Source organism: Rhinolophus sinicus, linkage group LG01 (genome assembly GCF_036562045.2).
Source record: "Rhinolophus sinicus isolate RSC01 linkage group LG01, ASM3656204v1, whole genome shotgun sequence".
Classification (NCBI taxonomy): Eukaryota; Metazoa; Chordata; class Mammalia; order Chiroptera; family Rhinolophidae; genus Rhinolophus; species Rhinolophus sinicus.
The window spans coordinates 87,273,161-87,417,339 of record NC_133751.1 but is presented as its reverse complement, the minus strand read 5'-3'; the positions used below and the strand labels follow the sequence as shown (position 1 = coordinate 87,417,339).

Sequence of the window (144,179 nt, the reverse complement as noted above, 5' to 3'; positions counted from 1 at the left end):
GAAGTGTCCTGAGCGCCCTGGCTGAGTCCAGGAAGTCTGGCTGAGCCCAGAGAGAGTGGCAGTGCCCTGAGAGGCCCTTGCTATTCCTCGGGGAGACTGGTGGTACCCTAAGAAGCCCAGGAAGTCTGGCTGTGCCCAGAAGGACTGGTGGTGCCCTGAGAAACCCTGTCTGTGTCCAGAGAGCCTGGCTGTGTCCAGGATATTGCATTCACCTCCAGGCTCCTCGCACAGCACCCTTCGCGGAAGACACTTGTCACGTAGATTGTGAGGCGAGACCCTGTAGGGGTGGAGTGTGGGGACAGACCAGGAGTGTAGTTTCCAGGCTCTCGGACTCATGTGGAAAGGTGCTGGCTCAGGTAGTGAATGGCCGTCAACTGTGGCTAGTTGGCTATCAGCTGTAACCAGTGAGTCATTGGCCACCAATATGACTGCCATGGCTACGCTAACAGAAGATGGGGGGCTAGCAAGAAAATGGTGCCTGAGCTAGCAAGCATGGATTGCAGTTAGCAAGTGGGGTTGGTTGGTTGACAGAGAAGTGGACAGCAGATTGCTGGTCATGTGGCTCCTATTTCCTGTGTCTCCAGCCCAGCTGCCAGTGAGACTATAGTGGTATGACTCCTCTTTCTATGGCTCCGTGGGTGTTCCTTTTTGGCCTCACCATGTCCTGCGTACTTATGTGAGGAGCGGGAGCTGAGACCCTACCTGCTGCCCTGCATGACATTTGTCTTCTTAAAAATGTTAAGAACAAACTACCTTTGTATATGAAAAAAAAAAGAAAGTTTTTATTGTTTTTAATTTTACCATGCCCATAACGTTAGTCTCAGGAGAGTAATCCCAGTGCAGAGATCATGCTTTCTTTGAAGGTCAACCTCTACTAAATTAGGGCTATAAGGTGAGAGGAAGACCGTCCCGCCATCCACCTACAGAAGCCCGTGACTGTTTATATGATTGAATATGCCCATGTTTAGAGAAACATATATGTAATATAGGATATTGCCTAGGCATTGCCTTTGATAGCTTCTGTCTCTTGGGGTCCTCAACATTCTATCTCATTGAGTAAGAAAAGAATCAAAATACATTCCAGCCCAAAGAAGGAACATATTATTAACTGGTAATTCTCACACATACCTAATAGGTTGTCCAACAAAGTGGTCAACCCCCTTAGCATATAGTAACAGGAGTGTGGCATATAGTAACAGGAGGGTGGCATGAGTGTGGAGCCTTTCTTGAACTTGGGCCAGGCTGTAGAGATCTGAGTAAGGAGGTTGGCAAAAGGAGAGAAAAATGATTCCAGGGCTGGGTATAGATCAGTAGATGGTGGAAACCCTCACTTACATGGAGACTGCATAAGGTAGAGCAGGACATAGGAAGAAGAATCCGACTGCCATTCAGGGTGAGCGACTATTCCTTACCTAATAATCATCATCAAGAATTGTGTCTTCTATGACAATTCTGACTATCATTTGTAAATGCCCATGGTTAATACCTTGTGTTTATTGCTGCTTTACCCCCAAACAGTCTGCATTTCTGTTGGGTTTTGTTCTACTTGCTTTTTAGGGAGGGTGATGGCAGTGAAGCAAATCTTGCCAGAGCCCGTGTGGGTCCACAGCACCACGGTCACTCCTTCCATCACTCCAGAATATCACAGTGCCCTATTTTAAAATTCATTGATTTAATGATACATTTTGGCAGTTCCACATTGTAATTTTTTTTTCATTCAGGTATGGAAATAACTCAATGCTTGGCATGAGCTGGAAAAATCTGTTTGATTAAAGCCATTGTAATTAGAGAAATACACAATTTACTGAGGAAAAATAGTCTTAACTAGACTCTGAAGCTTCATTTTCAGAACATGTTCTACAGTCAACCTGGTCGTTTTTAAAAACAAGGCTTATTTTTTTTAATATAAATGCATTTTTTACATTTTTTTTCTGAATCAATTATTGATGCTTATAAGGCACACATTGCCTCAAAGAATATCAGAGACAAATTCATTCTTTATTTATTAAATTTACTAAAAAATAGTTCAGAACAAAGTCTCAGTAACCTGCTTGTGTATGAGTATTTGTTTCAGAGAGGCTTTCTCTAAAATCATCACAAATGCATATTTTTTTCTAACACTGATTGGTCATTCTTATGTCTGTCTGTTGAAATAAAAATGTATCTAACCTATCTGCTAGTGCTTATTGTTTCTACCTAACCAACACTAAGCTAGAAACAGTAGAAGAATCAATAAAGAAATCAGATGTAACACCGGACTTTGAATAAGTCACAGATCTCTATTTGCTTGGTCTTTCCAATACCCATCACTAGTAGAAAGCTTTCCCAGTGATGGCATGGGCTGCAGGGTCTGGATTTTCCTTTTTTCTATCCTGAGTCATTTTTGCTACAGCCCAAATTAGCTCTTGGAAACTAAGGATAAATATAGCGTTCTTTTAGACTCTTGTGTGTAGAGTCACCATACAATGTTCTTGGAAAACAGACCATACAATTTTTCTCTGAGAACAAAAGCAGACAATAATAAAAACAATAGGAACCTAGTCATAAGTCAGCTCATTCTAAGCAAAGTACGACATATGTGGACCCAACTTGTAGGTGGCATGTTTTTTTGTTTGTTCGATTTTTTTTATTTTATTTTAAGAAATGGTACCATAATAATTATTTTTAAATATATTTTTTTATTTTTTCAATTACAGTTCACATACAATATTATACTAGTTTTAGATGTACAACATAGTGGTTAGAGATTTGTATAATTTACAAAGTGATCACCCTGAAAATCTATACACACTTATTGCAATGTTATTGACTATATTCCCTATGGTATACTCTACATCCCATGACTACTTTGTAACTTCCAATTTGTAGTTCCTACTCTCTTCACCTTTTTCACCCCAACTCCTCTCCCATCTAACAACCCTCAAAATGTTCTGTATCTATGAGTTTGTTTCTGCTTTGTTTTTGTTCATTTATTTTGTTTTTTTTTAGTTTCCACATATAAGTGAAATCATATGGTATCTGTCCTTCTCTGTCTGACTTATTTCACCCTCTAGATCCATCCATATTGTTGCAGATGGCAAGATTTCATATTTTATGGCTGAGTAATATTCCATGTATATATGGACCACTTCTTTATTCATTCATGTATCGATGGACACTTAGATTGCTTCCATATCTTGGCCATTATAAATAATGTTGCAATGAACATATGGAGGCATAGATCTTTTCAAATAGTGTTTTGGATTTCTTCGGATAAATACTCAGTAGTGTAATTACTGGGTGCTTGTTTGTCTCTTATGATAGCCTATGTTTTCAAGTGTAGTTTTTCTACCCCAACATTTTTTTTTCCATTTTCATGAATTATCTTTTTCTATCCCTTTTCTTTCAGTCTGTGTATGTTTTTCAATCTGAAGTGAGTCTCTTATGTATACACCTGTACCATATGTAAGGGTCATTTTCTTATCCATTGAGCCACTCTATGACTTTTCTTTGCAGCATTTAATCCATTTACATTTAAAGTAATTGTTGATAGATATGTAGTTATTGCCATTTTATATTTTTTGTGTTCTTCTTCTTAAAGAAGTTCTTTTAATATCTCTTGTTATACTGGTTTGTTGTCTGGGAAGCTCTTATTTATTTATTCATATATTTTTATTGATTAAAGTTTATTGGGGTGACAATTGTTAGTAAAGTTACATAGGTTTCAGGTGTACAATTCTGTAATACATTATCTATATATCACATTGTGTGTTCACCACCCAGAGTCTGTTCTCTTTCCATCACCATATATTTGATCCCTTTTACCCTCATCTACCACCTCCCTCCCCCCTTACCCTCTGGTAACCACTAAACTATTGCCTGTGTCTATGAGTTTTTATTTCTTCATTTTTTTGTCTTGTTCCTTTATTGTTTTCAGTAGGAAGCTCTTTATCTGTCCTTCAAATTTAACTGATAGCCTTGCTGGGTAGAGTACTCTTAGATGTAGGTCCGTACTTTCCATCACTTTGAATATTTCATGCCAATCCTTTCTGGTCTACAAAGTTTCTATTGAGAAATCAGCTGACAATTCTTACAGAGTGCTCCCTTGTAAGTAATTCACTGCTTTTCTCTTTTGCTGCTTTTAAGGTTCTCTCTTTGTATTTAAACTTTGACATTTTAATTACAATGTATCTTGGTGTGAGCCTCTTGGGTTCATCTTGTTGGGGAATCTCTGTGCTTTCTGGGCTTATAGGTCTATTTCTTTCACCAGGTTATGGAAATTTTCTGTCATTATTTCTTCAAATAGGTTTTCAGTCCCTTGTTCTCTCTCTTCTCCTTCTGGTACATTTATGATGTAAATGTTGGTATGCTTGATTTTTGTCCCAGAGGCCCCTTAAGCTATCCTCATTTATGTTGTATTCCTTTTTTTGTTGTTGTTCTGATTGGGTGTTTTCTGCTGCCTTATCTTCTAAATCACTGATTTGCTCCTTTGTTTCATCTACTCTACTGTTGATTCCCTCTAATGTATTCTTCATTTCAGTTATTGTATTCTTTATCTCTGACTGGTTCTTTGTTATATTTTCTATTTCCATTTTTATGTTTCCTCTCTTTTTGTTCTCCTTGAGGTCATTGAACATCCTTATAACCAGTGTTTCGAACTCTACATCTGGTATATTGCTTGTCTCCATTTTGTTTAGTTTTTTTTCTGGAGCTTTGTTCTGTTCTTTCATTAGGGACATGTTTCTTTGTCTCACCATTTTGGCTGCCTCCCTGTGTTTGTTTCTATGTATTACATAGGGATGCTATGTCTCATGGTCTTAGTAGAGTGACCTTAAATAGTAAATGTCCAGTGTGATCCAGTGGCACAGTCTCTCTAGATACCTGAGCCAGGTACTCTGGATGCATCCCTTGGTAATAGCCTTGGCTGTTGTCTGCATGTCAGGCTGATTGGTTGTGGGGACTGGTGGTGACTGCAATGGAGTTGTTGTGTAGGGGCTGACTATATGGAGCAGGAGTCACTTCAGCAGGGCTCTGGTGCCTGCCCCATCTGCACTTTGGTTGTGTCATTTGTGGAGGTGGTAGGGTGATGCTCTGGTATGGTCTGAAGTTGGCCACCAGGTATGTTGGTTCTGGGGCTAATTGGGAGGGGCTATGTTGCTGGCCAAGTTGAGTCAGTGCCTGCATCCTGCCTAGGGTCTCTTGGTATAAGCTACAAGTGATCTGCAGATGGTTGCCACTTGTGCTGGGCTGGGCTTGGAGGTACCTGGGAGAGGCTAAGCTGCCAAATAAACCCAGCTGCCACTAGTGCCGGCTTGGGGCTGATTATCAAGACGTATGTGGCATGCCAAGGCCAGATGCTTCTTTTTGGGGTTTGGGAACCTTTAAGAGATTTTAGAAAAGCTTGCCTCATGAGCCAAGACAGGCTGTTTGTATAGAAAAGCCACTGGAAGTGGCTTGGGTGGGTCTGCAAGTTTGGTGAGGAGAGTCTTGGAATCACTAGGGCAAGACAAACGGTGTTAGCCAGGTTGATGGAGACTCTGATATGGTGGCCACCTGTATCTGCATGCTGGGTGAGGGGAGGTTTTCACAAAGGATGAATGGCCTCTGCTGACACTTCTATCTGGGAGAAAGTTGTTCTTCCAGCTTTTGTCCTGAAGCAAGATAATTCAATTCCTCCCCGTATGTTTCTGGCACCTTTTGAGTTCCTGCTCCAGCGCTAGAGTTCAGAGTAAGTGAGTCCATCAGTAAGTAAATCCATGCACATTCACAGTCCCTTTAAGAGGAGCTCCTGGGACTCTAGCCATTCTTCATCTCACGTAGCCACAGTCTTTGGTGGTTTTCACAGGCACAAATTATGGAGACTTCTTTCCACGGAGTCCCTGGGATGGGGAGCCTGGTATGGCACTGGGACCCCTTCCTCCTTCAGGGATGGGGGGACCTCTGCAACCGAGATATCACTTCTGATGTTTAACTGCCACATATGGGTGTGATACCAGTCCATTCTGCTTGTCTGCCTCTCCTACCAGTCTTTAGGTGGCTTCTTCTATATATCTTTAGTTATAGCCCTTTTGTTCAGCTAGACTTCAGGTGATTCTAAATGATGGTTGTTTTGTAGTTTAGCTGCAATTTTGATATGGTGGTGATAGGAGAGAAGTACAGTGTTTACCTACTCTGCCATTTTGACTGGAACTCTCAGTGGTATGTTTCTGGATAACCTGGCTAAGTATTTTTAACAACCTAATGCAGGTCACTGTACTTAACTATTGAGCTGATATTATTTAATCCAAAATAAGTGGATAAAGGAGTTAGTCATCTGATGAATACTCAGAAATTATAAAAGCCAAGATTTTCCAAATGGGTCATATAAGGCAAAGTTCCTTCAAATAGGCAATGTTTTATTAAGTGATTTTATTTAATTCATCTACTCAAGTTTTTCCATCTATTTTGGTGTCATTATGTCACCCCTGTGTAGACATACACATGGCAAGAAGGACTGTTTAGTAACTGTTGTCTTCATTCAGATACCTTAGAAATCTTTGCTATACAGAGACATACCCTGAAGCAAACACCAACTTAGTCACCTGCAATTATATTAATTATGGCCTATCAAAAGTAAGAACAGTGACTGCTGTTAGATATTTTTAGTAAACTGTAGTTTGTACTGTGGATTAGTCACATAATACCAGTTTGCTGCTGCCTTAATGGTCTCTGACTGACATAACCACTGCAGTGCAGGCTTCCAAACCCCTATCCATACATGTTAGTTATCTTCAGCCCAAGTGATGTTGTGGCCCTGCTTTCTCACGCAGAGCTGATGTTTATTTTCCAAAGTTTAATACCCTTGGATGAGCAGAACCTTTTCCCTAAATAGCTGGAAGCCATCAGAATTCTGTGGCCAAATGCTGGATATTTAGTTAGGCACTCCAAATTTTACCCTTGCTGAATATGTAATGCCATTAAAATTAAAAACATATTTTTTTTCATGACCTTAGTCTGAAATAAGGGCAAAAAAATAGGAAATTGACATATCATAAAGCCCATGCTGTCTGAAAACTTATTTTAAATATAGAGGGTACCAAAAATATATACACATTTTACGAAAGGAAAAAAAAATGTATTAAAATTGTAATGCTCAATATATACTCATAACAAAAGATGAATATAAGTAATGTGTATACATTATTTTTTTGGCTCTCTCAGTATATATTTAAAACCATGAGGTTTTAGAAAAATGCATTAATAAAAATGTTTCTGTAAACCTTTTAAAATTGAAAACCCTAGGCAAGTAAATTTTACTAACCAGGAATTCCGTATTCAGAAATCTGGGCATTCAATTTAAGTCTCAGATATCTTCCATGAATTTAAGGAGACAGATTTGTATGACACACTTTTTGATAAGCATGCCTATTAATGCCCTTAAGAGTACCTATAAAGAATATATTCAACTTTATCAATATAAACTATTTAAATTTAACCCTGGGAATACTATCAGGGTCCTTAGAACTAAAATCTTTGGATTATCTTTCTAAGAAAGTGTTATCTATTTGTAAAGATAGATATTTCATGATTTTTGTTCTTTTTAAAAGAATCTCCAAATGAATGAATAAAGGGAAAATGTACAGTTCTAATAGAATAAAACTCATTTTATCTTGCTACTTCCCTAAGCGTCCATTGGCCCTTTTCTATGTAGAAGATTTATTATGGAAACTTGATTTACTTTTTACCATACTTTGTGGTATACACAAGCTTCTTTCAGAGAGATACTGGCGACGTGGAGCGGGGCAGAGAGAGAGTGCAAAGATGGTGCCCACTGACATCACCAGTCTCCAGAGAAGACTGCAGTCAGCCCCTAGATTTTTGTTAAAGTAGGAGCTTGACTGTCAGGCTGTAGCTTCTAAGATAAGTAAATTAGCCTCTTTCATGGAAATACTGGGGATGTATTAGTTTGGTGCAAAAGTAATTGCAGTTTAAAAGGTTGAAAATGATGGCAAAAACCGCAATGACTTTGAGTCTTGGGAGGGTAGTCAGGGTGAGTCCTCACAAGCCAGTTCATAACTGTTTATTTGTTTTCTAGCGTCTTGTGAACAGAAGTTCCATGGGCTTTCAGAACTAGGGGTTTGGGAACATATCCCTCAGGTGGAAGCCTTAAACGTTGTAGCCCAAGATGTTGGGTCCAAATTCTTTACTCATTCCTCAGGGAGAAGTTGGGAATTGGGAGATCCTTTCAAATGTATGGGGCCATGACAGTGGTGTGGTTTATGGAGAGATTATGTCTTTGCCTTTCCTACCTATTTTGAAGTGTTTTTTCTTGTTTGCCCAATGCGTAGGAGTCACTCAGCTAGTTTCTGGATTTCTTTCAGGAGCAATTGTTCCATATGTAGCAGTAGATTCAGGGTATCCATGGGAGGAGGTGAGTTTGTTACCAGGAAATGACATTGAACCTCAGCTCTTCGTCTTCCTGAAGAAATTAATCCAATCAAGAGACAAAATTTTGTGCGGAATAAAACAGCCAGAAATGTATTAGCAAAATAAAGCACACTCTGAGACATGGAGCGGGGCTGACCCAAAAGAGGGAAGCAGCCTCTCCTTACATTACACGAATGCTTTTATTTCTATGGGTAGAATTGCCTCACCCTTTCCCTTCTCTTATCTCTCTCTCTCCCTCTGAGGTTCCTAGTCCCCTGGCTTTTAGCAGTGCATTTCTTTGGTTTAAGGACATGTGTAAACATCTACCTTTGGGATATGTGAAAACTTGGAATCCTGTTGGGCTAGAAGGGACTGGTGGTCCTAACAAACAGGATGTGTTCCCTGATAAACCAGGATGTCCTCCTCTCTTAACAATGTATTTCTTTGATTTAGGGGCATGTATAAACACCTCCCCTAGGGGTATGTGTAAGCCTGGAATCCTGCTTGGCAGCTGCAAGGGGTCTTGACCCAAGTAGGAGCTGCAGCAAGGGGCTTTTTAAGTGGGGCTAAACTTCTCCTTCTCCTGCTCATTTCTATCTATCTACGTGCCCTATCAAATTTAGAAGCCTCCTATGTCACCATCTTGAGTTATAACCTGCCATATTATTCTAATAAACATTAAAATAATAAAGAAATGGAGGAATGGTGGAATCACCTGGTGGTATGATACATTAGTGAAATAAATAGTCAACTTTAATTCATTTGTTAATTTTCTTTCTACATTGCCTAAAATAGTGCATCATTCTTCAAAAAGGTTTAAGAGAAGTCTGGTGCCACCTTCTTTGTAGTATTTTTGTTTGTAAATTTGTATTGAACAGAATTAAGAAGTCAGATTTAAAAAAAAAAAGAAAGTCCATGTATGATGGCAATGAGTAGAACATTAACAAAATAAAACATTTCAAAATCATTAGGTAAGTGAGAAGACAAATGCAAAGTAAGACAGGAGCACTCAAGATTCTAATGATAATGATGAAGTTTAAATCAAAGATTATGCATCTTCTGATGACGGTAAATGACATGAATTTTGTCACACTCTAGAATTACTGAGCAATATTAAATAAGAAAACCATAATTTCTAACGACAAAACAAGAAATATGTTTTCATGGAGTTCTTCATTCAACAGAAAGAATTTTGTCATGCATGTTTTATGAGAAGAACTTGAGGCATGCTGTTTTGCTTAAAAACATGAAACATTATTCTCTGGTTTTTAAAACATTTATTCACCAAAAATATACTCAGTATATCTCATAAGTGAACCAAGGGGGAAGGCCAATGTGCATGCAAGGATTATTAAAAGGAAATTGATCACATTGAAATGGATAATAATTCATTAACTTCTTTAATTGGTATCCATAAGTCTAAAAATAAAAATGTTTTGCAATTATGAAGCACAGATCATGGTCATCTTTTTTAAAAAATATTATTAATAGTCAAAATATTCAAAAGCATTATGTCTTGGTGATATAACTGCAAGAAGAATGAGCAGTGACAAACTAGAACCCGTTAGCGATGTGTTTAATGTATGGAATCAGTATTTACAAGATAGGTATGTTTCAGGTCCATCCATAAAAGTTTCTGAGCACTTAAATGCATTCAAAGGACTAATGCAGTCATTAGTCAGATGTATGGAAATACAAATTAGAACTACAATGTGATACCCAAACATACCCATTATGGGTACGTACCTTCAAAATAAGAAAAAAATGTTGAAAAATTATGGTGTGCTGTGTTTAAAATCTTATTAAATTTCTAAAAATCTGTTTTTCACTATACATCTGTCATGCATTCACAAAGTAAATGCATTTATTTTTTAAAAAATACAGTTAATTTGACTCAGAGGGTAAGGGATGATGACTAATTTCTCTTGCATACTGGAGTTAACTTGTTTAACCAGGCCCATAATGCATGAGCATGTATGTTTTTGATAAAAATAAAATCTCTGTAATTTTTATTCTCCTGCCTTTTTCCCCCTCTCCCATATATTAAAGGGAAGAATGGGATTATCATATTAGGACTGTGTATTTTGTGTGCTAGTACATTTTGTGAGTTTAGATGGTATGACAAGGTGGTCATATTATGGAATTCCCAGCTTGAAGTGTACAGGTAATTCATGTTGAATTAATTAATTATTGGAAAATTTCAGTTATTGAATATGATTGTGGGTATGGTGGTAAATAGGCCTAAAATGTTTGCTATAAATATATGATGTGTAATAAGACTGGAGATATGTGTAAATAGCAATATTTGAGTTAATAATCTATATGAACTGAAGCATAACTTATGAAGTCTATAGAACTCACTCCTGTTACGTGTACAAGAACAGCTTTTGAAAGAAGCTGTTTATGTAAAGAGTTATATATTAAAACATTTTGGCAGAATTTACCATGAAATGAAGGGAACCCAGAAGACTGCATTTTTAATTTTCACTATCAGTAATTAGCTGTGTGAACCAATGAACCCGTCTGAGCCACATTTTTTTTTTTTTTTGTCATCTGTAGAATGAAGGATAGTAATATGATCTCTAAATTCCCTTCTTCCCCAGAAGTCTCTGTGTCATTATTTTAGATGGCCTTAGACCACCCAAAGATTCAATTTGGACCCACGGTCTCTTCTCACTTAGATCTGACCTAAAAGGTCCTTAACAATTACAGAAATCGCTAGAGTTGGTTGGTCTACAACTTGAGCAGTTTCTTCTTCATTCTTGTGCTATTCCAATCCCTTTCATCTTTCTTTATGTAGAATGACTGATTAATGTGAGTCTTTCCCCTTAGGCTGTGTAGTATGAAAATAGAGCCAAATCACGATGGTTCACTATTAGAACTAGTGATTAGCACAATTCCTAGCATACAATAGAAGCATATAAATGTTGATTAAATAAGTGCATGAGTCAATGAACAAAGAAACGTAATAATAGAATGTTATACCTTCTGGTTTATGTTGTTTTCTTCTCTGCTAATAAAAGAAAAAAAATCCAGAAATTCAGGTAGCACTGTAAAATATCAACTTCCAGGGACTTCTGACAACTTATAAATATTATTCCTTTCTCCCTGCAAACTAAATCTATTCCTCATGCTTGCTTGCTTGCTTTCATACCCACACACAAACAATCAGATTGTCTTGATTTCCGACTCCAATAGAATCAGGTCAGCAGTGAGGATAGAAGCAATAAATCTCTTTATCTCTGTTGACTTTTATGGAACTGACATCTCTTAAAATATTTTTCTTGACTTGGGTGCTTTTTTACTGACTGATTAGGCAGTAGGGCACGGCGCTCAATTGAATGTCCCCAAATCTAATATTAAAAGCAGAAAAGGAAAGACCTGAGGGGCAACAGAATAAGTGAAAAGAACTAAAGAAGGTCCAATAATTCCTTTCCAAAACATCAGAAATTGCATTTAAGTGTTTGCCTTTCTGTCTGCCCATGTTACTGTCTTTGTGGCTCTGACATTCTCTGTTTTCTATCATCAAGGCAGTGTTCCACTGTTTTATGTTAGTAATAGACTCAGCTCCTGAAAATTGATTGATGATAAACGTATCACAAAGTAAAATGTATGCATCTAATGCCAAGTAGGAAGTAAAATATTTCTCCATTGTGATGGAATAGACAAGTTATCTAAGATAATGGAATGTGCAGAACAAAAATGTAAGCTCCAGGAAATTTTATGTGTGTGTTGGGGAAAAGTTTTTGACTTTGACATACTGGCATTTGCGAGAATGAATAACAAGTAAAGTCTGGAATATTGAACTGCAGAAGAGCATCGCTAACACCATCTCTTTCAACTCCTAGTAAGTATGGATGTGGATGACACCAAGGGCAACAATTGAATAGTATCCAGATGCTTGAAGACGTAATTAAATTTTTAAAAGTCACACAGAGATTTTTTTGCTAAAGCGTCATGTCACTTAGCCAATGCTTTATGCATAATTTCTAAAGTTATTTTATTTACATCCCTTGGACAACATGAGAAACAAAAATAAACAATGAAAATGCTTCAATGCTCCTCCCACAAGGAAATAAATATCTTTCCTTATTTTAAGAGCTAGTCAATATTTGCACAATGAAATAAATGCTTTATGGTAAAGGAAGTACGACAACTTCATCTTGGAGGCTCATATCTAAGAGTCACTAATTTCTTATTCTTTTCATGTAGTTCTTCGTTCTGCAGCTCATAGAGAGGGCATAAGTTGGAAGCTGTCAAAGCACTTAATAGCTTCTTGTTTATTTGCCCTGAAAGGCCCAAGAATACTTGGAAAAAAAACATACAATTTCACTTTTTTCATTTCTCACTGTAACAGCTTTCCAAAAATATCCATTAGATCACATGAAGAGAGGTAATTTAGAAACATAGTTGCAGTATAAAAAATAATTAGTCTTTTACAACCTTTATTTTCATTATATAAAGGTTTTAAATATTGTAAAATTTTCCCAGCTTCACATTTAACCTGAAGAACCGGAAAGGTTAAAGTCACTTAAAAGATTCCATCTCACTATAGTCAAAACAAAAATATAACCGTAAGTTCCTAGGTTTGCAATTTACTTATTCTTAGGAAGTCACAGGAACAGGTTTAGCTGATAGAATATTTCTCCTCTAAGATATTTTGATAGAAGAGAAAAAGGTTTTCTATTTGATAATTCTAACACTGAAGAGAACTTAGCGATGTAAATAGTGAGTTCCTGCTTTATGTTTGAGCCACTTAACTCTGGACCAATTGTGTGATATGGTTCTGTGGTTGATGTAGAAATCCCCAAAAGGAAAATTCCACCCAGAAGACCCCAGGCTGGAAGTGGTCCCACAAGACATGTATGATTTCCCTGCCTCCTGCTCAGTATGCTTTAGGGTGGAACTTAAATTATCTCAAATATCATAGCATGTACTGCATTCTAACTTGCCTCAGCATAGACTCAAGTCTTTACTTATACCAGTAACCTAGAACCAAATTTCCTTGCTTTTTTAAATCTCATAAACTGTTTAATTGACCAATAAAAAAAGAGATTTGAAATGGAGAACCTTCACAGTCCCTTCCTGTTCCCCAAACCATGAGATTAATGGACTCCGCATGTGACCTAGAAGTTGGAACACAGAAACAAAAGTTAAAATTAGAACTCTGGTTAAAAGGTTATGTGGGCTATTGCTGCCTTGTTTTCATCCTATTTCCTCACTTTCAAATTGCAATGAAACTCTGGGTGATGAACACACAATGGGATTTATAGATGATGTAATACAGAATTGTACACCTGAAATCTATGTAATTTTACTAACAATTGTCACCCCAATAAATTTAATAAAATAAAATTTAAAAAAAAATTGCAATGAAGACATGAGATTTCAAAGAGGCAATATGCAATACTTTAAACTAGTCAATATTTAGTTTCTGGTGTCCAGCAGCTGAAACACAAATTATTTTAAATCTAGCCAACCATCTGAAAAATCAATCTTTAAAAAATGTCTCTATTTACTCAATCTTTACTTCTAACTTTTTAATTATTTCTTTGCAATTGTATATTGCTACCCTAATTTTTAAAGTATTTGCAAAGAATGACTTACAATGAAATAACATTAATATTAAATGTGTCTAAATATCACAATGTATACTCTCTCGTCATCTTTGTACATTTATGTGCATATATATCATTGCTTTAGAAGCTGCAGGCACATATGAGAAACAATGTAGCACTTGCCACACTATGGACTCTAAATTTTGGGAGAGGAAGGTGTGTACCTACTATTTAAATAGCTAATGCCAATTTACGTCATTTAAACTCACGTTACAAATGTTAATGTTGCGATCCAAGTAAGTAACATTATATTTGCTTCCATGGTAGTTTTGAGAATTGGCTAATATAAATTTCAAAACATGCTCAAGAAACATATTAATCCAAGGAAAAAATTAAGTTATTATAACTACTTTTATTTATACTTGAGAAGCAATAGAATTTGATAAGGTTTCATAGTGCTAAAACGTTTCTTACCTTTTCTTTAAAGTACACACCATCAAAGTGATGATACATTTTTCATTTTCTTGATAGATGAACTGTTTTATGCTGGGTTCTCCCCCTAGCATTGCTCATGATTGTTGTTAATTTTAGCCCAGTGGCAATTAAGAAACTTGGTTTTCTCACCATCTGCAGAAGAGTTATTCATTAGGTAGGACACCATGAGGAATGGATAAGTGTCTAAGGACAGATAATTAAAAGTCACTGCAATTCCCCTCAAACACTTTGCCCACCTGTCAGCCTCTTTGGCATAACAAAATTGTGTGTCTGTCAATTCTCAGTTTTCCAATAGCTCAAGAGATTCGAAGAGAATATCAGCCTCTGTAATTGTTAAAAAAAAAAAAAAAAAAGTCTCAGAACATCAGAGCTTTCTGTTTCTCAGGGAAAATTATTAATTTACTAAATATAAATAAATAAAAATCCAATTTGCCTGATACTTTGGGATATCTTAAAGTAAATATGCAAATTGGAAAATCTCCTTCAAAAGAGTTGCATTATAATTTCAGCCAACCTTTAAAAAAGGCACAAAACAAAGCAGTGAATTTGAAATCATTTTAATAAGTCCTTTCTGCTTCTGATACTCCCTCTTCTCCATACCAACCCCTTCTGCTGCTTTCCTTCTCCCCTTCAACCTTTCTCCCTTTGAAGTTCACAGCTTTGAAACACTCTATTATTATCTTATCTCTTATCTTTCTTTCCTGAGGCTTCTTTCTATTACCTTTTTGTTAGATATCTAGGGGAAATTGTGTTTGTGGCTCACCTCTGAGTGGTTTTTGGCTTCGGGGATATACTTGTGTTTTCTTAGCCTGGTGATCTGGGAAAGAGGGCTTGAAAACCTGGTGAGCGAATATTCATCAACCTTGAGTTGGTAATGATTTTTGTCAGACTCACTTTAGTTGTATTTGCAAGTATACATGTATATTATGCCACTACAGTGCCATTCTTCAATTTATCATTAAGTGTAAAATGAAAGCACAGAAGCCTTAAATTTTTATTTTTAAAATCCCAGCCTAACATTTCCTGCAAAAATTATACTGCACGTGTCCTGTCTTTTAACTCCTTAAACAGAATTGGGTCTTTTACCTGGTCATTGCGTGTATCTAGCATGTTCTTCTCTGCACATTCAAAACAGAGGAGGGCTCTAAATGTGAGCAAGTCGTGCTGTGTTGTGGTGTGCCTCCAACTTACCTCATGTCTGGACTCTGTGCTTCCTTAGTCCTTGATCTCATTAACTGTGTTTCACTGATGGTTCATTTTTCACCTTGTAGCCAACCATATTTCCAGATATACCCATCCTGTAACTTTCACAACCAAGTTCTGAACTAAAAGTAAGACACTATTTGTACTATTCCTATTAAATTTAATCTTGTTTCTGTGGACTAAGCATTCCAGCTTGTTGAGATAATTCAGCATCTGATTCTTTCACTTATCATCCCTCGCACCTGTATGCCATTCTAAATTATATAGGCATGCTTTCTGTGTCCTATCCTAGTCATTAAATATTTCATACAGAGCAGGACCAAAGATAGACTGTTTCATCAAACTAGAAGAAAACCACTAGTCAAGTTGACGTTAATCAATATGTGCTATGTATTATTCCAACAGTTATTTCTGATCCTCAAGAATATTAAGAAAATCATGTCAAATAACTCAACAATATTAAAATATACTATATGGTAGTTTCCAAATCGATAATACCAGTTAAAACTTCTGAAAAAGGCAAGTAAGTCAGTTTTGGTGTTACTCTTTCTTTGTAAATCGTTGCTAATGACCTATTATTTTAATTTTTGTTTTCTAAATACCCATAAACTTCTTGTTTAATAATTCTTCTTATATCAGCACTTCATGTGATCATTATTTTAATCACTTCTTCATTAGAGATGTTTAACACAGTCTATTAAGGCCTAGTTTTACATCGAAAGAAATGTCCAATTTTATAGTGGAAGTCATCTAGGAAACAGAATGTGTATTATAATTAATTCTCCTGAAATGCATCTATTCTATTCTCTTAAGTGAGGATGAATGAACAAATTTATTAGAGTACAAGGGATATTTTACAAATTATGGTTTCTTTTTTTTTTCTCATGCGATGATTAAATCCATCAAATAACTATTGTGTATTCAGAGAATGAGAAGTAAAAGTATGGCTTTTTATAAGTTCAGAACCATTAAAAGATGTAAAATCTAGATAACAAGACAAAAATAACAAATGAGTCATAAAATATTTATATAAAATAAGGTTTTACATTCTTGTTATTCAGCTCGATGTGGATAAAAATGAAAGCTGTAGTAGATTGGAAAAATAGATGAATATATTAAATTAAAAACCATGTCTGCATACTTTACCTTATTTGATCATAAGGTTTTGTGAGAAAGATAAGGCAAAATTTGTGGCTTAGGCCTAAAATGAAGGTCCAGTATTATGTGCTGCCATGACATCTGGAAGGTTTCAAATAGCTGATCCACAAGTTCCCCTCCCTACTCTGTTCCTGCACAGAAGGGGTTCTCTAGCCAAACAACCCTCCTCATTAAGGGACCAGGTAAATTTCTTGCTTATTTCTGAGTAGCAGGTTTAGTTCCCTGTCGGCCCATGGAATTAATTCAAACAAGCCAATCATAACTCTTCCTTTGGAACTAGGGAGCACCTCACCCTCTTGGTACTACAAAATCCACCTCCACCTCCTCTGGGGCTCCCTCCATTTCTCAGAGCAGCCTCTGTGTGTACCTGTGAGACAGGTTAGTTAACAGGTTAGGCAGACAAGCAAGTCCCTGGTGGAAGACACAAAGACAGCCATATCCTGAAACTTCAGGTTTCGAAATCACTCCTTCCCTCCAGGACAAAATGTAGCAGCTCCTTGAGGTTAATCATAAAATTCTTTTGGCCTGACAAACAAATGGAGCAGATCTGATAGATAGGAATGTGTTATTTTGCTGATCCCTTCAGGATGGGCTAATGAAACAAATCTGGTAGACAAATTCCATGAAAAGGTGCCAGCTCCCTTTCCCCAAACAGACAAGGGAAGATATAAAAGTAAGAACTTTTGCCTCAGTCACCGGACACCCCATTCAGGATCCCCTATTCTCTTTTTTAAAACTCCTCACCTCTCCTTGGTCGCATGAGACAGGATCCTGGCACTCACTCATAGCAAAAAAAAATCTCCGTCACCTGCATGGCAAGTGATACCCTCCTACGCCAGGCTGCGGGCAGTGAGTATATGTGACTAATAATCTGCTGTCAATCTCATTTCTTCAGAGATTTTTATAGTATGTTAAACCATTCCCATAACCTTAGGGCAAAAATCCTTCCCTCACCAGTGGGTGAATAGGAAGTGTTTTAAATATAAAACCAGATTTTGAAGAATGTAAGCATTAGCCCAAAGAGAAAGTAAGAAGGCATTCTGCAAGGAGGCGGGGGGAGGAAGGATAGAGGTGGGCATGACTGTGGCTTATTTGTGGCACAGGTGAAGACTGTTCTGGCTAGAATGATAGGTACTTTTGAATGACACATACATTTAAATAGAGATCATGAGCTATAACAGTCATTCAAAGGGACTTGATTTAATATGGCTTAAATTAATGAGCCTTTGTAAAAGGAAGTGCCTGATGAAAGCAGTATTTGAGGAGGACTAGAGATGCAGAAACCAGGTCGGTCATAAAATCTCAGGGTTAGTAGAAGTTGTAGTCCTATATCCCTTTCAATGTGTGGTCTACTCTCCCAGGTTCCTGCCATGTGCTCATTCTGTATAAACTTAAGCTTGAATATGTACTCTGCCTATTCTCCATGTCATATTTGGGTACTTCTAACTTATAAAAAGTTTTATCTTAAATTTGGTGCTTGTACATATTACTCCTATTTATCACTACTGAGATCCAGAGAAACAAGTTTAATTACCTTTCAATGGGACAAGTTTTTAAAGAAACTTTTCTTGTACTGTGGCTAGGACCCCAAGAGGCTAATTAAAATGCCTACCAGTTTTTCCAATGAAGAGTCTTTCCATTACACTACTTTTGTCATTGACAAGACAGGGAAGTTAGAACATTTATCTATCCATCTCCTTACCTTTTGCAATTGAAAAAGCGTGATCTAATTTTTGGGTGTGAAGCTTAAAATAAAATGACTATACGTATTTTTTTTATTATTATTATTTATTGGGGTGACAATTCGTAAAGTTACATAGATTTCAGGTGTACAATTCTGTATTACATCATCTATAAATCCCATTGTGTGTTCACCACCCAGAGTCAGTTCTCCTTCCATCACCATATACTTGATCCCCCTTACCCTCATCTCCCACCCCCCACCCCCTTACCCTCTGGTAACCACTAAACTATTGTCTGTGTCTATGAGTTTTGTCTATAAGGATTACTGGATTTCAACATCCTAGAAGTATATAAAAATAACAAAAGTAATTACTGCTTATTTTTCAAGTTAATGGGCTAAAAAAAGTTTCTATTCTTTTGTTTTGAAATAATTATCGTAGAAAGTCTTTTGAACAGATGAATATTGTTCTCCAAAGGGAATTCACTGGTAATGATGGCTGTAAAGCACTTTAGTCAAAGTTCCTTATGGAGCATGTGCATTCAAATGCTTTCAAATAACTTTAGATCCCCATACTACAGAAACTGATGCTTTATAATTGTTTTGTAATTAATGACCAGAATAAAAATTACAGGTCAAAACTCAGGAGCTGCAGCTTTCACATGTTAACAGAATTGATGGCCCTACATTTTGGGCCATGTTTGTGTTAGAGTTATTTCGGTGTTCATAAACACAGACATTGTCATAAATCGGGTACCCCTGGCATATGAAAAGGCATCTACCTTCTTTGTTTTCATTTGAAAGATTATAGGTTGAAGTGTCAAATATATTTTGTTACGATTTTGTTACGTCAAGTGTAATTCACTGTTGTTGTTGTTTTTGTTTTTTTTTTTTCTGTCTAAACTAGAATCATAAAGTTGAATATCACATTAAGGTCTGCATTAGTTATTCAGGTGATACGATTTTTTTCTTTACACAGAAATGCCCTGGAGCATTAAATCTTTTTTTGTATTCATCTTAGTAACTAAAAAAAAAGACTTTGTAGTGTTTGCTTGAAAATGAAAACTGCTGGGAACTGAGGGAGAGGAGATGTATGCAATTCTTTGTCCTGAGTCTCAGCTTGTGGGGCACACAATTCTACCATGAAGAATGAGTTCTGTGGGGTTTTTATGCCTTTATTACAGAAAATAGAAGTTTGAACTTGGGGATATTTTCCCCCTTTTTATGACATTGTAATGTTCTGGATAGATAAATTCCAAACTCTAAGGAGCTATCTAAAACCTTTGAAACATGAAGACTGAAAGTAACAATAAGTTACAAACAAAAGGAGCTTTGTAAACTCTACAGGAGGACGTCAGTTCATCACATTATCTTTCATATTTCTCTTCAAAGCAGGCAAGCCTTCCGAGACTGAGTATATTGTTAATGGAATACAGCACCAATTCCCATGACAATTCATTGATCTACACTCACCTTCTTTTAACACCAAAATAATTTTCAGGAAACTTCAAGCCCAGGTGCAGTGTGACCATGGGTTTGGGGATGGAAATTGGAATAAAGGGAAGTACCTGGGAACTAATGAAAGCTCTGACCAAGGACAAGACTCCTGTTATTCATAAGGTAGTATTGCCCACATAAGCAAATTAGAAGTCGCACAGAATATATTGGAGTAGCTGCTCAGTAGGGTGGCATTCTCATGATGGGTTACTTCCTGGTATTTAAGGAAGTTTTTCAAATTTCTTTTTGGAGATAAGAGAAATAATTAGTATAGGCATAAACAGATCTACTTCTGGAGGTAACAGACACATGTTTCACAGGGTTGAGAAGGAGGCCATTTTCAGAGCTACTCTAGCCCTTCAACTATTGATAACTTTAGACAGGTGAGAAAGCATCTTTGGCAAAACACCTGCATGCAAACAATGCTTACTATTATTATGGTGAAGACACGACTTAAGAAAGTTGTTTGGATGCCAGTGGTTATGAGGCGATGCTGCTCAAGCAGGAAACAAGACCAGAGATGACATCTTCAGGTAACAGGTTCTTGACCTGGTTTATTAGGAATAGAAAGCATTCTTTTTGGCATTACTGGATTTGATATAATCAAACTTACATCTAAAGGATCACAATGGCTTTAGGCTATAGGGATGTAAGAGGAGAAGCAGGAAGACCAGTTAGGAGGCTACTACAATATCCACTTGAAAAGAATGTGGTGACATGATTGATAAGGGTTGCTATGGAGTCAAATGAGCACATTTAGGATGTAGTTGAAGCTATATTTAATATGATTGGCTGATGGATCAATGTATGATGTGAGAGAAAGGGCGGGGCCTAAGATGACTCCCACTTTTTCCATCTGAAGAACTAGGTGAAGAGAGGAATCTCATATGGAATTGCAGAATATCAGAGGAGAAGTAGATTTGAGTGAAAGCAAACTCAAACATTTGATGTCAGACATCTCAAGTGTGAGATGCTAGTTAGACACCCAAGAGGAGATGTAAGCATGTAGGAGTATGAATTTGGTGTCCAGGTGATACGTGGAGACTAGAGAAAGACATTTGAGTGCCATCAGCAGAAATATTTTCAAAGTCATGAGACTGGATGGAATAGGAGTGAGTATACCGTGTTTCCCCCAAAATAAGACCTAACTGGAAAATGAACCCTAGCATGATTTTTGGATGCTCCTAATATAAAATAAGCCCCAATGTGTCTTTTGGAGCAAAAATTAATATAAAACCTGGTCTTATTTTCAGGGAAATACGGTAGGGCTTATTTTATACCACGAGCATCCTGAAAAATTATGCTAGGGCTTATTTTCCAGTTAGGTCTTATTTTGGGGGAAACATGGTAGGTAGTGAAGGGGGTTCCAGGACAAAGCCTTCTAGCATAGAGAAAGTTTGTGGTAAATATTTCACCTTGTGAGTCAAAACCCTACCATGAAAATCTCTGCGACAACCATGGACATTGCGACGCTGCCACAGTACCAGGCTGACAATTCTACTGCTCTTATCTTCTTTTCAACATTTAATGATGCATTTCTTTTTTAACTCAATACAATTTTACTCAACAGGTAGCCCAAAGCTCTCTGTAAATATTAGCCAGCTTTTTGCCAGGTAAAGCCGCATGAGCAGAAGTCAATTCTTTATTGGTTTATAGACTTGGGAGCCCAGCCATGTATTTTCTGAGACAGAACTGTGTTGAACACATTCAGCCCCCACAGACCTCTAGGCAGTTGATGTCTCTCCTAAACAATAAAATGACATAGGAGTTTCAGTGACATTCAGGATCTTGTCCTTGATTTCATGGAAAGTGAGCTGTTTGGTTAATTACTAGTTCCCCACTCTCCCTGAGAAGGGGATCTAGTAAACAGTGTGTTTTCCACCACATCTTGGTGGGTGCAGAAATAATGTATTTCTAATGAGTGAGATAGGGAAGAAAAAATAATTTTTTCCTTCTATCCTTCTAAATTCATGGCTGAGACTCCTGGAATAAAAGACAGATGAATAAGAGAAAAACATAAGTTTATTAACATGTATGCCTCATGTGTACATGGGAGATACCTAGGGAAACATAACTAACTCTTCAAGGTAGCTTAGAATTCAGAATTAAATATCATCTTAATAGGGAAAGGAGGGGAGGGTGTAGGCCTCTTAAGGAAAAGTAAGTGATTTTTAGGAAAGATAAATGGGCCCTGAGAGGAATATATGGGAAATACAGTAATTTGTGACAACATTTGAGTTTGGTATTGAGTTGTAGTTTCCTGGTCTGTGATAAGAGTCAGTCTTCCCTGCTTGATGAAACTCCCAGAAATGGGATTTATGACAATTGAGTTCCTTTTGGAAGACCTATCTTTAGGCAGATAAGGGAAGCTTAGAGAAAGCCTATCTCTACATTTGCTATTTTTTCAAGTGCCTACAGCTTAAAAAAAATCAATATACCAAACCTGCGTATCCTGGGTTGGTGTCGCCTGCTGCCCTTCCTAGTGACCAGGGTTAACCCCTTATATACAGCCTCTAAATGGCTTCACTTGTGTGCCCCATATAGAAAAGCCTCTGTGAGCATCAAGTTCATTGCTAACACCTATCCAGTATGCTGCGCTGTAGCTCTTTGGCCGCCAATGCCAACTCCCTCAGAGGAAAGTGCTTTGAGTGTCTGAGCATTAAACAAAAGGATGCTTCACTTCAAGAATTTGGCATGCTCATACTCTGGAGTATACTCGTATTATGTGGTCCTGCATTTCTGTTGTTCTAGGAAATGGGACTCCTAATTAGTTTTCCTGGTTCTCTATTACTGTCTTTCAGAAGGCCATGAAATTTAGCTGCTTACAATCATAACTCTCTTATTAAATCCTACAAATATGTGATTCAGGAGTTTGGGAAGGTTTCTCTAGGTGATTCTTTTGCTCTCCACGCCATCAATAGGTGTCACACTGGGCTAGCGTGGATAATCACAGGTCACATATTGAGAGGTAGCAAACATAGAGTTAACTTGAATGATGGATATTCTGGACTTTGAACTGGAGTAATGAGGTAAGACTTCAGGGGATTGTGAGAGGAGATGTTTTACATTTGGGAAGGACATAAATAAATCATTGGAGGCCAGAGGATAGGTTGAGGTAGGGAGTCACTTAATATGGCTTCCGATGGTCCCTACCTTTTGGTATTCTTGCCTTTGTATAATCTTCTTTTGAGGGTAGGCTGGATTTATCTGTTTGTTTCTAACAAATAGAAAGTGGAAAAAATTATGAATGCCATTTCCATGATGAGTTTTTAAAGATGATGACTTCTGTCTTTCTATTAGATTCTCTCTGTAGCCTTCTCAGCATGAATGTTTTTTATAAAGCAAGCTACCTTGCTGGAGAAACCCATATGGCAAGAAACTGAGGGTAGCCAATAGCCAGTGAGTAATTGATACTGCCAGTTCCACAACTTTTCAGGAATGGAATTCTCCCATCCATCACGTGATCTTGGAAGCAAATGTTTACCCAGTTGAGATTTGAGGTGACTAAAGCCCAACTGACACCTTGCTATAGCTGGTGAAAGACCTTGAAATAGAAGTACAGGAAAAGTTGTGCTAGATTCCTGACTCACAGCAACTATGAGATAATACCGTGTTTCCTCGAAAATAAGACCTAGTTGGACCATCAACTCTAAAGCCTCTTTTGGAGCAAAAATTAATATAAGACCCAGTATTATATATCATATCATATATCATATCATATCATATCATATTGTATTATATTATACCGGGTCTTATATTATAGTAAAATAAGACTGGGTTTTATATTAATTTTTGCTCCAAAAGATGTATTAGCGCTGATGGTACGGCTAGGTCTTATTTTTGGGGAAACATGGTAAATGTGTGTTCTAAGGTTTTAAGATTTGAGGTAATTGTTATGTACCAACAATAATTAATACAGAATTTTACTGTCCTCAGTTTTCACTTCTCTCTGATTGTTGGATTAATTTGTATTTTTTTTAACATTGGAGTGATGGTTAATAAATGGTTAATAAAATTATATATGTTTCAAGTGTACAATTCTATAATACATCATCTGTACATTGCATTGTGTGTTCGCCACCCAAAGTCAAATCTCCTTCTGTCACCATATATTTGATCCCCTTTACCCTCTTCTATGACGCCCCTCCCCCCTTACCCTCTGGTAACCACTAAACTGCTGTCTTGTGTCTTTGAGATTTTGTTTGTTTGTTTGTCTTGTTCATTTCCTGCTTTTAGTTGTATATCCCACATATGAATGAAGTCATATGATTCTTGACTTTTTCTGTCTGACTTATTTTGCTTACCATGATAATATCAAGATCCATCCATGTTATCACAAATGGCAGTATTTCATCTTTTCTTATGGGTGAGTAATATTGCATTGTATATGTGTATCACATCTTCTTTATCATTGAAGGACACTTTGGTTGTTTCTATGTCTTGGGCACTGTGAATAATGCTGCAATGAACATAGGGGTGCATAAATTCTTACAGACAAATGTTTTCAAACTACTTTTAAGGTAGATATCCAAAAGAGAGATTGGTGGCTCATATGATAATTCTATTCTTAATTTTTTGGGGGAAACTCCATACTGTTTTCCAGAGTGGCTGCACCAATCTACATTCCCACGAGCAGTGTAGAGGCTTTCTTTTTCTCCAAAACCTCTCCAACACTTGTTATTACTTGTCTTATTGATAATAGCTATTCTAATGGTGGTATCTCATTGTGGTTATTATTTGCATTTTTCTAATAGCTAGTAAAGTTCAGCATCTTTTCATATATTTGTTGACCATTTGTATGTCTTCTAGGGAGACGTGTCTATTCAGGTACTTTGTCCAATTTTTTATTGTTTTTTGTTGTTGAATTGGGTGAATTCTTTGTATATTTTGGATATTACCCCTTTATTGGAGGTGTTATTAATATTTACAAATATCTTCTCCCATTTAGTTGGTTCCTCTTTTTTTGTTGATGGTTTCTTTCACTGTGCAGAAGCTTTTGATTTGATATAGTCCCATTCATTTATTTTTTCTATGATTTTTCCTTGCCTTTGAGATCAAATTCAAAAAATCTTCTCTAACATCAAGGTCTGTAAGTTTAGTACCTATGCTATCTTCTATGTAATTTATTGTCTAAGGTTTTATATTTTGGACTTTGATACATTTTGTGTTAATTTTGACATATGGTGACAGACAGTAATCTAGTTCATTCTTTTGCACGTGGCTTTCCAATTTTCCCAGCATCATTTATTGAAATGGCTTTCTATTCTCTATTGTATGTTTTGGCTTCTTTATCAAAATTATCCACCCACATGCATGTGGGTTTTTCCTGGGTTCTCAGTCTGTTCCATTGGCCTGTGTGTCTGATTTTCTTCCAATGCCACACTGCTGGTTTTATTATTGTCATTTTTGTAGTATAACTTGAAGTAGGAAAATGTGATATGGTATTTCCCCGAAAATGAGATCTAGCCAGACAATCAGCTCTAATGTGTCTTTTGGAGAAAAATTAATATAAGACCCAGTTTTATTTTACTATAAGACCAGGTCTTTATCATATAATATCATATCATACCTTATCATATCATATAATACTGGGTCTTATATAATATAATACAAGACCGGGTCTTATATTAATTTTTGCTCCTAAAGATGCATTAGAGCTGATTGTCCAGCTAAGTCTTATTTTTGAGGAAACATGGTACCTCTGGCCTTGCTCTTTTGTCTCACTATTGCTTTGGCTATCATGATTCCATAACAATCTTATTATTATTATTATTATTATTATTATTATTATTATTTTGTCATTCTATTTCTAAAAAAATGCCATTGAGATTTTGATAAGGATTGCATTAAATCTGTATATTGTTTTGGGTAATATGGCTATTTTAACTATGTTGATTCTTCTAATCCATGAACATAGAATATCTTTCCATCTCTTTGAGTGTTCTTAAATTTATTTTAATAATATCTTGTAGTTTTTAGTATATAGGTCCTTCACATCCTTTGTTAAGTTTATTGCAAGGTATTTCTTGTTGTTGCAATTGCAAAATGAATTATATTTTTCATTTCTTTTTCATTGTTAGTATATAGGACAGAATGAATTTTTGTACATTGATTTTTTTTCCCCCAGCAACTTTACTGTATTTGTTTATTGTTTCTATTAGTTTTTGAGAGAGTCTTTAGGGTTTTCTATATAAAGAATCAAGTCATTTGCAAAAAGTGACAATTTTACTTTATTGGCAATTCAGATGTCATTTGTTTCTATTTCTTGCCTGATTACTCTAGCTAGGACTTCCAATACTATGTTGAATAACAGTGGTAAGAGAGGGCATTCCTCTTGTTCCTGATCTTGGAGGAAAAGCTCTCAGTTTTTCATCATTAAGTATGATCGTAGCTGAGGGTTTGTCATATATAATCATTATTATGTTAATGTATTTTCTTTCTTAATAAAACACCCATTGTATTAAATGTTGTAATCGTAAATGGATGTGAATCTTGTCAAATGTTTTCTTGCATCTATTGATGTGATCATATAATTTTTATCCTTTATTTTGCTTATGTGGTATATCACATTGATCAATTTGCATATGTTGAACTGTCCTTGCACCACTGAAATGAACCCTACTTGATCATGATGCATAATCTTTTTAATGTGTTGTTGTATTTGATTTGCTAGTATTTTTTTTAGGATTTTTGCATCTGTATTCATGAGCGATATCAGTCTTTAATTTTCTTTTTTGTGTTGTCCTCACCAAGTTTTGGTATCAGGGTAATGTTGGTCTCATAAAATGAGTTAGGAAGTATTATGTTTTCAATTTTTTTTGAAGAGTTTAAGAAAGACAGGTGTTAAATTATCTTTGAGTGTTTTGTAGAACACAGTAGTGAAACAATCTGGGCTTTTGGTTTTGGGAAAGTTTTAGATGATTATTTCAACTTTTTACTATTGATTGGTCTCTTTAGATTTTCCAACTTTTTTGTAATTCAGTCTAGAAAGGTTATATATTTCTAAGAACTTGTCCAGTTCTTCTAGGTTATTGAATTTGGTGGTATATATTCTTTTGTAGTATTCCTGTACAATCTTTTTATATCTACGGTATCTGTTGTAAATTCTCCTCTTTAATTTCTGATTTTATTTGTGTCTTTTCTCTTTTTTTCTTAGTAAGGCTAGCCAGGGGATTGCTAATTTTATTTATCTTTTCAAAGAACCAGCTCTTTGTTGCATTAATTTTTTAAATTAGTTTTTCTTCCCTATTTCATTTAATTTTGCTCTAATTTTTATTATTTTTCTTTTCCTTTTTTTCCCCCCAGTTTTTAAAGATGTAATACGAGGTTCCTTACTTGGGATTTTTCTTATTTCTTGAGATAGGCCTGTGATAATATAAACTTCCATCTTATTACCGATATTGCTGTATCACAAAAGATTTGATATATTGTATTTTCTTTCTCATTTGTTTCTATGTATCTTTTGAGCTTTTCTTTTCTTTCTTCTTTGACCCAATTATTTTTTAGTAGCTTGTGGTTTAATCTCCACATATTTGAGGTTTCTCCTGCTTTCTTTTTGCAGTTAATCTCCAGTTTCAAAACAATATGGTCCTTGGTACGATTTCACTCTTCTTAAATTTGTTGAGTCATTTTGTGTCTCAACATATGGTCTATCCTTGAGAATGTTCCATGTGCACTGGAGAAAAATATATAATCTGGTATTCTCGGATGAAAGGCTCTATCCATGTCAATTATGTTCATTTGGTCTAATGTGTCATTTAAGGCTGATATTTCCTTATTGATTTTGTTTGAATGTTCTATCCATAGCTGTCAAGAAGGTCTAAGGTCTCCTACTATAATTGTGCTTTTGTCAGTTTCTCTCTTTATTTGTGTTAGTAGTTGCATTATATATTTTGGTGCTCTCTGATTGGAAGCATGTATGTTGAAGGTGTTATGGCTTCTTGATGTATTGTCACCTTTATTATTATGAAATGTCCATCTTTGTTTTTGTTACCTTTTTAATCTTGAAGTCTATTTAATCAGCTATATGTATGACTACACCGCTTTTTTCTGGATGCCATTTGCATGGAGCATCATTTTCTACCCTTTCACTTTGAGTCTATATTTGTCCTTGCATCTGAGATTTGTCTCTTGAAGGCAGCATATGGTTGGATTTTTTTTTTTTATCCAATCTGCTACTCTGTGCTTTTTATTGGTGATTTCAGTCCATTTACACTTAGGGTGATTATTGATATATTAGGATTTCCTATAGCCATTTTATCTTTTGTTTTCTGGTAACATGGTTTCTCCATTATTTCTTCCCCCTTTTGTTTCTGTCTGTTATTTTAGTTTAGTTGTATTCTATGATTTTTTTTTCTCTGTATCCTCTTTTTTAATGTATGTGTCTCAGTTCTGGATTTTTTTGAGTGGTTACCATTAATTTTATGTAAAAGAAAGTTGCATATATACAATAGTCTGTTTTCTTCTGCATGCATTTCATCTTCATTTCCCTTTTGCAAATTCAGACCTTTATCCCCTTCCCTTTTATATTTTTGTTGTCATAAGTTATCCCTATTTATGCCATCAGTCCATTTTCAACTTGCAGTAGCTATTGCCTTGTCATTCTTTTTTTTTTTTTTTAATCTCTTTTAACCCTTATGTTATATTTATGTGTATAGTGGCCTATTCTGAATAAGGGATTTAATTTTCTGACTCTGTGTCTCTAGTGTCTCTATTACTCATTTTACTTATAGTTTGGTTTCCTTTTGTCCTTTTGTTTTTGGTAGAATAACCCTTTTCAGTATTTTCTGTAATGCAAGCCTGTGGTGAAAAATTCCCTCTGCTGGGCAGTGGAAGATGCTTTGTTTTCCCTGAGGAGGTGGGTGTCTTCACTGTGGCCACATTGCCTTTGTCTCAGGGCACCACCCCCATAGGACAATGTGATGGGCCATGGTTTTCTGAGCCCCAGTGCTGCACCCATAGCCAGATGCAGTGCTGTGCTGCCTGAGGTATCCCAGGTGCCCCCAATGCGATCAGGCGTAATGAGTTGGGAGCAGGATTGATAAACACATCACTGGTGTGTTTGTGGCTTGGTTCTCCTTCCAGTAATGTTGACTGCCAGACATCAGCTGCCTCGCCTCTGCATCTCCACCTTTGTCACTGGGATTAGCCACAGTGTGTGTCTGCCCCTCAGGAACTCTCTCCAGTCCTCAGGGCTGTAGATGTTTGCTTTGTAATCCAACACTTACTGCTACAGGTTCTTCTGAGATTCTCCCTAAGATTGTTGCTAGCACTGGGAAGGGGCAGGGATGCAGCTAGGCTCAATAGCTTTGTTTTCTGACTTGCAATGGTGGCTGCTAAAACACAGCTATAGAACTTCTGTATTTGGTCTCTGCTCTAATCGCTGGGTTCAGCCATATTATATGCTAATCACTCAGGTATTAATGCTCAGGGAAACAGAGAGAGTCTCTGTTGCCTGATTCCTCCCCTCTCCCTGGATCACAGTGAGCTCTGGGATGTGTCCCATGGCTCCCATTTCTGCTCTTCCCCTCTCCCTCCTCCCCTGCTCACTCCAATTTGTCCACCTTCAGATGTTTCAATGCATGAATCTCTTAGATGTGTTTGTGTGTTGCACAGGGAATCCTTTGTTGATTATTGTTGTTCAACTTGTTGTAAAGTCAAAAGGAGAGATCAAGGGGACCACTCACACTGCCATGCTTTTGATGTCACTTCTTAACTTGTATTGTGGCTTGTTTTCCTCCACAAGGCGGGGACATAATCTCCAACTACTTTTGAGTTTTCATATCATTTTTTTTTTTTTTTTTTTTTTTTTTGCCACCAGGAAAGGACTAACACATACACACTCTCTCTCTGACGAGTGAGGATAAACATTTGGATGTGTAAACCAAGTCATATCCCTGATTTTCTTAAACCCCTCATTCCCAGTAGCTTCTCAATTATACTTAGAATTACATATAAAATATCCATAGACAAGGACCTTACATGAGTGGGCTATTGCCTTCTCTCACTCTCCCTGCTTCATCTTCTATCTCCACCCTGTCCAACTCTATAAACTCTACCCTAACCATTGTCTGTTCACCCTTGTTCTTTCTATTCTCAAAAATGCTTACTCAGCTCTCTCCCAGCACACTAGACCATCTGAATGTCTACATTCTTACCTCAATTCTTCTTCTTTCTGATCTTTGCTCTCCTGGATTTTTCCATCCTTCTGGCCTCATCAAACATGTTGCCACCTCTTTAAAATTTTGCCACCCTACTTTCAGGCTAAAATAGCACACAATGAAGGGCAATCTGTATGCATTTTTCTGTCTAGTTTTCTCTACAGTATTTGTTATCAGAAATGATCTTATTTGTACACATATTTATTATTTGTTTTCCTCTTGTTTGACTGTCAGTTCCATGAGATCAAGGGTCTAGTTTTCTGTATTTCACTACTGTAAGTTCAGGATTTCTAAAACAAGCAATGAATGAATGGACTGTAAGTGAAATTGAACTTAACAATATTTTGCTTACTCTACATTCAGAGCATTATTTATTATTTTGCAAAAGAAAAGGATGTTTGAGAAGCTAACATAACATTGGCAGAAGCCTGTTATGGAGATTTGTTAAAGGGAATATGATAGGAAGGAATATTGTCTAAAATATATCTACTATGGAGTGCATAGGACTTCTCTTTGAGTTGGGTACAATTTCTTTGGATAATACTAAAGAAATGCTGATTTGGACATCATTTTGCAATCAATTTCCAAGGAATAAGATCATGTGTTTACTTTTGGGTATCTGAGTCCCAAAGGGCCTTGGAGACATCTTTATAGATATAATGAATGACAGTTGGATGAGGTTTCTCACATACACAGGAATGGTTTGGGATAATGATGTTTGTTTGTGTGTTTGATATACAGTATGAAACTAAAGCCATGAAATGGATGAGATTTCCTAAGGACAGAGTGTAGGGAAAGCAAAAATAAATTAGGGCCAAAGTTTGATGCACTCCATTATTTAAAGGTCTGGAGGAAGGAGAATAGTCACCAAAGGAGACTGAATAGAGATCAAAGATATTAGAGGAAAATCATAAATAGAAGCTGGGGGAAATAATAGTTCAAGAAGGAAGTTGCAGCAACATATATCCAACGTTAAGATGTCAAATAACATAAAGTGAAGTTGGCCATTCACTTTAAAGTCAAAGATTAATAAAATAAATTTCTGTGAAATGGGGGCTAAAGCCAGACTGAAGTGAATTGAAGAGAGAATGGAAGGTTAGAACAAAAATTTTGTATTTGAATAAAATTTGACTAAAGCAGACATCAAGTTCTTGGTCAACAAGTTGTTGGTGAACAAAGCAGATGTCAACAATGTCGACATGATGCATATACATCTTGTGCATCCTACCTTCAGGACACAGTCTGTCCATTTCATTTAATCTCCATATCATTGAAGTAACTTCACCCTCTGATGTACATTTTCATCTGAATTCCTTTCCTTGGTTGCATTTATTGGTCTTTGTTTCCCAACATCTATTTTCTCTTCTTTATTCTTTAGTAACAGACCAAGAATATTAGAAATCATCCAGGAACTGACAATGAATTGAAATAATCCTGAAAGTGAGACTCTAGATTCAGCTTTAATATGATAAAAACTGTGTCCCTTGGAGAAATCACTTATAAAATAAGCAAATTTTACAACCTCTCTTAGCATCCTTCAATTCCCTCAATTCCAGGTGAATATTTGAAGAATGCATTTTAGTTACAGGCACTGTGAGTAATTTACATTTTTATTTGTGAAATACAGGCATAGATAAACAATTATCTAACCTTCCAAGGAGCTTTTTAATTTAAATATTAGAAATCTCACTTATTATTTGTCTTCAACAGAAACATAATTAACAGATATTATATTTTCCACATAGATTGTAATTTTCTGCAAATAAGTTGACATTCTATCTAGGTAAACATCACGGGTACGTCAAGATGAATTAATTCAAATAAAGCCAGATGAGACTGTATTCTCTTTTAAATAAATAATGTATAGTTAATATTTTAATGTGTATAAGCCTCTCTTTTCCTACATCAAGAATACTATTAATAAAATACCTGACATTTTAATTTCTACATAAAAGTAAAACCATAAAGTAATCCTAATATTTAACTAAGAAATGTATCCATAATTATGAATTTCATACAAAAATTATTTTCTCCTGGAGGAATAGAGACAAAGAAAGACTTGTGAAAATACGAGTCTTGTTTATTTTTTTATTTTTTGGCAAACTGAAATTTGAATTTCTTATTTGCATTTCAAAAAATAAGTTTGTCATTATGAGAGAAGGAAGACAATGCAACCACCCACTTTTTCTGATGCCTGCTGTGCTTTCCAAATGATGATTTTGGCACTTGTGCTTTGCTATAAGAAAATTAAAATAAAAGTAAGTTTCAGTTCTATAATATCACATGTAACTTTTAAATAACCAAAACAACATGTCCATATTAATATCTAGCACCTATTTCATAGTTTCTTCTCTATACTGCTATGTAGATGGTAAATTTTGGAATCAAGTATTTTTATTACATTTATGAATACCTGCACTTTTTCACTCCTACAGATTATGAAGGTAATGTTTAGGTGAATTAAAAAACAAAAATCAAGAAATCTTGCTTCCAGAGTAAATATGGATGATGTTATCTTTATGGCAACTTAAAAATCATTTTTTTTTTTTTTTTTTTTTTGTATACTAGTGCCATAGCATGTGTATTATAGCTCAATAGCTATTATAAAAAAAGGTAAGATGTACCTTTGGTGAATGTCTAGTTACTCATCCTAACTCTGTCAATGTAGAAGTAAAATCTATATAATATTCATAACTTTCTTGGGGTCAAAAAGTTTTCTTGGAGTGTGCTCAAAAGTAGTATCAAATCTCTACTTAATCATATCGTATATAAGTATTCATTGTCCAAGCGCATGATTCTTCAAAATACAAATGTCAGGAAACCAATAGCACACATTCTAATTAAATAGGTTTGAAAAGTGACAAAGTCATTTCTGATTGTGATGTGTAGACAGCTTGGGGAAAGATTATTTAACACTCAGAACTTGCCTTATCTGGTCACTATAAGTTGCAGAATGTTAATCTTGCTGGATGGAATAGACATTTGTTTAGGAGAGTTGTATGCAGACTGGGGTAGGAAGCATAACCTTAGGGCATGTTATACATGGCATGGAATTCTCCTTTCATCACTTGATATTGAACTTTGCTGTTCCTACAGCTCTTATGCAGCATACATGTTGCTTCTAAGGAGTCAAAAATTCAATAGAACATGTTAACGTGTCATGAGATATATTTTACGTGTGTGTGTGTGTGTGTGTGTGTGTGTGTGTAACTTTTTCTGAGTACCAATGTTTCTGCTGAGAAAAGCATTTCACATATCAAGCTCATCTTTTCCTATAAGCTCAAACTCTAGATGTTTAAACCTCTTTTCATACAGACCAGAAGGCTTAAATTTCTTTTTTGCATAGTCTTCCCTCCCACTCTTTATTGCTAAATTACTCAATACTAGTTCTGTTACAATAATTTATATTCTTCCAGATTCCAGGTGAAAAATATATCAGGCATAGAAATAGCATTGGTTCTACAGAATTATTAATAGTTTTCTGACTAAGAATCATCTATCTCTCTATCTCTCATATATATATATATATATATATATATACTGTGTTTCCCCAAAAAATAAGACCTAGCCCAGACCATCAGCTCTACTGCATCTTTTGGAGCAAAGATTAATATAAGACCTGGAATTATATTACATTATATTATATGACCTAGTCTTACATTACAGTAAAATAAGACTGGGTCTTATATTAACTTTTACTCCAAAAGACGCATTAGACCTGATGGTTCGGCTAGGTCTTATTTTTTGGGGAACACGATATATAAGAAAGACTTGCGTGAAAATAAAAATTGAATATATATATATATATATATATATATATATATATATATATAGTTTTATTATTTATAAACATAGCTTTTAAGTCAGTGAGCTATATAGGCTTGGATCCTGTATCTGCTAGTTTCTGGTTTGTTACTTTACTCAGGTTATTTAGATTCTCTAAAGTATTCATTTCTTATTCTGTAAAATTAGAATAATGTTTACTTCACACACAGTATGAAACAGTAAGTGCTATTGTTAACATAGTGTCCTGGACATATGTGACTGTTTTAACCATTATTACTTGATCAATAATATTTCATTATTGAATGAAACAATATGATAACTGAAGAAAAATGAATATTGCTATGGACTGAATATTTGTGTCCCCCAAATTTCACAAGTTGATGCCTTGTTCCCCAATATGACTACATTTGGAAGTAGGGACTTTAACAGGTAATTAAGTCATGGCGGTGGAGACCTAATGAACGGAATTAGTGTCCTTATTAAAAGAGACACAGAGAGATGACTCTATGCCATCTGAGAACATAGCAAGAAGAACTGTGAGAAACAAATTTATTAAATCACCCAATCTATGGAATTCTGTTACAGTAGACCAAACTGAGTAAGATAGAAGTATTGGAATAAAATTGAGATTGTCACAGAAATGAAGAAAAAGTTGGGTAGAAAAGCAGAGGAATCATGGGATCCTTGAATCTTCCTTATAATTTCCAGAAGTTTAAAAACAGCCTCTTTTGAGGGTTTCATTTGTCTTTGTCCATATGTTACTCTGCTCAAGATTCAAATTTGTAGAGGGGTGAGTATGAAATGGTCCTATTGGGTCAGGTGCACTCTGCAAGGGATGGGAGGAGCATGCTGAGTGGTAGAGCTTTGATAGATAGTTCCATGGAGAACATGGGGAACATGAGAATTGTTCCACGGAGGAAAATAGGGATAGAAAATAGATATCTACTATTTTTATTTCTTGTGTGTTTAAAACATGAAAAGACATTCTCTTCATAGATAGATACAATTTTAAAATGTCCCCACTTTAAATAAGTGTATTGTTGCACATGCACGCAAGTGTGCATATGCACACATATTTTACACTATTTCTGCAGGGTGATAGCCTGAATCGCAATGCCAAGTCCTCAACATTTGGTGATGTCCCTTTCTCCTGTAGAATGTTATAACAAGACATGATAGTAAATGAACTAAGAACGTAAAGGTAAATTGATCTACCTCAAATACACTTTGTGTATGTTAGTAGGAGAAAGATTGGTGGAAAGGTAAGATTAGCAAGACATATGATTAAACATGTATTTGGAATATGAAGTGAGAGTATGATTCTTTTCCAGTATGCAACTGGACCCCAAGTCGTAGTTGATTTTCTTCATATGGTATAGATCATGGATCAATGCATCCATTAAACCACCCTCTGGTATGAGCCTCCTCCAGAGGCTAGAAAAACCAACCAAGCAACCAAATGAACAATTTCATTTCCCAGGAATTTTTAACTAGGTTTTGTAACAGTTTTTGAGTGGGACATCATTTTTACCAATCACTACATTTGTGTGAATTGACAAACTTGTGTGGAGTTTGGAGGTGAAGTTTAGGTGGTGCATACTTTTCTTCTGCTTTGCATGGGGTGTCCACCTCAGTCATGGAGATGCTGGATTTTTAGATGTCAACCTGTAAGGAAGAGTCTTGTGTGTTCATGGATTGATTAATTACTCATGCAGAGTAAGCAGCAGGCATGGCTGTAGTACCAAGAGTTGCAGAGGTGGTAGTGGTTTCTGTTATTCTAAATTAAAGTGAAGGCATGCTGTTCTTGAAGATAACCATCCCAAATGCTGTTTCTTGATTTCTCCACCTTATTGTGGTAGAGTGAGCAGCTTTCTAGACAAGATCTGTAGTATTGCTGCTGCTTTTTCACTGGTTGGGTGATCCAAGCTTTCTTTTCTGAGTGATTTAAAGCCTTGACATTCCTTCCTGTTTTGTTTTGCAGTACTATAACCATAACTTTGGACATACTACAGAAAAGAAAGTGTCTCAATCACCTGGCCCCATTTGTACTTTTCTAGACTCTTATTTTATAGTAGTTATCTTATTGTTCTTTAATACTATTTTGTTACTATGATGTACTCCATTCAACAGTGAAACTTCCTTTTTTCTTTTATTTGTTTAATGATATTATCAACCCTTAATGACCAGCTCTTAGATTCCTAATCACTGAAACTATTGTTGGGTCCCCTAATAGAAATATATCCCTTGGATTATGAACCCTTCAAATTCATAGGACCTGAAGTTTTGGTGAAAAATTAAAAATATTATGAAGGTGTATATTTGGATATGAACATGCAGTCATCAAAAACTCCAGCCATTGGTTCTGGGACCCATACATTCTACCTATAGAAAAAACGGCACTGTTAATTCACGTCTGACTACAATCACTACAATTAACTGTGACACGGCATCATTCTGTAAATCTGTTTCTGCATGATAATATAAGTACTAACTATAGAATCCCAAAGGTATCAGCTTGTTGCCCTAATTTGCTATGAAATAAGCTCTATGAGTGAGTCAATTCTATGTAGGATAGTGTATGATGCATGTGGCAAATCTATTTGTAGAAATCTGCAGTTATTTGGAGCAAGGGGAGGCACATCCACCTCCAAAATAAAGTGTATTCCAGGGAGGAAAAACTACAACATTTAATGTCAAAGCGGTTCAGTGTAATAATTTGCCTCTGGATTGATCTCTTGAAGACATGGTGTAGTATCCTGCTCATAAGTTTTATTTATTTGTTTGTTCATTTATTTGCTAGTTTTTATTGCTAGAAATATATCCTCTAGATCACAATAGCCAAGTCAGTTCTAGTGAGTAGAATTCTAGTAACACCTCTTCCATCTTGGGCATTTGTATGCATCCACAATATGCCCAGAAGTCATCCATGAACTGTGCTGGGGGGCAAGGGTACTGATTTTTCACCCATAGAGTAGATCATTCTATCTACTTGATTATTAAGAGTCTCTGGTGTAGATGGAGTATTCTCATGTGCGTTTACAAGGCAGATGCATCTCCTTGTTCTCTGAGTCTATTTCGAAGGGATCCATTGCATGTCCATTCCTTTCTATGACAGGCAAAATGAGGTCTAATAATTTGTTTATACTTAATTTTGGCGTATTGGGTTATTCTAGATAAGTCAAATACCTTGGTTTCTACTTACTTTTTGGGAATATAGTTTCTGGTAGTTTTACATATTTTTGTCAAAATGTACAACATGAATTTTAATTATTTTAGCTCACCCCTCTTTTTTCATCTTGCTGTTTTTCTTTCCCCTCGTGTATTTTTTAATGTTTAGTATACAGTTCTGGGGCTTGCTCTTTTAAATTCACTATTCATAGCTACAAAGTTGAGGAGATTGAGCATCTGTAATTGGTAGGTAGCTTGAATCTCTCAGAGTATGAATCAGGCCATATATGTTTTTGAGGTTCAACCTGACCTATAATTTAAGCACGTGGGAATTGTTAACTGGAAATTCTAACTCACTGAGTAAGGGGGAGCTTTTAGCATAATCTGAACCACTTATGTCTTACTTCTATAGAGATAGGTTTCCTGATAACTTGCTTTTTATTATTCATAGTTGCTTAAAGAGAGATTTCCTTTGCAAGTCAGACAGTAATTTTAGGGAGAAAAATAAAAGATAATCTACTCTAATGAAGTGCTTCTTGTAGGTGTAAAACAACAAAACAATCACACCCCAAAATAACTCACAAAACACACAAATGTTTATTCACTGTGGTACATGGATAAAAAAGAATTAATGAAGCATAATAAGATCTATTTCAAGGTTTTATATAATTAATTTTAATATATTTTAATGACATAGCAATAAAATTGATGATATCACTGCATGTATTTATACTTCATTTGGAAAATATTAGAAACAAATATGTAGTGTGAAATTTTTGCAGATTCAATGATAATTCTCCATTTGAACTTAGTCAACATTCTTGGTCCTGACCATATTAAAGTCAGTTTGATAATGGTATTTTTAAAATATATTTTTTTAATTTTTCAATTACTGTTAATATACAATATTATATTAGTTTCAGGTGTACAACATAGTGAGTAGCTATTTATATAACTTATGAAGTAGTCACCCCGATGAATCTAGTACCCAGCTGACACCATACATACATATTATTACAATATTATTGACTATATTTCTTATGCTGTACTTTGCATTCCCATGACTATTTTGTAACTACCAATTTGTACTTCTTAATCTCTTTAGCCTTTTCACCCATTTCCGCAACCTTGCTCCCATCTGACAATCCTCAAAATATTCTCTGTGTCTATGAGTTTATTTCTGTTTTGTTTCTTTTATTCTTTAGATTCCACATATAAGTGAAATCATATGGTATTTGTCTTTCTCTATCTAACTTACTCCAGTTGGAAGAAAACTGTCTAGTTCGACCTATTTTGTTGCAGATGTCAAGATTTCTTTCCTTCTTATGGCTGAGTAATATTCTATCGTATATATGTACCACCGCTTCTTTATTCATCCATCGATAGACACCCATGGTGCCTCCATATCTTGGATATTGTAAATAATGATGCAATGAACATATGGATGCACATGTCCCTTCGAAGTAGTATTTTGGGTTTCTTCGGATAAATATATGCAGTGGAATTATGGGGCCCTTCTTTGTCTCTTGTTCTCAAATCTATTTTCTCTGGTTTAAGTAAAAGCTATTCAAGCTTTGTGTTTTTGTTTCCATTTTCATGAAATATATTTTTCTATCCCTTTACTTTCAGTCTGGGTATGTCGGAAGTGAATCTCTTGTATGCAGTGTATGTAACGGTCTTGTTTTCTTATCCATTCATCCACCCTATCTTTTGATTGGAGCATTTAACCCATTTACCTTTAAAGTAATGGTTGACAGATATGTAGTCATTTTCATTTTATTCTTTTTTTCCTTTTTTTAAAATCATTTTCCGTCCTCTTTTTAAAGAAATGCCTTTGACATTGCTTGCAATACCAGTTTGGTGGTGATGAACTCCTTTATCTTGTTCTTGTCTGGGAAGTTCTTTATCTGTCCTTCAATTCTAAATGATAACTTTGCTGGATAATCTTGGTTGTAGGTCCTTACTTTTTAACACTTGGAATATTCTGGCCTGCAAACTTTCTGTTGAGATATCAACTGACAGTTTTATGGGATTTCCCTTGTGGGTAACTAACTGCTTTTTTATTGCTGCTTTTAAGATTCTCTCCTTGTCTTTAACCTTTGGCATTTTAATTATGATGTATCTTGGTGTGAGCCTCTTTGGGTTCATCTTTTTTGGGTCTTTCTGTGTTTTCTGGGCTTGTATGCTTATTTCCTTCCCCAATTTAGGGAGATTTTCTTTTATTATTTCTTCAAATATATTTTCAATAATTTGGTGTCTCTTTTTCTCTTTCTGGTATCCCTATGATGCAAATGCTAGTATGCTTGATGTTCCAGAGGTCTCTTAAAGTATCCTCATTTTTCAATTTTTAGATTCTTTTTTTTTCTGCTGTTCTGATTGGGTGTTTTCTGCTACCTTATTTTCTAAATCACTGATTCCATAGTTTGCTTCATCTAATCTACTGTTAATTTCTTTTAATATATTCTTTACTTTAGTTATTCTTCATTTCTGACTGGTTCTTTTTAATGTTTTTTATCTCCAGTTTTATGTTTTCTGTCTCTTTGAAGTTCTCCCTAAAATCATTGAGCATCCCTGACAACCAGTTTTTTGAACTCTGCATCTGGTAGATTGTTTGTCTTCGTTTTATTTAGTTCTTCCACTGGAGCTTTTTTCTCTTCTTTCATTTGGGGTATGTTTCTTTGTCTCCCCATTTTGTCTGCCTCCTTGTGTTTGTGTCTATGTATTAGTAAGAGTTGCTATGTCTCCTGGTCTCAGTAGAGTGGCCATATGCAGTAGATGTCCTGTGGGGTCCAGTGATGCAGTCTCCTTGGTCACCTAATCCAGATGTTCCAGGTGTGTCCCTTTTGTGGGTTATATATGCCCTCCTATTGTAGTTGAGCCTGGGTTGCTGTTTGCACATCAGTTGGAGGGACTGACCCTCAGGCTGATTGATTGTGAGGACTGGGTGTGACTATAGTGGAGGAGATGTGGTGCAGGAATAGACCCTCCAGAGCAGGATTTGCTGTAGGAGGACTCTGGTGCCTGACGAGTCTGCACTTTGGGTATGTTATCCACAGAGGTGCCTGGGTGGTAATCTGGCTTGGTCTGAAGCTGGCCACTGGGGGTGCCTGCCAGGAGCCACCTGGAATGAGCCACAAAGCTATCTGTAGATAGCTTTCACCTCAGCTGGGTTTGGAGGTGCCTGGGATAGGCTAAGTTGCCAACTGAGGCTGGCTGCTCGTAGTGCTGGGCTTGGAGCTCCTTAGCAAGAGGTAAGAAGATTCTTGTTTAAAGTTTGTGAACCTTTGAGATATTTTAAGATAGTCCACAGCCTGAGCCAAGATACATTGTTTGGATGGAAAAGCCAGTGGAAGCAGTTTGGGTGGGTCACAAATTGAGTTTGCTCACAAGATGGGTGGTCTCCCAAGTTGGGTGGGGTGAAAGGTGTTAGCCAGGTTGATATAAACTCAGATATGGTGTCTGCCTGTATCTGCATGCTGGGTGGGGGCAGTATTCAACAAAAGGACAACGGCTTTTGTGGAGAAAGATGCCCCTCCAGCCCTTGACAAGTCACTTCCTTCTCTCATGCCCCTGATGTCTTTCAAGCTGCTTTCCCAGGGCTGGAGCTTAGAGTGAGGTAGTCAGTCAGTGAGGATCTCCGTGTACGGGCCCTTTCAAAGGAACACCTAGGACTCCAGCCTCTCTCACTCAGCCACTATCTCTGCTGGTTTTCATAGCCAGAAGTTGTGGGGACTTTTCTTCCTGGCCCTGGAATCCTGGGCTGGGGACCTGGTGTGGTGCTGGGACCTCTTGCTCCTCTGGGAGGACCTCCACAGCTGAGATATCCTTCCTGGTTTTTAACTGCCACATGTAGGTGTGGAACCAGCCCCTTCTGGGTTTCCTTCCCGCCTACCAGTTCAAGGTGTTGTTGTTTTTTCTGTATGTCCTTAGTTATAGGACTTCTAGTCAGCTGGACTTCAGGCGATTCTCAATAACAGCTGTTCTGTAGTTTTGTTGTAATTTTGATACAGTCATTAGATGTTGAAAGCACAGTGTTTACCTATTCCGCCATCTTGACTGGAAATTGATATAGCATTTTAAATGTAGCATTTAGTCTTCTTTGTTCTTAAAAATAAAAGTCTGCTTATCCCCTTCAGAGGAGAACGTTTTTTGTTGCCTAACCAATGACAGAAAGAACATTTTATAGATTAATGTGTGTCTGATATCTGTTGAGGAAACATTTCTGCAGGCTCCATACTGTGTGTCTGATATCTGTTGAGGAAACATGAAATCTTCATTTAGTGAGAGAGGATTCTATAGCCATCATGTATAAATGTTTGTAGTTGAGGATTGTATAACTTGAATTTCTTGATGTCTATTTCTGAAGCCATACTCTGTGACTTTGTTTTGCTCAGACATTTGAAATGCCTTTGTCAATAGTCCAGTATGCCTTTGATTGACAATAAGATAAGGTTTAACATCACTCTAATCAAGCCTCCTAGAGTCAATGGGGAAGGGTAAAGGCTAAATATGAAAACTGACCCATTCAAACGTTGATCTTTCTTTTTTTCATTCTCTGCAACAATACCAACTTGGCTATTGTCTTATTTGATGGGTAGTTAGGTAATTTTGACCTAGTAAGGTAGTACTTACTAGTAAGTTGAATGCCTAGAATGAGTCACTAAAATACATGAAATATTTTATACACACTTCTTTGTTCATTCGCATGAATGTTTTCAAGATTGAGATTTACCGTACAGAAAACACTGCAAACGCTTCAACTTCTAATTGAGAGACTTAAGACAGGGCCTGAGTGAATTCTGGGAATGTACTTTCACCTCACCAAGCTTTATAGTTTAAGCTTCAAACACATAGCAATAAAATCTTTTAAAATATATATTATTGTCAATGAAAAGATATCACTTAAAAGAGAAAAGGAAGGGAAATATTCAGGTATAAAAAGGGACTTTTTAGCTGTGGCAGTAAAGTGGCAGTTAAAGCTATATGACTCACAGAGGTACTGGGGCCAGTGCAGACTGAGAACCTGGGATGAGAATGTACCTGAGGGATCCAGAGCTGTAATTGTAAGCCCTGATATGGCAGGGCTCTATGTGGTCTCCCTCGGTAAAGCCAGTATCCTGGAAAGCTTTCATGCTCTCTCCAACTTCCAACTGCCAGTTAAATTGTACCTATGAGAAAAATTGGATTCTAGTTATGCCATTCGAGGGAGTGAGTCTCAGTTTCACAATACCTTGTGCACCTGGTTTGAGATACTTTTGGTCAGACTGGAAGGTTTCATAACTCATTCATTTCTTAGGAATTCTGGGTTGTTTTTAAAAGTTTTATTTTTATTTTTTATTTTTTTCCTCTTTGTTTTAAACCAAAAGAGCACTGGTAGACAATGTGAAGGGACTAGTATCCAAGAAAAGAGTACTGCTCAGGGTGCAATAAGAAGAGCGAGCCATACTGAGTAGTGTAAGATCTGCATCTCTTCAGAAATAATTTTCTCAGAGATGTTCCTGGCTGCTCTGTATCACAATGTCATGCCACATTATGTCCTATCCTTCACCATGAATTATTTTTCTTTCCATTTGCTTATCTGCACCTGACATATTGTACATTTGTCTATCTCTCTTTGCTCATTAGAATCTAAGCTTCATGCTTCAGTGTAATTGTTTTTGTACATTGCTACATATTAAGAACCCGGAAACTATGCATGGCATCCAGTAAGCACTAAGTAAATATTTGCTAAAACTACTGAATGAAAGTTCGAGCACAATTAGACAATAACTGACATGTTGCCCACCAATTTTAACATGAGTTTTAGAATAATTTAAATCAAGGAACAAGATAATACTAAAAAGTCGGATCTCTCTCTCTTTTTCTATTTATAACTTATTTTGTGTTATTTGGTAACTAGAAAGTGGCAAGACTTGGGAAATAGGCAGAGAAAGGACCTAAAAAATTACATAAATTAGTTTGTTTTTTAAGTGGCTTTTTCCTTCCCATTTTCAAGTATAAACCACCTACTATGAGTTCCCGTCACATTTAGAGTTAAGAATAGTCAAAAGAATAGGTGAGAGGCTTTACCTAAGGAAAAAAATGACTCAGGTACTATTCAAATGTATCCAAAATTACGTCATATCTTGTTAAGGGCAGAACATGTACATTTGTTGGTGATACCCAATTTTGCAAACAGCTCACCTGTTGATGGAATCCATTTTTGAAATTAATTTATGAAGCACATATCTAGATAGAGGTCTACCAACCTCACCTCAGGGTGGGATAAAATCAAGATGGTATGATATAGCAGGAAAATTTCAAAATTTCAACCACCAAGATCTTTTTCTATTAGGATGTGAAAATCTGCAGCAGGAATCAAGAGCATTAGCAGAAACAATGTGGCACTAAAACACATCAAATGCCAAGAGGAACAAAAATGAAATGTACTAATTATCATTGTGGTCAGTGTCCACATTGTACGTGACTCTATAAGAGCACGATGACTGGTTAGGACACCATGATGCTGTCACCTCTGTCACGGTCTTGCCGTTACGTATCGTTCTGTTCTAATCTTCTGAGATATACTCATTGATAATATGTCATGATTTTGTTACAAGATATTTTATTAGTGTCTTATCTTTTCCTTGAATGTACATGCTCAGTTTAGATTTGAAAATAAGACAATTAATCAAACATATATACATTTTATAGGCTTCATCAAACCTAGGATACAGGGTTAAAAGTACCTTTTAACTTTTTTTCTTTTACCATAAAATGAATCTTTAATCACAATTTGTGTTAATAATATTCATATTATTGAGTTAATATTCATGTTATATCCATAGTCACCATTTACTTTAATTTTTTTTTCTTAGCTATATTGGCTTTCCATCCTGTGTTTCCCTTTGTTGTTATTGTTGTTTAATTTTGAGATCTATTTGCTATCATTGTCCCGAATGTTGATTTCTATGGGTATATTTGCATCTAATAATTCTCCTCCTCCTCCTGCATTGCTTAAAATCACCTTCATTATAACATGCATAATCCACTTAGTTTTTACTAGCCATCCTTTTACATAACACTTATTTGGGATATCTGCATTTTAATTTAGCTCAAATTAAGGATCACCATCAATTTAACCTTAATTGTCTTCATACAAAATGTTATGAAAGCCTGAAACAGTGGGGAAAAAAGAAACAAAAACAAAAACAAAACAAACGAGCAAAAAAATGACTAGTCAAAGCATTGTCTCTCAGGAATTTCTCCCAGTTTGCCATGAATTCTGAACCCAGAGTTTCACACCCTAGAATAGTGACTCTCAGTATTTAATCCAAGGTGAAACAGCGTCCGAATCTTCCATTGAAATGTTGATAATGTGGTGTCCTGGACTTCTGATTTGGAGTTTCTGGAGATGGAGCCTGCAGTGATTTAATGCAAATTTAATGATGGGAATATGTTCTGCAAAGTGTGCTGTTAGGTTACTTCATTGTTGTGCAAACACTGAGTGTTGTGCAAAATCACTGAGTACACTTACACAAAATTGGATAGTATAACCTACTACAAACCTAGGCTGTATGCTTCTAGGCTATGAGCCTGTACAGCGTGTTACTGTACTGACTCCTGTAGGCAGTTATAACACAGTGATAAGTATTTGTATCTCTAAACATATTTGAACATAGAAAAGGTACAGTAAAAAATGCAATATAAAAGATAAAACATGGTACATCTGGATAGGGCACTTATGAATATAACTTGCAGGACTGGAAGTTGCTCTGGGTGAGTCGGCGAGTGAGAAGTGAGTGAATGTGAAGGCCTGGGATGTTACTGTCCACTACTGTAGGTTTTATACACACTGTCCTGTATACTTAGGCTACACTACATTTCTAAAACAGCATGAAGTTAAATCAAACACAAAAGAAAAGGATGCAATCAAGAAATGTAAACACAAGGCTGCTACCAGAATAACACAGCATATTCTTTTGCAGCAAACTCTTGTAAGTAGAAAAAGTACACCATAAAATAATGACAAAAGTGTAGTACAGCAAGTGCATAACCAATGACATTATCATCATTATCAAGTACTCTGTATTGTACAGAATTGTATGTGCTATACTTTTATAGAACTGGCAGTGCTGTAGGTTTGTTTACACCCTCATTCCTACACATGGGAGTAACGCATTGCACTGCAATGTAAGGATGGCTACATCTCTAATCCACAGGATTTTTTCAGCTGCATTATGAGATTATGGGACCATCATTGTATATGAAATCTCTCATTGACTGAAATGTTGCTTTGCCATGCATAACTATATTTCGAGAACCTGTGACTCTAAGAAATCTAGAAACTTCACACACAGAAGACTATATGAGAAGAAAATGACCATTTGAATTATGATTAAACTGTTTCTTTTTAGGGCTCTCTACAGAAGTAAACTTGAGTAAAGAGGTACATGTTTAGCCTTCACAGCCTACCCTAGTAAGATAATTTAAGTCCCAACTAGGTATGTGGATACCACCCAATACAATTTGAAATCCTGCAGGTCTTATGACAAGGGGATTCTTATTTTAAGGTAAATACATTAAAATTCAATTAGCAGAGGAACTGAATATTGTATACTCTATAAGCCTGGCATAATGGAATTGCATTAGAATGTATTGACACAATAATTCTAGATATTACAAATAGTATCACTAAGAACAGGAAACATTGTTAAGTCTCAGATAGTGATTAATGATCATTAGGTATTTGTTTGGTAAATAAGTATTTCCATATATTGGAATCTCACAAGAAATTTTAAGTATGTGTGAAAAACTATTCTTTCATAGAAAAAATATGAAATTCATAGTAATGTTCAGAGGTTTTGATTTTATACACCTCATTGATTAGATATTCTCCAAACATTTTTGAAAGATGGTGTGGTAGAATTGAAAATATCCAAATGTGGCATTCAAAATTGAGGGATATTATTATTCATTCATGACTGAAGGAATCCCACAAATTATAATAATTGAAAATGGCTTTGAAATATGTCTTGGGAGTTTAGCTTTATCCAAGGGAAATTAATGTCTTATTTGTTTACATAGGGCTACAGACAATGGAAACTAGTCTTATTAATTATGACATTTATTAAATGCATGTGTTTTCATAGATGTTATATCATAGAAGTGGCTGAATGTGTAAGTTATCTTAGCTATATAAGATTTTCAGAATGTCCAGAAAGATTATTCTGAGGATATGGCTGTGGTTACAGCCAAACCAATTATATGGAAAGTGTGGGGACAAAGCCTAAATGCATATACTTATTTCTTGAGAGCCCTCAAATGCTCAATTTAATTTTGCAACCCAAACACTGAAGACTAAATTCCATTACTGAGATTGGGTTTTGAAAAAAGAAAGAGAGAGAGAGAGAGAGCGCGCGCATGGACTATGGTGCTGGCTCAGAATCTGTCTTTGCAGGAAACTGAGGAAGCAAGTTTTTTCATCTCTCAGCCAAGAATCAGTCCCTAATGTTTACCATTTCTAGAACTGAGGGAAGCTGTCATCTTTATCCCAGCCAAACCTTCCACCTGATTTTTCTTTTCCTTTTACTGTCACTGTTTTTTTATGAGTAGTAAGAACTACTATATCTAGGACATATTTTTAATCCACTTCAGCATTGAGCACAGTAAATTAATTAACATGTAATTGAATCAAAGACAAAGGAAAGGGGAATGTGTGATTTGAAAAATTCCTTACCTTTCTACTGAGTGTCTACTATGGACCAGATACTAAGCTAAGTACGGGGTTAAAAAAATAAAAGATACAATCTCTGCTACAAATGATTATCATCTAATGAGGAGACAAGACAACATCAGGGGAAACATTGTGAAAGAGACATTTCAGTAAAATCCAAAGGACAAATAGAAACTAAGAAGACAGTGAGTTAGTGTATTCCTGTAAGGGGCAATAGCACGTGTGCAGACAATTATAAATCATAAATCATGACACATTTATGAGAACTCAGCTTGGGGGATATGATCTAAGAATAGTTTTAGAATCCACCAAGATGAAGCAGTATGATTAGTATTCTTTAAATTCCTGAAAAAATTAAAAATGTTAAGTGAAATCTGCACAGCCCACAGAAAAAGACATATTTACTATGAATTTTTAAGTATTCAATAAATACCAAAATATTAAAAATGTGTAATAAATTAAAAACCACAATCAAGGTTCTGTTGGCTAGATTGCTAAATTATAAAATAGGAATTTGGTGCCTTATACTAATAAAGTTATTTAGGATAATATCTTATTTCTCTTATTATAGGTTTACTATATTGTGGGAGCTTTTTAAGAGGAAAAGGAAGAATGTAGAGCAAGTCATTATTTTAGCTTTGGTTCTTTTACATCAATACAAATACAAAGGCAAATATAAATGGACTATACAGAATACTGCTTGCATAATATATGAATCAAATAGTTTTGTGACACTAAATAGACACATTCATAATGAACAGAGTATGAAATGTCTTATGCAAGTCTAAAGCATGTAGTGTAAAGATAAGGAAAAGTCTAAAGTAACCAAATATATAAAGAGGAAATTGAGTCCAGCCAAAGCTAGAAATCAGACCATGAATGGAGTAAATATATAAGATCTTTGGAATTTGCAAATGTTAATAAGGGCACTGGAAGTGTGGTGACTGATATCAAAGTTACACTATCAAAAATGTTGATAACCTATTTAATAATCTTAGCCATGCAGACTTGAAATACATTATTTTATGACATATAAATGAAATTTGTAAATTATTTTATCACAAATACCCAGATACAGGTAAACATATGACAGATATAGATGTATGTTTATAACAATGTTGAGTAAATATACCATAAGGCCAGTATTCTGCTACTTAGCACTTTAAATTCACCCTCTCCCTTATTCTAAAAAACACCTGTACCATAAGAAATGAATTCTATTTGTGAAAACCAAATCTTTTAATAATGGAGCTTGATGATGTTGACAAGAATGGGATGCTTGCATGATCTGAAAATAAAATAAATCAATCTTATAGGTAGCTGGGTCTCATTTGTACTGATAATCAGGAAGTATCTGAATAGCCCCTACTTTGAGGATAAGTGTACAAGAGTCTGTTAAGAATGCAGGAAAAAAAACTGTTAAGGGAGATGAAAAAGGCATTGCCCTGCATAATTTCAGCATAGTTGCAATGGTAAATTCGATTCACCCTCTTGAATAACATTTCAAATGTCCCTCATGATATCTTCTTTTTTGTCACAAGCATTTAAAAATATTAAATTCGTCTAAAAATCTAATTTGAGACACTTAAGTAACCTCTATCATTTTTCAAGTTAACATCAGTACTTTATATAGAGTAAACTTACCCTTTCCTTATACTTATAGTCTCTGGGACAGTTTCATAACATAATTATATTTTGTATGTTCTTTAAATACAATTTTACTCCCTTTTACCTGACGAAGAAAGTTCTTGTAAACTGTCCTCTGTTCTAAGATTTGAGTTTAAAACTCAGTTCTAGAGTGGATTAAAAAGCATAATGGATAAAATTAACTATTCTTCAACATTCTGAATTTATTGTGAATTAGAAAAAAACTTAAGCCATGAGTATCATGATGGAAGGAATTTCAGCAGAATTCACAAAATTGAGTATTTCTAAATGAACTTCATGAAAATATGTTTTTAAAGTTTCCCCTATAAATGAAAACCTGTATTAATTTACATAGTTAACTATTAAAATATGTATTTAACATATATGTACATATTTAGCTATTCAAGAAACATGGGACCTTAAGAAAATGCATGTGATCTTATGTCTATGAAAAAAATATATGGAAAGGTAAAAATCAGTTAAACATTTGAAATTGTAGTCCTTACATTTAAGTGAATATGTAATCCAATCTTTTAAAATCACTTATTACATGGGGAAATACACTATTGAAATAAAAGAAAAAAGATAAAGTTGCTCTGATTTAGGTTTTAATTTTATTTTTTTTAATTAAAGTTTGTTGGAGTGACAATTGTTAGTAAAATTACATAAATTTCAGGTATATAATTCTGTATTACATCCTCTATAAATCACATTGTGTGTTCACTACCAAGAGTCAGTTCTCCTTCCATCACCATATATTTGATCCCCTTTACTCTCATCTACCACCTCCTCCTCCCTACCCTCTGGTAACCTCTAAACTATTGTCTGTGTCTATGAGTTTTTGTTTCTCATTTGCTTGTCTTGTTCTTTTGTTGTTTTTGGTTTATATACCAAATATCAGTGAAATCATATGGTTGTCTACTTTTTCTGTCTGACTTATTTCACTTAGCATTATAATCTCAAGATCCATCCATGTTGTCACAAATGGTCTTATTTCATCTTTTATTAGTGTCAAATAGTATTCCATTGTGTATATATACCACAACTTCTTTGTCCATTTATCTATCGAAGGACATTTTGGTTGTTTCCATGTTTTAGCCACCGTAAATAAAGCTGCAATGAACATTGGAGCACACTTGTCTTTATGGATACATGGTTTCAGTTTTTTTTAGGTAGCATATTCTCTGATCACAAGGCTTTGAAATTGGATATCAACTGCAAAAAGAAAGCAGGAAAAAACACAAATACTTGGAGATTAAACAACATAATTTTAAAGAACGACCGGGTCAAAGAAGAAATAAGAGGAGAGATCAAAAGATAGTTAGAAACAAATGACAATGAAAATACATCCTACCAAAATTTTTGGGATGCAGCGAAAACAGTTTTCAGAGGGAAATTTATATAATTACAGGCCTATCTCAAGAAAGAAGAAAAATCTCAAATAAATAACCTCATGTTACACCTTAAAGAACTAGAAAAAGAAGAACAAGCGAAACCCAAGGTCAGCAGAAAAAAGGTAATAATAAAAATCAGAGAAGAACTAAATGAAATAGAGAACAAAAAGACAACAGAAAAAATTAATGTGACAAAGAGCTGGTTCTTTGAAACAATGAATAAAATTGGCAAACCCTTGGCTAAACTCACTAAGATAAAAAGAGAAAAGACACTAATAAACAAAATCAGAAATGAAAGAGGGGAAGTTGTCATGGATGCCACAGAAATACAAAGGATCATCTAAGAATACTATGAAGGACTATATGCCACCAAATTCAATAACCTAGAAAAAATAGGTTTTGATTTTAATGCTATTTTTAATCTTTATTTTATCCTCCTTTTTACGATATAAAGAAAACAATAGGGAAGAACTATAACTGATTTGTTGGGTACATACTATTTGTTCGGGGCTATGCAGGAGGCTTTGAAATATCCCATGTCATTAAATATGTAAACGATATCAAGTCTAGGGAAGACAGTTATTTCTGTTTAAAAACAATGAAGCTCAAAGAGTTATGTGGTAGATATAAGGGTACATAAGACATAATGATATGGGATATATATAAAGTATGAGCTAGAAATAAAAAATATAATCTAATTGAAACAATATAAAATTTCTATTACTCCCTATCACAGAGTAGATACTCAAAACTATTGGTTTTCAACCTTACCTTGGTCCAGTTCTTTCTAATACAATACCTAAACAAAGGGTAAAATTTGTAGAATTAAGTTTTGTCCTTCCTGGATTCATAGCTCACTTTCTTATTAACTGAACTAAAATTATTCATAAAAGTCTATCTACAGAAATAGAAAATATGAATGACCTATAACTAGTAAAGAGATTGACTCAATCATCAAAACCTTAAAAAACAAAGAGGAGCTCTGGGGTAGCTGGTTAGCTCAGTTGGTTAGAGTGTGGTGCTCTTAAAAACAAGGTTGCTGTTTCAATCCCCACGTGGGCTGTGCCCTCCACAACTAGATTGACATAACTACTTGACTTGGAGCTGATGGCTCCTGGAAAAACACTTTTAAAATAAATAAAAGTTTCTTTTTCTTTTTTTTTTTTTTTTTTTTTTTTTTAAAGAGGAACTCTGGGCCACATAACTTCACTGGTGAATTCTACCAAACATTTAAAAAATAATTAACATCAACCTTTCTCAAACTCTTCCAAAATATTGAAGAAGACAGCACACTTTCTAATTCATTTTGTGAGGTACATTACCCTGGTACCAAAGCCAGAAGAAAATACTATGAAAAACCACAACAACAAAACTACAAACCAATATCCATTATGAATATCAGTGTGAAAATACTCAACAAAATTTGATTTGAATTAGCAAGCCAAACTCAGCAGAGCATTAAAAGGATTACATATCGTGACCAGGTGGGATTTATTTCTAGAATGTTAAAATGGTTCAATAATAAAAAAAATATATCAATTCTCAATGTAATATACCACATTAACTGAATGAAAAACAGAAAAACAAAAAAGACAAAACAAAACAAAAAAAATCCATGATCCTCTCAGTTAATGCAGGAAAAAGATCTGACAAAATTCAGTACCATTTTATGATAAAAAACAATGTCAACAAATGAGGAGTAGAAGGAAAATTTCTCAACATAGAAAAGCATATACAAAAACTCACAGTGAATATCATCTTCAATGGCAAAAGACTGGAAGCTTTTTCTCTATGCTTAGGAACAACACAAAGATGACAGTTTTTGTCATTTCTATGTAATGGAAATTCTAGCCAGAGCAATGAATGAATGAATGAATGAATGAATGAATAAAGGCATGCATCCAAATTCTTAAGTTGGAAGTACAATTATTTCTGTTTACACATGACATGAACTTAAATGTACAAAACCTAAAGGTTCCACAACAAAATATGTTAGAGCTAGTAAATTAATTCAGCAATGTTTTAGAACAAAAATCCAACACACAAAAATTAGTTATATTGCTATACAGTGACAGTGAACAATCCAAAAACGAAATCAAGAAAATAGTCTATTTATAAGAGTATCAAAATGAATAGAACCACTTCGGAATAATAGTGAAGGAAGTGACACCGAGAACTATAAAATGTTGCTCTAAGAAATTAAAGACATAAGTAAATAGAATGATATCTATGTTCATGGACTGGAAGACACAATATTTTTAAGATGTCAGTATTACTTAAAGTGATCTACAGATTCAATGCAATCCCTTTTAATGTCCCAATGATGTCTTTTTGCTGAAATTAAAAAAATATATCCTAAAATTTTTATCTCAATGGACTAAATAGAGACAGAATAATCTTGAAAACAAAGAGCAAATTTGGAAGACTCACTCACATGATTTTATAACTTACCTAGATTCTGCAGTAATCAAGAGTGTGCTACTGGCATAAAGGCACACAGTCTGAGCATGAATAGAGAGCACAGAAATAAACTGTCACCTATATGCTTAAATGATCTTCAACAATGTTGCCAAGATCATTCAAAGGGAAAGAACAGTCTTTCAAAAATGGTGCTGATTAAACTGAATATTCAAATACAAAATAACAAAGTTGAATCCTCACTTCACAGCATATACAAAAACTAACTCAAAATGGGTTAAAGACCTAAACTTAAGGGCTAAAACCATAAAACTATTAGGAAACAACACAAGATAAAAGCTTCATTAGATTTGGCCATGATTTCTTAGATATGATATTAAAAGCATAGGCAACAAAAGAAAAAAATGCAAAAAATGGACTTCGTCAAAATGAAAATTTTTTTTTGCACCAAAGGATATTATCAACAGTATAAAAATGCAGCCCACAAATTGGGAGAAAATACTGACAAATGATATACCTGATAAGAGATTAAATATCCAGATTATATAAAGAACTCCTACAACTCAACAACTGAAAACGAACACCTAATTTAAAAAAATTGTCAAAGGACTTGAATAGACATTTTTCTGAAGAAGATACACAAATCACCAATATACACATGAAAAGATCAATATTACTAATCGACACCACTAATCATTAAAGAAATGCAAGTCAAAACCAAAATAAAATAACACTTCATATTCATTTATTTTGTATATTATCTAAAAAAAAAAAAAAAAAAGAGACAAAACCCCAGTAAACAACATTGTGGGCAGTGATGTGGAAAAACTGGAATGCTTGTGCATTGCTATTGGGAATTTAAAGTGGTGCAGCAGCTGAGGAAAACAGTATGGTGTTTCTTCAAAACATTAAACATAGAATGACCATAAGATTCAGCAATTGTGCTTTGAGGTATAAATCGCAAAGAGTTCAAAGTAAATTCTCAAACAGATATTTATATACTACATTCATAGAAGCATTTTTCACATATTCAAAAGATGAAAATAACCCAATGTCCATTGACGGATGAATAAAAAAATGTGGCATATACATACAATAGGATGTCATTCAGCCTTTAAAAAGAATGAAATTCTGATACATGCTACAACATGGATGACCTTTAAAACATGTTGAGTGAAATAGGCCAGACGTAAGGACAAATGTTGTATGATTTTACTTATATGAGGTAAATAGAATAATCAAATTCATAGAGACATAAAAAGAATAGTGATAACCAGGGGCTGAGGATAGAGGGATGTGGGGAGTTATATTTAATGGGTACAGTTTCAGTTTGGGATAATGTAAAAGTTGTGAAGATCGATAGTGATGATGGTTGCACAACAATGTGAATGTACTTCATGCTACTGAATTGTACACTTAAAAATGGTTAAACTGGTCAATTCTATGGTATGTATATTCATCACAGGTTTTTGTTTTGTTTTTAAATATGGAGGAAAATAATCTATCTAGACCATTGATTATCTGCAGTTGTAATAAAGGAAGGAGGACTATTTGTGGAGATATCACGGTTAGATACTGTCTGGGTTCTTCATGTAGATTTTTTTTCATACGCGTATGCTTCTCATAATAATCTGCACGACATATTTTGACTGCTTCCTTCCTTCCCTCCTTTCTTTCTGTTTTTCTTTTTTCTTTTGAGGAGTAATTTGATACTAGCAATTTAACTGAAAGTTACATTATATGTTAGTAGCAGACACAAGTTTTAAAAGACTCTTTTCTAGTCCCCAAAAGCCAAGTATTTCCAAGCATACTTTTGACAAAATTAAGGGGATATATTTTCCTGCATTCCAACATTAAAAGAGTTTTCTCTACTTATATTCTGTTCATTTTACAGATAAAATTGTTTATAGTCATAATAAATGTGTCTAATCATGACCAACTAAAGTTTAACAAGCAAAGAGATGATCAGTTTATTTATTATTGTTAATTTCATTTTCTATTATATGCACCTGATAATTATAAAAATTGTGTTGTTTTTTAAACTATAAGATATATGTTTTTAAATGCATTTATTGCATATACTTGAAGATCATTCTTTTTATCACAGATATAAGAATACTGTGAGATAAGTTACTATAATTTGGTATTTGATATCTGCCAGAGGCATACACAATAACACCAAGCATACAATGTTGCAGTGGAAAACATTTTTGATAAATCATTATTTTTATAAATGTGTACTATATTCAATTTACCAATTGGATACTTGAGAATGATTAAGCAAAATCTCTTGTCACTATTAATTATTAAATATATCATAGAGTTATAATCCATTGAGAAGTAGGTATTTAATGAATGTTAATAAACATGGATTTCTCAGTGGAGAATTTAGAGCATAATCCACATATATAAGTATATGGGGGCTAATGTATTATCACTGGAACTAACTTTCTAAATAAGTAACTTACCCTGAATACCCTGTTTTCTTAGAAGATTATGTCAAAATAGGATATCGGTGAAAAGAGGAAAATTCTTAAAAGGTAACTACAAGATGATATTTGAGAAAAATATTTTTAGGAAATGATGTCTATCTTTATTAGGATCTCTGATGTTCAAAAGTGTATAATTCAGTCTTTCTCTCAAATTGGCAAGTGGATCAGACAGGTATTTGTGGCATGTTTTAATTTTTTACACAAGGGATTAAGTAGTATGTAAGGATTATAATTCCTATTGAAAATAAATAAAAATATTTTTGTACCAAGATCCTAAATGTTCCATACTTTGAAGCTCTGTGCTTTTTTTTCCCCAAAGGTACTTAAATGTAAATATAACTGAATACATGCTCTCACATAAAGCCTGCTGAAAAAGTGATCTTGAAACAAACATAGGATGAATGTTAATCAGTTACATTTACCTAAACCATCATCAACCAACCAATAGAGTAGAACTAGGCTTCACTTTCATTTTAAACTCTGGTTATGAAATAAGATAAAATAAAAGCAGAGCATTTCAATTCCTCCCTGATGAGGAGCAGCTGTGGCAGCTCTTGTTCAGTTACCTTATCCTGCAGGAAACTAGTTCTTCTTCATTCAAATGCTGATTTTTTCTTCGGATCTTACTGGTTAGAAAACCTTGTTATTTCATTTTGATTGACAGACTGAATTAGCAGGAGGAATTAAAGGTATATTGAAAACCAGCACAAACAATCAAAACTTATTTTAGATATAAAACCTAAGTTTAACAGGTTGGATGACAAGAAATGTATTAGATATAACATAGTCTTACCTCCTTGGCAGACCATTTTCTTTTTAAACTGTTTAAGTCTTCTTTTGACAATCTGAATATTCACATGTAGAATAAAATCTTTATCTGGATTTGGGGAATAAAAGTGAGAAAAAAATTGAATGAATTTGGCAAGTAGTCAGGTAAATAAAACAGAGAAAGGAACAAAGAAGGTGATAAATTGCGAGGATAGCAGAGTGATCTGGAAAACTGATGACAAAGTGAGAAGTAAAAGGGAAATGGAGAAATGCTGTTCAACAGGTACTAATTTCAATTATGACAGATGAATGAGGTATAGAGATCTGCTGTACAACCTTATGTCTATAGTTAACATACAGTACTGTGCAGTTAAAAATGTGCCGAGGGTAGGTATCATGGTGTTATTGAAATAATAACAACAACAATAATAATAATAATAATAATAGAAGTAGAAGGCACTGAGTGATACCGATGAATGAATCAGTTATGGCTAAGAAAGAGATCATCAACAAATGCAAAATAAGTAAGATGGGTGGCACAATATGTAGGATAGGAAAGGAAATAAAAGTTTGCTCATGTACCGATTGTGTTATTTAACTGCTAAAATTTAGACTACTACATTAAAGTATATGTTGTGATATATGAGCAAATACGACATGACCAATTTATAGTGGAAGATGTATCAAAGGCATAAGAGAATGGAATCACTTGTTAAAAAGAGAACTAGCCCATTTCTTGTGTGTATACTAATCCTCTTTCTTTCTTGCATCATGGTTTCCCTTTTTTAAATGTTACAGGGGTTGCTACCAGGGAGAGATCAGCAGATGAATAAATTATGTTTGTTTTCTTTTAATTTTAGATTGTTATGTAAATGTTTTTTCATAATTAAAGGTCCTCAAAGCATGTTTAGGTTTATATACATTAACATAGAAGATCAGATTAATTTTTTAAAATTTCATATGTTACGAGTCCTAAGCAAAGTCATTGTACATGTTATTAACCTTGGGAATTGAAGGCTAAGCAGAAGTACAATGTTGAACTCTTGATAAGTTTTGCCTTCATCTTAAACATTATTAGAGCTGTTTTTAGTCATTAATTTTGTAACACCGAAAATTGATATGTGTTCAAGATGTAATGGAGAGCTTCAAGGTTTTGATAACTCTGTATGATGATTTTCTTAACTCAATGAAACTAAAGTGTCAGGACACATGCAGTATACACCTAGACTCTACCTGGTGATGCTGTGTATCTCTGTTCTTCTTGGTCAGAGGCAAATAGTAGGACATGGGGGCATTGCTGTAATCCTTTATAAGGTTGTGAGGTGGCACAATTACAGGTCTGCTTGAACAGTGGGATGTTTTCTCAGTTCATCATTCATGAGTTGTTTCACCAGTCCTGTCAACAGTTATGCCTCTAAGGAGCAATCATCCACATGTTACAATCCTCTGGGACTGCAAAGTAGTCCTGCAACTAGCAGTTAGATTGACGCTGCTTAACGTGAACCTCAACATGGCACTTGTGTTGTGATATAGCCATCAGTTGCCAGCTGGAAATAGGGCCCAGTAGTAACTGAGAAGCTCCACATGTTTGGCATTATATTATTCTCTATTTTAAGCACTTGCCTTATGGCATTTCCCTGTATGTTTTTAAAATATCAATGCTCATCATTATGCATAAAAAATACATGTTAATGAGCAAAACTAAAGAGATATTCTAATGTTCTGAACTGACAAGCTAGAGACTGAGGTGAGCTCTACACAGATGTCATTTTTTTTTTTTTTTTAATTGGAATAGAATAGCCTCTGGAGATTTTGATCAGGACAGGTAGATGTTTCTTCAGGTCTACTAAGACACTAGAGATTTATCATGTAATTCTATTAGAATATATTTCATCTACTCCTTAATTCTGGAGCAAAGAAGTGCCCTTGCTTTGAAAAGGAAAGTTTTGAAATGGCACATCAATGTGAAATAGATGATTTGAACATTTTGCTGACACTTGGGAAATATTTATTTGGTAAGGAGCATTCTTCTTCAGACTCGATAGCCAGAACCAGTGACTTTGACCAAGTGACATGGGATATTAATTTAGGGAATATAATTTGAAGCTGAAATTTAATTGCAAAGTATTCTCTTTTAGTCTTTCTTGTTCTCACTTTTAATATATGTGTGCATTTGGTTAATTTTATTTTAAAAGAATTTAAAATTTTATTTTAATTCATATAAAATAAATGAACTGTTAGATATTATTGATAGCACTATATAATATTTTCACAACCATGGTTTTCTGACTATAACTCAGAAATTGTGCTATAACTTTTACCGAAAAAATAAAGCAGCTAGCATTGATAGTTGTATTTTTTTTTTGCTTTTGTGAATCCTAGACCAATTATGTATTATTTGATACATAAAAATACATGTAATAGTGATTGTCAGTTTTTCCATGCAGTTCGATCAACTTTTGCTTTACGTATTTAAGACTGTTAAAGAAGAGGCACTGGTTGTCCTCCAAAATGTGTTCTCTACTTCTTCAATAGTAATACTGGTAGCACCTGTCAGATTGCCATTGCATGCCTCCTTTGCAGCCATCATAACTTTATCATTAGATATGATTAATGGCTAATGGGATATCAGCAGTATAATGCAGCAGTTTTTTGAAGTCTGTAGGTAATAGTTGGCGGAGACCTTCGGCATTCTTGTTTGTTCCTTGTCTAGCCTATATAGCATGGAACACAAATGTCACTTCCTTAGAACACGAGGGTAAGAAATATGCCTAATTGTGAGAGATGAGTAGAAGAAGCTGGATCCTTAAAGAAGTTAAAGTGAAAAATTCTTATACCACTGCTAAATAGTTGCTAATGACCTTGAAATATACTAGAGGAAAATAAAATACTTCAGCCATTGGTGTTTTAAATTTTGGGACGCTTGTGGCTCTATTTTATACTAAAATTACAGTTTATTAGATGTAGACAAATATGCAATTGCTATATCACCCTGGTTAATTGAGCATTTATCATCATGTAGTGACCCTCATCTTCAAATATATATATATATATATATATATATATATATATATATATATATATATATATATATATTTTGCCCTAAAATCTACTTTTTTGATGTTAATACAGCCACCCCAGTTTTCTGTTCTAATCTTCATTTTTGAAACTTTTAGAGTCTTTATGTTGTATGTATGTTTCTTGTCACAGCAAACATTATGGGATGTTTGATTTTCCAGTTACTCTTTCTATGCTATTGTTTAGTTGACAAGTTTAGTCCTTTAGATATTTGCATATTTTGACTTATTTCCTCATCATACTTAGTGTTTTATGTTTGTCCCACAGTTTTATAACTTGCTTGTTCCTTTCTTTCAAGTTACATATCAGTTTAAAATGTTTCTTTTTTTCCCCTATTTTCATTGATTTTTACCTTGTGAAATTTGGAAGTTTTGGGTTTTGGCTCTCATGTTTCATGCATCCTTCAATATTGACCATCACCCTCTGAATGATTCAAATACCTTAGGACTCTTTCACTTTGTCAACTCCAATCTGTTTTGCAGATCATAATATCTATGATTTTACTTTCTTCTTTTTAGTCAAACACATTTAATATTATTATTTTCATATACATATAATTTTTATTTAGATTTTAATGCATTTATAGCATTTTTGTAGCACATATAACAGGAATTTATTGTCTACAAGTTTTGGAGACTAGAAAGCTGAAATCAAGGTGTCACTAAGGTTGGTTCTTTCTGAGAGCCTTCTAAGGATTTGTTCTAGGTCCCTCCAAGTAGCTTGTAGATGGTGCCTTTATGGCAATCTGGCATTCTCTCTGTATTTTCACATTGTCTTCCCCATACTATTTTCCCCCTATTCTTTCTTGTATCTTAAACCATCCTTCTGTTTTTTTGTTTTTTGTTTTTTTGTTTTCCAGAAATACATCCTTTAGAAATTTCTCTGGGAAAGAATTATCTGTGGTAAAATTAACTCTAGTTTACTGTAAAATATCACTATTTTAATAAATAGGTAGTTTTGTTTGCAAACAAATTTAGGTTGATGGGTATTTGTCTTGTCGTCAGAAGGTATTACTCTATAGTCTCTGGCCTCCATTGTTGTGACAGGTCTGGTGTTCATCCAGGTCTGGTCTGTCACATCATTATTATTGCTGGTTTTATGCTCTTCTTTTTATGTTCTTTTTATCAATGGCCTCTTGCAATTTTGTTATAATTTATTTATATTGTTTCACACATATTGTGGACCCTGTGTCTGTGTGTGTAGCTCTGATCAGTGTGGTATTCTATTTGCGCAATTTTTAAAGGCAGTAAGTTTTAGTTCATATTTTTGAAATATCAGTATTACCACACATTTTCCAAATAGAGAGGATTTCTCCTCATAAAATATGAGGCCTATTGATCGTGGGTAAAAGGAATATGTGGCATTTAAAATTATTTATGTAAAATGATAATCATTTTGAAGAGAACAAATATGGTTTTGCATAAGAATATTTTCCATAAATAAAAATTGCTGAACTTACTTTCAAGTTTAAGTAGGTGTTAAGTCATCTTACTTAGCCAAGTAGAAAGAAAAAAAGTTACAAAATAAAAGGGAAATGAATCCTCTTCTCAGGAGTATACACAGAGTGCTACATTATTTCTGACATATTAACTATAATTTCATTCTTCTAAAAAAATATGGGAAAGCAAGCAATAATGATATTATAAGAATAAATATTTTAACCAATAGAATTAAATTATTTGCATATTTGTAGCTCAAATTTCATCTTGAAAATAACAATACCTATATATAAAATCTTTCTCTTAAAGAGTTCTAGGGCTAGTTCATTCACTCAGGTGTTTTTCTGTTTGTTTTTTTTCGAAATATATGTTAATAATATAGGTTATTAATCTTTGGCTCTTCCTTCAATTTTTTTTTTTTTTGACATCGGCTGAAGAGATGTGCCAAAAATATAATGGAGAATCACCTTAAATTAAGGGGAAAAAGAAAATGAAAATTTTATTGTATGCATATAATATAATTATTATTTTTTAAAAGTATAATAGGGGAACTAATTGTAAACCCATATACATGACATCCTATATTCTTAAAATCTCATAAATTCAGATCCTTTCTATAAGCCAGAAGTAGATTAAATAGAATTCAATGCTGTCCTTGAAATATGGATCTTGTAATTATAAATTAGTGCAGTTAACCCTTATCCACAGTTATTTTGGCTATTTTTACAAGTTCTTCTCTCACTGCATCTCTATTGTACTGAGCTCAGCAATAACCCAACTACTTACTGCAGATCATTTATAAGAAGAATTATTTTAATCTGCAGTCTCCCACTGTAAGCTGTTCTTATTAAGAATTGGTTTCATTGACAACATTTTAGCTTCTTTAAAAGTAACACTTATTTCATCTTTTGAGATATCATTGATATTTTTGAAGGATTGTACAAAGTAAAGTAATGATTCATAATCCTCTTTTTCATTAAAAATTGTAAACTATTGTGGTCAAAGATATTTAATACTCCTACGTACTAATATTATGAAGTTAAATTCCATGACATAAAATACAGTAAGTAGGCAGATAGTGTAAAAAGTATTTAATGCATTTTAGTTTTCATTTAGGATATCAGAGTCTAACTCAGAAATGAATGTATCTAGTCCACTGATGTTTAATGAGGGGATGTGGCTGTGCATTACAGAAAATAATTACAATATATTTATTGGTCATTTTGTGTTTTAAAATAAGGATCTACATGAATAGGGCCAAAAAATTAAGTTACTTAAAAAATGTATGTCCTCTTGAAGTTTACTTACATAAGACACACAAATTAAGCAAAATTAGACTAAGCAAAAAATATTCAATGATAAAGAAAATCTTCGAGTTAGTTTAATAAAAAGAACAAATCACACTTCCAAGTAGTATAGGTTTTAAAGTTTAAAGTAGGTTCCAATAACAACTGAACTTGAAATACCTTTGGGCTGATTTTGTCATTTTAAAATTTCTGCCTCCTCCTACTTCTTCACGTGCCCCAAGATTTTCTTTTTGTAAAATGGGTTATGATATCATCCGTAACACAGCCCCTGGAACATGGCTTAGTTATTTCCAAAGATTTTATTCTCCCATATCTTCATTTGAGATAGGAATATTTTTGACTGAGAAATTGTAGTGAGCTAAAATAGATTAAAACAACAACAACAGCAACAAAAACTAGTAAGTCACCCTAGGCTAATTTTACTTTGCTTTTTATATGGTAAAACAAAATTGGGATATATATATATATATATATATATATATATATATATATATACACACATATATATACATACACACACATATATATACATATATATGTGTGTGTATGTATATATATGTGTGTATATATATATATATATATATATATATATATATATGTATGTATATATTTGGTAGGACTTATCTTACTCTGTCTTCTTTCCTAAAATCAAGTCTTCAAGAACATACTTGCATTCAGGTGTGAAGGTTCCTAGAATCTCAGGGCTATCATTTCACACAATGATATGTTACCATGTTTCCCAGAAAATAATACCGGGTCTTATATTAATTTTTGCTCCAAAATGTGTATTAGAGCTGGTGGTCTGGCTAGGTCTTATTTTCAGGGAAACACTGTAGTAGTCAGATCAACTTAGGAATCCTGGATCTCCTAGAAACTGTGGATTCTGTGTTTCATATGGTAAATCATGGTAGGCGTACCTAAATCACAAGGCCATTATGATGATTACATTAGGACACACACATGATATGCCAGACAAGTAGAAACAATACAGGATATGCCAACAATTATTTGTGTATATTACCATGTTTTCCTGAAAATAAGACCTAGCCGGACCATCAGCTCTAATGTATATTTTGGAGCAAAAATTAGTATAAGATCCAGTCTTATATTATGGTAAAATAAGATGGTCCAGCTAGGTCTTATTTTCGGGAAAACATGGTAGTTAGAAGCAGGTGGACAAGTATACCTCCATATGTGAGTGGTCTTATAAGATTTATGTTTGAGTTTTATAAACTATAAAAAATGGACTCATTGATTTTCATTTTTAGAATATGTTACTTCTTATAGAGGGAAATATTAATGAGTTGTGTTGAAATATACAAAGGAACATATATTCTGAATGAAATTCACAACACTGCATGATCTGTCCTTACATAAAATATTTCATCATTTTACTATCCATGTATAAAGATGGATTAATAGTTTTGTAATTTGCATCAAGTGGGAACTACATAGTACTAAAAGCTAATGCTTATTGAATGCTTACTATGCTTACCTATTCAAAATGCTATATGTGTACTGTCTAATTTAATTCAAATGGCACAGAGTTTAATTTATGTGTAGAGACAGAGACAGCGAAATATAAACTGAGGTTCAGAAAACGTAAATAAATTGCCAGTTATCAACAGTTAGAAGATAGATGTGAGAAGATAAACATTAGCAGTCAACTTTCGAGCCAGTAACCTTTTAAAATACTGTTACCTTTTACTAAAAATATTGATAAAGTGAATCATTCTCCATATACTAGACAACTTCAACATTTAAACATGTATTCTCTATATTATTTATCTGCATTACCTAAATATACTGAATATTTGATTAAATCTCTGTTTTGTATACTGTACCTTAAATTATGTGGACATAGAAGTAATCTTCAAAAAATAGATTTTTTTCTTGGTTAAAATAAAATAAAAACTCATTTTGCATTATTTTTAGGATAATTTAAAAATGTGTCTCTGAATAGCAAATGGAAAATATGTTGTAAAATACATTTGGAGTTTTAATGTAAATAGTGGATGAGATAAATTGCCAATTCTGATTTCAACTCACTATGTGATTGAACAGTGAAAAGAGTAAAAGTTAAATCTGCAGAGCGTCATTTAGGTTTACTTTTTATAAGCTTAATTTAGATCTATGGTAATTATATTCTTTAATTTTTTTTACATGTTGATGATTTTTCTTATAAGAATGAATATGGCAATTAAGTTTATGCACTAGGAATTTTATGCATTTTATTGCAAAATGTATTATTTGAAAGACTTTTTAGTAGATTAATAGTAAGTAAATAAAGCCATGGCTTTCTTCAGATTTAAACCATGTTTCAATAATTAGCATCTAAATAAATTACAAGCTAATTTCCACGATTTTTTAAAATTAGACTTATTTGCTTCATATTAAAGATTCTCCCATTTTAACCACAGAGCTTGAAATTACAACAAAAATTTCACAACTCAACTTTTGGCGAGCTTCCAAAACCTTTAGAGTCACTCAATCCATTTAGCACTGGAAAAGTAAACCTGATTGAAAACACTATGCGGCCATGCTCTAAGTGAATCATATTCTCTCTCTGGACATTTATAATTCTCTCCAGATTTAATGCCAGTTATGATTTTGCCTCAACAGAATGCCCCAGAGCATAGATACATGGTGGCTTTAATTATACTTACTTTCAAAATAATAAATATATGAAATAATCCTCAGTAATGCAAATGAATAATAATGGAGTATCACAGATCCACAAAAAGGGAAAACCACAACAAAACTCTTGGTAGATAAAGCATTTACATTAGGAATCAACTAACGTGTTGGCTCAAACCGTTAACATAAAAGGTGATTTTTCGTTTTGCTAGCATGATACAATGTTTTGAGCGTAGAGGTCGTAGAGAAGGACACAGAATTCCATCTGCTGCTCCTCAGTCATATAGCATGCATGAACTTGAAAATGTCCAGTAATTAGGAGATTCTATGTACATCAGAATCTGCACATCTGCAAAATTCAGTGTCTCCAGCAGAATCATTGTTTCTTTTCCCCAACTTTTTGGAGGAATAATTGACAAAATTGTATATGTTTAAACAATGTGATTTGATATACATATAAATTGTGGAATGGTTACTGAGACCAGGACAGTTATCACACCCATCAGCTCACAGAGTTAAGTATACAATACCATATTATTAACTCTAGTTACCATGCTGTATATTCGATCCTCAAAACTTACTCCTCTTATAACTCAAAGATTTTACCCTTTCACCTACATCTCCCCATTTTGTTCTTCTCCCCATTCTCTGGCAACCATTGTTTGTTTGGATTTATTTATTTTATGTATGTATTTATGCATTTATTTATTTATATCCTCATATAAATGATACCTATAGTATTTGTCTTTCTCTCTCTGGCTTATTTCAGTGTCTCTGCCATTCAGTTTCATCCATGCTGTTGGAAATGGCAGGATTTTCTTATTTTCCATTGCTGAGTAATATTCCATTGTATATGTACGCCACATTTTATTTATCCATTCATCTGCTGGAGGAAATTTAGATTGTTTCATATCTTGGTAGTTGTCAATGTTATTTATATTTTTATGTAGCTTCACTACAATTTTAAGTTTAAGAAAAATTAGGCTAAAATATTCTTTCTTTTATCACACTAAATGTGATAACAAATGTTTAAAGCCAAAGCAGTTCATCCTGGAGCATTAAGATGTGAATTTTTTGGAGAACGAGTAGACCATGCCTGATAACATAAATACATAGATAGCATTGTAATGAACCAGTGGTTCTCAGCCAGGGGTTATTTTACCCCCTAGAATACATTTGCCTCCCAGGAGACACTTGGCTGTTGCATCTTGTTGGGAGAGGGTGATACTAACATCGAGAAGACAAGGATGCTGCTAATCATCCTGTAATGTACAATACAGCCCCCACACCAAAGAGTTATCCAACCCATAATGTGAATAGTGCTGAAGTTGGGAAACCATGCGATAGACTATTTCATGAGCATACAACTTAATTTTATAACTTAAAATCCTTAATGGTTTGAGACCATTGATTGTTGAATTATAATTCCAGAATATATCTGGAATGTTAAAGACTCCTTATTATATGCCTATATTTGTAGTTTGTATTGTATGTGTCATGAGAACTAGTCATTCATACAGAACTGAATTTGAAGGCTCCCAAACATCAAGAAAATTTGCATTATAATAAACTATTCAGTGATGAGTGACTCTTCTCTTCCTTGAGCAGGTGAGGAATTCGCTTACAATTCTAGGGAATTGATGCATCCAGCTTAACTGAAATTCTTTTATTCACCAATCAAAATGCATCATAATCTTACTTAAGAGTACTGACACTGAGAAGGAAGAATAGCAATCTTGTTACATTATCTCTGTGTATTTAGGGAAACAAATACAGAATGTTCACTCTACAGGGAACTTGAGAGATCATCTATTCTAATCCTCATATTTTATAAATGGAGAGAATAATACTCAGAAAAGGGAAGTGTTGATCCACCATTACACAACTAGTCAGTAGTGAAACCAGATCTACTGTTCCATTATATATCACTATCAAAATGAGGTCATGATTTGATGACTTTGTAAAATTGAATCTATGTATATTGAAATGTTATACTGAGATGATTTATAATGGAATTTTGCTCAGCTGCGATAGTTTGGAATTGTCCTTCATGACTGACATGACCTTTTTTGCCATCTAGATAAGATGGAACTTACCGCATAATGATTTTTTCCTTCTCCGGAATGTACTTTCTTTGTGCTAATATTACATTCATATTGGAAACATCATTTTCAAGTCACAGTGTGCCATATATATCATTCTACTTTAAATCATGTTATGCCTTTAAAGTTGTACAAGTATGTGTCCATATGTCGGAGAGATTAGGAGGTAAGTCTCTAAAAATTCATTCTTATCCACAACTCTATTGATCTTTTACATTTTTATGAAAGTCTGCTTTCTGTCCTTGAACATAAACCTTCATATAGATTTAAAGTTGTTTGTTTCTTCTTTCCCCCCTTATTGTTGAGTAGATCCTCCTGGGTTTTGCACCTTCATATATTAATAGAGCAACATGGCCAAATGATTTTGATTTTAATGTTTACTTCAAATTCAAAACTACTGATGTTGTCTTTAAATGGAGAATATAAAAATGAATGGAAACTATATATATTTCTCTAAAGGAGTTTATACAATAATCTAATGTCATTTCACTTTCAAGTGAAAAACATTATGTAAATTTGACCTAGTTATACAAAAATTGCTTTTAATTATATTGAAAGAAATATCCCAACTTATCACTAGTTGATATAATCTTAAACAATATTATGTTATCTATCATTTCTTTGAGGCATTTTAGTACATTGAAGCTTTATGGATAAGAAGCTTCAACAATATATATATTGGCAAAATAAACTCTTCAATTACATACCCTCCATTTAGATATATTACAATAAGGTTCATTTCATGATCCATAACTAAAAGTTATTAGGAAACATCCAACATGTCAAGTTAATGTTACAGAGGGCCCCAATATGAGGGTCCTTACCATTTAAACAGCTGTTTCATCAAAGAATAAATTGTTGTATCCTCAGAATATTGTATTGTTACCTTAAAATTATCGCTCGGCTATAGATAATTTTAGAAGACACTATTAATTAAATAAAATACTATGATAATATATAAAATGGCTCTGATATGATGTCCTTTTTTAGGTAAGTTGTAAGGTACTTCAAATTGGTACCATATTTAATGTAATTATATTCAACAGAGAGGTTTTCAGAATGTCCTAAACATATCTTGAGGATTAAGGTTCCTTGTTTCCCTCCTGGTTTAGCACCAAACTGAAAATAAGACACAAGACATAACTAGGTAGCTATGAAAATTGTTATGAAAAACAACATATAGAAAGTCACTTTAGGTTTGTGTCTAAAAGGGATTATTATTCTTTCTTTCTCCTGCATCACCTCCTTTTTCTATACTTATAAATTCCTTTGAACTTCTCACCCCAGGGAAAGGCTGTGTCTACAAAACAAATTGACTTTTCAAGAATACTTCTTAAGGGTTGAGGTGGATAAATATAGAGCAAATACCCAGAAATTAAACCTTTGAATACTTTAATTCTCCAAAGTCAAGAAAATGAACCAGACAGTGAATGACAGTTTCCGTTTTCCCACCAACGAGAGAGAAATAAAAGATAAAGAATATAGCAAGGAGAGGTATTCTAATACAAGAACCTTCATCTGAAAATGTGGTGTCAGAGAAAGGGAGTGTTCTCACCAACATAGCATATTCTAATAAAATGGATTTCACTTAATTGATTGGCTATTCCCTGATAAGATACTTTTATCCTTCTGGTAGTGTCTCATTAATTTTTTCTATCCCTTCAAAATGAGAAAAAAATGTCAATGTGTCCTCAGGGATTTTGTAACTCTGCTATTAAAAAAATGGTTATCTACTTGTGAGGGATATAGAATTATACGGACAAGAGAAATTGCCAAAACATTGAGTTGATTATGAGATAGAAAATATTTACAGGAAAGCACTAATTTTTCTCTCTGTTTAATATTTATAAAAAGAGTCAAGATTAGTCTTGATTAAAGATTCACTTTTATTTAGCTCTTAAAGTATTTTTTACTATGGTGTTTCCCCGAATATAAGACCAGGTCTTACACTGTATTTCCCCGAAAATAAGACAGAGTCTTATATTAATTTTTGCTCCAAAAGATACATTAGGGCATATTTTCAGGGGATGTCTTATTTTTTTCATGTACAACAATCTGCATTTATTCAAATACAGTCATGTCATCTTCTTCTGGAACATCGTCATAACGTACTAAATGCGTCCGTCTGGCTGATGACCTTAACTGTGCCTTATTTTTGGGATAGGTCTTACTTTTGGGGAAACACGGTATTAACTTCTGTGTTATTCAATTATGCTAATGGAAATTTCTATTAAGAGGTACTTTTGGGTTTTTGGAATTCTATGCTCAATTATCTAATGATTCTCACTGAGGTAAATTCAGACAGAATATGGAAATTTGCAAATCACATCCTATATTTTTTTATTCCCAAATCAATGAGGCTACATACATAGAGATAAAAATAAAATAAATGAACGGATGAATTTAACTATTTGTGTTTTATTCTGAGTAACTTCAGTAGTCACAGTCATTTTAAAAGTTTTATCCATAATTATAATGTCAAACAATCTTAAAGAGAAACATTTGATAGGCAGTAACAATGTAGTAGAATATGGAATTCATGGTTTATATTAATATTTCTTATTCATGCATATTTGATAAAATAGTGCCTATTTTTATCCTGTTGATAGAGAAGGTTAGATATGACACAAATAAGTTTTAGACTAAGGAAGTGTATGTTATTTCAATTGTTTTCAATTGATTATCTGTAGTACTTTGAACATAATTAAAAGATTGAAGTTACTATGTGTTTCTGTAAATACACAGCAGAAATATATGTCACCTAGATTTCAAAGCATCAGCTAACACATTCTACATGACAGGCCAAGGAGGAAAAAACAAACAAACAAACAAACAAACAAAAACAAAAAAAGCAAGCTAGCCTTCAGATTGCCATTTCTTTTTTTTTTTTTTAAATTGGGGTGACAATTGTTAGTAAAGTTACATAGACTTCAGGTGTACAATTCTGTAATACATCATCTATATATCACATTGTGTGTTCACCACCCAGAATCAGTTCTCTTTCCATCACCATATATTTGATCCTAACCAAGAAGGTGAGAGACCTATAATAGTACTGAAAACTATAAGACGTTTTTAAAAGAAATTGAGGAAGACACAAAGAAATGGGAAGACATTCCATGTTCATGGATTAGAAGAATCAACATAGTTAAAATGGCCGTATTACCCAAAGCAAAATACAGATTTAATGCAATCCCCATCAAAATCCCAATGGCATTTTTAAAAGAAATAGAATTAAAAAATCATCAGATTTGTATGAAACCGCAAAAGACCCCAAATAGCCAAAGCAAGCCTAAGAAAAAACAACACTGGAGCTATCACACTCCCTGACTTAAGCTTGTACTGCAGGGCAACAATAATCAAAACAGTATGGTGTTGGCAGGAAAACAGATGCACAGACCAATGGAATAGAATTCAGAACCCAGAAATAAGCCCACATGAATATGGATAGATACTTTTCGACAAAGAAGCCAAAAACATACAATGGAGAAAAGACAGCCTCTTCAATAAATGGTGCTGGGAGAATTGGAAAGCTATGTGCAAAAGAATGAAACTAGACTGCTATCTGTCACCATGTACCCAAATTAACTCAAAATGGATCAAAGACCTAAACATAAGATCTGAAACAATAAACTGCATAGAAGAAAACATAGGTATTAAACTTATGGACCTTGGGTTCAAAGAGCACTTTATGAATTTGACTCCAAAGGCAAGAGAAGTAAAAGCTAAAATAAATAAATGGGACTATATCAAACTAAAAAGCTTCTCCACAGCAAAAGAAACCATCGACAAGATTCTAAACTATATCCCAGCATTCTGGAGTAATCCTTAAATTGATCCACAAGAGGCAGAAAACACACAAAAAGAACATCTGTAAATTGCTTTCCGTTCCGGAGCAGTCCCAGGGTCTTTCGTTGAACACTAGGCACATTTTTACTTGCTCAAGTGGTGTTCTTTGCAAGATTTTATGACCAGAATTTGGGGAGAATGGAGACTTCTATTCTAACGTAAAAGATGGTAATAAAGTGCAAACATTTTTTTTCTTTAGCTTACATATATGTATGTAAATTAAAGAAAATATATAAAGAGATGACAGATAGAAATATGATAGATTCAGTAGTCTCCCTTATCTGTGTTTTCACTTTCCATAATTTCAGTCAACTGCAGTCCAAAAATATTAAAAGGAAAATTCCAGAAATAAACAATTTATAAATTTTAAATTGTATATGCCATTTTGAGTATCACGATGAAATGTCACACCATCCCACTCTGTTCCACCTGGGATGTGAATCATCCCTTTGCCTAGTGTATCCAAGGTGTAGATACTACCCACCAGTTAGTCACTTACTCACCTTCTGGGTCGTCAGATCCACTGTCACGTATGATAGTCAGTGACTTTGTTTAAGTAACCTTTATTTTATTTAATAATGACCCCCAAAACTATTCACATGGCTTTTATTACAGTATGTTATCATTGTTTTAGTTTATTATTAGTTATTGTTAATCTTTTACTGTGCCTAATTTATAAGTTAAATTTTATCATAGATGTGTATGTGTGTGTAGGAAAAAACAATATGTACAGGGCTCAGTACTATCCATATTTCAGGCATCTATGGGGGTCTTGGAGAAAAACAAAACAAAACAAAACCCTGCTGCTGAGGAGGGACTACTTGATATGGATATTAATGTTGAGAAAATAAATTTATATTATTTATCTTTCTTTACATGTATATGGTAGATAAACAGATATATTTGGTAGCTAAACTTTTACTTATTACAGCTCAATATGATCTTCAGGAGAAATAGTGTTAGATGCTTGGAGAACATCCCTTACCATTCTCTCCCTCTCCCTCTCCCTCTCCCTCACTCACTCTTTCATTCTCTCACTCTCACACTTTCACTCTCACTACTTGGAGAGCTCTGTGTCAGCCTTCTGTGCAGGAAAAGTGAGGGCTCTGAGCAGGCTACACAAATGTGCGTTGGCAAGGACATGACCTTGTTAGAAAATTCTCTGTCTGAAATCTCCAGAGACCTGAATGATAACGTTGCATTTGCCTGAGTCTGTCCTCTCTGATTTCTGCCAACACATTATTCAGGAGCTCTCTGTGATATTTGGTGCTGCTGAAAATATGCTGGTCTTGTAGACTTTTGTATAAAAAACAAGTTCTCCAGGAAACTTTTAAAAGTGAAATGGAAAAATACATAGACAATTGAAGACTAAAGGTATGTTTTTGTTTTTGTTTTTTTATAGCACTACATTTACTCTGCAAAGCAATGCATTTATCTGTGCTTGTGTTCTTTACTTCTATTCTATATTAACCTCATCTGATTTATGCTAATTTCTTCCCAAAATGACAATGGACTCAGAAAATTAGAGTCATGTAGAGTATTTGCTTTACTATCACTCCACCTACTGGAATTCCCTTTACTGACCACAAATTCTAGGACAGAGACTTGAGCAAAAATGAGGAAAGAAAGGGAACTGGAATTTTGCATATGCACTGACAAAACTGTTTTCTTAACATTGATTTATTTAATAGGTTGATAATTTGAAATGAATGAGTAATTTTACTGGAGTATGAGTTGAGACTGCTCACTAGTGAAATACATGTTTTAATCTTTATGATTTTAATGTTCTTCTCCCCTTCAGAGTCTTAACCACATCATGTAAAAACAGTGTTATTTTGATGTAAAGATGCTGCACTATACATTATTATAATATGTATCATTTGCTTATCAATCAGGCATGCATGCCTTTGTTGTAAAAATAAAATAGAAATAAAAAGTAGACTCTCTGATGTTTCAGAAATGTATTCAAACAAAATAATTTTAGAGGAGCACTGAAATGTTTTGTTCAGTGCAGTCCTACATAACAAAGTAATTAACTTTTGTTACAAATACAATATAGAAAATTTTGAGTTACTATAAATTGCACATTCTAACTTAATACATTTTCCAGATCATTTCGATCAAAACATGGTAGTCCTCAATGTGTAAACATATTTTCATTTATTTTTAGAAATATTTTACTTATTTTCAATATTGAAGTACCTGAAAAATATAATTTTATTGAATTTCATTAGAACTGAGATTGCATATGATATTTATATGGAGCACCTAATTGAGCAGGCAATGCGTCCACGGCTGTAATACATATTTTTTAAATTGTTATTTTAAAATAACATACTTGAAATATTTGGGGATATTGTCAGTTATTAGGCTTACTATACTTTCTTATTTTAAATGAATCAAAATTATTTGAATATATTTTTTAATTTAATTTGAAAGCGACTTCCCTTCATGATAATGTGGAAACAAATTGATACGATGATACTAAACTAATGCTGTAGTGTGTGTGTGCGTGTGTGTGTATGTTTATAAATGTGAACAAATATATGTAGGGATGTTGTCCATCCCCACTTTTACATTATCTTTTCTTGAATGTACATCAATAAAAATGACAGGAGAATTTTATATCAAAGTCTAATGTGGTTTGGAGCATTTTTCAGCATATTCCATTAACCAATGATCAATATAGAGGCTGTTAATTCTGTATTATAAATGATCATATAATAATTCTTAGATTAAATACTTCTATTTTCATACCTAAGAAAGGCGAAATGTTTATTTTAAATTAGTCATAGACAACTTTTTTTGTGCAATCGTACATAACTATCATTGGATCTTGGCAAAAATCCTATGGTTTTATGTTGTTTTTGATAAAAAACAAAACAAAAAAAAAACCCTTGTCTGAGCACAAAATAAAATGAAGTTCTTTTCCTCTGCAACACAATAAAAGCATGTTCTAGATACAAGTGAACAACACAGCTGGTTGCTAGCATTATGATTAGGGATGCACTAGTTTGGATAAAATAAGAATTGGCCTGAATCTTTGCCCAAAGCATGAACTGAAATGACCCTGAAATAAGTGAAGTACTTTGCCAAATATTTTTTTTCCCCTTCCCTGTGGTTTCAATGCTCTGTTTTATAATGCAAGATTGGGGCCATCCTATTTCTTGATTAGCTTATAAAGGAAGTTCTAAAAAAAAATAACCAAAGAAACATACAAGTATACATCAAAACATATGCCACATTTTAAGAACCCAATTTTAAAACCCAAAACTGAGTAAAAATAAATTTCTTTATTTTAAGTGAATTCCTCTTGGAGTCTTTTGGTCAGATAAACATTAGAAGAATTTTTTTTTAACCAATAGAATACAAAAAATGAATTTTTAATTTTCTACAAGATATTTGAGGAATGTTTTATTGCATGTAATGTACATTTTGAGTTGTTTCATATTTCTACAATCATTATATCTCTGTTTTAATGGGTCATATTTGGAATAAACTGAGCAAACGTGTAGTTACCCATTCTGAAATATGGGTTACAGTATAGGTAAGAATATTAATATAAAACAATGTATCAATGATGCACATTACTACATTACTGTTAGAAATTGAATTTTAAAAAGTAGAACTAGTATGAGAGTTACAGATAAGCACTTTGGAGAATCACAACGCCCAAATGTCCTTGTATTCTCAGTAAAATGAAGATATTACTGTTACTGATTTAACATTGACACCGGCATTGAGTTTTTCTTATGCTGGGTCTCTGGAATAAATCCTAAACTAGGCCATAACAGTTTAGGGTCCTTCTACCTTGTGACTAACATCTTAGAGTCACATGATTTAAGGCCAATCAGCAATTACTGAAATGTAATTTTTAAAAAAGTGAAAATAGAGAATCTCTAAGCAGCATATTACTTGCTGAAACACAGACTAACTCTTCCTTTTATGTGGGAGGTGGCCAGCAGTGTCGTAGAAGGGAGAATGAAGAAATGAAAACAGAACAAGGTTAATTAAAGAAAAATGAGAAAGGAGAAACTTTGGGTAAAAAGGCAAAAGAGACTAAGGAGGAAAAAACAGAAAAAGGAAGATGGGCGGTGCAAAGGATAGAGGAAGAAAAGAAAAGACAGAAAACAGGTAGAAAGGTGATACGAAGAAAGAACAAGTGGGGTGAAGAGTGATGAATAGAAGCAAAAAATAAGGGAGAAGAAAGCAAGTGAAGATATGTAAGGAAGAAATCGGAAGAGGAAATGTAAATACTAGTGGTTTTTCTCTAGCTTCCTTCATTTTTTAAAATTAAATTTATTGGGGTGACAATGATTTGTACAATTATGTAGGTTTCCAGTGTACATTTCTATAATACATCATCTATATCTCACATTGTGTGTTCACCACCTACAGTCAGTTCTCCTTCCATCACCATGTATTTGATCCCCTTTACCCTCTTCTACCATCCCCCTCCTCCCTTACCTGCTGGTAACCACTAAGTGATTATCTGTGTCTGTGAGTTTTTGTTTCTTTGTTTGTCTTGTTCATTTGTTGCTTTCAGTTTTGTTAATGTCCTTTTAAGACTGAAAAACAAGCCTGCTCAAGAGAGGCCTCACTGCCCCTCCCAATCCATGCCCTGGGCAAGTAGGGCAGCCTTTCCCTCAGAACAGTCTTTGGAGGGTGGGGGGTGGGAGATGAGGGTAAGGGGGATCAATATATGGTGATGGAAGGAGAACTGACTCTGGGTGGTGAACACACAATGGGATTTATAGATGATGTAATACAGAATTGTACACCTGAAATCTATGTAATTTTACTAACAATTATCACCCCAATAAATTGAAAAAAAAAAAAAAAAAAAGAACAGTCTTCGTGCTCACTCTGACACAGGGACACATCACTGTGTGGAGATGCTTCCAACAGTTCTCTTCAAACCAAACTTCTATCCTTCTTTTATCTTGTGTGCATAATACATCTCAAACTTAGTTGCAAATGAATTAGAATGTGGAAGAAATAATAGGCATTGCAAATACTATGTAACACGAACTCAAGTGCTATGTTTATTTCAGAAGAACAATGCTGTATTTCTGTTTAAGGGAGCCTGAGCCTAACGAATTGAGATGAAATATTTCTGTACTAGTCTTCAATCTTTTAGAAGAAAATAAACTCTTTAGTTTATCAGGCTTTCTTTAAATTCATCATTGGATTGCTTAGAATTTACTATGATATTATGATATCATAAGAAACATATATTGTTTGGTCGTGGTCAGTCTCCTGGCCAGAGTTCCAAAAACCTTGTCATTTCCTAAATGACTCTTAAGTGTAATATTTTAAGTGCCTAAGAGCAATAGGAGAATCTTTGGTTATAATACTTGATTTTGTCCCTAGTTCCTGAAATGGCTCCAGAGCACTAGAGATGAAATGAGCAACTTTTGTTATTCATGACAAACCCCTTTCAACCACCCCTGAGTTTATGTTAATAAAATGACTTAAATGCTAATAATCAGCATGTATTTCACATGATGAATAATATTTGCTTAAACTTAATGTTTGAAACATGAATTAAATGTTCTTTTGACTTTAACATGTCAGATACTATTTTAAAATATACAAAACCTTTGCTAGCATACCACAATACCACATAGCGATATATTTGTTTTTTAAAGGCAAGAATGCACCTTTCCTTTTTCTTTTTCTTTTTTAAATCCACACATAAATGAGATCATATACAGTAGTATTTGTTTTTCTCTGATTTTCCGCTTTGCATATGCCCTCAAGTTCCGTCCACATTGTTGTAAATGTTAAGATTTTATTCTTTTCTATGGCTGAATATAATATTCCGTGTGTGTGTGTGTGTGTGTGTGTGTGAGAGACATTTGTCTTTATCCATCAATGGACACTTAGGTTGTTCCTGTATCTTAGCTATCATAAATGCTGCAATGAGCATGAGGATCATGCATCTTTTCAACTTAGTGTTTTTGTTTCTTTTAAATAAATGGGTCTTTTCTATACTGAGACACCACTAGTCTTTTATTTGTTGATCTGCAAATTAGCATAGTTCAACATGGTGTCAATGTGATTTTAAAAACAATTCAAGCAATGAATTCCTTTGTCAGTTCTTGGTTATAGGATAGGTCATTCAGATAGTTCAGATACATTGAGTGTTTTAGATGCTATCAAAATGAAAACCAGAACATTTTTAAATATGATGGAGAACCTGTGAGTTCTTTCTGATTTAGTTCACAGATGACCCTGTTTGACAAACATTGTTGCCACATTAGAATGTTTTGTGTGATATCTAAAAGGTAATCGGGAAAAATTTGAAGTCGCTAAGGATATCCAAGGTCAGACTTAGGTTTCAAAAGAGAAGTGCTTGTGAATGTAGACAGATGTTGTACATGTGTGTAGGCAGTATGATTCTAGACTCATGAAATTTTTGATTGAGGAACATAACATAATTTAAATATTTTTATTCACTAAGAGAAAGAAAGCATGGTTAAAACATTGTTATTCAAACATTTGTTTGATATATGTTTTTTGAATTACCTTAAGTATAACTTTCAGTCGCACAAGTAAATCAATTCCATTACTTTATGAGCCCCTAGTGACTACTAAATTATTCTCAAAGATGAAACTGCTGCATCACTGAGCATGTTCAGTAGAGTAGTGAAGTTTGAATATGTCTTGGCCCTGTCTGCGGTACTACAGCTGACCTTTGAACAATGTGGGTTCAAATTGTGTGGGTCCACTTATACCTGAATTATTTATTTATTTATTTATTTTTAAATAAATACAGTCAGTCCTTCATAACTGCTGGTTTTACATCTGCAGATTCAACCAACTGTGGATCAAAAAGAGTATTTTCTCATTCCCAATCATGGATTTAAAAAATACTGCTTTAAGTCTGCAGTTGGTTAAATTCATGGATGTGAAGGGATGACTGTAATTAAGATTTTGAGGAGTCAAACGTTATATACAAAAGTAAAGTTATGCTATGCTAAGTGAAGTAAGTCAGACAGAAAAAGATGAGAACCATACGATTTCACTGATATGTGGGATATAAAACTGAAAGCAACAAAGGAAAAAGACAAACAAACAAAGAAATAAAAACTCATGGATACAAACAACAGTTTAGTGGTTACCAGAGGGTAAGGGGGGAAGAGGTTGGTAGATGAAGGGAAACAGGGTCAGATATATGGTGATGGAAGGAGAACTGACTCGGGGTGGTGAACACACAATGTGATATGTAGGTGATGTATTACAAAATTGTAGAGTTGAAACCTATATAACTTTACTAACCATTGTCACCCCAATAAACTTTAATTAAAAAAAAAAGGTATATGCTGATTTTCAACTGTGTCGGGGAGGCACCCTTAATTCCTGTGCTGTTCAAGGACAATTGTATTGTTTTTTATCTGCACTTGTTTGAACCGCAGATTCAAAACCTGCAGATACTATGGGCAAACTAGTTAAATTTTGTGGGAGTCAAAAGTTATACACAGATTTTTAAATTGCACAGTCGTTGATACCCCTAACCCCCACATTGTTCAAGGGTGAACAGTACTCTGAGTAAATGATATTTACAATATAAAACACATATGATCAGGAGCATATGTTTTTTCTATGCAAACACAGTTTAATAGCCATGAATTGAGTTTTCTTCATTCTGCTTTCATATGTAACAACTAAGTAGTAGCTGTTTTTTCAAATATACAGATCACTTAATATTTTAAAAAATCTGTCATCAAATCCACCATCTATAATTATATGCATCATCTATTTATAAAAATAGATGTCTGGAAAACTACTTACTCGTTCTTGTATTGACTTACTTTGCTAAATAATTAAGATGCAGTAGGTTGATAGATTCTTTGTGTGCATGTATATATGAGCATGGATTTAATTTGATGTACACCCATTCAGAAATTACATATTAAAATTATTTGTTTTTTAAAAGTTATATAAAGGAAATTACATGTTATTAAATAATGTGATGTTGAAAAATTCAGCGTTCATGATAAAATGCTGACAATTGCAAAGATCACCATTTCCTGAATATTATATTGATTATACATTTACAGCTAAAATAATTTCCTCACTCAGCTATTTCGCAAAAGCCACACCCAGCTGAGGAAAACAATAATGATTACAATATGCTCAATGTACCAAACAAATCAACAATACATCCATATGTGCCTATGGACTTTTAATTCCTTAATATATTAATGGTGTTTGTGAATAAAAGAAAAAAAAGTTCGATGCTCAAATAAGTTTATGAAATCATGAGTTAAACCCAGTTAAAGAGATTACCTTAATCCTGTATTTTTGCATGCTATCAAAATAATAATTTGCTTCATGACTTTCTAATAAGTGACAGCCTACAGAGTTATACAAAAGTTTTTGACCAAAGTACCACTTTATTTTTCTATAGGATCACATATGTAAATCACTAAATAAAATAAAAATATGCCTATTTTTTTTAAGTTATAGTATTTTAGTCAGATGTGATAGTTATATTTACTGCATAGGTAGGAGATTCTCATCAATGTATCTACAAATTTCTATTTTCGTGCCAATAACACAAAATTAGACTAACATTGATTGTATTGAAATCTTTTGTAATTTATTGTAAAAATTTGTGTTGCAACTATCATTAAATAATTACCTAAAAATAACTATGAAGCCCTCAGCAAAATATCTAGTCTTAATGATAAAATTAGTCTATTTGTCATTGATTGAGAAAATTGTTAATTTGGGCTTTAAATGATTGATGTTATAGGTAAATAGAACTTTTTATAATAACTAAGATTTTTGCATTATTTCAGCAAATGGGTTTATATTTTTCTTTAGGTTGGTTTTCTAAATCACCTACTTTGTCCTCTAATACATTTCAAAAAGTTTGTTTCGATTCTGATAGAACTGGACCATTTATCCATTCATTCAAAAAATATTTATTGAAAACCTATTATTTCCAAGCATATTCTAGATGCTGAGCATAGAATGATAAATAAAATAGAGTCCTGATATTATGAAAGTGTCTTGCAGATTACAGTCAATAAAGAAATATGCAAATAAATAACTCTAATGTTTTTGATGGTGATAGTGCTTTGGAGAAAGATAAAGCCTACCAAGTGCCAGGACAGGGGGCAGGTTTACAATGTTAAATAGAGTCACCTAGGAAGCTGTCAATCAGAAGGTAGATTTTGAACAAATTGCTAGAGTAGATAAGAAAACACTCATTTATATGTCTGTGTAGTGGGAGAACATCCCAGGCAGAAGAAAAAGAAAATACAAAGGCACTCAGGAGGGAATTTGTCTAGTGTGCTCAATAAGTGGCAGGGCATGAACTGAATGAGAGGGAGAATAGTAGGTGATGAGGTCATAAAAGTAATAAAAAGGAAAACAGATCATGTAGGGCCCTCTGAGTCATTATATGAAACTTTGCTTTTACTGTAAGTGAGTTGGGAAGCCATTGAGGGTTTGGGCAGAGAAATAACACAATCTAACTTATTTTTAAAGAACACTCTAAGTTGTGTTGAGAATAGGGAGTAGGGGAGAAAAGAGGAGCAGAAAGATAAATTAGAAGCTATTGCAATAATCCAGATAAATAATAATGATGTGAACCAGGGTGTTAATGGTGGAGATAGTTTGAAATGGTGAGTTTCTGAACATATTTGAATGTAGAGACAATAGCAACCTCTGACTGGCTGTGGGATGTAACAGCAGGTTTTAGCTTAATCACTTAGAAAGATCTAGTTGCCATTTATTGAAATAATAAGGACCAGAAGAGAAGATGGTAGAAGGGCAAGTGTGAGATGACTATAAGACTTCTAAATGGAAACACTGACTTGGTAATTGCAGTGTTTAATATGAAGTTCAGAAGAGAAGTCTGAAGTAGTGATGTATGTCTGGGAGTTATCAGCGTGGAAATAAATGGATCTTAAATCAATGGGACTGAATGAGATTACCAAGGAAACAAATGAAGACAGAGAAGAAAAGAAGTACTCAGACTAATCCCTAAGGCCCTCCAAATTGGCAAAAAGAGAGGATGAAGGACAGCAAGAAGGACACCGGGAAGAAATAGCCAGTGAGGTAGGCAGAAACTAGGAGAATGGTCTGGAAGCAAAGTCAAGAGCATATCTGATGAGAACTGAGAATTTGTTATTCGTGGTTGACTTTTTTTTTCTAATTAAAGTTTATTGGGGTGACAGTTGTTAGTAAAGTTAGATATGTGTCAGGTGTACAATTCTGTAATACATCATCTATATATCACATTGTGTGTTCACCCAGATTCAGTTCTCCTTCCATCACCATATATTTGATCCTCTTTACCCTCATCTATCACCTCCCTCCTCCTTAACCTTTGGTAACCACCAATTGTCTGTGTCTACAAGTTTTTGTTTCTTCATTTGTTTGTCTTGTTCCTTTGTTGTTTTCAGTTTTATCTACCACATATCAGTGAAATCATATGGTTGTCTACTTTTTCTGTCTGACTTATTTCGCTTAGCATAATAATCTCAAGATCCATCCATCTTGTAAGGAATGGCATCATTTCATTTTTTCTTACAGCAGAATAGTATTCCATTGTATAGTATATATACCACATGGTAGTTGACTTTGATAAGAGCAATCTTGAGTGAAGTGGTAGGGATTACAGGCTGAATGCAGTGAGTTCAAGAGAAAATGGGAGAAGGGAAATAGAGAAGTAGTCAGGTTATTAAACATTGAAATGTTTGTTATAAAAGTAGAGCAAGGAAATAAGGTATTGTCAGAAGGGTATATGGGTGTAGATATGCAATAAGCAGTGAGTTGTATATAACTAGAGGTGAGGTTTTGATAAGTGGGTATGATAAGTAACGAGAGAAGCAGGGAGTTAAAGTTTGGTGATCAATTTCCCATGTATAAATATAATTCATTTAGTGTTCATTAATTAAAATATTATTCTTTAAATAATATTGGTGGTTAAAATGAACAATGCCAAGGTATATGACGTAGTATAAACAAATTCACATTAAAACCCACTTCAATTCCATGTTCCACATGTAGCTGCTATAAATAGTTTCGTGTCTGTCCTTCTAGACATATTCTATGAATACATAAACAGATAGGTTTTGTTAAACCAAATATTGCTTCACACTATTCATGTGGTTCTGGTACTTCCTTTTTTCATTCAATAATATATCACAGGCACACTTCCATGCTGGTTCTTAGAGATCTATCTCATTCCACAACTATATAATGCTATTGTATTGCTGAGCCATAATTTATTTAAATAATCCCTTTTTGATTTAGGTTGTTTCCAGCTTTTGCTATTATGAATAATGCAAAATGAACATCTTTATCCACAGAAGTTTATTACCCTTTGAATTATTCCACTAATGTAAATTACTAGAGGAAGGATTGCTTAGTCAAAAATTATGTACTATTTCATAATTTCTACTAAATGATAGCCACAAAGAGCATAGCAATTTATTCCTCTGATAAATTCTCATCAACACTAGATATGAAAAATGATAATTAAAGTATATACTTATTATATGTTAACTATAATTCAATATATATGTATATATAGTCATGTGATATGGAGTACAACATAGGGAATAGAGGCAATGGAATTGTAATAGATATACATGATGTTAAAGGGGCAATAGATTGGGGGAGGGGAGTCACCACTTTGTGAGGGATGAAATGTCTAAATATTGCATTGTTTTGTACGCCTGAAACTAACATAAATAAATAAACAAACATGTAAATAGTGCTCTGGACAACTTTGAAAAAATAAAGCATATACTTATTAAGTTATGAACAATTTAAGTATCACTTTTCATTTTACATTTTTAAAACTATGAAGCAATATAAATATACAAAAGTTATATACAAACATACGTAGATACTAATGAAATTAAAACCATTTTAATATTTGGCCATTGTTTCAGGTCTCTTATTAAATTTGAGAAATAGTCTTTCTATGCAAATCTTAATTATCACTCTATATTTTCTCCTTTTCTCCACCACAGGTAAATATTACCCTGAATAATTTTTTTCTGTTTACCGTAGTATACATTTTACAGTTACCTTTTTGTTTTCCATTTTCACTAGTATATAAGCACCATGAGGGGAAGGATTGTTTATTTGGTTCACTTTGAATCCCCAGTATAAAATGATGATGGCATATTAGAGCTTCTCAAAAATAATAGTCAAATTAATAATGAAATAATTAATAGGGATATGTATTCTCACTCATGTCATTGTCCTTTTGTCACAAATATGAATATACATACGTTTTATTATATATATTCTAAAAATTGATAAAAATGGAATCATACTACATGTTCTCTTGCAAATTGATTTTTTAACTCAACATTTTGCTTTTGAGGCCTAGTCATGTAAACACCTTTTGATCTAATTCATTCATATAAATTTTTTGTATATTATCCATTCTCATGGGAATGATTTATCTATTCCCTTACTAAAAGTCAGTTAGGTTATTTTCATTTAAGTTATTACTCACTTTTTCGCTGTATATGCAATTGCCATAAATAACAGAAATTGCCAAGCCACAGGGTGTGTGCGTGCATATTTTGAAAATTATACTAGTACTGCTAAATTTTTCATTAAGATGATTGTATTAACTTACAGCTCTCCAGAAATTTTGCTTCTCTACACTTTCACTAACTCTTCTTAATCAATCTAGGTCAAACTGATGACAGTGAATTTGTACATATTTATTATTGTTTTATTACACATTTCTCTGATTAACAGTAAGATTGAGAATATTTCAAATTTGTATTGGCCATTTGCATATCCTCCTTTTTCTAAGGGCCTGTTTATATCTCTCTTCCCCTCCAACTGTTTCCTTTACCTTATTGGGTATAAATATATCACATATAATAAATATATGTATATGTTTTGGATACTAATACACTATTCACAAATAAATTAAAAAATAAATTAGTCCTTATTGGTGCTATCACTTTTGGTGCAAATTTATTAATTTATTTTACATTTTATCCTTTATTTTTAAATCAATGTTTTTCACACCAATCTTTTGTTATTCTGTTTTTATTCATCTAAAAGATTTATGTGTTTGTAGTACATATTTAGTTTTGATAAAAATAAGTCTTCCATATTTTTTTGTGTGAACAGAATCAAGTAGGGATCTAACATCATCTTTCCTCTGTAGATAGCCAGTTGTCCCAGAACTCTCATTGATGGGTCTATCCTTTCTTATGTGGTTTGAAATGCTCATGACATCATACAAAGCACCACATAGTACTATATCAATTACCTATTACTGCAGTAGCAGCCTGCTACAAATTTAGTTTAGAAGAAGATGAATCTATTGTTTCACAGTTCTGGAGGTCAAAGTCCAAAAAATTAGTTTCACTGTGCTCAAATCAAGGTGATGGAAGGCTGGTTTCTTGTGGAGGCTCTGAGGGAAGAATCCCTTTTCGTGTCTTTTCAGCTTTTGTGACTGCCTGTATTCCTTGGCTTGTGGTTCTTTCCTCCATCTTCAGAACCCATCACCTCAAAACTCTGCTTCCATCATCACATCATCACATCACCTTTTCTTCTGTAGTAAAGTATCCCTCTGCTTTTCTCTTATAAAGACCCTTGTGATTACATCTAGGATCCACCTGGATAATCCAGGCTTATGTCCCCGTATCAAGATCCTTTTTGCCATATAAGGTAACATGTGTAGGTTTCAGAGATTAGGACTTGGATATAGTTTCAACCTACCACAATTACTTTAATAAAGATGGAATGTTGAATATTATGAAATAGTTTTCATTTATCTGTTGAAATTATAGTTTTCTCTTAAAGATTTAAAAATCTTTATAATCTTCAGTCTTGCATTTCTAAAATAATTTTGACTTAGTGATGATTTGCTAATTATTTATATATAAAAGGTTATATTTTGAACTTTTACACATATTTTTAATTAAAAGTCACCCGTGATTTTTCTATGTCATCTAGTTTTGATATCAAAGTTACAATTATTTGGGCATATTTTCTTTTTTCTCCTAATGTTAGTTTGATTATAACTAATGGCCATTTCTAAAAGTCTTTAAGATACTTTCTTATAAAATGGCTGGATCTACATATTTTTGAAATGTATATTGTGAGAGGTGAATAAGGAAAAGTGAAGCATTTTAACAGATTCAATTCCCTTAATGGCATGTGACTATTGAGATTTTTTTCTTACTTTTGAGTAAGTAGTGGAAAATTATATTTTGTTCAGCACATGATTGATTTATATTGTTTTCTTAACTTGAGAATTTCCAGACAGTGAAAATTGTTATAAATATTTATCCCCCATGTATGAATGGCATTGAGAGTCACAGATCTGCAAATTCCCAACAAAAAGATACAAGGTTCCTTGGTATCTCCCTTCCCGTGTGGGTATATTTTCTTTCTAATCCAGCCATTCACTGACTTGGCAGCTCTGCAAGGGTTGACCACATTTCTAATTCTTGACCTTTCACAGATTTATAGTCTATTCAGTTATCCTTCTGAAGTCAAAAACTAATAATGTAGTGTACCTAGATGAACAGATGCTTCCCTGAGTGATCATAGCATCTGCTTAAATTCTTACTGTTCTACTTTTTGTTTCACTTCTCTGTCTTTCCTTTTCCTCATCTTCCTTCTCTTCCTTCTCTCCTCTTCCTCTTCCTTATGAACTACGAGTGGGTTACTCATAAAACTCAATAATAATGTCATCTTCAATTACTAGATGCGTTGCATAGGCAATATTTTTGACAAATGATTCAGATTCAAAAGTCAGTAAAACATCTTCTTAAATACATTGTTTAAATCTCTTTCTCTCTGTTTCTCCCTAAACTTCTATTAATCTCGGGCTCATTTTTATTGATTTTAAGAGCTTTTGGCATATTAAGGACACTAGCCATTTATCTCTCATATTGTTTTGTATACATTTTATCCAATTTATTCTTTGTTTTAAAATTGTCTATATTTTCTTAACAGTTTTATAGTCTTAAATTTATCAACTCCATTTTCTCTATGTAGTTTTTGACTTGTCTCTCATGATTATAAAGGATTTTCTCAATCGTAAAATAACCAAAATAAAATCACTTTTAATTTTAGTTATTTTACTTTTTAATGTATATTTAAATCTTTAAACATATGGAGTTTATTTTAACTTGAAGAGTAAGTTTAGTATCCAGGTTTATTTTGTCACAAATAATTAGGCAGTTATTTCCAAACCAGTTTTAAGTAATCTCTCTTTTCCCTACTCAATATGTTCATTTCACAGATGAAGGAACTCAGCCAGAGTATGACTTACTTAATATTGTACTCAATTAATAATTAAAATAAGACTTAAATTGGGATCTTCAGAAAAAAATCATTCCTCTAACTACTTAACTGATCTGTGATTCCTGTTAGCATAGTAACAAATATTTTAACATCCATAACACTCTCACGATATCAAATATATATTTTTTGCTAGTGCCAATACTAGTGCAGAATGTTTAAGTGTGCATTTGTGTGTGTGTGTGTGTGTGTGTGTGTGTGTGAATTCTCTCAATGAAAAACATCATAAAATTAGTAAGAACAACACCTTTCTTGAACGACCACGGAGTAATTGCCGCAATGAAAAGTGACTGCAGACTGTCATGAAGCAAACAACATTAAAAAGATGTGAAACATATGAAGGGGAAATTTAATTGGTATGTGTGTGTGTTCAAAACATGAACTTGGTGTAGAGAAGTAGCTTTGAAAAATTGAAGTTTACAGTAATATCATGTAAAAACTTAACTAATTATTTTACTATACATACTCAAATATGAGTGTACCCTGATTTAAATATAGAGAAATCTGTTGCCCTTTATATTCTATTATTAATTTGTGAAAGTAATAACAATACTCCTAAAACATTAATGTAAGAGGCATTCAGATGTGTAAACACGAATGAGAGAAGTTGTGCTCAATAAGTAATTATTGAATTAAAGCAAATTCAATCTGTGCATACGGTTTGTATATATGCTCCCATGTCTATTTTAAATCGATCAATTAGCACGTATTTGAGGAATGTGTAAGAAATTATAAAACATTGATTCTGTTTTTAAATAATTTAATATTTGAGAACATAATATATTAATATACAGAGATCATTTAAAATAAGTACATATTATGATCCAAATGTGTAGGAAAGAAAAATGATGCTACAGATGTCGAGAGAAGGGAGGGTGGTGTGGTTAAAAAATGATGAAGTAAATTTGTGACTGGGATGATTGTTCTATGCCCTTTTAGATAACTTTATATTCAAGTTGATGTATAACTTAGTTACTGTGAAATACTTAGTTACTATGAAATACCGTATTTCATAGGCCTCTGTTTAAGCACAAACAGGCACAAATGAAAAAACATCTCACACTTATCTCCATAGAAGGAGACAAATTAAAATGAAGCAAAATTTAGAGCAGAATAGACATAGATAAGCCAGAAGCTTTCTTAATGCAGTTGAATTGCAAAGTGCCTATTACTCAACTATTATGACACAAGAGTCAGTACAATGTTGATTTTCTATCAACATTGAGAAGCCTCTATTGTTTTAAAGTGAGGGGGTGAAGGGGAGAGTGAACTACATTTTCACACTTTAATACTAAGGTCTTACATGTATAGGATATATTTTTAATGGAAATATTCTTTTATAAGATTGAAAATAAGACCATGCAAATAACTTTATAAAGAGATATTTTCTGTCCAATTCCCTGTAATGCTACAATACACATGTCAAAAGGCTTTTATACTCCAAAATTCAAATACAAAGACCATTTTTACCATTTCAATAAAATACATGAACATTTAGTAACATAATTTATTTGTACTGGAAATTATTATGGTAGCATGTTAAAATATTATTATTATCTATGCCTTAAATATCTGCTTGAAATTATCACCATCAAATTGCATTAATTTAAAAAAGGAATGATTACTTCATATATGTTCTTATATTGAAGTTTCAGTTGGAATTCATGTTTCCAATGCCTTTGTGACTTGATAACACTTTCCATTTTTTTCAGTAACACTTTTGTAAAACTCTGCTGCTTAAAAATAAAACGTAATTCTGCCATTTTGAATTTATGTTTTTTCTTACCCATATATATTTAGTATGACTGTCTAAAAGTGCTAACTGCCAGAATTATCATGCAATAATATAAAATATTACACTATTTACCATACTTGTAAATGTCATATCAGCAATCAAACTGTCCATATATTTTATTGAAACACCTTGTTTCTCTCTACATCACTGCTTCCTATTAACAAGAGATGCGACCATCTGAAGATTTTCAGAGCAATTTAGCACAAAGTATGGCTATGAATGTTGAGTATTTTTAGGCTGATTCTTAAAAAGATAATGAAAAGTCTATGAATAAAAGTTAGGATACTCATTACCCTTTCTAGAAGTTTTCTACATTGTTACCACGGATGATACATATAAACACATTTTTTTTCTCACCTTTCATTTGTTGTCTACAGAATGCATAATGATTCAGTATTAATTAAAATATTGCCTTGTTAGTCAGGTTTTCTCTGACCAGTGAGATCTTCCCTGAGCATACTATGTAACAATATAATCCTTCTAACACTTGTTAATTCCTTCCCTTGCTTTATTTTCCTCCTAAATCTTATCATCAAATAACACTCTATAATTTGCTTTATAGCCATGTTCCCTGTTTCTCCCACTATAAAGTCAGCTTCATGAAGGAAAAATAATATTTTCCTTTTGTGTTATAAGTGTGTATCTCTGTTCTAGTATTTGGCAAATTGTAGTCACTCATCCTTGTTTTATTTTCAATAAACAAATGAAAAAGAGGATAAAGCTAGAAAACTAGAAAGTGAGGTTCAAATATATGGTGATGAAAGGAGAGCTGATTCTGGGTGGTGAACACATAATGCAATATATAAAAGATGTCTTGTAGAAATATATGCTTGAATCCTATATAATTTTATTAACCAATATCACCCAATAAATTTAATAAAATTTTAGAAAAGAAAATACAATTTTTAATATTTACCTACTGTAAAATTCACTCATTTTTGTGTGCAGTTACATTAGTTTTGATAAATGCATAGAGTCATTTAACCCCTATCATAATAAGATACAAAACTGTTCCATTGACCCAAAATATTTCCTTGTGTTGCTTCTCTTTAGTCAGTCACTCCCCCCATTCCTAATTCCTAACAGCCATAGAACTGTTCTCCATTTTTATAATCATGCCTTTTCCAGAATGGAATCATATGATTTGTAGTCTTTTTAGTCTAGCATATTTAACTTATTGTACGTTTGTGACTTATCCATGTTTTTGCATTATCAGTAGTTTATTCTTTTTTATTGTTGAGTAGTGTTTCATCATACAGATGTGCCAGTTAATTTTTTTTTTCACTAATTGAAGGAAAACTGTGTTGTATCCAGTTTTTTACAATTAAAAAGAAAACAGCCATAAATATTCACAACAAGGTTATCATTTTTATTTGGTAGATACCTATGGTAAAGATTATTGGTCATATAGTTTGTATATGTTTAATTTTATAAGAAACTACTAAAGAGAATGTACTATCTTGCATTACCTCCAGGAATGAATTCGAGTTTTAGTTGCTCTACACTTTCGCCAATATTTTTACTGTTAGTTTTGATATTGGTGTGTTTATTTTTTCATTTATTTGCTCATTTGTTTTGATGTAGTTCAATTTGTCAATATTTTTAGATGGATCACACTTTATGTTGTATCTAAAAGCATTTTGCCTAAAACATGGCCACAATCCAATCATTTTCTCCTACAGTTGCTCCTAAAATTTTCAGGAGTCCCCTCTTATCTGTGGTTTTGCTTTCTGCAATTTCAGGTACTGGTAGTCAACTGCAGTTTGAAAATATTACATGGAAAATTCCAGAAATAAAACACTGAGATTTTAAATTGCACACAATTCTGAGTAGCATGGTGAAGTCATTCATCCTCCCGATCTGTCTCACTCGGTACATGAATCATCTCTGTCCAGCTGTATACACTATCTTCCCCATCCCCCACTCTCCGTTAGTCACTAGTCACTTAGTAGCTATCTGGGTTATCGGATTGCCTGTCTTGGTATTGCAGTGCTTGTGTTCAAATAACCCTTCTTTTACTTAATAATGGCCCCAAAGTGCAAGAGTTGTGATGTTGGCAATGCAGATATGCCAAAGAGAAGCTGTAAAGTGGTTCTTTAAGTGTAAAGGTGAATATAGTACAATAAGATATTTTGAGAAAGACCACATTCACGTAGCTCTAATTACAGTATATTCTTATAATTGTACTATTTTATTAGTTATTAAGCTCTTACTATGCCTAATTTATAAATAACTTTATCATAGATATGTATGTATCTATGTATGTATAAGAAAAAAAACGTATATATAGGGTTTAGTACTATTTAGTACGCATTTCTAAGCATCCACTCGGGTTCTTGAAACATATCCCCACAGATAAGGACTACTATACATCTATGGTCTATTTTGAGCTCATATCTGTGTAAAGTGTGAGATATGGGTAAAGGTTCAATTGTTGGTCCGTGAATGTCTAATTTTACAGCAACATTTGTTGAAAAGACTATGCTTTCACCTATAATTACCATTTCACCTTTGTTGAAAATCAATCATATATATTGGGTCTATTTCTGAACTCACCTGTTCTACTGACTTATATGTGCATTCTTTTGATAGTACCACACTGTCTGGAATACTGTAGCTTTATTTATTTTTAACTTTTATTAAATTTACTGCTGTGACATTGGTTAGTAAAACTATATATGTTTCGAGTGTACAATTCTATAATAAATCATCTATATATCACATTGTGTGCTCACCACCCAGAGTCAGTTCTCCTTTCATTACCATATGTTTGAACCCCTTAATCTTCTTCTATCATTCCCTTCCCCCCTACCCTCTGCTAACCACTAAATTGTTGTCTGTGTCTGAGTTTCTGTTTCTTTGTTTGTTTGTCTTGTTCCTTTGTTGCTTTCAGTTTATATATCACATGTGAGTTAAATCATATGGTTCTCGACTTTTTCTGTTTGACTTCTTTCGCTTAGCATAATAACCTCAAGATCCATCCGTATTGTTGCAAATGGCACTATTTCATCTTTTCTTATGGCAAAGTAGTATTCCATTGTGTATATATATCACATCTTCTTTATCCAATCATCTATCAAAGGACACTGGTTGTTTCTATGTCTTGGCCACCATGAATAATGCTGCAGTGAACATAGGTGTATATATATATATATATCTTTATAGATAAATGTTTTCAGGGGTTTTTTGGTAGATACCCAGAAGAAGAATTTCTAGATTGTACGGTAATTCTATTCTTAATTTTTTGCAGAACCTCCATGTCATTTTCCATAGTAGCTGTACCAATGTACATTCCCACTATCAGTGTATGAGGATTCCTTTTTTCCTACAACCTCTCCAACACTTGTTATTGTCTTGTTGATAATAGCCATCCTAACAGGTATGAGGAGGTATCTCGTTGTTTTGATCTTCATTTCCTTAGCAGCTAGTGAAGCTGAGCATCTTTGCATATATTTGTTGGTCGTGTGTATGTCTTCTTAGGAGAAGTGTCTATTCAGATCCTCTGCCCATTTTTATAATTGCAATGTTTGTTTGTTGTTGTTGTTGAGTTGTATGAGTTCTGTATGTATTTGGATATTAGTCCCTTATCAGAGGCACTGTTTGCAAATATCTTTTCCCATTCTGTTGGTTGTCTCTTTGTTTTGTCAATGGTTTCTTTTGCTGTGCAGAAGTTTTTTAGTTTGCTATCACCCCATTCATTTATTTTAGCTTTTACTTCCCTTGCTTTTGAGGTCAAATTCATAAAATCCTCTCTGAACCCAAGGTCTGTAAGTTTAATGCCTATGCTTTCTTCTATGGAACTTATTGTTGAGGTTTTACATTTAGGTCTTTGATTCATGTTGAGTTAATTTTAGTATATGGTGACAAATAGCAGTCTAGTGTCATTCTTATGTATGTGCTTTCCAATTTTTTCCACATCATTTATTGAGAGGCTTCCCCCCCCCATTATATGTTTTTGGGTTCCTTTGTCAAAAATAGCTGCCCATATATATGTGGGTTTATTTCTGGGTTTTTTATTTTATTCCATTGGTCTATGTATCTGTTTTTCTGCCAGTACCATGCTGTTTTGATTATTGTTGCCCTGTAGTATAAATTACAGTCAGGGAGTGTGATATCTCCAGCCTTGTTCTTTTTTGTTAGGATTGCTTTGGCTATTCAGGGTCTTTTGAGATTCCATACAATCTGATGATTTTTTTTTGTTTTGTTTTATTTCTTGAAAAAATGCCATTGGGATTTTGATGAGGATTGTATTAAATCTCTCTCTCTCTCTCTCTCTCTCTCTCTCTCTCTCTCTCTCTCTCTCTATATATATATATATATATATATATATATATATATATATATATATATATATATACACATACACACACACACACACTTTGGGTACTATGGCTATTTTAATGATATTGATTCTTCCAATCCATGAACACAGAATATCTTTCCATTTTTTTGGTCTTCTTCAATTTCTTTTAATAATGTCTTAGAGATTTCAGTGTATAGTCTTTCACATAATTTGTTAAGTTTATTCCTAGATATTTTGTTCTTTTTGTTGCTATTGCAAAAGTTTTTTCCATTTTTTCCCCCCTGAAATTTCATTGTTAGTATATTGGAATGCAATGGATATCTGTACATTGATTTTGTATTCAGCAACTTAACTGTATTCATTTATTACTTCTAATAGTTTTTTGGTGGCCTTTTTAGGGTTTTCTATAAAAAGAATCATGTCATCTGCAAAAAGTGACAATTTAAGTTCTTCATTTCCAATTTAGATCCCCTTTGTTTCTTTCTCTTGCCCAATGGCTCTGGCTGGGACTTCCAACACTGTGTTGAAAACAGTGCTGAGAGATGGCATCCCTGTCTTATTCATCATCATAAAGGAAAAGCTTTCAGTTTTTCACCATTAAGTGTGATATTAGCTGAGGGTTTATTGTATATAGCCTTTATTATGTTGAGGCGCTTCCCTTCTATATTCATTTTATTAAGTGTTTTAATTATAATTGTAACAATGGAGACACCAATCTACTAGAAAACAAAAAATAAAATGGTCACAGGAAATCCTCATATATCAATAATCAACCTAAATATAAATGGATTGAACTCACCAATGAAAAGGCACAGAGTAGCATATTACATCAAAAAACAAAACCCAGTCCTATTCTGACTTCAAGAGACACATCTCAGCTACAAAGCTCAATATAGACTCAAAGTGAAAGCGTGGAAAATGATACAAGCTAATGGCATCCAGAGAAAGTGTATGTAGCCATACTTGTATCTGCAAAACAGACTTCAGGATAAAAAAGGTAACAAGAGAAAAAGATGAACATTTCATATTGCTTATTGTAGCTTTATTGTAAGTCTTGAAATTGATAGTGTGAGTTCATTGACTGTTTTATTCCTTGCCATATAAATTTTGGAATAATATTAATATCTATAAAATAATTCCAGTGGGATTTTGATTTGGGTTGCATTGATCTATTGGTCAATTTGAGGAGTATTGATATTATTAAATCTTTCAGGTATGAACTTAGTATATTTCTTGATTTGTTAGGTCTTTAATTCATTTCATCTGTGTTTTGGGTTTTCCACAGACAGGTCCAGGTCATATTGTGTTAGATTTATAGCTAAGTATTTTAGTGTGTGTGTGTGTGTGTGTGTGTGTGTGTGTGTGTGTGTGTGTGCTCTAGTAAATGATTTTTTTCAGATGTTGATTTCCAACTGTTAAAGGCTACTATTTAGGAAAAAAACAACTGATTTTGTTTGCTATTGATTTTGTATCCTGCTTTCTTGATAAACTCGCCTACCAGTTATAGGAGCTTTTTGTGTAGATTCCATGAGATTTTATAATTATAAATTGCTTGTAAATAGAGACAATTTTACATCCTCTTTCCATCTTCTATTTTGTTAATTTCTTTTTAGGTTCTTGTTGTATTGTCTAGGACTTCCAATATGATGTTGAATGTGAATAGAAGAGCTAAATTATTATTTTTTCATTTTTTTCTTTCTACTATTTATATTAGAAAATTTCTACTGCTCTGTCTTCAGTGTCACTGGTTATTCTACCATCCCTCTCTACTATTGAGACCATTTAGCATTTCTTTAAAAAATTAAATATTGTATATTTAATTTCTAACATTTCTATTTTGATCTTTTCTATGATTTTAATTTCACTGCTATGAAATTCTGTCTATTCCAGAGTATTTATTCTTATTTCATGGATTATGTCTTAAAAGTTTTTATAAAGACTTTGTATGAAAATCTATTGTCATGGTAATCTTAGGTTGGCACATTTTTGTATTCTTTTCTTAATGATTAGTCATATTTTCCTTTTATTCCCCCTTTGGTAATTTATTTTATACTCTGGGCATTTTGAATATTATGTTGGGGGTTCTGGGCCCTAGTCAGTACTCTGGAGAATGCTCTTTGTTGAATTGTGATTGTTATTTTAGAAAGAAATTAACATGGTTAGGTTCAGAAGGCAACGTTTATTTCATCTTCCATGAGCAGTAGTGCCAATGTCAGTGCACCTATAAACTCTGCTATGTATTTGTGCTGGCTTGTGCCTGAGTCACCTCAGTAGTTCATCTGGGACTAAAATATAGTATGCAATTTAATCTGCAGTTGGGAATCCCCATATATGGAGGGTTAAGTTAAACCTGGGTTTTTTACTGTGTTGGGATCAGTAACCCCAGCCCCCATGTTGTTCAAGAGTCAACTGTATTTGGGTGGTGGTTTATATCATAGCTCAATTCTCAAATCCTTTGCTCTGTCTTATTAGGTGTTGACCTTGGGGATTAGCCTAGGCCCAAGTACTGGGCCATCATACACTGGATAGGGGAATTTGTTTCTCTAGCTCTCATTTCTTCAATATTTCCTCCATAACTTCCAGTTCTCAGGGGCCTCATTTCCCCATTGCTCTGGATGGAAAAAAGTGTTTCTCTCAGAATTTTAGCCTCTGTGCTATCACAGAGCTCCATACGACTGGGTCCATCTTTGAGGTGAGGTGTCAAATAATAAAAGAAAATAAAATAGTAGTGATTTCATACATATACTCTAGAACACAGGGGTTCCTCTGGTTAAAAATAAGTGTTTTCTCTCTTTAGGGGTTTTAGGCCCTATGCCATTTTCAGCACCATAGCAGTGCAGCTCCGTGACTGAGCCTGGCTTGAGAGCAGGGGTGAGAAAAGAAACATAGAAAGAAAAAGAAAGAATTTCCTCTCACTCCTGGAACCTCAAAGTCCCATTTTCCTTGTCTTCTGGCTGGACAGAGGGGTTCCTTAGGAGATTTTGTTTTTGTGCCCCCTGTGCAGTTCTGCAGTTTAGACCACACTCAGCTCTAAGCCAGTTATGAAAGGAAGGAAGAGGGAGAGAACGATGGGGTGGGGGGAGGAAGTTAGAGAGGTTTTATTAAGATCTTACAGGATGAGAAACAAGGTGATAAGGAAGGGGAGGTCATAGCATTTAGAAAGACCAGCAGGTGCAAAGGCATAATGAGGAAATAAACCACCAACATTATCTCTACTCTCACAGCAGGAAGAAGGGATGTGACCAGGATTGTGTTAACCAAATTTTAGACTGTTACTACATTATCAGTGTTAAGTTGATAAAGACATTATTTTATGATCAATTTCTATTGAGCACGTGGCATCTGTTTCGTGTCACCAGGAATAGAAGTCCAAACACTTGTGGCCACCGCATGTTGGTATGGGAGTGCGCAAGGGAAACACAAAGCAATTAAGCACTGATGTAACAATACATTGCTCAAACAGAGCAAGATCGGCTCTGTAATGGGTGCCAGTCCTCCATGGCCAGAGAATGCTGCCTGGCAGCCAACACAGGCCAATGGGCTGCGTGTACTTTCTTGTGCCACAGTAGAAGGATTCCACAGGGGACAGACATAGCAGTGGGGTTGGCCAGGTCCCATGTGATACATACAGTTAAGCAGAACAAAGGAATACACAGCGAGTCTGAAACAGGGAAAGACATTCCGGTACCATGTGATGTGCCCAGTGCTGTCTGTGAGCGCCCTTTATCTCTTGGTAAGGAAGTGTTCCAGGCCCAGGGCCCATTCTAACACAGCCACGAGGAAGCTGAAAGATCGTCGTGCGTATGAGGCTGCCTTTTACCACAATTTCATAACCTTTTTATACTAAAATGGCTTCATAATCATTTAACTAAAGTCCCTCTTTTTTATTAAAAATTGGTTTAGAAACTGCAATTTATATACTCATTTGACTATCATGTAAATCTCAAACACACCTAGGAGCCAGGCATTCCTGACACCCAGCCCAGAGCGTTCTCTGCTGCACGGTATTTCATTTATTATTTTTTGGCTACTTTCAGGTTATAAACAGAAAGCCAAGAAAGAATAACCTCAGGATTATCATCGTATTAACATATTTACTTAGCATTTGAATATGGAATATGGTCAGGTTCAATTTTCATTTGAAGGGTCTGACTGAGGTCTCGCCAGTGCTATTGCCTTGAATATAAAATCAAATGCTTATCTTACAATCCTGTAGCTGTGAACTCCTAGGCAATGAAAAACTGTGACTAAAGGATTTAACTAGCTATTTCCAATGGAATGGATAGATAGCTCATCAGAATATATATATTTGGGTTTTAATATAAAGACTCTATTTTTATTATCTTCTGTAGTTTTGAAAATTTTAACTTAGCTTTCCTCTTTTTTCTTGGTATGCGACTGGCTATATATTTACCCCCTTAAAAATCCTTGGCCATTTCCCTGAAGGGAATAGAGTCAGTGGACTGAATAGGATTAACATCAAAAGTCACCACTGCTTTCCCAAGCAGAGCTTAAAAATAGGATCATTGAATAATAAGGGATTTAAGTCTCAACCAAGCAGGGTGTGGAAAGAAATTATTTGGATTTAGACCAATAGAGATCAGAGTGTGATTACAGACTACCATGTCCTTTAGATCAGATTAAGGGACTTGAAAGAAAAAACTTGAAGGAAAAAGTCAGGTTACAAAATTTTCTACCTGCTTCCCTAAATCAATCAAAGATAGATCACTCTTCTGCTATACATTTCTGAGTCTGAGAGAACCGACCGAAGCAAACACAAAGAGATAAAGGTCCAGCAGTGTGACAGTGTAAGTTTTAATGAAAATTACCCTTGGGAAATAGTCAATATAGGAATCAAGGAACCAAGACAGGTAACCAGTAATAATAACTTTTATATAGATCATTTATCTTAAAGAATCCCACAACAATTTCCAAGGAAGAAAATGCATCGTATTCAGGGGTAATGTATATATCCCTTGGGTGTGGCATTTATATTTAACAGAATTCTTGGCAGGGGCAAACAAGAGAAAAAATGGTTTCTTCAATGTAAGTTTAGTTTACATTGCTTAATCAAAGCTTGGATAAAAGAGTTTCTCTTTCATTTTGCTAAGATATTTTTTTGGGGGGGAATTTGCCTATATAAAATCACTTTAAAAATGTTTCCCAAGCTAAAGTAGATGTCTTTTTTTCTTATTAACAGAGTTTAAGAAGGCAGTTAGTGATGAAGCAAAATTAAGTAGCATGTACCATTTAAGTATCAGCAAGTATGAAATAAAACAATCATTTTTAAATTGCAAAATGTTTTACATAAGTTAAAATTTCAAGATAATGTTGGAAACTTATTTTGTACAGTCTGTATTGTTTCCTTTATGAAGACTGCAATGGCCCTTTGGAAGAGAACCTGTTAGAAATCTATTTTAGCAAACTAGGGTATGAAGAGTTCTTGTACTTTTTCAAAATATATATCGAGTTAAACTGACATTTGAACATTTTTTTCTATCTAAAATTGCTCTTATTCTGAAATCTGTAGAAAATTTCAGACTAGCAGCAGGAATATAAACCTTTTACCTGTTGCTAGACTTCTGTGAGCTTTTTTGTTATCCATCTATCTTTAGTGAATTTTTATTACAGGTCTATAGGTGTAATTTTTAGATGACAAATTAGAATTGGGACTATAATTTAGAATGATACACACGTCAACTGTTCTATAAAGGCAAGAACAAATAATAGACCTTTTCTTTTCATAGAGGAAATTACTTATCCTGTGTTTACTGCATTATCAATAATTCAAGTTTCTACGATAGGGCTATGAAAGCATTAATAAATATAATTGGTAAGAATCTACTAAACTGTAGTGAAATAATTAATATTACTCCAAAATTTAACTGGAGACATTCTGTGTTTTGCCAGGTCTATTAGTTTAATTATAATTATCATAATGTACAACTTAAACTTGTTTAGTTATTTACCTAAATATTTGAAATAGTAACTCCACATGATGGGGAGGTGTGTGTGTGTGTGTGTGATTCAGATATAATATAGTAATATAGTCAGGTACAGAATTTATGAGATTTTTCAATAGCTATCTTAAAAAATACTTTATTGAGATACGATTGATATACAAAAAGCTGTATGTATTTGTTGTAAATTCAACTTGATGAGTTAGGAGAGAGTCTGTATTCATGAAACTGTCACCACAACTTAAGCCATAAACATGTGCATTGCCTCCATAAGTTTCTTCCCACTCTGTTTATTTATTATAATTTTTCCTCGATAACCATCTTAAATCATGGTGTTGTTTACCACCGAGATCAGCATTCTTTTTTATTGTTTAGAAGTGTCAATTGAATATCAATATTCTATTAATAATTTAGTAGTTAGTTCTAACTATGAATCACTACTCCATCCTGTTCTTTCATAGAGCACCATTTCACTCTGAGAAGCAAAGTTCATTGTTGTTATGATCTGTTAAATGTTCTGAAATTAAAGGGAACTTTTAACAGTGTCATAAAAACCAAATACTATTTTGAAAATATTTGTCCATTAGTACTGTATTAGTTAATTGGATAACAGCTTACTGTAATAGAGAGAGGAAGATGAATTACAGTTAGAACAGTGCCTAGAACATAATAAGATCCAAATAATTATTAGCAAATGTAATTATTCCTATTTATCTTAGGTTTTTTATTGCCATTTTTAAATTCAAGATAATAATATTTAGGTCTTTGGATGTCTTTTGGAACAAGTGAGTTAATGCATGCAATATAATTTTCATACTTCTTGAATTACGTTAACAATAATAAGTAATAACATAGTTATAGTTTGATAAAGCTTGCTTCTATTGTTTTCACTCTGGGTAGAAGGAGGCATCGTTTTGCATGAGTCCTTTTTAGTGAGACTCTTATGGGTGGTTTGGTTTTGGTATATGGATGAGGAATGTGCATAATGGGTGATGTGGAGGGTGTGTGCATACAAACCCTGGGATTGAGTGTTTGGAGCACAGGGAAAAGTTGTTGATATTGACAGGTAATTATGAAGGATAACAATATTAAATTGGCTGTAAAACCTGATAATATGATAGAACAAAATGATGGAAAGCCTTCAAAGTCAGGTAAACAGCTTAGATATTTCATATATTGTTTAAATTTTATTTTGTGGGAGGTACTTTTTCCCTTGTAAAATTTTCCATTTTTGTTTAGAAAATACAATTTTCAAATGTTTTGAGGATTGAATTGATTGGAGGGACAAGTCATTATGATGACTTTAAAACTTTGAAAGATTGTAACAAAAAATACACATTCAGAAACAAGCAAAAATCTTAGGTATTGTATCTTTAAAGAACCTTATGTAGTATGCCAAATATTTCATTTGTGTTTCTTTACCAACTGGATTTTACATTTGCAGTAAGAAAGAAAAATGTATTTCAAAATACAGAGATTTAGTATGTTGTTTGGAATCAAATCAGCTGCCATGTATTTTAAACTGTTTCAAATACACATATGTCTTATTAGAAAAGGAAAGGAATCATTGTCAGACATGGAATCAAAAAGAAAAGTGTATCAAAAGCTTTTGCCTACTTGGGATATTTTACTCTTATCCTAAATTCTGGGTCTGGTTACTTTGATTAATGTTGAGAGGCTGTGGAAATGACTTCCCTAGAAATCTTGAGTAGGCTAGAAGCCCATCTGTCTTATGTGGCTTAGTTGTAGTCCTGCCTGGAGGCAAAGGATAGATAACCTGAAATAGAATAAGAGACCCAAAGGAGAGGATTAAGCCACTAGATTAGTGGTGACCATATGCTTTCTAGAAGGTTCATGAAATTGCTCATTTCCATGGGAAAGGATATGTTTTTCTCAGTGGCTGTGGATTTTATTAAGAGAACAATGCTACCAGTTTCCTTTAAAATGCCCATTAAAGCTACTGGAGCAAGTAATCTTTCAAGAATGTTTTTCCAGATACAAAAACACTAAGTTGTTAATATGAAAAAATATTTTTTTCACCTCCACGTCTTCTTCCTTACCCTCTCTTTTCCCTTTGTCCCCTTCTTCCGCCTCTCAGTCTCTCTCCCACTCCCTTTCTGACTTCTTTTTTCAGTCTTTTCTTTCCTTTCTTCCTTCCTTACAAAAATATTTTGAAATGCTTCACTAATATATTTTTCCAGATGCTGTTTTATTAGATATTTAGAAGTAAGAGAATATCCTAAAAAGAAATAAAACCCCTTTGAATTCAATTATTACATTGATTCTAGTTATTTTGCTGTTAGTAACAAAAGTTTTTAAGCATGAAACACAACCAATTAGCTTACTTTTGTAAAAGTAATTCCATACTATAAAATATTGTAGTGCACTAAGTACTTAGAAAATGGTTCTTAAATTTCTTTAAAATCTTTTTGAGGTTAATCTCTCCTTTACTTCAACCTATAAGAGGTTCTTTTGCTGCAAATGTGTTTTTTTATTAAATTTATTGGGGTGACATTGGTTAATAAAATTATATAGGTTTCAAGTGTACATTTCTATAAAACATCATCTACATATTGCTGAGTGCTCCAGTGCTGTCCCTTGTGTGGGTGGTCTGAGCTGTTCTGTTGTAGTTGAGTCTTGATTGCTGTTGCCACATCAGTGGGTGGGATTGACCCTCAAGGGTAGCTGGCTGTGACTACAGCAGACTAACTCTTGTGTGGGGGCTGATCCCACAGAGGGGGAGTCATTTTAGCAGGGTTCTAGTGCCAGTTGAGTCTGCTCTTCTGGTTTGTCATTTGTGGAGCTGGTTGGGTGGTTCTCTGGTGTCATCTGAAACTGGCCATCAGGTGTGTTGGTTCTAGGGGCTTTGTGAGGAGCTTCAGTGAAGGCCAAGGTAAGACACCGTTTGTGACTTGGTGACACCTGGTGGAAGCTACAAAGTGATTTACATCTGGTTCTCTTCGTGCTGGGCTTAGAGGTGATTGGGAGAAGCTAGGCTGTGAACTGAGGATGGCTGCCACTAATGATGGGCTTAGGACCTTGGCTGCCACTAATGATGGGCTTAGGACCTTTTGGTGTCCACTATGATGTGAGTAGAGACCAACTACCACTTATGCCTGGCTTATGGTCACTTAGTTGAAGCTACATTCCAAGCCAACACTGGCCACAGCTTATGCAAGGCTTAAGGCCACCTGATGGGATTTACAAAGCAGGTGGACAGGTAGCTGCTTGTGCCAGACTTGGGGCTGCTTAACAAGAGGTACTTGCTTTCTATGGACAGCTGCTGCTTGTTTGAGTTTGTGGACCTTTGAGAGATTTTTAGGAAAGTATGTAGCCTGAGCCTAGGCAGGCCACTTGTGTGGAAAAGCCGCTGGAAGTGGCTCAGTCTGGGCACCCAAGTTGGCTGGGGCAGGGTCTCAAGGAATCACCAAGGTGGGGCAGACAGTGTTAGCCAGGTTAATGAAGAGCTCAGATTTGGTACCCACCTTCACCCGCCAACTGTTGAGGGGAAGGCTCAACAAAAGAGCAATGTCAGTTGCCTATGCTTCCATCCCCAGAGAGAGCTGCCCTGATCCCTGCCCCACTAGCCCTCACCTGAAGGAGTCAATTTAGTTCCTTACCATATGTCCCTACTGCTTTTCAAGTTGCTGCTTCTATGTAACAATAAGCAGGGAAAAGAAGGAGGAGGACATGCTAGACAGGGGCTAATTAATTTATTTTGCAATTTCTAATCAATTCGCTCAGCAATATACAAAAGCAAAAGACAAAGGAAATTAAAGGAAAGGCAATTACAGAAGGTAAAGGCTGTTAAGACAAAAAAAAAAATTATATATATATAATCAGAGAGGCTCACCAAACCAGGGAGGAAACAGCACAGGAATAGTCAGAAATCCAAAACCTTGTCAGGTCTGCAGCTGGGAAAGCTGAGATGCCTCCCACTGCTGCTTGCTAGTTTTCTAGAATGCTGAAATGATGATAAATCACCAAGGACGGATGACGAAAAAAAAAAAAATCCTCTCTTTTTGCCAGCTGAGGTCTGTCTTATATATTTTCTCAGATGTACCTTAGAGCCAAGCTTTTTATTCCTGCTTCCCCCTCCAGGAATGGGCAGTTCTGGGAGGGTCCGGCAGTCAGTGATATGAATGTTGCCCATCCGGCTGAAGGGCCAATTCATCCAGATAAGCAACAAGGCCTGGCAATGTGCCTGTCACGTCATCCTGATATAACTTAGCTACTTCTTCACTTCATCTGCTGAAGCAGACAGAAAGCAACATCATCTCGTATCTCCCCTACTCGGGAGAAAGAGACCAAAGGGGGAATTCTCTCAACCTCTGATCACAGAATTTTTTTTAACCCTAAACTAACCATCACCTCACATGCAGTAAGAGACAAAAGCTCACATCAGCCAATGAAGTCAAATTTTCCTCAACATCTTTCCTACATCCTGTAAGCGGAGAACTAGTGAGTTGTGACCAAGTGAGTCCTTGTGGGGGGAGGGGGGTAACGGGGGAGGGGAGGAAGAAAGGGGGAGGCTCAGATGAATGCCTGGCATCCCAGCATCCCAGCAGCCCTCCATCTTACTTGGATACAATCTCCACTGCTTTTCACAGCCAGATGTTATGAGGGCTCCTCTACGCAGCCTTGGTACCCCTCACTCACCAGAGACCTCTGCAACCAATATATCCCTTCTGAATCCTATTGCCTGTGGGTATAGGGCATGCCCTTTCCATGTCTCTTCCCCTCCTACCAGTCTCAATGTGTCTTCCTGTGTGTATCCTTAGTTATAGATTTTCTGTTCTGCTAGTGTTCAGGTGGTTCTTAGTCACGATTGTTTTATAATTTTGATGTGGTTGTGGGGAGAGGCACACACAGTGTTTATTACTCTGACATCTTGACTGAAAGTAAAAAAAAAACATAATAATAACTTTAAAAAGTTGAGCTCCTTCATAAACTGTGAAAGGCAAAAAACTATATAGGCTCATGTGTCTGATGATAGAGAAAATCCTCTCTATTATTTATACTGTATTATGAGTGAATTCTTTGACTTTTAGGGAAATTCGTAGTCACATCTTTGATTGTTCAAATCTATCTCAGCTAGTCCACTACCATTTTTTAGATAAATTAGTATTTTGTTCTAAAATAATTTTCTCTAGATCTTCAAGGAAATTTCTGAAATTCACTTTGCTCATATTAAGAAATGAGCAAAATTTTGGTTGTAAAGGATCATTTTATTATAGTCTGTAGTCCTTACATATAGAAAATTTAAATTTAATTACCTCAGACAAACTTACCCAATGGCGACTTTGAATAATAAGTGTTAGCAAAAAAATATGAGAACAGCATACAGCTAGACATTTCCAGGGTCAACCTGAAAACATCAAAGGAAAACATATATATTAGGCAATGAAATTTTCTATGCCTATAGGAGAAATAATTGAATTCATTTCCTACCCTACTGTTTTTCATCTGATGGGAAGGTCTGATTTATATACATTATCTGATATTTTCTATAATATTAGCTTAATATAACAGCTGTATAATCACAGCTAATAGGTAATAAGTGGTAAAAATGAGACAGGTAAAATTTGTAGAGCTCTGATGGCATCATTTAGAGATGGACATCATAAGTTTTGACTTCATTTTTTGTACTTGCTGATTAAGTTTGTAACTGTAACAAATCTATTATCTATTAATGACTATTTTTGGTATAAATATGTCATGGAAGTGCATTGTGAAAATCTTTATTTTGAATGAATTAAAATTGGTGGAGCAATGTTATTAGCCTTAACAAAGTAAGCATTAAAATAATTTGTGGTGTTGAAAATAATTATGCCATTTAAAATTATAGATGATTATTTAAACAAAATCAAACACACTATCGTGCTTATTATCTTAGTTTGATTTTTAGCATGGCTCTCTTTTTTAAAACTTATCTGTGATACAGCACAATTAATTTGTTATAAAAGAGTAGTTGTCTGGAATTCAAATGTCATTAAGTATTTGATTTAATGTCATACAAATCTCAGGACTTTAATGCCTTATAGGTGGAAAACAGTGTACTAAGACCTTCCCACTTCATTAAACACATTGTAGACCTTATGGAAAATGTGTTCTATAAGGATTGTTCACCATTTAATTATAATAGGATTCCCATCTTTCATTTTACAAATTTCATAAGAGAAATGAAATCCAAGTAATTTTTTAGCTCTGAAAAAATAATATGGTTAGTAAAAATTTTCTTTAGTAAAACTACAAAAATGACAGTGTACTATACCATATATGAGAAAAATATATATCATCTTGCTAACAAACCATTACCAGCTTGAAGCATTTCTAAACCATAACTCACAATAGCATTCCCCTGGTATTTTCAACTTTTAACCAATTGCTTGGGCATTGTGCAAGCAGGCATGTAGAGTTGGAGCATAAATTTTGAACTGGAGTTTAAAAGACCTATGAGATTCCCAAGATTTTTTTTTTTTTTTTTTTTTTTTTTTGGCTTCTTGAGTATTTAGGTAAAAGTCTGCAAAACATTCAAAATATTATCTACTGAAAATATCATTTGGCAAAATTAGAAGAAAATATAAATATCAGGAATGTCTCCCTTAATAATTACCTGTGACTAACATCCTTCAAAGAAGAACACTGAACTGAAAATAATATAAAATTGCCTACTGCACATTGTGGCTTCTTTGCTACCAAAGTTTCATTTCCAGGAAAATGCAGGTAGACGTTTACTGCTAGGCAAGAAGTTACTGCATAAACATATTTAAAGAATGTCAAAAATTTGCTACCTCAAGAAGCAGCAAATAAGTACATTGACATAAATCAGATCACATTACTACTCTGTTCAGAATCCTCCAAAGGTCCCCATCTCATTCAGAATAGAAGCCAAAGTCCTTACAAAGGCATTCAAAGCCCTTTATCCCTACCAACCATCCTCTTTGTCCCCTCTCCCAAGCCACATTTACCTCTTGATTATTCCTTTATTTCCAGTTCTATATTCTCGCCACTATGGCTGCAAAACATAATACCCCAAAACTTAATGGAGTTAGACAATTATTTATTATGACCACAGATCCTGAGGGTCATGGACTTGGAGAGTTTGGGGGCTTGTTTACTTATAAAAGGTCTGACTATTAAGTTTGGGAACTCATTGCAACAATGTTGCTAACCTTTTTTTGATATCAGGGGGATTATTCATTATGAATTTGTACCAACTGGACAAACAGTTAACTAAGTTTACTCTTTGGAAATGCTAAAAAGGCTACTTGTAAAAGTTAGACGACCTGAACTTTTGGCCAACAACCCATGCCTCTTGCATCACGACAATGCACCAGCTCACAGGGCACTGTCTGTGAGGGAGGTTTTAGCCAGTAAACAAATAACTGTATTGAAACACTCTCCCTACTCACCTGATCTGGCCCCGATGACTTCTTTCTTTACCCGAAGATAAAGGAAATATTGACAGGAAGACATTTTGATTACATTTAGGACATCAAGGGTAATACCACGACAGCTCTGATGGCCATTCCAGAAAAATTGCTTTGAAGTGTGGACTAGGTGCTGGTGTCAGTGCATAGTTTCCCAAGGGGAGTACTTTGAAGGTGACCATAGTGATATTCAGCAATGAGGTATGTAACACTTTGTCTAGGATGAGTTCGTGAACTTAATTGGCAGACCTCATATATCAGAAACTGATAATGACTGTGAGCTGGAGACCCTGTTTCTCTCCACATGGCTTTATCCCTTTTTCCACATTCCATGAAGAAATTTTATTTCATATCATGACATATGTTTGGAAGACACAGAGCATCAATCTCCTCGCATTGTATTTGTTAAAAGCAATTACAACATCTGGACAAAGTCAAATGACAGGATATGAAACTGTTCTTATCAAGGTAATTTTTGACCTTGGTAACATTCCTTTATCTTACTTAAAGTCAGAAACATTTGGCACAGTTAAGCACACTTTGCTTCTTGTACTGTTATCTTCTATTGACAACACATATTTAGGGGTTTCCCCTTAATACACTCTTAGCTTCTTCTCGTTTCTTTTACTGCCTCTACCTTCTCTGTTTGTCTGCTAAAATATTGGTGAGCCAGTGGGGCTCAGATCTTGAGCTGATTTCTCTTTTTCTATCTGCACATTTTCCCTAGAAAATCTTGCGTATAGCCTCAAATGTGATCTCTATGTCAATGACTTCCAAGTGTATACATCCAAACTTTACCTCTTTAATTAACTCTAGATACACATAGCCAAATACTTGATTTATATTTTTATTTGGATGTCTAATTAGCACCTCAGAATTAACATGTCAAAAATTAACTCCTTCATTTCTTCCTCAAAGCCCTTTTTTGCATGTCAGTAAATAATATTATGTTACCATCTACAGCATAGCTCACATCCCTACAGCAAATCTACTTATTCTATCTGAATCTATCCTTTCTCTACCTCTCCTACTACAGTCTTAGTTTAAATCATTAAAATCTCTAGCTTAGATGAAGTGGTTTCCTAATATATTTCATCACATGGCAGGAACAACTTGCAGTCCACCAAAGATTTAGGACTTCTCTTCCATCATGCAGAGTTGTTATTTTGACTGCACAGTCAGATACTACATTTTAAAGTTCCTCACAGAGGGCAGGTTGGGAAGGAATATGACAATTTCTTGCCAGTGGATTATGTGTCAAAGTGAATAGTGCTACCTTTGGGCACACGTGGCTTAGGACTTTCTTTAGCTTACCTTTTCCTATCCACGGGCTAAAATCAAAGGATTATGAAGACTTCGAAATGGAGGAGCCAACAGATAGAAGAATCAAAGTCTCTCAATCACTGTATTAAAAGTTGCCAGGCAAACACCCTTATTGAGTTGTTATGTGAGCAAAAATATGACTTCCATTGTGTTAAACTAATTATATATTGGACTATTATTATCTATAGCAGTCTCTGTCATCTAATTGAGTATACTATGCTTTCTAGGCCCTGAAACAACCCCTAAGAAAATAATTCATAAAGCACAGTGAAAAAAATATTAAAGCAATTAAAATATTATAGTAAGAAATAGCCACTTAATTGAAGTTAGTAAAGGAGAAATAAATCAGTAGACATATAAAACAAAAAAGCATGAGTCTAGACATAAATCCAACTACATCAATAATAATATTAAATGTGAATGGATAAAACAATCCAATCAAAAGCAGAGTTTGTCTGACTGGTTAAAAAAAAAAGCTAACTATATGCCTTCTACAGGAGACATGTTTTTAGATCCAAAGGTACAAATAGATTGAGAGTATACTGTACTTTCATTCTCTACTCCCTTCCTCAGACATTCTTTATTCAGAGTCTATGGCTTATAATCACCTAATGGCTTCCCATTACACTTAGAAACAACAAAATAAATCCAAATTTCTTGTTCTGTGTTCAAAGACCTACATCATTGGATCACCAAGTGGGTCTTCAGATCAGAAACATCAGTATCACCTGGGAACTCATTAGAAATGGCAATGGAGGCCCCACCCCAGTTCCACTGACTTAGACTACCATTTTCCCCAAAAAATAAGCCCTAACGCGATTTTTCAGGAGGACGTCCCCTGACCATAAGCTCTAATGTGTCTTTTGGAGCAAAACTTAATGTAAGACCCCGTCTTATTTTCAGGGAAATATGGTATCTAGAATGAAATCTTGTTTTTACAAATCCTCCAGGTTTACTTAAAATTGATAACCAGTGGTTCACATGATTGATTTCTTTTTCTGCGTGTGCCTTCTCTGTCCTCTAAAACATTGGTGAGCTGGTGGGGCTCAGATCTTGAATTGACTTCCCTTTTATATTTGCACATTTCCCCAGAACATATTGCTTATGGCCTTAAATATTATCTTTCTGTTAGTGACTACCAAAATATTATTTTCCCTCATTTATACTTCTTTATTTTCCAATATCCTATAGCCCCACTTACTTCCTTTCTCTTTGTTGAGCACGCTGAATTAATTTCAGCTTAAGGCTCTTGGAGAATTCCCTGTGCTTGAGCTAATTACCTTCGATCTTCCTATGGTGGTCCCTCTCCTTTCATATCTCATATCAAATGTCATTGTCTCAGAGATCTTTTCTCATCCTCTAATCTACAGTAACCCTGTTCCATTATCTGTGTCTCTTTCTCTCTCTGTATACTGTTTGTTTTCCTTAGTTATTTTTCACTTTCTGAAATGATCCTGAGTATTCATTGGTTTATCATGTTTTATTTATCCCCCTCCTGTAAGGTGTAAGATCCAAGAAACAGGAAACATTCGTATCAGCAATCCCTAGAACAACATTAGATATAGGGTAATGGGTATACATCTAAATTGATCATATTTCAAAGAATTTTAAATATATTTTTTTACAAATACATTTTGATATTGAGTAAAATTTAGAACATTCCCTCTTAAAGCCAACCCCTTCTCATATATTTGAGAAACTAGCTGATTATTCCTCTATCAGACATATCACCATTGTGTCTCTGACTTTTTTCCCATCTATTTTCTGGTTTGCCTTAGGCCACTTTTTATTTTGCCTTCTTCAACTCTTGGGCTTCAGTTCCCCACAGACACAAAGCTACAACTTCTACAAAAGCTTCCAAAAAGCACTACTTTTGGCTTGGGATAGAACAGGCTTTCTTTCCTTTTCTGGATCGTCCCTTACTGTTACACACAGCATCAATATGCTAAATTGCATTGGTGTGCCATACTTTAGTAAGGAAACATAAATATTGCTGCAAGTGAGATAAGAGTTTTTAAATTATAAACTATATATGAGTTTTTACCTAGTCTGAATAAAAACGTTCAAGAAATGTAATAGTTCCAAAGAGAACTTTGTGGATGTATCCAGTTCCTAACTTGTTTTTTTTTGTCCTCAAGTTTATTCTTATTTTTAGGACAACTTATATCTGTGTGCAAATTTCTGTCTGCATTTTGAGGAACACCACAGTGTCTAAGCTTACCACATGTGCAATTTCCTCCCCTAATCAGTACCTCCTACCAAGTATTCTCCAGCAAAACTGCTATAACTCCAAAGCAAACTAAGGAAGCATTTCTGAGCTTGCTCCCCTTCAAGGTCTCTCAGTCAGTGGTAGATACAGATATTCTTATTGTTAATGTTGCTGATGTTGTTATACCTTAAACATGTCTGATTTCTTTGAGGAAAGTATTAGTAATGAAAATTGAGGTGCTATTTGATTAAAAGGGCTGAAGGGTAGCATCTACTGCTACTGGACCTCATTTAGTTACAGAGATAGAAAATTCTTTATAAGATTACAAATTCACATCAGTTTTTCCATTTGTATATATTACTGCTATACTACCTTTTAAAAAAACTCTTCCTTGACTAAAATTTTCTATTACTGACAGTTACTTATATCATTCCTCTTAAAAGAACAACATATTCCTAGTGTCTAGATGGCTAGATAACAGAAGTGGAATAGTCAATTGTTGTTTTTTTTTTTTTTTTTTTTATATAGCTGAAGAAACTGAGACCCAGAAAATATCAAGAGCTATATATAAATACGACATTTGCCCATTGTTTGGACTGAAGTCATAAGACTTTAGGGTAGTACACATTGTGAATTAAAATTAGGATAGATATCCTAAAATTAGGATATCCTGTGTGTACCCGAGGATAATAATGGAGAAAACTTTAGGTAACATTTTTTCCCCCAAGGGAAAAGAAACTTCCCAAGAAAAATACAAACTTGAGAACTTTATAGAAAAATATTTATAAAACAGTGATTATATAAAAAGAAAAACATCTCCAATGGAAAATGTACATTACCAAAGTTAATTGATAAAATGAGAGAAACTATTTGTAACACAGGGTTAATCTTGTAAACGTATAATTCAAGAAAAAACAAATAGGCAAATTAAAGAAGATGTTATACAGACAACTAATAGACACAAAGAAAGGTATTTAATTTTGTTAAATCAAGGCTGTTTAATATTTGAAATCTTATAATACCTATTATTAGCGAGTGATTAGAAAGGAGATAGAATTATGTACTGTTTTTCATTGATTTTGGACTTTGAGGAACGCAGCATGGAAGTGTTTATCATAATTTGAAATGTGCATATTACAGAGTGACATCATCATGGTGGCATGAGTTGTTCCTTTTTTCTCTCCTCTTTCATAAACTAATTAGACATTTGTAAACAAACAAATGTGCCTCTGCACATTATAGCAGGAGTACCTGGGAGGTTTCTATCCACCTGGGCATCTGATAGTGGGCAGAGAGGACGTTGGCGGGCATTGCAGATCCAAGGAAGTCCACGAGCCTGCCTCATACCTCCTCCCTGCAGTTGGGAGGAAGGGGGCAGTAAGCCTGGAGAGTACAAAACTGGGAGGGTACCTACAGGCATCAGAGAATTTATAGAGGTCCAGCATTGTCTGCCAGGAGAATCTAGCATACCATCAGAATGGGATAGAGATGAGTTTAAAGGCAGAGGTGAGGAACTCACCAAGGAGACTCTCCTCTTTAGGGCAACACTGAAAGGCACAGGGCTTTTGGAGACTCGGTGGCAACATCTCCCAGAGGTGTAGAAAGCGAATGTGGTGATGACTGCCTGGATGTTCCAGTTGTGCAGGTTGTGGCTGAAGAGAATCACATGTTTCCAGCAGAACCTAGACTTCTGAGGTGGGGACTCCATGTTTGGGAGGATGGAGAGGAAAAGGAAAGGGGAAGACAAGAAAATTGAAGGACACTGAAAGGCTGGATTTCCTCCTGCCTGCTTCAGGACTTCAGCAGGAAGTCCACCCATAAACCTTTGGGTGTGATCCACTTGAGGATACCCCCACTGGGCCATGGGCACCACCAAAGCTCCAAGTACTAAACCCACTCAACTGCTAGCTCCTTTTGTACAATCTGAGTACATCCATGAGAGACAGTTCGGGTAGAAGGAACCACAAACTTGATCTACGAAGGTCTGACGATTAAGTTTACAAACTTGTTGCAACAATGTTGCTAACCTTTTTTGATATCAGAGGGACTATTCATTTTGAATTTGTACCAACTGGACAAATAGTTAACCAAGTTTACTATTTGGAAGTATTGAAAAGTTTCATGAAAAAGTTAGATGAACTGAATTTTTGGCCAACAATGCATGGCTCTTGCATGATGACAGTGCACCAATTCACATGGCACTGTCTGGGATGGAGTTTTTAGCCAGTAAACAAATACCTATATTAGAACACCCTCCCTACTCACCTGATCTGGCTCCCAATGACTTCTTTCTTTACCTGAAGGTAAAGGAATTATTGAAAGGAAGACATTTTGATGACATTCAGTACATCAAGTGTAATACCATGACATTTCTGATGGTCATTCCAGAAAAAGAGTTGCTTTGAAGACTGAACTAGGCACTGGCATCGGTGCATATCTTCCCAAGGGGAGTACTTTAAAAGGTGACCATAGTGATATTCAACACTGAGGTATATAGCACTTTTTCTAGAATGAATTTGTGAGCTTAATTGCCAGACCTTGTATGCTGCCATCTTTTGGAATAAAAAACAAAACAAAACAAACAAACAAACAAAAAACAACTTTGCTAATAGCCAGTCTGTTGAATTGTAACATCAAAATAAAACCTTAACTAAAGAAGATGTATGCTACTTCATATTTGAAAACAAAAACGCATATCTTCAAATACTACCAAAAAAAACCAAACAAACAAAAAACTAAAAGGAAATATGGTATCACAAAAAGAAAATGATAATTCTTCAGGAATAGAACACTGTGATACAGACTATTGAGATTTAGGTGATAAAGAATTCAAAATAGCTATTATGGAGAAATTCTGTGAGCTATAAGAAAACTCAGAAGTGCTATTCAATGAACTCAGGAATAAAATTAATAAACACAAGAATTTCTTTACCAAAGAAATTAAATTATAACAAAGAAACACAGAAATTCTGGAGCTGAAGAATTCAATAAATGAGATGAAGAATGTAATAGAAAGCACTGGTAATAAAGCAGACCTGATAGAAGAAACAATAAGTGAACTGAAGTATAGTAATATAGAAATAATTTGGTTAGAAGAGGAAAGAGAACTATGATTTTTAAAAACTGAAGAAACCATACAAGTGCTATTAGAGTCCATCAAAAAGACAAATATCAAAATAACTGATGTACCAAAAGTATAAGAGTGGGAGAAGGGGCAGAGAGTTTATTTAAAGAAATAATATCTGAAACTTCCCAAACAGGTGGAAGGAGTTGGATATACAAGTCCATGAAGCTAACAGAACACCCTATTATCTCAATGCAAAAATGCTTTCTTCAAGACACATTGTAATGAAGTCATTAAAAGTCAATGATAAATAATCCTAAAAGTAGTCAGGAAAGTGAAAGAGGAAGAGGGAGGGAGAGAGGGAGAGGAGAGAGGGAGAGAGAGAAAAGAAGGAAAGGAAAGGAAAGGAAAGGAAAGGAAAGGAAAGGAAAGGAAAGGAAAGGAAAGGAAAGGAAAGGAAAGGAAAGGAAAGGAAAGGAAAGGAAAGGAAAGGAAAGGAAAGGAAAGGAAAGGAAAGGAAAGGAAAGGAAGGGAAGGGAAGGGAAGGGAAGGGAAGGGAAGGGAAGGGAAGGGAAGGGAAGGGAAGGGAAGGGAAGGAAAGGAAAGGAAAGGAAAGGAAAGGAAAGGAAAGGAAAGGGAAGGAAAGGGAGAAAGAAAGAAAGGAAACTGATAAAGGATTCCCCATTAGGCTAACAGCAGATTTTTCAGTAGAAACTCTACAGGCCAGGAGAGAATGGAATGACACATTCAAAGTGCTGAAAGATGAAAATTGTCAGCTAAGAACCAAGAATACTTTATCCAGCAAAAGTATTCTTCAGGCTTTTTCAGATAAACAAAATATAAGGGAGTTCACCACCGTAGATCTGCCATGAACAAAATGCAGAAAGGAATTCTTCAAGCTGAAAAGAAAAGATGCTAATCAGTGACACAAAATCACATGAAAGTATAGCAGTCTGGTACAGGTGAAAAACAAATAGAATTAGAAAACTGTAACTATATTAGAATGGTGTGTTAACCACTTAACTATACAATAAAGTTTAAAGGAAAAAATGTATTAAAAATAAAGATAGCTACTATAAGGTGTTAATACATACACAGCATCAAAGAGGTAAATTGTGACATCAAAAGTATATAAAGGGAGGAGTAAAAGGGTGAAGCTTTATAGGCAAATTAAAATAAGTTGTTATCAGCATAAAATGGACTGTTTTATCTATGAAATGTTTTCTGTACCTCATAGTAACCACAAAACAAAAATTTAGAGTAAGTTCATAAAACAAAAACAAGGGGAAGATTGAGCATATCACCCTGGAAAACCACCAATTTACAAAGATAGGTAGAAACAGGGAAAAAGAAATAGTGGTGATACAAAACAACTAAAATGATAAAATGATGACAGTAGAAAGTTCTTATCTATCAATAATATCTAAATATAAATGGATTAAATGCACCCATCATAAGGCAGAGAATGGTTGGATGGATTTAAAAAGCAAGACCTAACTATATGCTGCCTACAGGAGACTCTTTTCATCTCTAAAGACACACCTACTCAAAGTGAAGAGGTGGGAGAAGATATTCCCTGCTGTTGGAAATCAAAAGAAAGTGAGGATAGCCATATTTATATCAGACAAAATAGAATTCAAGCCAAAAACAATAACAAGAAACAAAAAAAAGGCCATTACTGTATATAATAAAGGGTTTGATAAATGAAGACAAAAATCACAATTGTAAATACATATGTACCCAACATCAGAGCACCTAAATATATCCAGTAGAACAAACAGGTCCGAAGGGAGAAACAGACAACAATCATAGGACATTTCAACACCCCACTGTCAGCAATGGATAGATCAGCCACAGTAAAAGTCAACAAAGAAACAGTGGAATTGAACCATACTTTAGACCAAATAGACTTAACAGACATATAGCAAACATCCCATCCAACAGCAGTAGAATGTACACATACATTCTTCTCAACTGCACATAGTACATTCTCCAGGACATTATTATTTCATCATTTGGTCATTTGTCGTTGGTAATTTCTCATCATTCTAACATTTTGAAGACTTCTAGCAACATGCAACTTACAACACCAGGTGAATATAGACAACTACATTGTATTATAATCATCAAACTTTCTAAGAGACTAAAAGTTCATCATTCCAACCACTAAAAAGAAATGATATAATTATATGACACAACAGAGAAATTACTAACTACTGCCATAATGTCAAATGCAATCATATACAATGTATATATATGTATCAAATTAACATGTTGCATACTTTAAATTTACAGTTACATGCCACATATATATTAATAAAAAAGAGAAATGTATAATCATGATATATTCAAGAATTTTGTCTTAAAATGCACAAGTGCAGAAACTAACTTCAAGAATATTCATTGCAGTATGATGGGTATAGTAGGAGAAACATCAAATAGTAATTAAATGTATAATGAGTAAATTATTATATATAATAATAATAATCCTCAAAAAGAATACATACATACTCATAGGGATAGCTTTATGTGTAAGTTTAAGTGAAAAAAGTCACATTACAGACCTGGATATATAGCGTAATCACTAAATAGCGTGTATGCATACACAAATTTCTAAGAGCTTATATTATCTATATGTGTACAGAAAAAGATCTAGGAGAATATATAGAAATCCACATATACCTTTTTTGTAGGTTTTTTTGAGGATGAATTTGGGTTTGATAGAGAAATTTACCCTCTTCCATATTTAAAAAATTATATTCAATCAGAATGCATTTATTTTGCATTTTTTAAAAAAGCAATATGTATATGTGTGTGTGTGTGTGTGTGTGTGTGTGTGTGTGTGTGTATTTAAATAGAATATATGTCTAAAGGTCCTCATTTTGCAAGGGAGAAATTAAAGGTAATACATAATAATACTGATAAATAGGCATTATACAATGCTGTGTCTTGACTTTAATGACTGTGGCCTAATTTAAACATTGCTGATTTCCAGTTTTGCTAAATTTTTTTTGTTGAATATTAATTATTTAATGTTTCCTTGAGCATATCAGTGCATTTATTAATAATTTGAAGTGTAACGTATTTCAGTTTGCATGCAGAAATTCAATTTTTTACTAAAGTGTTATACAACATTTTGACCAGTTTGCTGTAATAGTTTTAATTGAATATTTCCTATTTATTATACTTTTCTCTAGGGGCAATTTTAAAAGTACCCTTGAAAACATATTAAAGGATAATACTTTAGAGATTATTTTAACAAATATATATTAGATTTTGTATGCATTTACTTGGATATCTATCACATATATTTAGAGCAGTATTTTTAATGCTGAAAAAGGTCTTTAAAAAAAATTGTGAAGCTATAACAATAAAGAGGAATGATTAGAAGTAATAATTTAGAATAGAAATAAAACTTAAAAGAACAAGGTCACTATAAATATAAACTGTTTTAAAGAGTCTTAAAAATATTATTTGTTAATGAATAACACAAATTGGGGCTATTATAACTATTACTTTGTATCTGCATTTAAATGTGTTAAACAGACCCAAGAAAACTAAAAGCTTTTGCAATTGGTATTTGAATGAAAGAAAATGTGCAGATGAGTGTTGTCCATGTGTTATTAGAAAGGAAGAGTGAAGTCTCGCAATCTTCTTCCCTGGAGGGTTATTGAATGAGAAAACAGTGATAAGAGGAAACTTAGCATGACCCTTGCAGATAGTTAAAAAAAAACACACAACACGAAACAACTGGGAGTACTTCAGTTCCTGAATCTGTATAATGCACAGAAGAGACTCAAAATGCATGGTTATACACAACAAATTTTAAAATGAAGTTTGAGATATTTATCTATTATTTTTAATATAATTTTTCCTCCTCTTTTAACTCTCCTACAGTAGATAATTATAGCAATATGGATCTCAGATTTGGTCATTCATGACAATAACAGCATTTATTGAATTGGCTACTTAGCGTAAATCGTTGTCAGCCTACTTGTCCCAGCCTTTTCACCTGTAGATGCTGATCTCTCAGTCTGTGAGATCAGGTCCTTTCAACTCCTGAGTAATTACTAACCAAGTCTTTCACTTGGTTAGTAGACTTAAATCTATTTGTTATAAAGGCTGGAATTAGTTTTAAAGCTGTAAGCAGGGGTTTTGGTCTGGACTGGGCTAGTGACTTCTCAAAGCAAACATACATATACACACATACTCCAATTTAAAAATATTTTAAATGATATGTTCATATATGTACTGTGTTTACCACAGTACTACCGGTATGTTTTACTTTGTGAACTTCTAAACTCCAGGTTTTTGGACCTGGATACCAAAATGTCACGGCTCCTCCACTCTTTTTGCTTCTTAGTAGCGGTTGCACTTTGGCTTCCATGATTCTGGCTATTGACTTTTGGCTATTAGTATCCTTCTCCATAGTGACTCATCAATGGGGAACCAAAACATCTTCTGTTCTCACTTCCCAGCAACAGAATCTATATATTTATGAAACAAAAATGGCCAGGGCACTCCATAGTGAAGGGGCCAGTACTTGGTAGGGTCCAGGCCCCGGAACTGGACTGCGTAAGGAGGTGATATAGCGTATCCAGTAGCAGAAAGCATTAGAGATGACAAATTATGTGCAAGCCTTGTCCTAGAGTACACCAGGGGTTAAAATGGGGAAGCTAAACTCTCCTGCTAATTTCAAGGGAGCAAGAAGACCAAAGCCATTGAAATAAAGTTATTGATGGGGGTGGGGGAGAAAAAAATGATCAGATAATTTTCCAAAAAGGAGACTAGAATGACTGAGGCACATTTGTTGACCTTTGGATGATTATGTGCAGTTGCTATGGTACAAGTCAAGGTTATTCTAACTGCTATTACAGACCAATGGATAATGTATTGTCAAGCATGACTGACAATATTTCTTGTTCACATAATACTACACAAAACGGTATTTGTGCCTTACAGTCATATATTTAGTAATTATTCAAGGACTGTGGTATAGCTACATACCTAGGGATGAGAAAAAATGGGTGTGGTTAAAGAGCTGGTCAGTCTCTATTATAAACACTTATTTAAAGAAATGTAATTGATGCTGATACATCTGGGTATCTTGGAGATAATTGTTGTTAATTTCTAATGACATGTGAAAATGCTTTGAAAGAGCCTGAGTAACTATAAAAATGCAAATATTAAGGAAAACTCTACGGTACTATGAGTCTACTCCTGATCATTGGTGCTGTCTTTTTTCTGCTATACTTTCTTGTGCCACCATGTACTGTAGTTACCTATTGCTTTGTGGGAAAATAATCCCCTGCAGTGACCTCTGTGGGTGAAAGATACAGATGACAGGGACAAAATGAATTTCCACCTGGTCTCTAAAATATAAGAATGAGCAGAATTGTTAAATACATAGCTTTATAGGTTGCCCTAGTATTGCCACAGTACCCATGGAACCTTGCCATGAGATTGGCCAGCAAATGGTACCTGTAGTTTTCTCCATAGCATCCTTTGCACTACACTTTGTACCTCCCTACTCCAGCAATAACCAAGTCCATCAATATTGAGATATTAAAAATGCAGGAGAGAATAACTGAAATACAAAAACTGAGATATAAAAAAATAAATAAAAAACCTTTCACCTTTCTTACCTTTTTTTTTACTTCCTTCTTTCCCTCCCTTTATATGTTTTTGCAAATATCCAATTCAATAGATAAAATCAGCCTTTGTAGAATTTTAATGTATTTCTCTCAGTTGACTTCTCCATTTTTTGGTAATATAAGATTCCTAAATGTGTGGGGTCATACCAAGTTCTCTCTTATCACCCACCCTTGGTAGTCTTTTGTAAGTTCAATATTCCCTATGGAAGAAAAAAATAAACAGATTACAGAGAATTTAAGATGCCATTGTTACTGCTATGTAGATAACTGTTTGTCCCTTAACTCCGATTTTGTGATAAAAGTATTGGAGCCCTCTGTTCTCAGATCTGATCCGTGTAAATAATCCCCTCTGAATTCACTCACAAGTCAGCACCTGAAGCCTGCCAAGCTACAGAAAATAACTAAAACAAATTATTGGTGCTTTTACAGCCTAATTTTCTTGCCATTTAAATGAAGATAAATAGAAAATCTAATTTTTATTATACCTCCCTACAACTTTTAATAAATATTAATGTACATGGCTGTGGCTGACCTCCCTCTAGACTTAAAATCAATAGTTGTTGATTAAGGTCTTTTAGGTAGCATTTCAAAGATGAAGACTCACTATTTATTCCTATTGCCTATTCCCTGATCCCTAAACAGGTTAACAGTGGGCCTATTAAGAGAAGTAACGTATTGGAGCAAAATCTGGTCATGTAAGAATACTTGAGCAGGGAGGTAAGCTGTGCCTATTATATCTACATGGGTTATATAACATTTTTTATTAAGTTTCATCGCTTGTGATTTCAATTCTCATTTTCACTTTTTAATGGTCATAAAGGATACTCTTTACAGTTTCTTTTACCCCATGCAAGTCCAAGGTAGCAATTTAAAATATTTTTAATTCTATAATTTCTTACTGGTTTATCTTATTGACTTCAGTTGAAATCCAAATTCATCAGAAAAACAGAGTACCCATTTTACCTAAGGACAATTTTTGTGAGCTTGAGTTTGATCACATATAACTTTCTTATGCATATTTACTTGTATAAAGTTTCTACCCTGGTGGAAATTATGACAATGGGGAATATAGGGAAAACTAAGTAATTATGTTCAAAGAGTAAAGAGTAAAAAAACATGCTTAGCTGGAGAAGAGCAAATGAAACTGGGAGGTAGCACCAGTATGTAATATTACAACATGAAAAGTCTGGGGTTTCATAAAACCTTGGCATCAGATGTGATGATCTAGAAGCCTATCTACCTCTGTATCTGCTGGATTATATGGGAACAATTGAAAGTGAGTAAGATCCTCCCAAGATAGTACACATGAAGAACGAAAAGCGTAACATCAATCACTGAACCCTGAGGATACAGCTGAGGATAAGGGAGGATTTAGTGAGTAAGATGCTGCATAAGTAAGGAAAGATTAAGGCATTTGAGAAGAGGGCAAAATTTGGGAATGCAGAAATTCACAGAAACATCCTTCCCACCCCATCCTGAGGGAAGGTCAATAGATCATAATTCAACACTTAAGAGACACGAGGATCAGGCCCACAGACATCATTATTCTGTTCTTCATTGTTTTAATGAAGAATTTCTAATAGAAAAGTTGATATGTCTCTTTTGTGTGTCCTTCCTTAAGCTGATGTACCATGTCAAGAATCTCAATCTATATTAGCTATGTCACTGAACAAAAATACCCAGTCACACAAAGAAAAGTAAATGCCAAATTTTATTGGCATCTAGTACTTGGCTCAGTAACAAGGATGGATTTAACTATACCCCTCACCAAAAAACAGGTAGAACTGGCAGAAATTTCAAACAACTTGATGTTGATAATCCTAGACACAGATATCTGAAATAAAAAGGGGGAACTATAAAGTACTATAAGTATTATGATACCATTAACTATAAATAACTATAAGTATACCATTATAATGATACCATTATAATACTTTTGTAATTAATAATATATATTATAATGGTATATTGTATATAGTTCTATATAATAGTATTTTACATATAATGGCATATTATTCTATATATGCCATATATATGTATATATATCAAACACTCTCTCTCCATATATATATATATATATATATATATATATATATATATATATGGAGAGAGAGTGTTTGATTTCATTAAGCTCAGGAGTGGGGAGAGATAAGGATTCTACTACCACTTATAATATTGTTTTATGGGGGGGAAAAAAAAAGCATCCTGTATTCCAATATGTGGTTTCCAAACCTTCAAGACTTGCTGAACCCAAATTGAATTTTGTCTGCATTCACTTGTGAAGTTTAGAAACCACCTACTGACCCTGTGAGATAACCACATACTGAGAATTTGTCCTAGGTTTTTAGACAGTATTATTTCTCTTCCTCCTACGTTTACATCATTTCTGATGTCTGGCAAGGTGCTTTCACTGTCCATGGCAGATTTAAATCACTGGTTTTTGTAAACAACAAATACAGCAAAGTATGATTTCCACTAAGCCTGTATATTTCATTGGAAGCATGAGTTTAAAACTTCACAAAAATGCAAAGCCATAATCCAACCTTCAGGTATCAAACTGGTTATATAAGAGTTTTGTACTTAATACGAAATTAGAAACATATCTGGTAACCATGCTAAAATGTAGAATAAAAATAGACACCTATGAATTACAAAGCTTTGTTGCCATCAAGAGGATCTTGCTAACATGAAAATGCCTACAGGATGTACAAAAAGAAAAAAAAAAAAAAAGAAAAGAGTTTTTTTTCTTTTGTAATGAGTAGTTAGTAAATATTTTCATGTATTTAAAATGTTTGTTAAAATTATGAAATAGGAGTTGAATATCACATCTTGCATATATGGTTCCTGTTTTCAATATATACATCTTTTAGGACCTAGAGGGCTAACCTCAGTCAATTATGTCTCCTAAAGGGAAATAATGGGACCTCATAAAAGGATGTTTTAGTTGGTAACTTTAGTGCTTGAGCCATGGTATTCCTTCCATTAATTTGTTCTCTTCAGGATTGGCCCAAAGCTAGTTTTATGACAAAATCAGTCTTCTTGTGCCCTCCTCTCCAACTTTCCTACATTCCATTTCTTTATTCTCATGGTGGCACTCCAACTTGGTATATTATTTTGTGGATCGTGCCTCATCCTTCTGTATCAAAACAAAAACAAATAAGCAAACACAATTTTGTCACTTTATTATCTAGATGTCAGTTGGTTATTATGAAATAAATTCCCTGAAAATAATTCCCAGTGAGGTGCTCATGGCTGATACTACACAACTCTGCATTAACATTTTTAAAGATTATTAAATACAATTAGTAAAGACACCTTTTAATATAATCAATGTAGGTTGGCAAATATTAATAGAATGGATATTTTGTGAAAGGCACTGTTTTAGGTGATAGAATGGTAGAAATGAGCAAAGAGGATTGTGATCTACTATTTTAGTGTTTTCATGTAGTGTTTCATTTTATCGTCAGAGAAATGAAATTCCTATGTCTTTTTCCAATAAAGAAACTAAAGATCAAAGTCTTAAGTTACTTACCCATGATCAAATTTTTTTTTTTAAAGTATACATTTGAATCCATGTCATCTGCTTCTAAGGAGCAGAATATGACAATTAGCATAGGCACACAAAAGTCACAAAAGGCCTTAGAAAACTGGAGGAAGGGAAGTAGAAAAGGAAATCTTGGCTGCTTGGGTGGATGAAAAAATACTCATACATCATAATGAAGATGGGATTTCAGATTGGCTTAAAGTATAGGTGAATAAAATTAGCTTAGAAGGTAGTATTACATTTATAAAACCCAGATCTTAATGAAAAATGGCTTAATAAAAATGTAGGCTGTGATAGAGAATAAGAAATACATTCACTTGGCAGAATTATAGGGTATCAACAGTGAAAAAGTATGAGACTGGAAAGCAGAGTTGAATATTATCACAAAGACCCAGGTATGTAAGATTGAGTGGTGATATGTGATGTAGAAGACCATGGGAATCTTCGAAGACTTTTAAATAAATAAATGAAATTTATTCAGTCTGCTTTGGTATCTGAATGGACTATACGGAATTTTGGAAATCAGTCTATGTAAGAAATAATACAATTCTAAGCTAGAGTGGTAGCCATATAAGGAAAAAGATGGAGAAAAGACATGCATGTTGAGATACAATTCACATGACAACTTGTTGGCTGTCAGTACATAAAGATGTTAATGTCTTTAGGGTTTGGAACTGGGGTCACTTGGATGATGATGACAATAATAACAAATTGATAGATGAAGAGAAGCTTATTATGGGGTGAAAAGTGATGGCTTATTATTTCAGATTCCTGGAGAAGAGTCAAAGCCAGATGGATTAAAAATGATTTAAAAATCTCTGAAAATTACTTTTGGCCATGCAGCAACATGTTATGGCATATTCTATATTTAGCTTATTCCCCTCCAGCCCACAATGCCTACTGCTTCAAAGCTTTTGCACTCCTTTTCCTCCCTCAGTCTCAGCAAAATTCACCTTATATGTCCCTGGAAAGAGTTTCTCTGGAATGATACATTTTGCTTCCAAGAGTACAAATGTATTCACAATCACATGAATCTTAATTCTCCTTCATTGTTCTTTGCACTTTGCACAAACTTATTGGCTTTCTTTCAAAGGTCAATAAGATTTATATCTTATCCCCTATTAGCTTCTCAGGAATGACCACCCTTCTCCCTCCTTGGCATCATCAACCCATTGTATTATTTGAGATTTCCATTATCATTACATATTGAGAATCTTTGATCTTAGGACACTAAAAACTATAATAAAAACAAAATAGTTCCAGTTACTATTCTATCTCTCCAGACCGTTTCACAGCTCAGCTTCTACGTCCGTATGTCCCATTTATTCTTCAACCCACTCCAATCTGGAATTCATTTCCATTGTACCAAAAAAGCTGCTCATATTCAAGTCTTTATTTCAGAATTGCAAAATTAGGTAGAAACTTTTGTTACATTATTAGATTTATCAAGAGCATTCAACAAAGTTAACCACTTCCTCTTTATCAAGACAGTGTTTGCCCTTAGAATACTTGACACTATACCCTTTTGTAATCTTGATAACATTTAAGACCTTCCCCCCTTTACAGTCTTTCTTTTCCAAATTCATCTTCTTAAAGGATTTCTAAAGCTAGAGTACTTTTCTTCCTCCTAACTCTTCTCCTTCTCTCCCTGCGCCCTGAAGTGCATTCTATGCACTGATGGCTTCCAAATGTATATCTTCAAGCCTCTGAATGACAGATTTCTAAGCCCTACTGCCTGCTTCAGATTCCTCTAACATGTCTCTCTAGAATCTCGAGTTCAAAGTATTCAAAACTAAACATTATGTCTTTCCCACTCTCCTTTAATCTTCTCCATTTTAGGAGCAGGCAACACCCTTCCTCCAGTTAATAGACCCAGAAACCCATGAGTGATCCTTGACCCATTTCTCTCCGTCACCTACTCCACACAGTTAAGATGAAGTTAACAGGCCTCCTAAATGGTTTCTTAACCTCTACTTTTGCCTCCCCCTCTCCACACCAATTTATTATATTTTAAAATAATGTTTGGCATATTGAAATAGCTAATAGTAACTCAGAAAGTTAGAAATAAAAATAATATGATAAACACAGTGAACTGACACAAAAATTAAGCACTAGAATATTACCAAAACTGTTGTGTTTTTCCCACATCTTGCTTTTCCTCAGTTTACCATTATCCTGAAAATTGAGTATATCCTTAATTTGCTTTATTTTCAAAATGATTTTCTACCTGTATACTTAAAATAATTTATTTAATCATGTCTTTTTTGTTGTTGTTGCAGTTTTATAAGTACAGTATTACACTATTTGTTGATTTCTGGGATTTTTTCCAATCAGACATTATTTCCAAGATTTATGAATTCCAATCCATGATTTAAACATACTCTTAGAAATCTTACAGAAGGTAGAGTATATCATTTTTCTGATTTTTGCTTTTTGATTGTTTTCCAAACTGTTAAGATTCTGGCCTGATTATTTCATATCACTGCCTAGGCATGAAATCTTGTCCTATGACCATCCTGTATTTTTTACTTTCTTTAGTGTAACTAGTCCTTTCCCACCTCAGGTAATTGCATCAATGGTTTATTTCCTTTGCCAGAAATACATTCCCCACCCCAAATCTAAGTTTTTACCTAGGAGATTCCTGCAAATTTTCTTCAAAAGCTTCCTGATTCCTGCCACTCAGTTTACTCTTTTTCCCAAGAATTATTACCCTCTTCATAGAATTCATTACAATTTATAAACATTACTTATTTTATTTGTTTTCTAATCTTTAATGTTAAGTGAGAATACTTATTAACTGTCTAGACTATTAATTCCCATGATGGTACTTATTGTGTGTTATGCAATACTACACACTTATACCTAGTACTAGGACTCATACTAGTCACTAAATAGAAGTGTGAAAATTAATTTGTTAAACCCACAGACCAAGCAAGTTTTATATCATTGAATTACAAGTTATTTTGATCTATATTTATGGAGAATTAATTTTATTAATATTTGTGGAATATGTACTGAGGCCAAATTCTGCCAAAAATAACCTCATTCTAAATTTATGAAAGTTTTGTCACCAAGATTGCAATGTGGGTTGTTCTACTTTGCTCTCCATCACAAGAACAACTAACAAATTCTACTCTAGATCACCAGGGTGAAACTGGAGCACCCTCCTGTACAACATTAGAATGCATTAGAAGGATAAGAGGAACAATTATGTGCTGACCCTATTTCTCCTGCCCTAGGCTTCTGTCTCTACACTGAGAGATCTCCGCTGAGACTATGTTTTTTTTTGTTTTGTTTTTTTCCCAGTGATAAAAGAGAGCCAAGGGTGGACATCCAGTTATCTCAGAATTGTGAATCACTTCTTGGGAGCTCATACTCTGGTCTTGCCCCACAGGGATTGCAGAGGAAACTGTTGGGTTTTACCACTCAGAATCAGATTGTGACACAGAAGATCAAAGGGGACTGCGAGAGCCTGGACTTGGATATTTGCAGATCGAGTTCTTACGTGCAGCACCCAAGAAGTAACTGCACCCAGCAGCTTTGCTCATCTGCAGAGAAAAGGTGGTGGCAGATTATGACCAGGGAACCCATCAGGGAACAGGTATGCCTGGTTTGGGTTCTCAAACTCAGAGTCTTGTCAACCCTGGTGCATGGTTTGCCTCCACAAAGGCAAGGGAGATGAGTCACAGGTTGGCCCACTACTGATTGTACCTCCCAGTTCCTCCCACCAAAAATCTGGCCAGAACATCTGAAAGCTCCACAGCCCAGCAACACTGAGCAGAAAGTACTGCAGGCAGAGCTGATTATCTGCAAAGCAAAGCCAGTGGCACCATTCAGCCAGGGGACTTGGGGCATTTGTCAGCTTGAGTCAAGACAACAAAGAGCTTTGTTGACTATGGAGATGGTTCTTCCTCTCCACCTGTGCAGATAAACGAATTCATAGCCCTGTGAATGGCTGAAGACAACCTTCAGCCTGCCTGACCAGGGACCTGAACAGAGTATGTGGAAAGCTGCATAGTCCATCAAACCACCCTCCTTACAGTGGCACATGAGCATGGCCCATGGTTTTCCCTTTCTGAAGAGCAAAGCAGAAGCTCTGTCTGGCCAGGGAATTCAGTGCATAGTCTTGCCTGACTTGAGTACCAAAACAGTGAGCCATGCAGGTCCTGGGACAATTCTGCTGCGCCACCAGGACAGAGAATCTAATTCTCCACCTGCTACCAAACATAGTACCCAATAGTGATGATCTAGTAAGTCTGGCCAGAGCCCAGACAAAAATATCTCACCCTGTAGCCTTGCTTATGCAAGGAATCAAACAAGAAGTCCTATCCAACTGTTACCAACCAGTGGCACCCCCTCCACCTTATGATGGCAGAGCCCAGGCAGTGTCCTCACCCAAAAATAGACCCTAATAGCCAGCCCTCTCTGCTGAAGTTCATACCAACAGACACATCCAGAAAAGCAAACAGACTTGACTGGGGAAGAACTGTCTATTCCAAAGCAAAAGTTTAAATTCTGGAAGATGAGATCACATACTTAAATGCACAGATATCAGTTTAAGGAATTAAGGAGGATGAAAAATCAAGTAAACATGACACCACAAAAAGAAACTAATAAAGCTCAAATAATTGACCCTAAAGAAACAGATCTATTAACTGCCAGACAAAGAATTCTGAATAATTCTCTCAAAGAAGTTTAGTGAAATACAAGAACCCACCACCAATTATATGAAATTAGGGAAACAATGCATTAAAAAAAACCCATGAAGTTCAACAAAGAAACAGAAACAATCAAAACAAACAAATCCTAGAGCTAAAAAAAAATACAATTACTAAAAACTGAAAAATTCAATACAGGTCTTCAAAAACAGACTTTGTAATATAGAAAAAAGAATCAATGACCTAGAACACAGGGTATGTGAAATTATCCAGTCAGTGGAACAAAGAAAAATGAATGAAAAAGAGGGAAGAAAGCCTACTGGACTTAAAGGGCATGATCAAAAGAAATAGTATTCACATTAAGGGGAGTTCTAGAAGGAGAAGAGAAAGAGAAAGGGATAGAAAGTGTATTTAAAGAAAGTGACTGAAAACTTCCCAAATCAGGGGAGAAAAATGGATCCATGAGGACAAAAGGAGCCCAAATATGTTGAATCTGAATAGGGCTACACTGAGACACATTATAATCAAATTATTAAATGTAAAACACAGGTGGATTTCTCAACAGAAACTCCTGAGACTAAGGGAATGGGATGATAGTTTTTTGTTTTGTTTTTATTTTTAAGCTATCAGCAAAGAGTTCTATACCCGGCAAATAGGTCCTTAAGAAATGAAAGAGATCAAGACTTTTCCAAACAAAAGTTGAGGGAGTTCATCACGACTAGACCTGTCTAAAGGGAGTTATTTGAATGGAAGTAAAAGGACACTAATTAACATCATAAAAATATAAGAAGATAGTGTAAAATTTACTGGTAATGGTAAACATATAGTCAAAGTTAGATTCTGTAATATGGTAATAAAGGTACATAATTCACTTATAATTCTAATATGAAAGTTTGAGAATGTAGTAAAAACAATCATAATAATAATAATCAGATATTGGATATACAACATAAAAATATTTAAACTGTAACATCAATAAACTAAAATGTGAAGGGGAAGAGTTTAGGAATGCTATTTATCAGTTTATATAGGGTATTACAATTTGAAGATATTTTATGTAAGCCTCATGGTAACCACAAAAGTAAACCCTGTAGCAATTATACAAAAAAACACAATTAAAAAGCACTGATAGGAAAATACATTAAAACACACAAAAAAGACAGCAAGATAAGAAACAAGGAACAATGGACCTACAAAACAGCCAGATACTGAACAAATGGCAATAGTAAGTCCTCACCTATCAATAATTACTTTAAATGTAAACAGATTAAATTATCAGAAGACAGAATGGCTGATATAAAAAAATAAATAAAACAAGATCCAGTGATATGCTGCATAGAATGATATGCTGCACTTTAGCCTTGAAGACACACGTAGAATGAGAGTGAAGGAATGAAAAAGGATATTTCAAGCAAATGGTAACAACAACAAAAACAAACAAACAAACAAAACAGAACAAAAGATCCAAAAAGTGAAAAGCTAATAGAGTTAAAAAGAGAAATAAACCGCTATACAATAATATTTGGGGATATTAATGCCCTAACTCAGCAATGGTTAGATAGATCATCCACACAGTGAATCAATAAGAAAACATCAGATTTGCAAATGATTTTACTCATGTGGGATATAAAACAGAAAGCAACAAACAAACAAACTCATAGACACAGACCAGTATAGTGGTTACCAGAGGGGAAGGGGAGTGAAGGAGGATAAAGAGGATAAAGGGGGTCAAACACATGGTCACAGGAGGAGACTAGACTTTGGATGGTGAGCACAAAATGCAATACACAGATGGTATATTACAGAATTGTACACTTGAAACTTATATAATGTTATTAACCAATGTTACCAATAAGTTGAATTAAAAGATAAAAAGTGAAAGAGCAGATTTTGACAACACTAGCGAGTAAATGGACCTAATGGACATACACAGAGTATTCTACCTGACAATAGCAGAATACACATTCTTTTGACAGACACATGGAACAGTTTCTAGGATAGACCATATATTAGGCTACAGACCAAGTATAATATAATCTGCAAGACACAAAAACACTATGTTGAAGAGATAGCTGCATCCCCATGTTTATAACAGCATTATGTACAATAGCCAAGACATTGAAACAACCTAAGTGTCCATCCTCAAATGATCAGATGCATGTATAAACAAGTCAAAGGATCTATCTATCTATCTATCTATCTATCTATCTATCTATCTATCTATCGATCTCACTTATATGTGGAATCTAAAAACAAAACAAAACAAATATCCCCAAAATAAATGAACAAATTCATAGAAAACAAACAAACAAACAACACAACAGATTTGTAGTTACCAGAGGCTGGAGGAAGGGGAAAGGGAATTGGATAAAGGTAGTCAAAAAGTACAAACTTCCAGTTATAAGATAAATGAGTATTAGGGATGTAATGTACAACATGATGACTCCAGTTAACACTGCTCTATGATATATTTGAAAGTTAAGCGAGTAGATCATAAGAATTCTCATCACAGGAAAAAAACAGTACTTTTTTTTTTCTTTTTGTTTTTTATATCCATGCAAGATGATGGATGTTAAATAAACTTATTGTGATAATCATGTCACAATATATGTAAGTAATTATTATGCTGTACACCTGAAACTTATATAGTGTTGTGTGTCATATCTTAATAAAACTGGAAAAAATGATGTATGTGCATTTTTAGACAGTATAAGGATAAGCAAGAGCAAACCAAGATTCGTAATGTAGTAATTTTAGATGATGGACCATTATTCATTCTTTCAGGGAACCCTCTTATTAATTCCTTGACATAATCCATTATTATAATGGAACAAGCTTCTTATTAGACTGCTATTCTTTTCCATACTCTACGATCTTCTGTTCTTCTATCATTCTTAATTAACTTGCATTCATCTTTATTTCTCAATAACCCACTAGTCCATAGTTCAGAACTCTGGCCTGAAATCTTGGCAAGACCTTATTTTTGGTTATTTAATGTCCCATTTTACTTTCTTTAGTTACAACAGGAATGATGAAATTGGGAATATGGTCAGGCCAGTAATTCAGCCTCTAAGAGGCCTGGAGTTCAGGGTGATTAGGCATCTCCATGAGACTGGTACCTGGAAGAAAACTCATGTATAATTTGGGGACAGGGCTGATCTGTTGTGTTTCCCTGAAAATAAGACCTAGCCAGAACATCAGTTCTAATGCGTCTTTTGGAGCAAAAGTTAATATAAGACCCGGTATTATATTATATTACATTATTATGTTATGTTATATTATGTTATTATATTATATTATTATATTATATTATATTATATTATATTATATATTATATTATATTAATTATATTATATTATATTATATTAAGGATTGGGTCGCATATTATAGTAAATTAATTTTTGCTTCAAAAGACGCATTAGAGCTGATTGTCCAGCTAGGTCTTATTTTCGGGGAAACACGGTCGTAGGCAACTGAGGATAAGCCTGAATTGCTCCTTTGATTATCTGGCTTCTGTGAGACGTGGCTAACAGTGAAGGTTAAGTAATCTCAGCTATTCTGGTTGGAGGACCATAAAAGGAGTAAATTAGAAAGCCGTTGAAATAAATTTATGAATTCAGAACATTTAAAATGGGGATTGAGGAATTTCCTGCAGGAAAGACATGAATAATTATAGCCTAAAGCAATATGCTCAGCTGGATCAAGACTGTTCTAATGAAGCCAAGGTCATCATAGATCCATATAAGGGACAGTTAGCGTTGAATTAAAACAAACAAACAAACAACCTCCTCATAATAATGGATGCTACTCCATTTTGCAATATGTGCTATAGACATATGAGAAGCAGGTAAGAAACTATGCAGCTCAGCACATGCATATATACATCTGGGAAAGTAATTTAAAGTACATACACTGTCATTAATAGATGATATACTACCACCAACATGATTTCATTTATTTTCATCATTTCAGATCACCAATGGAAAAGCCCATACTTCTCTTTCAGGTTTACCCACTAGATAAATCATTGGATAAAGAAGCATATTAAATCAAATCCAAGTTCACTGTGTTCTTTCCTATTAGCATTTGGGCCGGTAGGTATTCCATGATACTTTTTCTCTCCTCATTTTCCCTGTGGGTTATGTATCAGCCCAGCCACAGGCTGAACAAACACGATTAGAGATTAAAAACACAATGGTCTGTGGCCCAGAAAGGAATAAGAAACAATGAAGAGTGGTGGGAACTTTGGTGACTTAAGCAGATTAAACCAGCACATCTGCAGGTGAGAGGTTGCTCACGGATTGGAAGCTTTCAGCCTCCGTGCGAACAATCAGCATTTCCAGTGCAGGGCCTCTGTTACTTTGTCGCAGTATTTGCTGTCGATCTCTGATTATGGCTAACAACAGGTATCCAATAATTTGTTCACCAAGTTTCAGATGTTAAGTGAGCAACAGTCAAATAAAATGAAATTCACTTGGATTGTCTAAACGATTTATCTATAGTTCTGAAGATGGAATGATGTCCATGTGAAGGCACAAACATAATAATCATCATTTTTTCTATGTCTGCCTTCTCCTGAGGGCTTTTTCTTATTTTTATTTTTATTTTTTTACTTAACATATATATGCTACCATTGTCTTTTAGACAAATATGCAGTATTTTCTCAAAAAGAATGCCATTGATATTACTTTTTCACTAGTTGATATCAGGCACAGTTATAGTCATTAAGACAAAGTTCTACTAATATTTTGAAAGTAAGTTTTTGTTCATTCAAATGAAATTACTCCTTTCCGGATAAAAGGTGGACCCTAATTTAACACTGTTAAGGTTCTAGGAAGCTGTAATTTACTAAGATGAGAGGTTTACTTCTAAGAAAGTATACTTTTCTTAAAAAAACACTCCCCTTTTTAACGTTAAACTCATTATTAATTTCATCGTGTTTTGAGAAATCTAAGTGAAGTATACATCAAATTCAATATATGACCCTGCTTCTTAGAAAAGGTGAAAATTAAAATAATGCACTCATGTTAGTAATTCTAATAGTTTGTATTAAAACTTTAAACATAATTATTATTGTACTCACTATTATGTTGGCTATTTTGTTTGAAGAGATGCTGGAGATGAGGGTGTTGGGGAGCCCAGCAGGCAAGTCTTCATGAACAAGGTCACCTAGGAATAGAAAATAGAGTCACATGGGCAGAAGATCAATTCCCAAGCCCAAAGATGTGTATGGGGAGAAAAGGAGCCCCAAAATTAACCAAGAAGGAAATATGGAGGAATTCTATACAGACATACAAAAAGTCAAGAATGTAAATTTAGAAAAAGAACAGTAAACGTTCAGAGAGGTCTCATAAGGACTGAAAACACTCCCCTCCACCCCCTGGCCCAGCATGTAGGTCATTGATGAGTTTTACAAAAGGAAATGTACTAAGGACCTTAGAAAAGTCAAGGTATTATTAGAAGGGAAACCGAAGCCTGTTTGCTGTGAGTTATAGAAAAAAATATAAGGCAAAGTTGTTATTGTGCTTTTTTTAAAATTGAATGTAGAAATAGGTTTTCTAAGTACATTAGACTGACTGAAATACTTTGCTAAGGTTTCTAACTCTTCACTGTAAGCATTTCAAAGGCAGAAATGTGACATTTATTTTTTTGCCCTTGCCTTTCCAGTGAGTATTCAATCATTCTTCACTGAATGTTTTGTGAATATGTAAAAAAGAGAAAGATGTACATGACTAAAATTATTTACAGGAAGAGCTTTTTGTATCAATCAGAGGTATGAAGTAAATGACCCATATTGTCTTTCAGTTTATGATGTCTTTCCTTTTTTCCTTTTCATATTACAGAGGATTAAAGAGTATTAACAATTGTAACCATGTTTATGTTACTTAAATCTCCTAGGAATATCTTTATTTCTCTCTTTATTAACTTAAAAAAAATAAGGATAATTAAAATGCCTTCACCTGAAATTTCCCCCAAGTCATCATCACCACTAAATAGAAAGCAATATTTGTCTATAATAAAATCTAAGTAAAAGTTAAAAGTTTTGGATCATGATCTAGTCCACATTAGACTAGGTGCCTGCCACACCCTCTATATTCAATCTTTTAAATTCTTTTGATACATGGTTGGCCCCCATCTGACCATCCAGCTGCATCTAGCTTAATCATACCTTCGTATCAGGTAAATTCACATTGTTTTGCAACTGGACTGAAACTTGGAAGTCCTGACTTTAAGGTATATCTATTTTACTCATAATATACTTTTTTCTTCTATGACCAGATAAAGGAGAAAGAGAAGGAGGAGGAGGAAGAAGAAATGACAGTATTTTTAACTGTCAACAAGAACATTGGCTGGCAATAGGAACGTTTGAACACTGACGATATGCAATGCACACTCTGCACCAGTACCCATCTATGGACAATCGTAGTACCAAAATGTGATTTTGATTATCTCTTTGTGCAAGGTAATACACATGATAATTTTCAAAGGCATATTTGTTGCTCCCAAAATTCTTATAGCACTGATAAGACCTGGCTGGGGTAGAAGGAAGAGGGTGCTTTGTTATGCATCAAGTTTCTAGACATTGCATTAGCTTGTTAGCTGCACTTTGTGCTTCCATTCTTCTCCTATAACCTAATTCTTCTCATAGAAGTCAGTGTGTTTTTGTTTTTTTCTAATATATTTCCCATGACATAACTTCCTTGTGTAAAACTATTAAAATCCTTAGCATCTCACAGTAGATGGGGCTTCATGAGATGGGGGTGCATCGGCTTTTCTTCATGCCTGGGCTCGCCCTGCTAACTTAGTCACACTGCTGCTTCCAATTTGTTTCAGCCACATTGCTTCTTTCATTATTTGAATTCCCTACCTCAGATGTTGTATCCTAATATTTGCAAAATTGGTTCATTCTTAATACTCATGTTAGAGAGGTACTCTCCAACAACCCACTCTAAACTTGTCATAGGTACATCATTTTATATAATTTTCTGCCAAGCTCTCTCTACTGCCTCAATGGTCTTTTATTATGTTTCCTTTCTCACAGGACACTCCATGACAATAGAAACTTTGTTTTTCTTGTTCACTGATACATTCTCAATGAGAACAATTAATGACAAGAGTGGGAATTCATAAAGATGTATGGAGTGAAGGAATGCCCATGTATAATTCACTGACACTTAGACATATGGGCAAATTAATAAAGTTCATTAAAGAATTCAAGGTAACAGTCCATAAGGCCATTTCAAATCTACAGCTACATATGGTACAACTTCTTCTGAAAAAAAAACCACACAAAAAACACACACACAAAAAAACCAAGAACTCGCTGAGTGATTCCCACACACTGTGTGAATGAGAAAAATAAAAACCCACAACAAAGCAGATAGGAGAGGCTGAGACACAATCTTGCCATAAACCCCACCCATAATTAGAAATTGAGCCTAAAGAATTTACCTCCCTTAAAGTTCTGCATCTATTAAATAGTGGAGCTGGGATTTGCAACCAAGTGTTTTTGTTTGTTTGTTTGTTTGTTTTTTGTTTTGGGAGATCACGACATAACCTGTGCTTCAGTCATGAGGAACATAGGAGGTTAGAGGAAAAGGCATGGCCTAAGGGAAGGGTGTTTGTTGGACTGGAATGCTTGTCTTCAGGCTCTTTCCAGACCCAACTCTCGTAAACAGCACCAACCCCCATGTAAACGGGAGCGTGGTATATAAAAGATGTTTGGTGAAATAGCATTTGAAGACTCTGTGAGATCTATGAAAGCAAGGAGGGGATTGTGTGAAATATAAGCGATTGCATATAAGCAAGTAGATAACTGCTGGGAGAATAAATGTAAAAGTATACAGAGGGGGGAAAATACTGCTGAAAAATGGCAGCCAAGTCTTTCTGAGATCTCATCTTATCCCACCAATTGTATACAAAGTTACACAATATCACCACAGGAAAAGACAGATATTGGGTTGAAAATTAACACTAAGATAAAAGGGTAGGAAGCAGCTATGGACTGAATTGTGCCCCCCCACCACCGTTCCCCAATTCACATGTTGAAGTAACACCCAGTGTGACTATTGGAGGATAGGACTTTTAGAGGTAAGTAATGTTAAGTAAGGTCATAAGGATGGGCTCCTAGTCTGGTAGGATTGGTGAGCTTATAAGAAGAGGAAGACCTCTATCTATCTATATATCTATCTATCACCTATCATCTATCTATCTATCTATCTGGAGAAATAGGGGGAAAAATGGATGTAATCACTCTACCATGTTTTCCCCAAAATAAGACCTAGCCAGACCATCAGCTGTAATGTGTCTTTTGGAGCAAAAATTGATATAAGACCTGGTTCTTATTTTAATATAAGACAAGGTATAGTATAATATAATATAATATAATATAATATAATATAATATAATATAATATAATAATACCAGGTCTTATATTAATTTTTGGTCTAAAAGATGCATTAGAGCTGATGGTCTGGCTAGGTCTTATTTTTGGGGAAACACAGTGTCTAGCTAAAAATCTTCTTGCAGATATATTGCCACACCAGATTTTGAATCTTTGAGCTGTGTTAACTCTCCCATTTATTCACTTATGAGTCACCTTGGATACCTCGTGAGAAACAACCACAGCTTTATAAATTTGAACAAAAGAATCGTTCTATGTTCAGAAAATTTTTCCTTTCAAAGAACATAAATAGTAAACATGCAGAGTTTTAAACAATCATCAGTAGATTAAAAACAAGTTTTTTTAAAGGCTTACTTATTAGGGAAATTTTAAATTTTGAAAACCCATTTTAGTTTACCCCAACAGTTTCTCACGCTGATGGCTTCAGAAATATAGAAAGGATTTTCTCAGCCCTCCCCACCTACTGCCTAGTTCACTCACTATGCTGAGTTCCCCCTGACTCAAAAATATAAAGTGGGGATCAAAAATTGGGCCCATGAGTAGGAAAACTTAAAAATGAACATCCTTGCATTTGATGCAAGGTTGTTCTGTAGATATACAAATAAATAATTGAAATAACAATATGCATTTGCATAGAGACATACATTTTTATGTGAAGGACTTCTAAACTGATATAAGATTTTATTTACATATATACAGATATTATAGTTTGTATCTCTAAATGCCCAGAAAGCCGATGCATAATGTTTTATAAGCTTAAGTAATATAATTGCCCCTTGTTAAATTAAATTGACTACTAGAAGTTGATTGCTGGTCTATACGAGCCTATGATAGTCAATTTTGGTAATCAAATATGACATTTCTACAGATTTTAAACTTGTATTTAAGTTAAAAACAGATAGCAAAAAACTTAAAGTACAAATATTGCATCATAAAATTTACTGAGGAAATTTGATGGTAAAATTTCTTTGAAAGTTTTCTCTAATAATCCTAGAATTAACAAAAAAGTACTCTCTCTAGATCACTGTCTTCCAATTATTCCCCCTGCAGCCTAGTTTTGCCACCAAATAAATGAGCAACAGTTAAATGATAATTCAATGTGTTAATGTCAGTTTAATGCCTAAGAGTTCATGGAAAACTAAATAAAACTGCATTCAATGAGCAATATGACAGTGTTGTTATTTTACAAACATGAGTGACTGGTTCTTTTCCAAAAAAAACATTGTTTTCTCATTACTGATGTCAGATTTGCAAAAATAGTTGCAGAGTGTTTTGAAAAGGCAAAGATAGGCTTTCTAATTATTTTTCTATACCTTAAGTCATTATTAAAACTTTATTCAAGACCCTGTAACAGCTTGCTTTCTTGTCTAACAGAGGATATTTTGACAATATTTTACGTCAGAGCAGAACTATCGTGATCTGATGTAGAAAATTTTTCAGTCAAAAATGAACTTTACTCATTTAATTTCCAGTAAAATCTACTGCTAAATCTGTACAGCCCACTAAACTCAAAAGTAGGTTTTTACTAAGATAATATATTATGTTATTTTAAAAATAATGAATCAGTCTTTTGTTTTTGAAAGAAAACTTTAAAAAGTATTTTGTCAGCACCACACTCTAACCAACTGAGCTAGGAAGAAAATAATAAAAATCAGAGTAGAACTGAAAAAAATAGAGAACAAAAAGACAATAGAAAAAATTAATGTGACAAAGAGCTGGTTCTTTGAAAAGACTAATAAAATTGACAAACCCTTGGCTAGACTAAAATAAAAAGAGAAAAGGTACAAACAAAATCAGGAATGAAAAAGGAGAAGTCATCACAGATTCCACAGAAATACAAAGTATCATCCAAGAATACTATGAAGGATTATATGCCACCAAATTCAGTAAATTAGAAGAATGGACATCTTCTTAGAAACATATACCCTTCCTAGGCTGAATCATGAAGAACTGGAAAATCTAAACACACCGATCACCAGTAATGAAATTGAATCAGTCATCCAAAATCTTCCCAAAAGTCCGGGACCAGATGGCTTCACTCGAGAATTCTACCAAACATTCAAAGAGGATCTAATACCAATCCTGCTCAAACTCTTCCAAAAAATTGAAGAAGAGACAGTACTCCCTAACTCATTTTATGAGGCCAACATTACCCTGATACCAAATCCTGGGAAGGATAACACAAAAAAAGAAAATTACAAACCAGTATCTCTGATGAATACAGGTGCAAAAATCCTAAACAAAATTCTAGCAAATTGAATGCAACAATGCATTAAAAAGATTATACATCACGACCAACTGGGGTTCATCCCAGGGACAAAAGGATGGTCAATATACACAAATTCATCAACGTGATAAACCACATAAACAACATAAAGGACAAAAATCATATGGTTATATCAGTAGATGCAGAAAAAGCATTTGACAAGATACAACATCCATTTATGATTAAAACACTTAATAAAATAGGTATAGAAGGAAAACACCTCAACATAATAGAGACCGTATATAACAAACCCTCAGCTAATATCATAATTAACAGTGAAAAACTGAAACCCTTTGCTCTACATTCAGGAACATGAGAGGGCTGTCCCCTATCACCTCTGCTTTTCAACATAGTATTGGAAGTCCTAGCCAGAGCAATCAGGCAAGAGAAAAAAATAAAAGGCATCCAAATTGGGAATGAAGAAGTTAAACTGTCACTTTTTGTGGATGACATGATGCTATATATAGAAAACCCTAAAGACTACTGAAAAACTATTAGAAACAATCAACGAATACAGTAAAGTTGCCGGCTACAAAATCAATGTACAAAAGTCCATTGCATTCCCATATACGAACAATGAAATCTCAGGAAAAGAAATAAAAACAATTCCTTTTGCAATTGCAACAAAAAGAATAAAATACCTAGGAATAAACTTAACCAAGGATGTGAAAGACCTGTATGCTGAAAACTATAAGACATTTTTAAAACAAATTGAAGAAGACACAAAGAAATGGAAAGACATTCTGTGTTCACGCATTGGAAAAATCAACATAGTTAAAATGGCCATATTACCCAAAGCAATATACAGATTTAATGTAATCCCCATCAGAATCCCAAAGGCGTTTTTTTAAAAAAAATAGAACAAAAGATCATCAGATTTGTTTGGAACCACAAAAGACCCTGAGTAGTCAAAGCAATCCTAAGAAAAAAGAACATTGCTGGAGGTATCACACTCCCTGACTTAAACTTGTACTACAGGGCACCATAATCAAAACAGTATGGTACTGGCAGAAAAACAGACACACAGAATGATGGAATAGAATTGAGAATCCAGAAATAAGCCCACATGTATATGGATAGATACTTTTTGACAAAGAAGCTAAAAACATATAATGGAGAAAAGACAGCCTCTTCAATAAATGGTGCTGGGAGAATTGGAAAACTATGTGCAAAAGAATGAAACTGGACTGCTATCTGTCACCATGTACCCAAATTAACTCAAAATGGATCAAAGATCTAAACATAAGATCTGAAACAATAAACTGCATAGAAGAAAACATAGGTATTAAACTTATGGACCATGGGTTCAAAGAGCATTTTATGATTTTGACCTCAACGGCAAGGGAAGTAAAAGCTAAAATAAATCAATGAGACTATATCAAACTGAAAACTTCTGCACGGCAAAAGAGACCATCAACAAAAATAAAGAGGCAATCAACCGAATGGGAGAAGATATTTGCAAACAACACCTCGATAAGGGGCTAATATCCAAAATATATAAAGAACTTATACAACTGAACAGCAACAACAACAACAAAACACAATCCAATTAAAAAGTGGGCAGAGGACCTGAATAGACATTTCTCCAAAAAAGACATACAAATAGCCAATAGACATATGAAAAAATGTTCAACATCACTAATCATCGGAGAAATATAAATAAAAACTGCAATGAGATACCACCTCACCCCAGTCAGAATGGCTGTCATCAACAAGACAAATATTAACAAGTGTTGGAGAGGCTGTGGAGAAAATGGTACCCTTAGACGCTGTTGGTGGGAATGCAGATTGGTGCAGCCACTATGGAAGGCAGTGTGGAGGTTCCTCAAAAAATTATGAATAGAATTACCATATGATGCAGCAATCCCTCTCCTGGGTATCTACCCAAATAATCTGAAAACATTTATTTGTAAAGCTATATATGCTCCAATGTTCATTGCAGCTTTATTTACAGTGGCCAAGACAAGGAAACAACCAAAGTGTCTTCAATAAATGATTGGATAAAGAAGTTATGGTATGTATACACAATGGAATACTATTTTGCCATAAGAAAATATGAAATAGTACCATTTACAACAACATGGATGGGTCTTGAGATTATTATGCTGAGCGAAATAAGTCAGGCAGAAAAAGTAGAGAACCATATGATTGCACTGATATATGGTATATAGAACTGAAAACAACCAAATAATAAGACAAACAAATGAAGAAACAGATACTCATAGACACAGACAATAGTTTAGTGGTGACCAGAGGGTAATGGGGGAGGAGGGTGGTTGATGTGGATAAAGGGGATCAAATATATGGTGATGGAAGGAGAACTGACTCTGGGTGGTGAACACACAATGTGATATATATATAGACGATGTAGTACAGAACTGTGCACCTGAAATCGATGTAACTTTGCTAACAATTGTCACCCCAATAAACTTTAATTAAAAAAATACATTAAAAATAAAAGTATTTTGTACCCAATAATAGGGTATTATTCTAAGCTCTGCATGTAAAAAAATCACATTAAATAAATTACAGATGCTAAAATATTTGACTTTTTATGTCACTCTTTGGAGTTTGAGAATGGATCACCAGGGTCAATATTTCTAAGAATTTTCTCATAATAAGAATCACCCGTACACCTGAGGCTGAAGATGAATAATATTGTATGTCAACTATAATTTAATATATATAGTCACGGGATATGGAGTATCACATAGGGAATAGAGTCAGTGGAATTGTAATAGATATGTACGATGTCAGAGGGGCAATAGATTGGGGGAGGGGAGTTATCACTTTGTGAGGGGTCAAATGTCTAACTATTGCATTGTTTTGTACACCTGAAACTAATAAAAAGAAAAAGAAAAAAAAAGAATCACCTGTGGCCTTGTGAAAAATGATTCTTAGGCCCCACAAAAAACCTACTACACCAGAATTTTATCAGGGAAAGATGCTTCCCCTCTTTAGAAACTTAAAAATAAATCTTTTTATAATAAAACTTTTAATCATACTAAAGATATAATGGTTAGCATAATAAACTACCTTGCTTTGATTTTCAAGTCACGATGAAACAAGATAATGTTTTGTACGTCGTGTTCTCCCGCGTTGTGTATGATTTGGGAGCAAATCTTAGACATCATATCAGTTCATCCATATATATTTCAGAATATATCTCATAGACAAGACTCTTCTTGTAACATAACCATAACACTACCACACTTAAATGTTCACAAATAATTACTAAGCATCATGCATTTTTTACTGTTTGTCTGAATCACACAGCTCAAAGATTATACAATTCACTTGGTTTATATCTCTGTTACATCTTTTAACCTATGGGTTTCTCTCAGTCTCTCTTCTGTTCCTTGTAATGTGTTTGTTGAAGAGGAATATGTATTTTAAAACAGTCTCCATGATTCTTATCCAAGATTCTGGGGAAGCTTAGCAGAGGGGGATTTAGCTCAGGGTATGTGCATGTGCTGTCTGTGTAGAGAGGTGCTTGCCTTCACGCTTCACGCATGCCTCACCATAAACCCCAGACAAGGCAGCTGACCTTTCTATTATTTGTTGCACAGGTGTAGAGCAGTGATAATACCTGTTGTCTTCTCAAGGATGCTGTGAAGATTAATGAGCTAATATCGATAAAGTACCCTGAACTTGTGAGAAAAAAAGACATGTTTAAAATACTTATAAGAACATAACCACCCTTATAATACTCTTTTGTAGGAGACCACAAAGTCACCTCCTGCAAATATACACCAGCCTATGTGAACTGTCTATTAGTGATGAATTAATGATGGATATAAATCTATCTCTCCCACATTGAAGAACTATAAATTACTAGTATAGATGGATAGAGAGATAGATATAATACCATAGAACAAAAATAACTCATTTATACATTTTACTACTTATCCACATGGTTACACTAACCGTCTAAATTTCTTTCTTTGATATTTAGGTATAAAATTATTATAAAATTAATATAGTACTCCATTATAGATAATAAAAGAAAAAAAATATCAAGTCTTAAAAAAGCACTTGTTCAAATAATCTTATTGCCAACAAAATTTAAATTTATATAAACAATTTAGAATCACTGTTTCTAAAAATGTTGTCAATAGTGAAGGGTCTATACTTTCATCCTATGTAAAATCACTTTTGCAGTTTAAGTCATCATGGTAAATATTAGAAAGACTATGGAACCGAAAGCAGAAAAATCTCTGGTTTTAATCTTTCTAAAGCAATGAAAATATGTACGATCAGGAGTATGTCATTTACCTCTCTCTCTCTGAGCTACAGTTCATTCTATAGTACAATAAGTAAGTTGTTCTTTCTAGTTCTAAAACTGAATTAGGGGAAGTGCTTTTCTATTGAAAGGAATTCTTGATTGTATTTTTATCTTTCCTTGCATTTTTCTTTAACAAACTACAATTAAGACTCAAAAATAATGAGAAATTTAGAGAGCAATTTAAATTCAAACTGTCATTCCACTATACATTAGTTGCCTTCTACTTTTGAATTATCCATTATATAGTAGTTATTAATAAAATCACAGTCTTAGGGGACTCACCTGATTAATAGCTCCTTAGCTCATAAACTTCAATAATAGCTAGAATTGAAGGATTTATGCTATTTGAAATTTATCAAAACACAGCAAAGCATTTTCTTTCAAATTACATAACAATAATTTATTATTTCAAAGCTGGGTTTCCTACTGGAAGCCATATGCAAGGGAAGAAAAAACACTAAATTTAGCAGTGGATGCCTAGCACATAGCCTTCCAAATAACATTTTAAATAAATTGTCTGCATTTTTTATATTGTTTAATTTTCTATTATTGAAATATCTGTCAGATTTCACTTAAACAATGTCATTATTGTTATCCACTCAAATGAATGTTACACTGATACTTGTATTTATTTCCTATTATAGGGACAACAATCAGAAAGATTATCCTCAAGGTAATAATAAAGTTAAATAGAATCAATGGATGACTATAGGAAGAATTTTATTGTGTGTAGATCAAACTATCATTTATGTTTCTAGTTCCATTTTGAAGACCTTATCTTACGGAAGATGGACCATCAATTGGGAAGCAAGGATAATAGGGAAATAAAGGAGAAGGAGAAGCAGCATTAATTAATAGAGTAAATGGAACCAGATAGAATGAATTAAGAAGGTCCCTGCATAAGCCAATAATTGACCTGCTGTACAAACTTCTTACTTGGGCTTCTCATGGGGTTAAAAAATCAATGCATTTATAATCTTGGACATAAGTGCCACTTCTTGAACTGTTCACTCTCCATCTTATAACACATTTATATTAAAGTATATGTTTGCATAGTGAAGTGCTTAGATCTAGGAAAAACTAGGAATATCGCCAGCCTATCTCGTGTCCTCAGATTACAAAGTGAAAAACAACGAAAAAACAAAAACACTTCCATGTGACAAATGAGGAAACTATAATTTTTCAGGCTATATGGCCAGGCATATGTAACCATGTTTCTGCCTGCCTTTCTAGCTACACCTTCAGAGTAGTGAATTGGCTGAAAGTTCTGACTGTACTTTGTTTCTTTTCATCATCAGGATGCAAACCACTTGTTTTTCATATTCCAGCCCCAAGAAACAGCAAGGCTTGTAGTTGTGCATATCCCTCGGATGCTCTCAGAACATCGGGCTGCATTAAGAAGCAAAACAGCTCTCCGTGGACTCCTAACTCTCTGATAGATCATAAACTCCTTGGAGCAGAGAACATGTTGTTCATTCAGTTACACATTATAGTACCTGGTTCATAAAGTGTTTAATTTAAAAAATAAAACCTGTTGATTAGTTGCAACGACAATTTTTTACCAGATGTTAACATAACTCCTTCCGCTTCTTACTTCCACTCTTTAAACCAAAGCATTGTGGCCTTATTTTTTCTACTTCATGTGAACATCACAGATATAATTCACTTGTATGTCACTTGCTGTGAGCATTTCCAGTAGCTGTAATGAACTCCAGTCCTAGTTCTTCCATCCCAGAACGCATATTAGAGTAAGAATAAGAAAGACTGGTATTTTTATGTCAATAAGCTTAAAAGTATTTTCATCGATAGAAAAATAAAAACTACAGAAATTGTCAGTAACAAATTTCTTGTGTCTCACCTCAAAGCTGTTGAAGGACCTGCGGTCAAAACCAATGGTCAAATACCATGAATCTGAGAGTTTCAGTTCAATCTCAATGGGAATCACTTCTCTGATTGTCTGACTTAATTCTGACATCTCTACTACTCAACAGTCGGGGCTACTTGACAATCTTCCTGCAAACACAAATCGAAACTGAAGACCGATCTTGGAATTTCTGTTTCTGTGTCTAAGACACAAATGGATCCCACTCCTATTTCCACAACTGCTAATGCTTGCTGCTACTGGGCTTTCTGCACTCTGCCTCCCCTGCTCCTAGATTACTCACAGCTAAGTCTTTCTGACCTTCTGAAATACACTTCTTTGTTGAACTTAATCTATATCCGCTGTCTCATTTCAAAAATACCAAATCAAATCATTTTACTCTGTATAAGGTGTATCTACCTCGTTTGAAATTCTTAATCTATAACTTTGTGTCTCCTCCACCTTCAATTCCTCTCTTTCTAATTCTCCCCATGTTGTGATGTGGCCTACAAGACATGATGGTATTTTCTACCCTTATCTTGGCCTCCTGTTTCTTAAATTTTAGGAAAAGGCAGCGTAAAATGCATACTCAATAACAAGAGTATAATGATAAGTATGTGTGTCAGGAGTTTTTTGGCTGTGATAAAACGATACACTAAGAAAATATTCAGATATATCAGTATATAAGGAAATAATTTTTGTAGACAGATAAAGGCAGATCTGTTTGCTATGAGGTTGGTGCAAAAGTGATTGCGGTTTAAAAGGTTAAAAATAATTACAAAAACTGCAATTACTTTTACACCAACCTAATATGTTTTCTTCTAGTGGTAGGAAAGATGGAACAAACATTGTTTTGTAAAATTATATTCCAGAGCACTAATTAAAGATTTATTTCATGGACAAATAAACCACCTGCCCCTGCATTCTTTATGGAGATGTTTTACATTTTCCAATTCTTTCTTTTACATACTCATTAATAACACAGAAGCATGCAGTTTGCATTAGGCATTTCTGTATGAAATATTCAGCTTGCACAGTGTTGAGTCAACAGAGACAATATAAATATGAGCACTAACTCTGCACTTCTGCAAAAGTTCAGATATCATGAGTATGTGTCTAAGTGTGTGTATCTGTGCATATATTACACATATATGTGCATGTCATGAAGAGCCATATGCTTTTTATTTTTTCTGTTATCTTTATTATAATACCTACTGTGAAAAAATGAAAAGTTAGGAAATATTGCTTAATTTTGAAAAATAATTGCCTTGTCTATGTAACACTGTGATAAATATTCATGATGGCTTTTATTCACAAATCTTAGTTTTATTGATTCTTCTGAAGCATATAAAATTATTTTTTAATAATTTCAAATCATGCCATGTTCTGTGTAGTTTCACTTGGTTTTTAAGTAAGTTTTTGAACTTCTAAAACGTGCCTGTAACTTTTAGGTTGATTAAAAAGTTTCTAAAATTTACAATTTGGGCTTTTATTTTAGATGGGCATTTGTAAATAAAAAATGAAGAATTATAGATCCAAATATATTACCAAATACAACAAATAGACAAAATATAATTGAGGCCATTCTGTAACTATTTCAAATTCTCTGCTAGTTGAATACAATAACAATTCAGTGAGATCCCACCCCAAATCCCCTCAACAGTTTTCTAGAAAGTAGGTGCTTTTACAAAAGCAGTTTCTTAACGTAATTACATGTTGACCACCATCTCCTATAGAAACTTGACCACAGTACTACAAAAAACTGTCAGAGTACTAACATTATAATAAGGTTATCTTACGGATCTCATTTCCAATAGTTTCCAGTAAAAATGCAAACTTTGACTGAGGATGATATTTACTTTTTATTTATGATGGGGAGGTAATACTTGTAAGTATGATGTGAAAGACTTCACCAACACAGGCACATGCCACATATGAAGTTTCAGTCAAGGACGGACAGCATAACTGAGGCTGGTCCTAGAAGATTATAATGGAGCTGAAAAATTCCTATGACCTAGTGTCATTGCAGCCATTGTAATGGTTGTAGCACAACACATTACTGTGTATATTATATTGTATTATATTATATTATATACCCAGTATTATATTGTATTATATAAGACCCAGTCTTGTATTAAAATAAGACCAGGTTTTATATTATTTTT

At 34.2% G+C, this 144,179-nt stretch overlaps 1 long non-coding RNA gene across 2 annotated transcripts; it reads left to right on the top strand.

Moving 5' to 3' along the window:
* Nucleotides 1–71,012: 71,012 nt before the first annotated feature.
* Nucleotides 71,013–131,732, top strand: LOC141573146 (uncharacterized). 2 transcript variants are annotated; one of them, XR_012498765.1, is made up of 4 exons: nucleotides 71,013–71,311; nucleotides 117,639–117,713; nucleotides 123,935–124,141; nucleotides 131,478–131,732. It is a non-coding gene; the product is annotated as an uncharacterized LOC141573146 (long non-coding RNA). The 2 variants fall into 2 exon arrangements; XR_012498764.1 differs by lacking the exon at nucleotides 117,639–117,713.
* The last annotated feature ends 12,447 nt before the right edge of the window (nucleotides 131,733–144,179 follow it).